This window comes from Micromys minutus, assembly GCF_963924665.1.
Source record: "Micromys minutus genome assembly, chromosome: 3".
Lineage (NCBI taxonomy): Eukaryota > Metazoa > Chordata > Mammalia > Rodentia > Muridae > Micromys > Micromys minutus.
Window position 1 is genome coordinate 90,017,890 of NC_137972.1, and position 103,967 is coordinate 90,121,856.

The 103,967-nt window shown below is 42.4% G+C and overlaps 1 protein-coding gene and 1 pseudogene across 3 annotated transcripts; both read left to right on the forward strand.

Annotated features, from left to right (window-relative positions):
* Positions 1 to 5,555: 5,555 nt before the first annotated feature.
* On the forward strand, positions 5,556 to 100,789 carry PLEKHH2 (pleckstrin homology, MyTH4 and FERM domain containing H2; the record flags this gene model as incomplete). 2 transcript variants are annotated; one of them, XM_080914729.1, is made up of 29 exons in its annotated part: positions 5,556 to 5,678; positions 26,721 to 26,783; positions 43,628 to 43,777; positions 44,431 to 44,514; positions 45,041 to 45,122; positions 48,286 to 48,471; positions 50,299 to 51,233; positions 53,926 to 54,001; positions 54,947 to 55,041; positions 55,591 to 55,735; positions 58,388 to 58,524; positions 58,626 to 58,736; positions 59,088 to 59,174; positions 60,371 to 60,529; positions 65,933 to 66,013; positions 68,861 to 69,040; positions 71,431 to 71,539; positions 72,761 to 72,873; positions 74,192 to 74,371; positions 75,724 to 75,821; positions 77,282 to 77,459; positions 78,236 to 78,391; positions 79,798 to 79,895; positions 85,504 to 85,645; positions 90,709 to 90,854; positions 91,619 to 91,748; positions 94,691 to 94,777; positions 96,486 to 96,620; positions 98,338 to 100,789. In XM_080914729.1, 29 exons carry the CDS (start codon positions 5,556 to 5,558, stop codon positions 98,521 to 98,523), a joined length of 4,452 nt encoding a protein of 1,483 aa, XP_080770855.1. In that variant the 3' UTR covers positions 98,524 to 100,789. The 2 variants fall into 2 exon arrangements, with proteins under 2 accessions (XP_080770855.1, XP_080770856.1); XM_080914730.1 differs by lacking the exon at positions 53,926 to 54,001 and having other exon boundaries at positions 50,299 to 50,412.
* On the forward strand, positions 13,946 to 14,589 carry LOC308419145 (large ribosomal subunit protein uL16-like; annotated as a pseudogene). Its single transcript has one exon. The product of its transcript is annotated as a large ribosomal subunit protein uL16-like (transcript).
* Positions 100,790 to 103,967: the final 3,178 nt, after the last annotated feature.

Here is a 103,967-nt window from a genome sequence, read left to right on the forward strand (position 1 = left end):
GCACAGTTATATTTAATTCTCTCTCTCTCTCTCTCTCTCTCACACACACACACAAACACACACACACACACACACAAACACACCAAACAATATAAAGCTCGGAATAAGGCCTGTGACACTCATGATCTTCTGGGCTCCGGAGGGCCTCTCAGCAGCTCTGCCTCTGTGGTTCTGCCATTCATACCCCATGAAGCGTCTCAGGTTGAGGCTAGTTCGCCTCGGAGCTGCTGCTGTGCCTCGATGGTGGCCCCTCAGTACTGTCTCCAATATTCTGCTGCACACAGTGCCAAGGGCTCACCCAACTCATCTCCACGGACACTTCAGTCTTGGTGCTTCTACTGCAGCTGAGGCTGCAATAACCTTGAACAATGACCTCTCCTGTCCTCTCACAGTGCCAAGCTCAGCTGCTCTCCCTGACCCCCTCATGCCTTCAAAACCAGCACTGTCTGTGAGTGACTCTGTCCATTACCCTGTCTGCCACCATGAGTGGCCATCTTGGACCATAGCTTCTGTGCGCCGATCGTGAGGAAATAGTCCCAGCGAAATGTATACCTTAGCAATGCCTATACAACATTCAGGCAAGAGATACTTAGAATAAGGGTTGTAACCGGACATGGGGGCACAGAATCAGCATTTGCACAATACAAGGATAATGTTTACACGGTGCACAGTAACGTAATGCCTCCTGTACTCTCAAACTTCCTTCTGGAACTTCAGAAGCCCCGTCTCCGTTGTCTTTGCCACTTCTTATCCTCCATGGTCCCCAGAATGGCTGACCGAGCTCTGAGGCCTCAGTGACTTTTCCAAACTCCTTGACGGTCCTCCTTAAAACAACAGCAACAAAAACACAAAGCATTTCTTGGGAGTGGCTGCAAGGAACTCTTAGGGGGAACTCCACAGAAGAGGGGTCAGGAGGTTTGTAGGAGGTGGAGGAGTCGAGGACACCACAAGAACACAGCCCACAGAGACAATGAAGCAGGGCTTTTAGAAGCTCACAGAGACCGTACCAACAACCAGGGCGCCTGCACGGGTCTGAGCTAGGTCCTCTGCCTGTATGATACATCTTCTTGCAGGACTCCTAACAGTGGGAGCGGGGGGGGGGGGTATTTCTGTCTCTTTAGCTGCTCTTGGGACCCCTTTCCTCCTACTGGGTTGCCTTGTCCAGTCTTTATGAGGGTATGTACCGAGTCTTATTGTTATGCCGTGCTCCATTGATGTCCCTGGGAGACCTGCTCTTTGCTGAAGGGAAATGGAGGAGGAGGAGTGGATGTGGGAGGGTGGAGAAAGGACTGGGAGAAGTAGTGGAGGGAGAGGAAACTGCAGTTGGGATGTATGTAATATGTGAAAGGAGAATAGAAACATTAAAAAATATATAGTCACGTTGATCATTGCAATTGTCCATGCTCTGGTCCAATTTCTGTCTTAGTTAAGGTTTCTATTGCTGTCATAAAACACTGACCAGGAGCAGCTTGGGAAGAAAGGGTTTGTTTCAGCCGAGGACACATACATCATACATTCTGTCTCTGAGGGAAGTCAGGGCGGGAACTTGGAGATAGGACTGAAGCAGAGGACATTGAGGAATTCTGCTTACTGGTTTTTCCCCTCAGAGCTGGCTTCTTATACAACTCAAAACCACCAGGGGTGGCCTTGCCCCACCCCCTGGCCTGGGCCCACACATGTCAATCATCAGTTCAGAAAACAGCCTACAGATTCGTTTGAGGTTTGAGTCAGGTTCTCATACTTGCATGACAAACACCTGGACGAGTAAGCTATCTTCCCAGTCCCTGATTCTGCTGACTTTTTATCTCTGACTCTTTTGCCAGCTTTTGGGACCCTTTTTTTCTCATACTGGGTTGCCTCATCCAGTCTTAATATGAGTGGAGATGCTTACAACTTTATATGTCTTACTACAGCTTGACATGTCAAGTTTGGCTGATTATCCATGGGGGGCCTGCCCTTTTCTGAAGAAAAATGGAGGAGTGGGCTGGGGGAGGGGCAGAGGAGATGAAGGGAGGGCCAAATGCAGTCTCAGATGTATAAAGTAATGATAGTAAAAATTGAAATTAGATTGTTCTTTTTTTGTTTTGTTTTTGAGACAGTGTTTTGCTCTGTAGCTCTGGCTGTCCTGGAACTTTGATTGTAGACCAGGCTGGCCTTGAACTCACAGAGTTCTGCCTGCTGAGTGCTGGGATTGAAGGTTGTTTTTGTTGCTGATTGAGTTATTTGAGTTATTTCCAGATTCTGGACACGGCTCTTCTCAGATGCTTGATTTTCAAATCCTTTCCTGCCCTTTGTAGGCTGTGTTTACAGGTTCTTCATACTGTCCTTGAAGCACATAATTTCTAAATTTTGATAAGGTTTCATGTATCTATCTTCTGATTTCTTAGAGCTTCGGGCTACATTTAAGCCTTTGATACACTTTATGCTAATTTGTGTATCTGGTATGAGACTACACTCATTTTTCTGCATCTGAATTTCAAGTTGTACCACATCGTATGCCGAAAAAAACCCATTGTCTTTTTCACTGAACTATTGTTCAATGGTTTTGGTATTCTTTCAGAAACAAATTAATTGTAATCACAAGGTTGTGTTTTTGGGCTCAACCTTATTCTGCTAGCATTTCTCTTCACTCGACTATCGTGGGTACTGTAGCTTTGTATCAAGTTTGGAAGTTTGAGTATGTGCCTCTTTAAGCCTTCAAGATTGTTAGGTTCCCTTAACTTTCTAGGTGAATTTTAGGATCTCTTGTCAATCCCCTCCCCCACAGCAGTCAGAATATTCACAGTTGTTATTGCATTACAAGTCCTGTCATATGCAGATTGCAATCCATAAACACTTCATTTCTCCATTTCTTTAGACCTGATATTTTTCCTTGATGACATGGAGGTTTCCAAGCACAAATCTTGACCTTATTTCGTTGAGCTCATTCCTAAGTGTCATTTATGCCATGCTATATCATAAGCGGAATATTTTATTAATTTGGGGGTTTTTCTTTGCTAGCATACAGAACTCGATTTTTGCATGTTAATGCTCTCTGAAACCTTACTCAGTAGTTCTAGTCGGTTGTGTGTGTATATATGTGTTGTGTTTTTCTTAGAACTTTCTAAGTATGTGACCCATGTCTATGCACATCCTTTGCAAATAGTTTTACTTTAAAAACAATCTTAACCTAGAAACTGTTTGTTTGTTTGTTTTCCTTACCTGGTCGAGACAGGTTTCTTTGTATAGGCCGACTGTCCTGGAACTCAGAAATCTTTGCCCTTAAAGGATTGCACCACCACCACCCAGCTGAAACATTTTGTTTTATTTTTGTCTTATATAAAGGAAGGCAGAAGTAGTGAGGACAGACACCTTTGTCTTTTGTTGAGCTCCTTGAGGAAACTTTCAGTCTCTGTTGAGTGTGTTTGTTGTGAGCTTTGGGCTTTGGGGGATTCCCTTACACATTGTCTTGATTTATTTTCATTTGTTGAAAAGTATTTATGTACTGTTTATGCTATTTTTAAAACTGTAGGCTAAGAATGTAAGTTATTGACAAAGCACTTGTCTACCCTGCAGGGAGTTCAGATCTCACCAAATCAAGATAAACACTTTACATTGGGCACAAGCAAGTTATTCTAACCAGAGAGGAAAATTTACCCAGCAGGAAATGGACTATTGCTTGACGTAGAACCATGTTCATATTTTTCTGCATAGTTGTTTGAGTGGTTTAACAATTAAGAGTATCTCTATTCCTACAGCTTTTTTATTGTTTAATATTTTATCTTTAATATTGTTAAAATTTGTGATACCAAGATGAAACATAGTAGTAAATGTGAATTTGAAATGTAAGTAAAGAAGATATCCAATAAAAAATGTCATTCACAAAGCTAATATTTAAAACAAAACAAAAATAGAAATCAGTAGGGTGGGATTTATTTCTACAGGCAGGAGGGTTTTCTCCAGCTCGTCAGACTTTTCTGCAGTTTGTGGCCAGGATGTAGTGGTGTCTAAAAAGCCTGCAATGGTTAGGGGTGATTGTAACAGAAATTTCTGCCTTCATAGAATAATTTGCTTGCATTTGTTTCTAAATTATGGAATGATATTTGATTATTAAAGTGGAAGCTATCTTAAGCACAGATCATTTATTTTTGTTGTCAAGCAAGTCTTTCATAGGCTACAGGACTTTTGTTTGCTAGTTTTATTGGTTTACTTTATGATGGTATAACTATGTAGTCTTGGCTGGCCTGGAACCCGGAACTTACATTGTAGCCCAGGAGGCCTTGAATATGCCATAATCTTCCTGCCTCAGCCTGTTCCACACTAGGATTACCAAGGGAGTTTGCAATGCAGTTCTTAGAATTTGGCATATGTTTAGGGAACAGGATATATTACAGTCAATACTAGGGAATTCTGAGTATGTGTCATCCTGTCTTCTCCTAGACTGGAGGCTTGGTTCCTTTGGGAAATCCATTCCTAATGCAAATATCATCAATCCATGGCAAAGTCCATTTAGAAATACAGTTAGGCATAAAACCATCAACAAACATTTAAAACTACTTTTATGAATCCCAGTCAAAAGCATCCAGGCTGCTGAAATCAGTAGTCCTTTAGAGTTGCAAGACAGCTTCCTGGCCTAGATCGTCCTCCCTCTGGTGAAGCTTCCCCCTAGAATTAATATCCTTCAAAGGACAGTTAATAGAGAAACACAGAGTTGGCCAGGCAGTGTGGTGGTGGTACAAGCCTTTAGTTCCAGCACTCAGGAGGCAGAGGCGGGTGGATGTCTGAGTTCGAGGCCAGCTTTGTCTAGAGAGTGAGTTCCAGGACAGCTAAGGCTACACAGAGAAACCCTGTCTCAGGAAAAACACTAAAACTAAACCAAAACACTAAGTCTAGATTTACTAAATGCAGATGATTCTAATTTTCATCTATTTACTCTTTCTTCCTGATAAGAAAACGAACTTGTCAGCTCTCTAATAGCTTCCCTGGTTAGATAAGCAAGAGGCTCTCTGGCCTGAGAGACCTAGACTTAGCCTCTAGATAGCCAGAGGAATCCATAGCAGTAGTAGATCATCACTGTAGTGAAAATCTAAACCGTAATTCTAGCGCAGGGACGTTATTTCCATAGGTTATTTTGTCATATTTCTAACCCATTGTTCTATGTCTGCAAATCTGAGAGTGAGTGTGAATTATGAGTGGATATTTTAAAGTCTTACCTGTTGGGAAGAGGCATCTACAATAGTCAGTGCCTGGGCCACACTGCCACAGGCCGAAGTTCTATTGAAGCAATGCTGGTTCATTTACTCCTCACAGGTTGTCTGCGAAACTTGTGAATGTTGGCATCCCACTGTCCTTTAGCATGGGTAAACTGAGACAGAAAATTAAGCACCCCAGTATGGCTTCCTGACTTGACTTCTTGTCTTCATTTAATTCTTCAAACTGTAGCAAAGGCTGGCTTTATCTCAGAAGCTAAGACTTGTGTGTGAATGGCATTCAGTACATTGGGTCAATTCTTGAATTATCTTCAAGGCTAACGTGTGTATTGACACCTCTCCCTCCGCCCCTTCTCTCTCAGAACTATGGAGGAGTCCTCTGAGCCAGAAGGATCAATAGATTGGAAAGAGCGCTGTGTAGCTCTGGAGGCTCAGCTCATGAAATTCCGAGTTCAAGCAAGCAAGATCCGAGAGCTTCTAGCAGACAAAGTAAGGCTTCCAGAACTTTCCTTACTAACGATTATCGGATCCCTGTTTAATATGCGCTGTGACCTCATTACTCGGGGGGGGGGCAACAATTTAAAAAATAGTGTAGTTTAACTTTTTATGAAGTATTTGAAGCTACAGTTGACACAGTCTTTTATCAAATATGGGACAAGAGAAAAACCTATTTATTTGTGAGTACTATTTGAATATGGGAATATTACATGTTTGATGAATACTGAGTTCATTCAATCCAGAAAAAAAGCTATAATTTATTTGATTTATTAAAGAAATTTAATAGCATTTTGATCTGCTTTCTGTTGAAGAATATAATTTTAAGCCTGGTACAGTGCCCCAAGCTTGTAATCCCAGCACTGAGGCAGGAGGATCACAAGCTTAGGATCAGAATGAGCTACACAGCAAAATCCTGTCTCAGTAAAACAAATCAAACAAAAGTATTTTAAAAGTAATTATAGAAGAAAACTATCTACTGATAATAAAATGTGATTATAAAAGAATATACCTGCTTAGGAAATTTTAATTATACGTTACAGAAATATCATTGGGGCTTGAATTGCATGCAGTAGAGTCATATTCTTCTAGTAATATAATTAGATTTTTGTCACTGGATTATGTGTGTGTGTGTGTATGTGTGTGTGTGTGTGTGTGTGTGTGTGTGTGTATCTTGGATCCTAGACTTTGCTGTCTAATATAATATTGTGTTGATTCCCTTTCTAATGCTGTGATGAATACCATTGCCAAGAGCAAATTGGGGAGGGAAGGTTTTATTTGGCTTATGTGTCTGGATCCAAGTCCGTCGTCGAGGGAAGTCAAGACAGGAGGAATTCAAGCAGGAACAGAGGCAGGGACCATGGAAGAATGGGACTGACTGGCTTTGCTTCAGGCTCATATTTAGCTACCTTTTTTATTTCCCATGGCTACCTGATCAAGGTGGCACCACTCACGGTTGGCTTGGGCCCCCACATTAATCAAAATGCCTATAGGGCCAATCTGATGGGGGCAGACCCACACGTGATATACCCTCTTCTCAGAACACAGTTTGTATCAAGTTGACCAAACAAATCAGCAAGATACCACCATGCCACATGTGACTATTGAACATTTCGACTAGGCTTGTTCAAACCCAAGTATGTTGTAAATGTAAAATACACCATGGGTTTCAGAGATTTTATATGAAGAAATAAGATAAAAGAGTTCAGCAATAATGATTATATTGTCTGTGTTGAAAGCATTTTGAATATTGTTACTTAAGCAATATGATTTTATTTTTGTTTTTGCTTTGTATGGCATGTTCTAGAGAATTTAAAATCAACTTGTGGTTCTCATATTTTTTAGGTAATGCTATCTATCTATCCATCCATCCATCTATCCACCCATCCATCCATCCACCTACCCACCCACCCATCCATCCATCCATCCATCTACCCATTTATCTATCTGTATTCCTAGTAACTGATTAGAATATACAAGTCTTTTTGTTTGTTTGTTTGTTTTTAAGATTTTTTTTTAAAATTTCAAGTATTTGGATGTTTTATCTGCATGTACATCCATCTATATGGCAGAAGAGGACATCTGATCCCATGTGACTATAGTTACAGACAGTTGTGAACCACCAATGTGGTTGCTGGGAATTGAACTTAGGACCTCTGGAAGAGCAGCTAGTGCTCTAACCACTGAACCGTCTATCCTGCCCCACAGGTGTTGTTTTAAACTTGAGTTCACATTCTTTTGGGATAGAGACTAGATAGTCCATCTCTCTAGAAGCCTTACATCTTTGTTGTCTGCTAGGCAAGCATCTCTTAGAAGTGTCCTTAGAAAATCCAGCAAAACACCACTTTGTTGAAATCTTTGCATTTCTCATCTTTAGCATCTTTTAGGTGGAAAGACTACAGTGACCCTCCTCAGCCCAGTTTACAGATGACTCAGTGACGAGCTCTGTGGAATGTGTTCTCAATATTAATGTTATCTGCTTGTTAATTTCAGGGTAAAAATTAAGGCTTGAAAAGATTCCAGTTTCAATATCTACAGCCAAGAGAAACTTAACTCAAAAGTTGATTATCATTCATGGCGTGTTATTTTTCCTCTTTTCATTATAAGTACCGTTCTCATGCTGAAAGGTGATTTATCTAGTGTTCTCCACAGGGATTTCTGTGGTTAACCCTTGTCTTCCCTGCTGTTGCCTTAGCTTCTTATAGCTGACCCTGTTAACCAACAGAACAGACTAAATAAAAGTTGTTTGTTGGTTCCAATTAGTTAACCTTACATTTTAGTCTGTATAACAATGTTTGTGCCCCCACCACCCATGGCGTGTGTGTGTGTGTGTGTGTGTGTGTGTGTGTGTGTGTGCGAGAGCGTGCGTGTACACAGAGGCCAGAGAACTTCAGGTAGTGGTTCACAAGCTGTGGAGAGTGACTCCATTGGGGTCACATATCAGATATCCTGCATATCAGTCATTTACATTATGATTCACAACAGTAGCAAAATTACAGTTTTGAAGTAGCAACAAGATAATTTTGGGAATCACAACTTGAGGAACTGTACTAGAGGGTTGCAGCATTATGAAGGTTGAGAACCAGGGATCTCTCAGCCTTGTTTTTCTCAGACAGGATCTCTTCACTGGGATCTAGGGCTTACTGACTATTTTTGTGGGATGACCATCGAACTCCAGGGGTCTTCTGGTCCCCATACCCCCCAGTGCTGGGATTATAGATCATACCAACATCCTTAGCTTTTTACATGGATTTGCAGGGTCAAATTCAGGTCTTCATGATTGTATAGCAAGTACTTTACCGACTGAGACATCTCCCCAGCCCCTTTAAAAGGTATTACAGCAATCGCCTTATGAAGGTATTTTTTAAGTGTATGAAAATATTGGGTTTTTTCTGTAAATACAAGTATAAGTTGCTCTTTTGATTATCCATATACTATATTATATTTACTTTTCTGGTGAATGAATATTAGAAGGAGCGTTAGTTCAAAATCGCTGTCTTTTCAAAAATATCTAATTTATAACTCTGGCTTCAGATCTAGGAAGTAGATTCATTGCATGTGTTTTACACACTGGAAAACCAATTATTCATGGTTCCCAGTAAACACACTCAACACTATAGTGAGACCAAAGATTTTCAAGGCTTTTTTTTTGTCCTTATGTTCCATCATAAAATATTATTTTCAGGTTTAAAAATTATTTTTGGTATCTACCCACATTTTAATGAAGATTCCAACTATTTAGTGACTTATCATGTGTTGAATATTTTATAGGTAAAATATACTAAATTCATCTAGCAACTTGTGAAGGTATAAATTTTGTCTCCATTTTATGGATTAGACAATGGTGGTTTAATATGGCCAGTATTTAGCCTAAGTAATTTATATCTTTAATCTTCCTAATAATTTTATGAATTAGGTGCTAATATTAACCACTTTTGTACAAGGAGATAAATATTTAGGTATAAAAAGTTATTTAGCTTGTCTGAATTTATACCAAAAAGAGAGTGATAAAGCCAACATTTAAACCCAGGTTTTCCGTCTTTTTAGCCTAAAGTGATTTGTGTGTCAACTTAGGTTGCTTTCTGATCTGTTGCCTACTCTCTTATCCTCATACAGCAGATATGTCTGTCTCTCAGTGCTGTGTGTGTGTTTGCAGCATTAACCATTTATGGAACAGTACATGTTTTCAAAGTAAGCCCTGTGGTGTCCTGCCCGAGAGTCACATGTTGCATTCCTGAGACCAGTCTGCTCCACTTACACCTTTAGCTTTGTGGTGGGACCAGTGTGCTCAGAGCTCCTTCCTCATAGCTCTCCACACATTCTCCCCAGATGGAGGGAGCCCCAAGGCTGAAGATTCTTGAGAGAATACTAATTTGTTTCTTTAATTCTTTGCCAGAAATTGTAGCCAACTTTCTCCTGGAACAGTGCTGGTTCTTAGCTTTGTTTCATTGTCTGTGGTGTACAAGCAGCCAACTCTAAACACTGAGGTTTCCTAAGCTTTGACTATGTCCTTAAGCTAGTTTAAACGATGCAGGAACTCTGTGGGGGTGACTGTCATTGTCTCTAATCTATGGATGGAAGCATTAGGACTTGGAATAAATGCATGGAGTGTTCACTACCGCATAGCTAACAAACAGTGAGATGTCAAATCACGTGCCTTTCAGATCCATCATGATACAACTCAGAGTATTTGGTACAATAGCAAACATATTTCTGAATTTTTTAAAGGAATGGTATGAGATAATGTCAGAGTGTTTCTATAATTAAATATGGATTTCAGATATGTATGTGGGTAAGAATACAATATGTGAGAGTTTTTTTTTTTTAAAGAAATATTTTTGCACCTATTTTTTAAATCACAATTTTCAAGTAACTTAGAATTTTGAAGCTTGAGAAGAAAAAAGGCCTCATTGAAGTCTTGGGCAAGTGCTGCTGTAAATGGGAGAGGTCTTTAGAGGAATGTAAGGAATGGTGTTGGAAATATCCTTAGTATGCCAAATATAAACTCTTCAGAGAAGCTGAGACGGAACTAGTTTCCCCGTTTACAAGTTAGTTTTCTGAGGCAGGGAGGGAAAGGACAAGTTTGACTTCAAATTAAAGTGAAATGTTACTTTCTATGAGTCAGTTTCTCAGTGAAAAGGGAGGAGAGACTATGAAGTGTGTCCCCCCCTCCCCCCTCCCCGTTAGATATCACCATGGTAACTGACTCCTGCTCTAACCTGACCTGACGTGGCCTCAGCATTGGCATCTCCTGATGATGGCCTTCTTTTCTTCAATGTGATTCCCCTGAAGCAGTTTAGGACCTTCTAAGGTTGAGGAGTCCCTGGACACCAGAGCACATTAGGCCAGTACTGCCAGAGTCCCACTTAAACAAGACACCCATTCCCTTCCGCGTTCAGTGCAGCTAAGGATGGACAATGCTGACTGGAAATTTCACATATAATAGTGGGACCTTGTAGGTTATTTTAAATGTCACTTTTCAGGATTGTTGGATGAAGATACTATGAGAAATAAAAATGTTTAATGATAGAATGGATTTTATAGGGAAAACCCAGAAAAGTCCCTGCTGAGAAATTGTGTCCACATCATTAAGTACAGACTTCCTAAAGTATTCTGCCTGAATTAGTCTGTGGGACCATTTTGTTTCTTCACAGGCCTGTAATAGAGAGGCTCACTATTTGTGTGGTGGTGATATGACCCAAGTGTAATGGCAAAATTCTTGTCTGCTACTTGTTGCTATGGTCACTGTGGCTACAGAAAACAGTTTTTGAGTCATAAATCAAGCAGAGAGCATAGAATTTGATGCCAGTTTATAAAATGTTTAACTGTATTTTCAGTTAAACTTTATATGGGGAAATTGATCGTTTCATGCTATCTTGGTATATGTTGAGTGGACTTGGACTAAGGATTGTATTATAATTTTTATATATTTGTTTTAATGCAGTGTGGAATGTTAGGTACTTATCTGTAATTTAAATTTGGAATATTAGCAATTTTCTTTTGTAAAAGCTTATCCTCAGTTTTAAACCTTTTTGAAAATTCTGTCATTTTCTTTGTTTATTCAAGCAAACACTTCTTATATTTTTGAGGGTAATCATCATCTTTGCCTCAGCCATTATTGTGTATATGCATATATATATGCAGTAGAGAGAGGCAGCGGGGGTGGGGGGAGAGAGAGCGAACTTGAGAGAAAGCCCTAAAAACTCTATTAGATCATATTTGTAGGCTTGAGTTCTAAGACAGCTAGGGCTGCACAGAGAAACCCTGTCTCAGGGAAAGGTAATAGTCTCTTTGGGTTGTATCTCTATCCCTCTGTTTTTTCTGTGATAGGTCTCTTGGTAGATAACTTATAATCCTGTCAGTAGTTACTTGCTGTGTAAGTATGAGGACTGGAATTTGCATCCCTAGCGCCCATATCAAATTTGGGAGTGGGGAGATCAGAGACTGGCGCATCCCTGGAGCTCACCAATTAACCGGCCTGACCATTCAGTAAGAGACTGTGTCCCAAAGAATAAGATGGAGAATAAATGAGGGAGACATCTATTTACATCTGGCCTTCACATGTGAGCACACACACACACACACACACACACACACACACACACAACTATACCAACAAGTATACACACACGCACACAATTATGCCAACAAGCATACACACACAATTATGCCAAGTATACACACACATGCATACAACTATGCCAACAAGTATACATGCACACACACACAATTATGCCAACAAGTATACACACACACACGACACACATGCACACAAATATGCCAACAAGTACACACACACACATACAACTATGCCAACAAGTATACACACACAACTATGCCAACAAGTACACACATACACACACACACACACACACACACACACACACGCACACTATGCCAACAAGTATAGACACACACAATTATGCCAACAAGAATACACACACACATTTATGCCAACAAGTATACACACACACACCTGCACACAAGTATGCCAACAAGTATATACACCACACACACTTAATTCTCCCTGTTAGGACTATTCACATGACTGAAGGTTACTTTATTATTTTCTGTTGCTATGATAAAGCACCATGACCAAAGGCAGCGTAGAGAGGAGAGTTTATTTGGCTTGTGGCTCCAGTGGTATAAGACCATGATGGTGAGGTGCAGTCATAGTGACAGGCAGCAGGCATGGTGGCAGGGACAGAAATCTGAACACTCACAACTCAGACTGCAAACTTTATGCTCCAAGCCTGACCCCAGCATGGCCACACCTCCTATACCTCCCCAAACAACAGCACCAACTGGGAACCAAGTGTTCAAATGTCCGAGTTTATGTGGGACATTTCTCAAACCAACACAGTTTACCAGTGGAGTTCCTAGGCTCAAAGAATAATGCAGGGTAGAAGTGAATGCTAATGATTTCAATTATGATCTTTACGGGTTCATGTTTGGGATAGTTTTCCTGTGGTTCTGTATTACTGTACCTTGTGTGGGTAGTTGATACCCAGCTGCAGTTCAGTGGAAAGAGCACCAGGGAGTAGGATAAAAAACTGAATGCCAACACCATCACTGGCTAGAAGTGTAATTCTGCACACCGCCAACTCACTCTAAATGCAGCTTCCTGTATTTTGATGGGGAATGCTCAGTGACTGCAAAATCATGTATTTGAAAGTTCTTGGTCCTTCAACATTACTAACATTTCTAAAACGTTCGCTCCATCCCTTATCTGTCTTTCCTCTGAGATTAGTTTTTTCTTTTCGTGGTTGTTTCTTTTTGGAGATGCAAGCTCTTCCCATGTGTTGGCTGATCTTTGGTGGTCTGTTTACTATATATGAGTACACTGTAGCTGGTGGTCTGTTTACATTTAAGAACGGGACATCTGGGAGCTTCTCTGGCAGCTGTGTATACATGGCTGCTGCTGCTCCACTATCAACTTTGTTTTCTGGTAAGTGTGTAGGACACTGCTGTGAGCTCGTAAATGTGACAGTTGTTGCACGAATATGCTCCAGACAATTTATTCAACTTTGTAAAAGAAAAGTTTTAGTTTTTTTTTATATATATATAGGAATGAATGCTTGGTTGATGGACTGGTGTATGAGAGTCAGTGAGACACTAAACAGTCACACATCTTCATTCATACACCCTATTTCTCAGCATATGTGTTTCCTCTAGTTGTTGCAGCATTCTAAGGAGCTGATGGCACGCTTGTGTGTGCACACAAACACTCGATTGTGCACGCACACACTCATGTGTGCACACACACATGCCACATGTTCCTGCATGTATCATGGTACATATGTAGAAGTCAACAATCAATTCTTGCAGCAACCAACCACTGTTCTCCTTCAGCCATGTGGGAGCTGGGGAGAGATTGGACTTTAAGTCTCTTTAATCTCCCAAACCATAGACCCCCCCCATGTGAATTTTGTTTGAGAGGTCATAAGGATATTTTTAGGGCATGCTACATTGCATGTAACTTTTCTGAGGGATTTAAGGAGGATTGTGTTCCGTTAAAAGGAAGTAGTAAGCTCAGGCTCTGGAAGAGAGTATGGGGAACAGGTGACCCAGGGCAGAAGAAAGCGAACAGGTCTTCCAAGAAGACAGTTGGATCCGGGCAGAAGGTAATAGTTCACACTGGCACTTCAGAGGCTTTGGGTGTGGCTTCAGAAGAAATGGATAGAAAGCCAAGATATGAGTGAGCTTTAAGAACTACATAAAGGCTCCTCCTCTGGCTCGCCACCGATGAGGCTATTGTCACCATGGGCCACCGCCCCACCTGGTGTTACCGATATTGTAAGAACAAGCCATACCCAAAGTCTCATTTCTGCCGTGGAGTCCATGATGCGAAGATCCGCATCTTTGACTTGGGACGGAAGAAAGTGAAAGTGGATGAATTCTCACTTTGTGGCCACACGGTGTCAGATGAATATGAACAACTCTCTTCTGAAGCACTGGAGGCTGCCCGTATTTGCTCCAACAGATACGTGGTTGAGTTGTGGCAAGGATGGTTTTCATATCTGGGTGAGGCTCCACCCTTTCCATGTCATCTGTATCAACAAGATGTTGTCTTGTGCTGGGGCTGACAGGCTCCAGACAGGCATGCATAGTGCCTTTGGGAAGCCCCAGGGCACAGTGGCCAGGGTTCACATTGGCCAGGTCATCATGCCCATTCGTACCAAGCTGCAGAATAAGGAACATGAGATTGAGGCTCTGTGTAGAGCCAAGTTTGAGTTCCCTGGCTGCCAGAAGATCTATATCTCAAAGAAGTGGGGCATCACCAGGTTTAATGCAGATGAGTTTGAGGACACGGTAGCTGAGAAATGGCTCATTCCTGATGGCTGTGGTGTCAAATATAATCCCCAGTCGTGGTCCTCTGGACAAGTGGAGAACCCTGCATTCCTGAAGGCTTCCACAGTGCTCTCCTGTACCCCGCCAAATCATGTTCAACAATAAATCTCACATCAAGTCTGAAAAAAGAACTACATCAAGGGGAAAAACCCATGAGGTCTAGGAGAAAAGCTGTGTAGTAAAAGTACCTCGGCTGACATGTGGCTGAAAGTCACATCAATCACACGTGTGTTGTGGCTCTCATTCACATTAACAGTAACAGGGACCCCAGAGTGTGCTTTAAATAAGGGACTGTATGAAGAAACAGAGGCAATAGGAGGTGTGACGTGTATCCAGATTGATGGCAAGGAAACTAAGGGCTAAATCTTTATTTTCCATTAAGGAAATAAGTAGGAAATCATTTTTAAAAAGGAAGGTCAACAGAAATAGAAGCATGCTATTTAGAACATGAGGCAAATATGAAAAGAATTGGCTAAAAATGTCCACTGTACTTATTAATAAGTCTTTTGGAATTAGTTGGTGTATTTTATATTTATAGCTTTGATAAACATAAAAGTAAACAGAAAAACTAAGTTGTGAAGTAAATAGATTTGTTTAGTCTTTTGACAGGAAATCTGAATATTTCCAAGGATATTTCCTTGGAAATTATTAAACACAATCATTTCTACTGACTTCTCAAAATATTTGAAGAAAATAGAACCATGTGTTTTACACATCATACACAGTATATACACACATAAACACCCCCATACGTGCAAAAAATGTGTTTGCGCACTCGAACACACACACACACACACACACCATACAAACACAAACACGCAACAAACATGCATGCACACACACACAACTTTACCCCTGGTTGAGGATAGAACCCACAGCCTCACACTTCATAAACATTAGCTTTACCACTAAATTCCACCCCAGCTCTTTCATATATGTTTTGATGTTGGCATATGTACGGCTGGTTTTGTGTCAACTTGACACAGCTGGAGTTATCACAGAGAAAGGATCCTCAGTTGAGGAAATGCCTCCATGAGATCCAGCTGTAAGGCATTTTCTCAACTAGTGATTAAGGGGGGAGGGCCCAGCCCATGGTAGATGGTTCCATCCCTGGGCTGGTAGTACAGGGTTGTAAAAAAAAGCAATCTGAGCAAGCCAGGGGAAGCAAGCCAGTAAGTAACATCCCTCCATGGCCTCTGCATCAGCTCCTGCTTCCTGACCTGCTTGAGTTCCAGTCCTGACTTCCTTTGCTGATGAACAGCAACGTGGAAGTGTAAGCTGAATAAACCCTTTCCTCCCCAACTTGCTTCTTGGTCTAGATGTTTTGTGCAGGAATAGAAACCCTGACTAAGACAGCATACTTGGAATTATGATTGTTATGTTTTCTTGATGAATTATTCCATTTATAATTGATCCTAAAAGGATCATAAAACTAGTAGTTTTTTCCAGTTTTACTACAAAACCAGGGGCTTTGAAAGACTGTGTGGTTGGAGGTGGGCTGGAAAAGGCATGAGTAAGATGAATAAATACAACCGAATATTTTTCGTTTGGAGAATAATTCACTCACAATAACTCTTCCAGCTACCATGGCTTTGTAACAGCAAAACTGAGAGTCCATGGGTGTGCACAGACATGTGGATGCCAGTGATCAACATCAGGTTCTTTCTCTATCACCCTCTGAAGTGAAAAGTTAGAGGTTCTTTGGAAAGTTAGTTGTGTTGGATGGTGTTTTGTTAGGACAAACACGTGAAGGAATATTTCTTTGAAGCAGACCTAGGTGAAAGACAAAGGCAGACTCATGAAGGAAAGCTTCTCTGAAGTAGACACAGGAGAAAGGATGTTCTACTAAAGCAAACAGGAGAAAGCACATGTGATAAAGGACTCTTTGGTAACAACACACATGTATTGGTCTGCCTTACACATGTAATTGAGCTCTATTTGTTGGGACTCCATAGAGATAAATGTGCCAAAAAGCTTTTGGTGGCCTATTAATGTTTCACATCACGTCCTCAGACTTAGGCTGATTGGCAGAGTGATGTCAGCTGAGACAGATGCACACCCGTGGAGGACGCGTGATGTTTGGAGAGAGTAAATAGAACTGGACTGACAGACTGAGCTGGACTTGCATATAGAGCTAGCTGTGCAAAGTTTGCTGGTCTTGCTTCTTCATTGATCTTTTCCCTGAGAGAGGCACGCTGAGAATTTTTCCTGGAGTGCCTGATGGCCCTGGTTCCTACTGTTGACTCATGCTGAGGCTGAGGCCTGGCTGGCTCTGCTAGGTCATGCCACCACTGTTGGTTTGTGTTTACTATCTCATCTCTACAGAACTAGAATGTTGGTATATATATCTATAAAGTGTGCAAGTGGATTGAGATGTCACTGTTGACCTGTGAAATGAACTGTCAATTTCTAGAAAACACAGATGGGAATTGTAAAGAACCATTTCTAAACAGGTCCACTTCTGCCATATCTTTCTTTTCCACTACCTCTGGTGGGTGGTGGGCTAAAAGGGAAGCTAAAACATTTAAGAACCATTATTAAAATTAGACTTTAAAAAAATTAAAGTATCAACCCTCCATCTTCTTTCTTTGAACTGGCCTCTTCATTCAACCTGAAAGTCACCAATTTTGTTACTGCCTGGCTATTGAAGTCTGGGAAGCATCCTGTCCCCACCCGACCCCAGGCACTAGAGCTAAAGATATTCACAGGCACACTCCTTTCTTAAGTGGGTGCTCAGGATCTGAACTCCGGCTCTCACCCTTGCATGGCAAACACCCCATTCTCTGAGTTATCATCTCTCAGCCATTGAACAAAAAGAAAATGTATAGATTGACTTGAAAGCTCTAGAGAGATGGTTGAGTGTTAAAGAACATTCCCTCCTCTTACAGGGGATTCGGGGTTGTTTCTCAGCTCCCACACAAAGAGCTTACAACCTTCTGTCACTCCACTTCCATGGTTTCCAACACCCTCTTACTTGTGTACGCATGCATGTGGTACATATGTACTTCCACAGCCACAAACATACAAACATATACAGCAAACAAGCAAATTGTTTTTAAAAAGAAAACTGTTGACAGTGACCTGCCATTGCATTATCAATTGTTTATCATATGTTTAGCCTGGAATGCATTCTAATGTCTTAAACTGACATTTTTAGACTTCAAAAAGCATTTGTTTGAGAGGAGGAAAGTAGGCATGAGGTCCCACCCCTTACCAAAAAGCCATTTGTAATTGATACCCACTGGCAAAGGAAAAATACATTTTCTCCAATGGAGTGCTATTAGATCTGGCCTGTGTCCAGTAGTCATTGGCCAACACAAAAGGAACTCCACTTTTCTTGGACTTCTGCTATTTTTTTCCCCTTTTGTTTGTTTTTTGTGTTTTTCTTGTTTTGTTTTGTTCTCACTGGTCTTTTGCTTGTTTGTATTGATTTTTCTTATTTTGGTCATTTTTTTCAGGTTTTTGTTTTGTTTTTTGAGGGACAACACAAAATTGGGTGAGTAGGGAATTGGGTAGAATTTGGGAGGAGTTGGAGGAGAGGAAAGATCATGATGAGAATTAATTGTATGTGATAGTTTTTAAATAAAAAACCTCAAAATGGGAGAAAAACAGCACCTGTAACTCTTTAATACATTTATTGGGGGTGGCCTCTCTGTCTTTGTGTATACTTTCTGGAAGGGAGAGTTGTGAAAGCTCTCCGATATTCATGATTATATTTGAAGCTGAGACATTACTTTCTTTATCCCACACGTAAGTGGTAACTTTTATTCTCCTGTATTAGTTGTCGTCTCCGAGGTTTACTGCCTCCACCTGCAAACCTAGGCCTAGAATGTTTTCAGCCTCTGAGACTTCCTACTAAATAAGCCCACCATTTTTGTTCTTTCTGAACTCTGTATGGCTGGTTGAACTTAGCCGTTTTGGCTCAGAAATTCCTTGCCAAGCTGACTGATTCAATCTGGCTTCTCTCTCAGCCTTTGACTTTTTGCTCTGCATGGCCTCAAATTAATTTTTGCAATCCATTCTAATCTTCTGGCTCCTTCTCATTCTCTGATTCATTCTATCTTCACCTGTGTCTAGCTTGTTCTCTGTCTGCAGGCTGTCTCTGTACAACTGTTTCTTTTTCCTCTCCCTAAGTGCTGTTCCCTCTTATGTTGCCTCCCTTTTTCCTCTCCCTTCTCATGAGAGTTGGGCATATCCTGTTCTGTCAAATCTTTCTCTGATGCCACCCCTACCCGTGTGTGTGTGTGTGTGTGTGTGTGTGTGTGTGTGTGTGTGTGTAGGTAGGTAGGTAGGTAGGTAAATGGTTAATATGAGTACAGGCTTCGCTGAGGCCAGAGGAGTCAGATCCCCCTGGAGCTAGAGTTACTGAAAGTTGTGAGGTCCTCTGGAAAAGCAGTGTGGGATTAACCTCTGAACCATCTTTCCAGTCCTGTAAATTATAATTTTCGCCGATTAAGAAAGATTGTAGTGGCTTTATAAGAGCATTTATTTATGGTTCTATTGGTGGTCTTAGCCTGTTTGCTATTTAACAGGATCTCTTGTGTACCAGTATTCACTTGCAGATAAACTAGAACCTGGGTTCAGCAAGGACACAGACATGACCACTGTCTGGCATGTTCAACATCTGCATACCTGACAGTGAGTTGATTATAGTAGAATGAGACACTATTGCATTCCCCCCCCTTTTCACTGCAGCAAGGTAGATGCATATTTTCCCATGATGCTCCAGGATTCTAAAAACAGGTCAGAGCTTCAGGCCCAGCCTCAGCAGGTATATAGTGTTTTAATGGAGTCAGCTGCCAGCAGCCAGTGTTGAAGGAGGGAACTAGTCCCTGAGGTACACCTTAGACAGGAGCGACCTGGCCACCTTCTGAACACAGTCTTGTCTGTCTGTCTGTTGAAAACTGAATTTCTTTTCATCTTTGTTTGCTCAAGTAGTCTCCTCTGAAGGCCACTGTCTGAACTTTAAGAAAATGAACCCATTTCTGGGGAAGTTGGTCTCTGCATGTGTCCTGTGTCACACTGAAAGGTGCCAGGCAGAGTGACTTGGGAGGGACAGGTTACAGTTGATGTTATAGATGTGTTTGTAAAATGTCACCAACGCATCTCTCTTCTCCGATACCTACTGTTGTTTCTACTTTTCTGTGCAACACGCGTGTGTAACATGAATTGCCTTACAAAGCTTCATGTCATTCAGTATCATTTCCTTCCTTGGGAACAATGGAGTTCACATTCATTCAGCTCCTTATTGAGTATCTCTACTTTCCCTAGATTGTCATCTTCAACTTTCATTTCATCTCTCAAAAAGTAAAGCTTTAAAGTTACTCTGCCCAGCGTGGGCATGACTGTCACACGTTAGCGTGCTGCTTCCCCTAGTGACTTGCTCCTTTCTCCCCCATCACCTTCTTCCGTTACCTGCATTACTCGGGAGCCCCGTCTGCACATATTTTTACCCTCTTGTGCATTAAACTCGACTTTTTAGGCTGCATACTTTCTTTTCTTCTGACTTTATTGTGTCTGTCTTTACATATCTATTTTGTGTTGACAAACCACTCCAAACTTAAAAACACGACAGACATTTATTATCTTGCATAGTTTCTAAGTGTCAGAGACCGTGGGGGGTGATTTAGCTCATTCCTCTGGGGAAGCTGAGTCAGCATGTCGGTTAGGCTTGCAGGGAGCTGATGGTTTGAATGGAGCTGCAGGGTCCTCTGCCAACATAGTTTTACTCAATGGTTGCTGGAAAATTGGCTGTCGGTAGGAAGCCTCAGCTGCTAAGCACGGAGACACCTCACCATGGCTACCCGAGAGCAGCGAACGTAGCTCAGAGGAGTTCAAGGTGGAAGACATGGTGTCTTTTATGACATGGGCTCAGAAGTGAGTCTTCATCATCCCACAATAACCTGTCATTGCAAGGGTGAGCCCCATGTAGTACAGGAAAGTAGCCCGACTAAGGTAGGACCTTTGGGGGGCTGCTGTCTGTCTACTGGGCTTTGAATTATTTTCCTACCCGTTCAGTCTTTAATCTCTCCCTACATCTTTTAAAATTATTGTCCTTCTAATAATAGATTCTGTTCCAACTTCATCTTCATCTACCCTAAACATAGTCTGAGATTTCTCACACAACATTTCCATGTTTATCTTTGTCTAACATTCTTTAATCTCTTTTTATTTTTACATTTCAAATGTTATCCCCTTTCCAAGTTTCCCCTCCACAATCTCCTATCCCATACCCACTCCCCTGCTTCTGTGAGGGTGCTCCCCCACCCACCCACTCCCACCCCACTGCCCCGGGGTTCCCCTACACTTCGGAATCAAGCCTTCACACTACACATGCAACTGGAGTCATGGATTCCCCGATGTGTACTCTTTGGTTGGTGGTTTAGTCCCTGGGAGCTCTAGGGGGTCTGGTTGGTTGATACTGTTGTTCTTCCTATGGGGTTGCAAACCTCTTCAGCTCCTTCAGTCCTTTCTCTAACTCCTCCATTGTGCTCAGTCAGATGGTTGGCTGTGAGCATCTGCATCTGTATTGGTCAGATGCTGGCAGAGCCTCTCAGGAGACAGCTATATTAGGCTCTAGTCAGCAAGCACTTCTTGGCATCAGCAATAGTGTTTGGGTTTGGTGTCTGTATATGGGATGGGTCTAACATTGATTTTGTTACATTGTTATAAAATTGTTATGCTGTAACATTGTTACAGTGTTAACATTGAATTATCTAAATCAATTCAAAACATTGATTTTTTGTTAATTGACTTCATGTTTTTTTATGTTTTAGAATTTGAGGCTATTTGATATTTAATTGGGGGGTCAAATTGATATATGCATGGTAAAAACATACAACCAATCTCAATAACAAGACATTTCTGTATGTTATCTGTTTCCTTCCCACATTCTAAGTCCTAGAAGCCACTTGTATGCTTTCTGTCACTTTGCTCATCCATGACAGTCAAGAATGCTAACTCCATACATATCTGATTTGCTCTGTCAATATTTTATTAAGGATGTCATTAAGGATGACATTGTGCTCATGAGGATATTAGCCTGGTCTTTGGTTTTGATTGTGGTTGTTGGTTTGCTTTTGGTTTTGAAAGGGAACACAAAGTTGGGCAAGTAGGAAGGCGGGGAAGAGTTGGGAGGGGGAAAGATCATGAGGAGAATGAATTGTAGGAGATAATTTTAAAATAAAAATGTGAAAAGGGAGAAGAAAAACAATACCTGTAATTCTTTTAAATACATTTATTTGGGGACCTATGTGTATGTATGCACTTTCCCCCCCCCAAGTTCTGTGACTCTACATTAGGGCCCTCTGTACACTTAGAGTTTTAAAAACCTACTTTTAATAAAGGGCTTTAAACACTTTGAACCCTCCCCTAGCCCACCATGCAGAGATAGGAGAGAAAGTAGGACAAGGGGGTGCGGACCTGTTTAGAAGTCGTTCTTTGGGGATGATTCTGATCTCCATTGTCAGGGTAGCAGCCGACGAGTTCAGTAGTGTCAGGACACCGAACACGAAGTGGCAGCAGCGGTGGCCTGGGCCAGCAAAGACAGCCAGGTCTCTGCAGAGTCGACAGGAGTCAGCGGGAGCGACCAGAACCAGCAGGGAAGCCAGGATACCCCAAGTTCTCTGAAGTGCCTCTCTCTAAGATCGGTGAATTCTGGAGACCCACCAACCGTTGCACGGCAATGCAGGCCCCCATCACTGTCCGCAGCGTCCATTCATCTCTCCAGACAACACATGTTCTCCCATGGGTCTGCGTCAGCAAAACACCGCGAGAGTCTGTATCACATGACACAGCCGGAAACTTCCCCTTGAGCCCCCCTTGAATTACATTGATCATTTGTGCTTTTGATGTGTTTGCTTTATCAGTTGTATTGTTCTTTTATGAATCGCTCTTGACAGTATCATTTTTGCCTTTGCTCTCCCCACCGTAACCTTTATCAGATTTCCCTGTTTTGTTGGCCTTAGAGTTTACTTTCTCTTCTTCCTGGTTAATTCAGTTTGCGTAGACTCCTGCTGTAAACAGTTATCTCGCTGTGTGATCTCACAGTGACTACTGTGACCCCATGATCCTCAGTCATATCATCTCAGGTGATATCTATGAGATGCCTTATCACTCAGTCCTTTTTCTCTGTGTGCATTCTTCCTTTATGCTTTATTTTCATAAAATAGTTTAGAATCTTTTTCAATTGTCTACTTAATCTGAAGCGGCAAAATTACCTTTGACTATTACAACCATTACAAATGACTATTGTGTCTAATGCAAGATACTTCTCTCTCTTCCATTATACATTTTTTTTTTTGTTTCTAGTAATGAACTTGACCATGTAAAATAACTGAAAACCATCTCCATCGTACATTACAATGTTTGCGCTGCCATGTTCACTTATGATCTGCGTACTCAACCCACCAAAACAAGCCCTGGTAGTCATCCATCTGTATCCCACAGCCATTAGCAATGGTGTTTTCTTTAGTAGATGATGATGATGATGATGATGATGATGATGATGATGATGATGATGATGATCTTAACACCCCCACCACAGTTTCTCCTCCCTCCCTTCCCTCCCGATCAGCCCAATTGTCATCAGAGAGGCTTCATCCAGCCACTGATGGGAACAGATACAGAGACCCACAAGGGGGAGGAGTCAAAGGCGTCATGAACATCACAAGGAAACCCACAGAACCAACTGACCTGTGTTCACAGAACTGAACTGCCAAGAGGGAGCATGCCTGGGGCTGACCTAGGCTCTCTGCATATAGATTACAGTTGTGTGGTTTGGTCTCCCTGACTCCTAACAATGGAAGGACTGTCTCTCACTCCTTGGCTAGCTTTAGGGACCCTGGTCCTCATAACTGAGTTGTCTCCTCCAGCCTTAATATGAAGGGAGGTGCCGAGTCTGATGGCAACTTGATATGCTGTGTTTGGTTGATGTCCCCAGGAGACCTGCCCTTTCTGAGGAAAAATGAAGGAGTGGATGAGGAGGGCGTTATACTCATTAAAATGGAATTAACTCTCCCATTACTCATCACTTGAGATACAAACTACATGACTCACAATTCTATTATATAAATATAGACAGCACCTTGGTATGTACGTGTATCTCATCCCATAAAAACAAATGCAATTTTAATATATAAATAAAATTAAAATATTCATTAGATTTTTTTTTTTACAAATTTTTCCGGTAACATTATTTACACTGTCATTCCATATATAATTTCTGTCTCTCACTTTTATGTGGCTCAGAATCAAATCCAAACTGTTCGGTATGCTGGCTGAGCACTCTACCACAGAGACACACTCAGCCCCAGCTTTGTCTTTAAATATGTCATCGATACCTTTTCACATATGTGTTTAAAAGTTGTTATTGGAGTTATTTTTGAAACACATGGAAGTATCATCTAGATGTAAATGCTTATCAGTTCAGGATCAGTCAGTCAATCTGCACACAGATCGGTAGCTTCCAGAGTTATAAAATTTCATCCATCTGCACAATTTATAATGACTTTATAGTATCTAACTGTGTGAAGGTGTTACTACTTATATATAGTTAGAGAAAAGCCCTTGTTTTTAAGCAGGTATCTTTCCCCCTTCCCTTGGTGTGTGTGTGTGTGTGTGTGTGTGTGTGTGTGCATTTGGAAGTTAAACCTAAGGCCTATGCATACTAGATAAATGTTCTGTCCTTGAACTGTACCTTCAAGCCAGACACAGCCATTTTTTTGTTTTTCAAATTATAACATTGTAAATAATCATGGGTTGTTAGTTAGTTGGTTGTTTTTGTTTTTTAAAATGGGGGTTAGGTTTTTGAGACACGGTTTCTCTTTGTAGCTTTGGTTGTCTTAGAACTCACTCTGTAGACCAGGCTGGCCTCAAACTCAGAGATCTGCCTGTCTCTGCCTCCCAAATGCTGAGATTGAAGGTGTGCACCCTAACTGCCTGACAATTGTGCTTTTTTTTTTTTTTTCATTATTGAAAAACCTAAACCCTTTTCACATCTCGGTCACCTGTTCTCTTATTTTTAGCTTCTCATTTTGAAGTACAACCATAGAGAAGGTTGAACTATCTCCATTTTATACATAGCAATCATAGAGCCTAGTGGGAAACTTGGTAAAGTAGTATAGTAAGAACCAAAACCCAGGCCACTTGAGTGTACTTAGGTCGTTTGAACCCGAACCATCCCAACTTACGGTATTCATAAAGCAATGCTTGTGTGTGCTGAAAATATACTGCTATACAAGGTATTGTGTAAAATTTGAGCACCTATTAATAATTCAGTGGTATGTTAGATGTCTTACCACTCAATTTTATATAAATATACTAGGATCAAAGTTATTCCTTTTTACTGACAAAGAATGGAAACATGCTATATTAAATAAATTACCTGTCATTACACCATTCACAAATAGTGGAATCTGGGTTCTAATTTAGATCTTGCCTCCAAATTCATGGCTTTTTCCTCTTTTCCTTTCTGCTTTTCCCTTAATATTTCATAGACCACTTTTATTTAATTAAAAATAACAGAAGTGACCTTTGAACCTATGGTTTTAATTAATTCATTTAAAGATACATACATACATACATACATACATACATACATACGTCTTTTCATACCTAACAACAGTTTTTGCCTACTTGTATATTAAAGTATTCTAAGGATGCTATGTGTTTGTATGTAAGGGAGTGAGATCTAACCATCTCTGAAAATAACTTCTCAGACACAAGTATGTTTAACTACTCTCCATTCATACTAATAATCAGAACTAACCTTTACAGTTATTCTTTGACTACACATACTTACAGATCTGTCCTTTCATCAATAATCTATGACACTCAGTATCTACTATGTATGAAGACTTGTACTGGGTTTACAACAATAGAGACTGAACTATGCCTTTCCTGTTATCACTAGAAAGCAAAAGTTTTAGTGAATGTTTGTGGGGGTGTATGTATGTATGTGATGTGTGTGTGTGCATGTGTATGATGTATGTGTGCGTGTTTATAAGTGAAGATTTATGTGTGTTATAGTGGTTGGGTGGGGGTTTCAGACCTTGTCTTCTGTCTTGTTTGAGGTGGAGTCTTAAGTACACTTCAGGGTATACCACGCTAGCCAGTCCAAAAGCTATGTCTGCCTCCCATCTCCCTGGAGGAGTGCTGTGCCCAGCTTCACATGGGTATCAGGATGCCTTTTGAAATGTTGAGGCCTTGACTGGGAAGTGGTTGAAGGTCTTCTGCGAGACCCCGTGTTAAATGTGAATCTGGACAAACAAAGCCCAGAAAATGGTCCCAGTCCACAAACTCTTCAAGAATGAAGTATTGCGGGCTCTAGCTGTGCCCCTGAGGTTGAGAACTAGTGGGTGGATAGGAAGTGTGGGATGTAGGCTGGTTTGGGCTGGCTGGCCCCTCTAGCCAGAGAGGGTCTTCTCAGTGGTGCTGGGAGAGGGCAGGGCCGGCTGGCTGGTTCTCCAAGCACTGCCCTGGGGTGTGGAGAGTTGGAAGTTAACCATGGGTTCTGGACATCCAAACAAACAGTCCAGGAAAACAGTGAAAATAAACACAGATCCAACAACAGACCGCTCTAAACTTGGCCAAACTACAGCTGCAAAAGAAAAAGGCTTGCATTTGTGTTTGATAATCTTTCCATCCATCTATAAGACTACAGGCTGCCGCAGCCTTGACTTAAATATACCATGAGTTAGTTTGTGAGAATATATGCTTCCCTTGCTTAATCGTGGTTGTTTTTTTTTTTTTTTTAAAAAAAAAAAAAAAAAAACAAAAACAAAAAAACCAAAACCAAAACCAAACCCAAAACTCCCTGCCTAATAAGGCATTCTGTCTTTTTATGTTCTTAATATGTATTGGTTGGTGATTTTTAAAATCTATTGATGAACTTTCTTGTAGTATATGACATGCCATATTGAAGAAGGAAAATGTGAATGGTTCAATTCTGTGAACTAACAAGCAACCCTTACAAAGTCTCCAGTTAACGGACTGCAATGTCCAAAGTATCGAGGCTTGATTTTATCAATCTTTTAATATCAAGTGCTTTTGAATGCTGCTAATTGTAATTCATAGACAATGGGCCGCTTCATTTATTTTTAAGAATTGATGACGTTGTGGGATTTAGTCTTTTCCCAAAAGGTAAATATAAATATTTGTGTATTTTACCCCTTCCCTCACTCACAGATGCAGCAGCTGGAGAGACAAGTTATCGATGCAGAACGTCAAGCGGAGAAGGCTTTCCAAGAGGTAGAGTGCGCTTCAGTCTTTCCCTGCCTCTGTGCACACAGCTTCAGTCTTTCCCTGCCTCTGTGCACACGAAGACTGCTCAGCTCAAAACAAAACAGGATGGCTGTCAGCCTTCCTGGATATTTTATAATTTTGTTTAAGAGCTCAACTCAGAGTGGGAAAATGTCCTCTGTTCTGCTCCTATGTTGATTTCCCAAGAGGGAAAGGGGATTTTTGATAGAATATTTTATTGTTTTAGAAAGTCAAATGTGACTTTTGATGGGAATCCTAACAGCAGTTTGGTTTTCTATGTACCTGTGCTCTCATCCACCTTATTATGGTAATAAAGGGTTGAAAATTACGTGAGTCCCATGTTGTAGAAAACAACTGAGTAAAACATAAGGCCATGAACAATGGTCCCTCAGAAAAACCCGGGGCGGGGATAGTGTGGCAGTGTTGTGGTCTTCAGCTCTACCCCCTCTCTTTGGTGTCTTTTGTTTGTTTCCTTTAGTGGTACCAAGCATGTTTCCTCCTTTAAACTCCAGACTAGATTAGATTTGACATAGCAAATTGTCTAGAGTGGCTTAACAGATTTCTGGGCAATACCAATCCAACCTAATTCCTGATTTCTTATTTATATTTGATAAGAAATCCTAAACTGTTACCTCATGAAACCTCAACCACATATAAGAGTAGAGAAAATAGGGTATGGAGCTGGAGTTTCTTGGGAGTTGGTTAATCTGAGCTTTGTCTTCCCAGGAGTCACTTCACCCTACACTCACCCCGCCCTAAATTATTTTGAGGGAGCCAATACCAGATACCATACAATTGCACCCATGAGTTGAGTGAACTCAAAGCAACTAATCTAAAAGACTCTTACTCATCCCAACCACAATACCATTACCAGGTCAAAAATGTTAGCCAAAGTTTCTCAATGTCAGAGACCTAGATACCATTCAGAATTTCACCCAATATCTCATTATTGCGTCTGGTTTCGTTTTTTAATGTTAATTTGATTTCAAGTAAGTGTGTGGGGGGGGGCATGTGTGTGCGTGTGTGCACGCGTGTGCCCACAGAGACCAGAGCTGTAAGAGCCAGGTGTTCTGAGTGCTGGAAACTGAACTTGAGTCCTCTGGGAAACCGTGTGATCTATTAACTGCTGCCATCTCTCTAGCCCTGTGTTTTTGTTGTTTAATTGGGTGACATTCGTATAATTTAAGATTATTATTTAGACAGATCATTCACAATCACCATATAATCAGCATCTCTGTTTAGCTCCATTAATTATTGCCACCTTTCACAAGGAAGCATGTCATCGTCACTTCCTCTGCCCTCTGCCCTGGCAGTCACAGACCACACTCTGTCTCTGTGAATTTACCCACTTTGCATAGAAAGCTGGGGCCTTGCTATGTGGTCCAGACTGGCCTTAGGCTTCTGATTCTCCTGCTTCAGTCTCCCCAGCGTGATGATTACAGGTGTGTACCACTACACCTCGATTGGCTATTCTTAGAGAATTAATCTTATAATGTTATCTCCGTGTCTGGGTTCTTTTTTTCACTAGGTTCATTTTAATTATGTTCTCTATATATGTCACATTTTGTTTATTGATGGTCAGTTCCATTGCTTCTGCTTTGTTTAGTATGACAAGAGGGTGTACACATGTATTTATTTGAGTATTTGATTTTTATTTCTTATTATATTACTTATAATATGTACTAAACACATATAACATAATACATTTTTTTCTATATAATGTATTACAATATAATAAATAATATTAATCATTAAATTAATAAATTTAAATTATTAAATTATATTTGTAATAATAATATATAACATTTATCATTAAAACAGTATATGTCTATACTGTTTTCCTCATTTTAAATGATTACCTCATTCAAGTTGAGATCAGAAGTACATTAATACATTTCCTTTATTCTGTGTGGTCTTTCTCTCTCCTTTGTTTCATTATTTGTTGGAGATATTGGTTGGTTTAGTTCTTCCTCTCATACTTTCTGCATCCCAAATTTCACTCATACCTTCCCATAGTGCTATTAAACATGCTCTTCTGTGTCTGTTATTTTCAAATATGCTTAAATCTGAACACTTTCCCCCACTTTTGTTTCACCTTTCTCTTTCTTTCTCTCTTTTTTCCAGTGCCACCTCTTGGGTGGCGTTGCACACTGTCTAGCTCTCTTCTTCTGTGATATTGATGATTTGCATACTTACACTTCTGTGGATATGCATTTTTCTTTTTCTTATTCCTATGTCATCAGTTGGTAAGCTGTTCCTTTAGGAAAAGGTGGCAAAGGAAGTCCAGCAGGTGTGTCAGCCAGCATGCCCACTGGCAGAGGATGAGAATGCCAAATGCCAGCAACGTTAGCATTTGACTTTGCTAATTCATTTTAACTTTAGCTACTCCTGCTCTGCTAATTTGAGAAGAATTGTAATCTAAATTCTCATAATTGGCTTAGTAAATAGTGAAACATAAAACACTCCAGTTCCATAAATCAAATCCATCTTGTTTAGAACTTAATCTCCTGATATCTTATGGTGAACCTTGCCTATAAAATAAATAAATTTATCTTATGAAAGTAGCCCATTGACTCTCAAGATAGGAGAGGATGAGGATGGACTGTCCCATGAAAAATGCCAGTGTGACACAGTCGTAGACACCCCTGTCCAACTGTGGTCCAGGTAGTTGCGGAGGCTAGTTCTGACTCAGTTGTTCATGACTCTTGGAGAAGAGTTGCCCCAATTTACATACAACAGTGTTGTAAACACAATAAAAGCTCAAGATTTGATGTGAGCGACTTCCCTCTACTCCTCTCCCTCCCTCTTCCCAGAGACAGTGGGGAAAGGGTGGGGAATATGAGACCAGAGGTTGCCAAGGAGACCCTGTATAATCAGAAGGCAATACAGATGGAGTTCATGGTTTTCCACCTTGGGATCAGACTTAAGTGTCTGAATGGGTTAAGATACAACATCTCCTGGTTTTTTACTGTAAACTATTTTTCATTACAGTATCAGGTTTATCTCTTATAGCATGCAGCTAATTCTGACAGCTGACAGCTTCTGGAGGACCAAGAGGTTTATGGTGGATTGATGAAAGAATGGCTTGAGAGATGGCTCGGTGGTTAAGAGCACTGACTGCTCTTACGGAGGTCCTGAGTTCAATTCCAAGCAATCACATGGTGGTTCACAACCATCTATAATATCTGATGCCCTCTTCTGGTGTGTCTGAAGACAGCTACAGTGTACTCATACACATAAAAGAAATCTTAAAAAAAAAAGAAAAAGAAAAAGAAAAAAGAACCAGACTCTGGAGTTACTGTCAGGCTCCACCAGCTCTTGTCCGTCTCGGACTTCTCGCTTCAACTTTCCACGAATATAGTGCAGTCTTGTGCCTGTCTCATAGGGCTGTGTAGAAGTTGAGTAGGTTGCTAGGAGTTAAAGTACTTGGAATACGTCTAAGTACATATTAGTGCCAAGTAGGAGTTAGTTATTGTGAAGATTGAGGTTGATTTAATTGATGTGCCTGCCACACAGTCAGCCCACAGCACTCTTTGCATATTAATACTGTATGGGTTTGTGTGACTTCCATATGAGTAGGACAATAAGAAACAGCACTAGAAGTTATGGCTAGCTCCCCCAAACTACTCCTGAATTCAATGCATTATTGGAAGCATTTATAGGATGCAAAAAAAAAAAAAAAAAAAAAAAAAAAACAACCCACTTTATACTCTTGGTTATGGTTTTCCATTTTTTGAAAAGGGCATCGTAGGCAGTGTCCAGGGGCTCGCAGGTCCATGTTTGCATTTGCTCTCTTCCAGTGAAATCGTGTAGGGATGCGCTTGCTCCACCCATCCAGGTTGCATGGGCAAGGTTTGCAAAGCATTGTCACTGCCCAAACCACAAAGCTTGGTGTACGGGGAATCAGCCTGAAATACTCACATGACAGATCTTAGTTACTACGACTCTCTCTTTCCCCATCCCACCATCCCCTGCCAGAGTCACACTGGTACCTTGTGGCTGAGACCCTGTGCAGATAGCAATAGATAGTCACCATGGTAATGATCCGAGTGATCGTATGCACCCCCAGAATATGTATGTATTTGAATAGGTGGTTCCAAGTTGGTGATGCTGTTAGTGAAGGCTTAGGAGGTATAGTCTTCCTGGAGGAGATATGTCACATTAAGACCTCAGCATACTCCCACTCACCCCCCAGGTTTGCTCTCTGTGCTTTATAATTTTAGTTCAAGATGTGAGCTCTCAGCTTGCTCCTCAAGCCTCCATGCTTGGCTGCTGTCATGCCTCCCTGTTGTCATGGCGATGGACTCATGCCCTTTGGAACCATAAGCCCAAACAAACCCTTTTTTCTATAAGTCGCTGTGGTAGGGCATTTATCACAGCGATAGAAAAGTAACTGGTGGTACCCATCAAGCATGTTATTAGCACGAACATTCTGATGTGTCCAAGATGGCCGAAGCCAAGGTGCTTTTATTGATAAGAATGTCCCAAGGGCTCAGAGGTTTCCTTTGCCTCAGACCAGTCAGAGCCCTGTTTGTCTTTGGGATGAGAGCAGTTCAAGTCTGCGTGAGCTAGTTCTTTGGTGAAGAATAGCGTAGGGGTTTCAGGTGCTAAGGGAAAGGTTGAAAAATAGGGTGAGAGGCAGTAAGTAGGAACTTTCCAGAAGGAGAAAAGTCCCCTGAAAGGGGGGTGTACATGTAGATATTTAATGAGAGTTTGTTTAAGCCAGTTTGAATTTGTCGGTGTTTTTTTTTTTTAATTTTATTTATTTTTATTTTATGTGTGTTAGTGTTTGCTTGCATGTCTGTGTGGGGTATGTGTGTGTGAGGGTGGGGGAATCCCCTGGAACTGCAGTTACAGGCAGTTGTGAGCTGCCACGTGGGTGCTGGGAATTGAACTGGGTCCCCTGGAAGAGAAGCCAGTGCTCTTAACTGAGCCGTGTCTCCAGATATTTCACCGGTGTTTGTTACTGGTCCGTCAGAGTAGCTAAAATTCTTGTATGGTTAAGGTTAAATGAATGGAAAAAGACCTGGGCTGTTTTCTGTGTGCTTGTGGTAAGATATTTTAAAAGACGGCTTGTTTCTTCTGTAAACCTTTAGCATTCCTATAGACATCTTATTCAGAGTGATTACCAAGGAAGGCTGGGAGTCCTGCTCAATACAGGGCCAGCAGGCAAAGGAGGATGCCGGGGGCTGTGCTGTGATTCTTTAAGACTTTTCACATTTGCTAATATTTTTCTTGCCTCAGAAAGTTGTTTATCCAAAAGTAATAGTCACCTAAGGAGTTTTAGCTGACAATGGTTCATCCAAGGATCTCTGTCAAGTTCATGCATAACACAAGAACATGTTCTTTGCTTTCCGACACAAGCTGTCTAGAGCTGGAATATAGTAACCAAGCTTCCTTAAGTAATGAAAGGGCAGTTACATGTGACATCTAAGTGTGGCTGCTCTGATGTAATAACAGCCCATCTCTATTCTCACATGGTTCTGGGCACTCAGACCTTGCTTTGCTGTGACAGCAAACCTGAGAGCAGCTGTTTTCAGGAGAAAGGCCATGTTTTGGTTTGTGGTTTCGGTCTGTGGTCAGTTGGCTCCCAAGATGAGGCAGACAGCACGATGGAACGTAGATGACAAACAGAGATGCTTATGGTATAGTCAGGAATGGGACAGGCTGTAGGGTGGGGGTAGCAGGGAGGGGCTGAGGCCGGGCAGAGACAGACACACATGGGATATATAAGAATGCCACCAGGGAACCAGAGCCTCAGATTCTTGCTCTCAGGTGACCCTCCAGCCATAGCCCACCTTTCAACAATAATGCCATCAGATCCCCTCCCACCAGGGGCTTAATCCATTACTGAAGTCAGAGCTCTCAGGATCAACCACATCACAATGGCTGGGTATACAGGGTTAGAACAAGCCTTCTATAGATGAACACTTTGGGAGATACTTTCTATCTAAATCTAAAGTACAACTGTGTTCTCTTCACATTCTCTCTCTCTAGTATGTGTACATATGTGCAAACGCATGTTTGTGTGTGTGTGTGTATGTGTTTGAATGTGCGAGAGGGCACATGCTTATGTGCATATGGAAGCAGAAGGTCGAAGTCAGGTGTCTTCATCAATTACTCTCTTCCTTTAAATTCTGTAATAATTAATTTTTTTGGTAATTGTGCAGATGTGTAATTAGATCATGTCCACCCATGCCAACTTCCCAACTCCAGTGTTTCCTGGTCCTCCCTGAACAACTCCCTTCCCTAACTACAGCATGTCATCTCCTCTCCCTTCTTTTTCTTCCTCCATTCTTTGTCCAATTAGTCCAGTTACGAACATGGACCACAAACATCCACCCACGGGCCATGGAATCCACACACTACTAAAGAAAACTGACTTTCCCGCTCTTACTGGCCACCTGTCAGCTAAAGGTGGGGCCTGGTAAAGTCTTTATTCACCAAGTAAGAGGGTTGATTGGCTGGATCTTGCCGCAGCAGCCACAGCATCTAAGGCAGTAGTTAATGAGTTCAAGGGCATTCATTTTCCTGCCCAGGGGACATACCCCACAGTAGTCTTTTTTTTAATATAGATTAAAATAATGATTTTGAATGATTTTGAAAAATTGCCACGTCTATATTCTTAGCTCTTGAATAATCAATGATTTAGGGTCCAGGTGTACCACACTCTTAGAGGGTGCTATATACTTAATTTTTTCTAAGAAGGACTGAGGCTTTTACTTTTTGGGCTTTTTTTTTTTTTTTTTTTTTTTTGAGCTTCATATGGCCTGTGAGTTGTTTCTGGGGTATTCAGAGCTTTCTGGGGCTAGTATCCAATTATCAGTGACTGCATATTATGTCTGCTCTTTTGTGACTGGGTTATCTCACTCAGGATGATATTCTCTAGATGTATCCATTTTCCTAGGAATTTCATAAAGTCATTGTTTCTGATGACTGAGTAGTACTCCATTGTGTAAATATACCTCAATTTTTGTACCCATTCATCACCTGAAGACATCTGGGTTCTTTCCAGCTTCTGGATATTGCAAATAGGGCTGCTATGAACATTGTGGTGCATGTGTCTTTGTTATATGCTGGAGTTTCTCTGGGGCATATGCCCAGAAGTGGAATAACTGGATCTTCAGGTAGGACTATGTCCAAGTTTCTGAGGAATTGCCAGACTGATTTCCAGAGTAGTTGTAACAATTTACAACCCCACCAACAGTGGAGGAGTGTTCCTCTTTCCATGATCTGTCCAGTCTGATAGCCTATGTTTCTTTATTGGGTAATTGAGTCCATTTTATGTTAACAGATATTAAGGAATAGTGGTTGCTGTTTCCTGCTATTTTTGCTTTTAGAGGTGGAATTATGTCTGTGTATCTTTCTTCTTTTGATTTTCTTGCTTAGTTATTTTCTTGCTTTTTCTAGGATATAGTTTCCTGCCTTGTGTTGGGTTTTCCATCTATTATTTTTTGTAGGGCTGGATTTGTGGTCAGAGATTGTGTAAATTTAGTTTTGTCCTTGAATATCTTGGTCTCTCCATCTATGGTGATTGAGAGTTTTGCTGGGTATAGTAACCTGGGTTGACATTTGTGTTCTCTTAGGGTCTGTATGATGTCTGTCCAGGCTCTTCTAGCTTTCATAGTCTCTGTTGAGAAAAATGTGTGATTCTGATTGAAAAAGGCAGACCGGACTTCAGGACGCAGAGCGGAGCCCGGCCCATCTGCTACCTGGAACGGCAGCTCGTAAAGGCTGAACAACTGGTGAGTGGGAGACCTAGGCTGCAGGGGAGCAGAGAGATCTCTGCGGAGTGCACACGGAAAGTGCACCCCCTGCCTTGCCCTGCCCTGCCATGCCTGATCCAGCGACCAGAAATAGAACGTTGGAACTTCTGTTCACACCCGACGACTCTGAGGCATAGAACAGGGCTCGGCCCATCTGACACCTGGACCAGTGGAGAACCAGGGACACAGACCAGATACAAGGGAAAGGCAAGAACATATCACTGACAACAAAATGGCAAGAGGAAAGAGAAAGAGTATATCCCAAGGAAACCAAGACAATCTAGCAACACCAGAACCCAGCTCTCCCATAACAGCAAACATCGGAATTCCAAACACTCCAGAAAAAGAAGACACAGACCTGAAATCATATTTCAAGATGCTGATAGAGATACTTAAACAAGAAAGGGAGGAAAAGCAAAAAGATTCAGAAGCTTTTAAAGAAGAAACAAAAACACTCAAAGAACTCAAAGAACTAGAGGAAAACAGAACCAAAAAAATAAAGGAATGGAAGAGGGAAATTAAAACAGAAATTGACACAATAAAGAAAATGCTAAAAGAGATAACCCTAGAGTCAGAACACCAAAAAAAGAAATCAGGAGTCACAGAAGCAAGCATTTCCAATAGATTACAAGAGATCGAAGAGAGAATCTCGGGGGCAGAAGAAAACATTGCAAACATAGACAAAACAGCCAGAGAAGATGCAAAAAACAAAAAGCTCCTAACCCAAAATGTCCAGGAAATCCAAGACACAATGAGAAGACCGAACCTAAGGATAATAGGAATAGAAGAGGGAGAAGAGTATCAACTAAGAGGCACAGTAAATATCTTCAACAAAATCATAGAAGAAAACTTCCCTACCCTCAAGAATGAGATGACCACGAGCATAAAAGAAGCCTTCAGAACTCCAAATAGGTTGGACCAGAAAAGAAATACCTCCCGACACATAATAGTAAAAACATCAAGTGCCCAAAGCAAAGAAAGAATTCTAAAAGCAGTAAGGGAAAAAGGTCAGGTAACATATAAAGGCAGACCAATCAGACTCACACCCGATTTCTCAACAGAGACTATGAAAGCTAGAAGAGCCTGGACAGACGTCATGCACTCCTTAAGAGAGCACAAGTGCCAGCCCAAGCTGCTATACCCAGCAAAACTATCAATCACCATCGATGGAGAGACGAAGATATTTCAAGACAAATCAAAATTCACACAATATCTGACCACAAACCCAGCACTACAACGAATTATAGGTGGAAAACCGAATACAATGAGGGAAAATACAGCCTAGTAAAAACAAGAAAACTCCTAAACAAGAAAACTAAAAGAAGAAAAGAACACAGACACAACTCAACCCAAAAAAGCAATAATGGCAGGAAACAGAAACAACTATTCCCTGATATCTATGAACATAAATGGTCTCAACTCCCCAATAAAGAGACATAGACTATCAGACTGGATACATAAACAAAATCCAGCCTTTTGCTGCATACAGGAAACTCATCTCAGAGACAGAGACAGACACTATCTCAGAGTAAAAGGGTGGGAAAAAAACTTCCAAGCAAACAGCTCCAAGAAGCAAGCTGGAGTGGCTATTCTAATATCGAATAAAGTAAATTTCCAACCAAAAGTTATCAAAAAAGATAAGGAAGGACACTTTTTACTCATCACCGGGGAAATCTGTCAGGAGGAACTCTCAATCCTTAACATATATGCTCCAAATTAAAAAGCACCCACATTCATAAAAGAAACCCTACTAAAGCTCAAAAAATACATTTCACCCCACACAATAATAGTGGGAGACTTTAATTCCCCACTCTCACCAATGGACAGATCATGGAAACAGAAACTGAACAAGGACACTGCAAAACTAGCAGAGACTTTGAACCAACTAGAATTAATAGATATATACAGAACATACTATCCTAAAGTAAATAAATACACCTTCTTCTCACCACCCCATGGCACCTTCTCGAAAATTGACCACATAATTGGACACAGAACGAGCCTCCATCGATATAAGATTGAAATACTCCCATGCATCCTCTCAGATCACCATGGTCTACGACTGGTCTTTAACAACAACAAAGACAACAAAAAGCCCACATACACATGGAAACTAAACAACGCTCTGTTAAAGGATAGCAGGGTCAAAGAAAAAATAAAGAAAGAAATTAAGGATTTTCTAGAATTCAACGAAAATGAAAACACAACATACCCAAACCTATGGGATGCAATGAAAGCAGTATTGAGAGGAAAACTCATAGCCCTAAGTGCTTCCAAAAAGAAACTGGAGAGAGCTTACATCAGCAACCTGACAGCACAGCTAAAAGCCCTAGAACAAAAGGAAGCAGATATACCCAAAAAGAGTAGACGGCAAGAAATAATCAAAATTAGGGCAGAAATAGACCAAATAGAAACAAAAAGAACCATTGAAAAAATCAACAAAACAAAGAGTTGGTTCTTTGAGAAAATCAACAAGATTGATAAACCCCTAGCCAGACTAACTAGAGGGCAAAGAGAGAGTATACAAATTAACAAAATCAGAAAGGAAAGTGGAGACATAACAACTGAAACTGAGGAAATTCAAGAAATCATCAGATCCTACTACAAAAACTTATACTCCACAAAATTGGAAAATCTGGAGGAAATGGACGAATTCCTAGACAGATACAAGATCCCAAAGTTAAACCAGGACTAAGTAAACCATCTAAATAACCCTATAACACCTAAAGAAATAGAAGAAGTCATCAAAAGCCTCCCAACCAAAAAAGCCCAGGTCCAGACGGGTTCAGTGCAGAATTTTATCAGACATTTATTGGGGATATAACACCAGTACTCGCCAAACTATTCCAAAAGATAGAATCAGATGGAATATTACCCAACTAATTTTTTGAGGCTACAATAACCCTCGTACCTAAACCACACAAAGACCCTACAAGGAAAGAGAACTTCAGACCAATCTCACTTATGAACATTGATGCAAAAATACTCAACAAAATCTTTGCAAACCGAATCCAAGAACACATCAAAACGATCATTCATCATGACCAAGTAGGCTTCGGTTTAACATAAGGAAATCCATCAACGTAATCCACCATATAAACAAACTCAAAGACCAAAATCACATGGTCATCTCACTAGACACTGAGAAAGCATTCGACAAAATCCAACACCCCTTCATGTTAAAAGTCCTGGAAAGAACAGGAATCCAAGGTCCATACTTAAACATAATAAAAACAATATACAGCAAACCAACAGCCAACATCAAACTTAATGGCGAGAAACTTGAAGCAATCCCACTAAAATCAGGGACTCGACAAGGCTGCCCACTCTCCCCCTACCTATTCAACATAGTACTGGAAGTCCTGGCTGGAGCAATTAGACAGCAAAAGGAGATCAAGGGGATACAAATCGGAAAGGAAGAGATAAAAACATTACTCTTTGCCGATGACATGATAGTGTACTTGAGTGACCCCAAAAATTCCACCAGAGAACTCCTACAGCTGATAAACAAGTTCAGCAAAGTGGCTGGATACAAAATTAACTCAAACAAATCAGTAGCCTTCCTATACTCAAAGGACAAACATGTGGAGAAAGAAATTAGGGAAAAGGTACCCTTCACAATCGTCCCAAAAACTATGAAATACCTTGGTGTGACTCTAAGTAAGTGAAGGACCTGTATGACAAGAACTTCAAACCTCTAAAGAAAGAAATTGAGGAGGATCTCAAAAAATGGAAAGATCTCCCATGGTCATGGATAGGAAAAATCAACATCTTAAAAATGGCCATCCTACCAAAAGCAATCTACAGATTCAATGCAATCCCCATCAAAATTCCAACCCAGTTCTTCATGGAATTGGAAAGATCAATGTGCAATTTCATTTGGAAAAACAAAAGACCTAGAATAGCGAAATCCATCCTCAACAACAAAAGAACATCTGCGGGAATCCCTATCCCTGACCTCAAGCTATATTACAAGGCAATTGTGCTGAAAACTGCATGGTACTGGTACAGAAATAGGCATGTGAATCAATGGAATAGAATAGAAGATCCAGAAATGAGCCCTCATGTATATGGTCACCTGATTTTTGACAAAGGAGCAGTAAACATTCAATGGAAAAAGGCCTATTCAACAAATGGTGCTGGTCCAACTGGCACTCAGCATGCAAAAGAATGAAAATAGACCCTTTCTTATCTCCTTGTACAAAGCTCAAGTGTAAGTGGATCAAAGATCTCCACATTAAACCAGATACACTGAAACTATTAGATGAGAAAGTAGGGAAAACCTTAGAACACATAGGTACAGGAGAAAATTTCCTGAACAAAACACCAATGGCTCAAGCTCTAAGGTCAAAGATTAACAAATGGGACTTAATGAGATTGCAAAGTTTCTGTAAGGCTAAGGACATTGTCAAGAAACCAAAACAGCTTCCAACAGAATGGGAAAAGATCTTTACCAACACCACATCAGATAGAGGCCTAATATCCAAGGTGTACAAGGAACTCAAAAAGCTAGACACCAGAGAATCAAATAACCCTATTAAAAAATGGGGTACAGAGCTAAACAAAACGTTTTCAGTTGAGGAACACCGAATGGCCGAGAAACATCTGAGGAAGTGCTCGACATCCTTAGCCATCAGGGAAATGCAAATCAAAACAACCCTGAGATTCCACCTCACACCAGTCAGATTGGCCAAGATCCAAAACTCAGATGACAGCAGATGCTGGCGAGGCTGCGGAGAAAGAGGAACACTTTTCCACTGTCGGTGGGGTTGCAAGCTAATACAACCACTCTGGAAATCTGTCTGGCGATACCTCAGAATATTGGATATAGTACTACCTGAAGACCCAGCTATTCCACTTCTGGGCATATACCCCAGAGACACTTTAATACAAAACAATGATATATGCACCACAATGTTCATAGCGGCTCTATTTATAATACCCAGAAGCGGGAAGGAACCCAGATGTCCTTCAGAAGGTGAATGGATACAAAAATTGTGGTACATATACACAATGGAATACTACTCAGCCATCAGAAACAATGACTTAACCAAATTCTTAAGAAAATGGCTGCATCTAGAGAATATCATCCTGAGTGAGATAACCCAGTCACAAAAGAACAGACATAATATGCAGTCACTGATAGTGGGATGCTAACCCCAGAGGCTTGCACTCCCCCAGAAACAACTCACAGACTGTATGAAGTTCAAGAAATAAAGAAAACAAAACAAAACAAAAAAAATATTTACAAAACAAGAAAACTTTAACTATTTCCATGTTACATTTTGTTTTACATGTACTTTAGCTCATTATAACTATTAAGTTTTCAAGGCATACTATCAAACCTTGAAAAAAATCAAGTACTGACTAAAAAATATATTCATATAGTTTTATGTAAAAATTATGTTAAAATCTGAAAAAAAGTACTGACAAATAATGTATAATTTTAAGCAAAAAATGTTTAAAATCTGTACATTTATCTTTGTTTTGTAAAATAAAGTTGTTTAAAAAAAAAAAGAAAGAAAGAAAAAGGCAGACCAATCAGAATTACACCCGACTTTTCAACAGAGACTCTGAAACTCTGTCATGACCTTTTTCCCTTAGTGCTTTTAGTATTCTTTCTTTTGAACACTTGACGTTTTGATCATTATGTGTTGGGAAGAATTTATTTTCTGGTCCAATCTATTTGGAGTTCTGTATGCTTCTTGTATGCTCATGGTCATCTCATTCTTGAGGGTAGGGAAGTTTTCTTCTACAATTTTGTTGAAGATATTTACTGTGCCTCTTAGTTGATACTCTTCGCCCTCTTCTATTCCTATTATCCTTAGGTTTGGTCTTCTTATTATGTCCTGGATCTCCTGGAAATTTTGGGTTAGGAGCGTTTTAGTTTTTGCATCTTCTCTGACTGTTTTGTCTAAGTTTTCAATGTTGTCTTCGGCCCCTGAGATTCTCTCTCTGCCATCTCTTGTAGTCTATTGGAGATGCTTGCATCTGTGACTCCTGATTTCTTTTTTAGTTTTTCTACCTCCAGGGTTGTCTCTTTTTGTGTTTTCTTCATTGTTTCTATTTCCATTTTTAATTCCTTCATCTCTTTGGTTGTGTTTTCTTATAGTTCTTTGAGTGGTTTTCGGGATTTCCTCTTTTAAAGGTTTTATTTGTTTATGTGTGTCCTCTGGTTCTTGTTTAAGGGAGTTATTCACACTCTTCTCAAAGATCTCCATCATCATCTTGAGGTATGATTTCAGGTCCAAGTCTTCTTTTTCTGGAGTGTTTAGCAATCCACTGCTTGCTGTGGTTGGAGAGCTGGGTTCTGATGTTGCCAGGGTGTCTTGGTTTCCATTGCTTAAGTTTTTTTCATTTTCCTCTTGTTATCTGTGATTATACGTGGTCTTGTTGTCAGTGACTGGCACCTGTCTCTCCTGTATATCTGAGGGCCTGTGGGCTCAGGAAGAAAATTGCTTCTGAGTGTTTGGCTTTTAGTGGGCAAGCTGAGAGTTCTGGTAGCAGTGGCTCAGCTCTGTCTTTGTGGGCTCAGGTGTGGGGAGCTCTTGTGAGGCTGTTCTGGTAGCTCAGCCCTGTGCTCTCTGAGAACTCCTGGTGTCCTCTCCCTGGGCCTATGGGCCAAGCTCCCCTCTGTTCCAGGTGTATGAGGGCCTGTAGAGTTGAACTTCAAGCACTGCCTTTCCCGGGCAGACCCCGGTTCCCACTGACAAGGGCCTGTGCCTTACTGTGGGCCTGTGTGTTTAGTCTGTGAGCCCGGGCTTTCTGGGCAGATCTCGAGTCCCTCTTTCAGAGGTCTGGCCCTACTGTGGGCTGCAGGGGCACGTTTTCCCACGTGCTCTGCCTAGCCCTCTCTGTGCTTTGGTCACTTTCAGCACAATCTCATCAGGCCTGTGTGTTCCAGGTGGCAAAGGGCCTGAACTTTTGGCTTGCGCACACGGGCTTTTCGGGCAGATCCCGAGTCCCTCTGCCAGAGGTCCGTTCCTACTGTGGGCCTCAGGGGCACGTTTTCTGCATTCTCCGCTTAACCTTCTCTGCGCTTTGGTTACTCACAGCGTAATCTCACCTGGCCTGTGTCCCACAGCAGTCTTCCAGGACCTCTGCTCTTGCCTTCCCACCCAACCCTTTGAGCCTCGGTAAGAGAAAGGTGTGTGTGTAGATACCCCACATAGGGCTGCACACTCTACAGTTGTAAGTCTCTTAACCTTAGACCACTGCATAAAGAGGCTTCTTTGATGGGGTTGACCTTGTTTTTACAAAGAGTCTCTCACTGAACCCATATCTCATGGATTTGGCTTAACTGGTGGGCAGTGAGCCACAGTGAGCCTACCTTTGTCCTCCTCCGAGCCCTGGGAGCTGTCATGCCCATCTTTTATGTAGGTGCTGGGATCCGAACTCAAGTCTTCATGGTTGGGCAGCAGGCACTTAGCTGACTGAAGCTCTAACCCATGGTCTTTCTTAAGGTCAACCTTCTATTACTTCATTCTCAGAGAGGGGCTGACATGTTTGGCACTACTCTCTTGTGTAGCTACAGAATATTCTGCTTAGCCTGGAAGAACTGGAGACTGAGAATTTCCTACTTTTCTTCTGCTGGGCTATTTTTCAAGGCAGCTCTGTTTGGTAAACCATTGTCTCTGGTATGAATTTTCATGGCTCATCCAAAACCAAACCAACCAAACAAAAAAACAAAAGAAAAAAATCACTGGTTTATGTTATTATGTTAAAGCATCTAGACCTAAGACCACTTAAATTATTTAAAAAGCAGAATGTTTTCTTTTCTCAGATTTTGTTTTCAAAGTTTCCATCTGTGTATGTGTGTGTGTATGTAAATGTGTGAGACAGTGTGTGAATGTGTATGTATGTGTTTATGTGTGTATATGTGAGTGTGTCTTCTTGTCTATGTTTCTGTATGTGTGTGAATGTATGTGTGTCTCTTTTTCTGTGTATGTGTGATGCTTGTGTGTCAGTATGTGAGGTGAGTATGTATGTGTGTGTATAAGTGAGTGTGTGATTGTCAATGACTGTATATGTGTGTTTGTGTGTATGTGTATGTGTGAGTGTGTGTGTTCTCTCTCTCTCTCTCTTTCTCTCTTTGTATGTGTACTGCATGTTTGCATGTGCTATTTAATTAGAACAATTTTGGCGTCTGAATCCTAGTTACATTTACACAGCGAACCCACAGATGAAACCTGATTTCATGTTTAAAAAATAAAGCCAAACTTACCTTTATAGCTTTCTCCTAAAAATATCCTGTAGTCACACATGTTCAAATTTCAACTGACTTTAAGGATTCATTACATTTTTCCCTGATGTTATTAAAGTGATGGAAAGATTTGTTTGAATTATCATCTATAATTTCTCAAATGCATTCATGCTTTTCTTCTTCATGTCTATAATCGCTGAGCTCTTGATGAAATTACATTCTTACCTATTTAGAATATTGATATTTCTTTATAAAAAATTGTATAAACTCCTTCATGAAGTCTCAGGTGAGGTTTCCAATACACTAGGTTCTCAGTCATGCTGGGATTGAGTTTGTGACCTGCACAAAGAGGACAGGGACAGTCAGAAGGTGGCAACAGTAGGTTGACTTCACAGACTTGGGTAGATCCACAGTGTGTTGGGCTGAGCAGACGCTACACATGTGTCCTACAAAGATTTCTTATGTCTCAGTGTCTTTGCGGAAGATGCAGGCAGAGTCTGTTTTAGACATTGAAGAAGCTTTGCTCACCCCCCTGGCTCACACATGTTACACCCCCCTGGCTCACACGTGTTACAGTTACTAATCATGTATGTACTGTTGAGTCCTATGGTTTGTTATTGTCTCTTGTTTCCACTAGACTGTAACTTGTATGCAGGAAGGGATTTGAGTGTCTGTTTTATGAACCAATGCCTTCCTGAAACTTGTCAGACTGTCTTCATATTCTGTAATTACCTCAATACATTGTTACTTTAATATTTTCAGTTTGCAATATGATTTAAGACCCTCATGTTAAAGTACAATTCTCAGCTTAAACCTGACAAATGGAGTCTGGCACAATGGTGTCATTTACCCTCTGAATTTAGGTACAAGTTATGGAAGAGAAACTGAAGGCAGCTAATATTCAGACCAGTGAGTCAGAGACACGGCTATATAAGAAGTGTCAAGATCTGGAGACCGTGATGCAGGAGAAGGATGACATCATTCAGAACTTGGTGCTGCGGCTTGAAGAGCAGGTCAGGAGACTGAACTGTGTATCGTGTTAATGTGTGCCTGTTGGTATGCAGTTAAAAATGAAGCTTAGCTATGGTATGATGGAGAATCTTACTCATAGGATTATGTTACATGTGCTGGAGCCAGGCAGCTGCTGACCTTGTGCCCACCGTCAAGAAGCAGAGAGTTGAATGGTGGTCAAAGACCCCTGCCCATGGGAGGATGCCATTTGCATTGATGTCCACATCAATCAACCCTGTCTAGAAAACCCCTCAGACACGCCCAGAGGCTTGTTTTCTTGGAGCTCGTACATCCTGTGAAGTGGCCCCCAGGTTATGGTCACATCTGCATGTATCTTTTGGTTTCTTACTCTGCTGAACAGTTTTTCTTTCTTTTCTTCCCTCTCCCATCTCTCTGTTTTAACGAGATCTACTGTTCACGCTGGCCCACACCTCATGACCCTCCTGCTTCAGCCTCCAGTGGCTAGGATTATAGGCCTCTACCACTGTGCCTGGCAATTTGGGCTTTTGAAAGTCTGTTTGGTTACTTGGAGGTAAATGTATTAACCCAGAAACAGGTTGGATGTAGGTGGAGCTGACTTCCAGATTTTATGATATAATGTCTCCAAGCCAAGGAGCTTATGTTTAAACTAAACCAGTTGTTGATGTTATTTCAGAAACAAGTGAGAATACAAGAAGCTAAAATAATAGAAGAAAAAGCTGCTAAGATCAAAGAATGGGTAACAGTTAAATTAAATGAGGTATTTACTGCTATAATTTTCCTTTATTATTCACTTCTATTAATTAAAGTCTTTAGGATATCCAACCCTGAGTGAGACAATAAGTCCTGACCAGTTGGTTATTGTCCTGTGTTTTGATAAACTTGTGACAGACTTCTTTGATTTTAATATCCATCATACTCATGATGAAGACTGTAAACTGGCATATTGTAATGGCTTGATTTTAACTAATTCTGAATATTGCATGTATATGTCATAAAGTTAATAGGTTTGGTATCTAAGAAGCACAGACTAAATGCTGGAGTAGTTACTTTATTTTTTAAATTGTTTTACAGTAGGAAATGCATAAGGATGAAAACTTTTAGCTCTGGACAAATAAATGTTAATGACATAATTGTTAAGGTTGATAGTCAGTGCTAATAAGATCACCAGTTTGCACACAGGGCAATTATTTGTATATTTCTATATTGTAAATTTTATAACTTATTAATGAATTTAAAAAATTATTATTTGGTATTAAAGATTATCATTCTGCTCTTTTATATAGCTAGAAGTGGAGAATCAGAATCTTCGTTTCATCAACCAAAACCAGACAGAGGAGATAAGAGCAATACAGTCAAAGCTGCAAGGTATAATTAACACTAACTCGGGGCTGTGGATGTGCTTGGCTGTGTGGGAATTTACTGTCAGTGTTTTAAGGATCTGATTATGAATATCATGTGGATGCCGTTGTCAGTAAATGAAAAAGAATTTCGTTATCTAAAGAGAAGTTGTTCTGAGGATCCAGAGGAAAAAAGAGACAGTGATGATATATTAATTTACCAAAGTGACTATTCCTTAGGTCAGAGAAAGACGACTGCATGGTAGTTTTGCCTCTCTTTCCTAAAGAGCGATCCATTCAAAGCCCCAAGAATCCCATCAGCTAAAATTACTAAACACTAATGTCAGCCTTGAAGTCCAGAGATCTAGGCCGGGGTCCACTCTACAGTGGGAACAGCATTTTGGTTCTTCCTAGCAATGCAGTGCTACATCTGTCACCTTGATAGATCAGAGAGGGTCACATGAAGCCACATGGTACAAGTATTTATACCAGAGATTTGTTCAGCATCCTGAGACTTGAAACCAGAAGAAAACATATCCCATTAGTGGGAGTTAAGAAATCATACATGTGGATTACCTGTGAGGGCTTTCAAAGCCCCTTGGCTTTATGCATCCTGAACACCACCCTGAATTTGGGGTCCCTTGAAGGCAGCTGTGGAATGGTTCAGTGGACGCCCAGATGCCCCCTCTGGTTATGGCAGATGCCACCATTTACCATTCTAGAGGTAGTCTAGGCTCAGTCTACGTTGTCCTACAGATACAACAAAAAATCTCTTCTTTTATCACATTTACCTTATTTTTGAGACAGGGTCTCCCTCCCAGCCTAGAGCTCACTAATGTGGTTAGCCAGGATGGCTAAGAGCTCTGGATCTACCTGTGACTTTCCTCCCACCCAGGCCCAAGGTTAAAGGCTTCTGCTACCACATTTGGCTTTTCTGCAGATACTGGGGATTTGCACTCGGATCCTCAGGCTCAGCAAGCGCTTTACCCACAAAGCCAGCTGACCATCATAGGATCTTAGCGCCTGGACGTTGTCCTCTGTATTTGTCATCGTGGGGTTTGCCTTCCTTCTAACCTCAAAGGCTTGTGTAGCTGCCATGAGACTTCTGTAGACAGCGTCCTGGTCGTAACCACTCAGCTGCACACTTGGATGAAGACGAGGCGACTCCATAGGTGTGTGTGTGGGTCTTGTCTCACTCAACTGCACCAATTAGATGAGGTCAAAGTGCTATGGGATGGGCCCTCAGCTCTGCAGACTCAGCCTCCCCATTTCCTCTTTTATCTCCAAAACCATGGCTCCCATGATGCACTAAGAACAAACTGGTGTGGCTAAAAGAACATGATTTTTGTTTTTTAGAAGGTTTCCCTGTGTAGCCCTGACAGTCGTAGAAATATCTTTGTAGACCAGGCTGGCTTGGAACTCACAGAGATCTGCCTGCCTCTGCCTCTCAAGGTCCAGGATTAAAGGTGTGTGCTGCCACACCCAGCTGAAAGAAAATAAAATTTAAAGACAGTGTTAATGCCCTGCTACTTAATAATAATCATGTTATTTTTTAATATTTTATTTACTTATTTATTATATATAAGTACACTGTAGCCGTCTTCAGACACACCAGAAGAGAGCATCAGATTTCATTACAGATGGTTGTGAGCCATCATGTGGTTGCTGGGATTTGAACTTAGGACCTCTGGAAGAGCAGTCAGTGCTCTTAACCACTGAGCCATCTCTCCAGCCCAACAATCATGTTTTAACTCTAGACTATTTAATATTTTTATAGTAATAATGTTGTGATTGTGGTAGCAGCACTGGTTTCCATGGGAAGTTGTTGATTGACAGGATCTCCCTCACTGAGTAGAGCAGGCAACATCTTCCTTTTCAGCCTCTTGAGTGATGCTGAGATTACAGGTGGGCCTCTACACCTAGTGAGACAGTCTGCTTAGGGTCTGCTAATACTTGCTTTCAGCTCGTCCATCTGAATGTCAGAGGATAGAGCATGCCATGACTGACTGAAGGCTTCCCATTTGCATGATGCTCACCATCACTGAAATGAGTTGAATGTACCACTTCTATTTCCAAAAGATTGTCTATTTCCCTGATAGCTCTGGCTTGCAATTCTAGTCTTCATTAACAGTCTCTTGGGTTTTAGATCTAAATGGACACTAGGCTTAGACTGGAGCAGATACACTATACATAAGATTTTGTGTGCTTACTAAATATATATGGATATATTATAAACTATATATTTTATACACAATACAAAATATATGTATATGTTACACATATACACATACATTCAGACATATATAAATACATATGTGTACACACACACACACACACACATACTGTTGTTTGTCAGTATCCACAGAGGATTGAGTCTAGGATCCCCATGAATACCAAAGTCTGAGGATGCTCTCGGTCCTTAAATAAGATGACCCGGAGATTGCATATAATGGTCTGCACACATTCTCCTGTAATCATCTTCGGGTTACTATAATGCCAAGTGATAGGTAAAAAAATGTATAAACATTTTTTAGATTGTATTTTTTAGAGATTCACAGTGAAATATCTGTATATATTCAGTAGAGACAGGGTTGGTTTTTTTTTTTTTTTCCTAAATACTTTTGATTCACCATTGATTAAATCCACAGATGCAGAATCCATGAAACTGAGATCCAATTGTACATAATCAAGTCTATCTTATTGTGAATCCATTATATGATGGATAATACCTCTGGAGAAATATTTGTCTTTATTATCAGTTACTATTTAGGGTAACCTGCCTACCTTCTGTTGCCTCCCTAGTGCTCTGAGGTTAATTTCCTCTGGAACTTTGCTTCCTAGGACCCCCATGCTCGTACAAGCAACAACACCAGTTATCCTGAAGATGGGCTAAACCCATAGTTAGCAATCTCAGGCCTGAACCCAGGTCACCAGGGTGGACAGCAGGCTCCTTTACCCACAGATCACATCCCAACCCCTCCCCCACGCACACACCAGATTTAGGGTTCTGTGTTTTATGGCAGAGTTTCCATGTATAACGTATTCTTATGTATAATTAGTATAAAAGGGAATTCAGTCTTTTTTGTTTTTTTCTGGTATTAAGGATGGTTCAAGTCCTTACATGCTTTTGTTCAGTATCTAATAAACTGCTATAAAAAAATTCAACTCCATTTTGCTTAATGACCTTACAGAACTCCAAGGAAAGAAGGCATCCTGTGTCTCCACACCAAAGCCCTCAGAAGGGCAGCGTCTGAGCAATTTGACATTTGGATGCTTCTTGTCCCGAGCAAAGAGTCCTCCTTGTCTAGTAAGGTCTGAGGAAGTGAGCAAGATGGCCTCAAGTGAACCTGAGCTCAGCGACGGAAGATGTGTGGAAGGTACTTATGAGCTGCAGCAGTCTTCCCCAGGAGTTTTTAAAAACAAAACCATCATTTGCTAAGAGTGATCACAATTTTTATTCTTATTTTCCCCAATGCCTCATGGGAATATTTAATTAGAGCCATACAGCACTGAATATTTTAATACTTGCGTCATGTCTTATATAGGTTTTTGCTGGGGGGCAGGTGCACAAAGGAAACACTGTTCTTTTCCCATCTTAATGCTTTTCCCTATAGCAGGTGGAAAGAATATTTAAAATATAAAGGTTATTATCCTAGCTACAGGGTCCACATATTAGCTCAGTTTCAGATGGGAATTCTGTATTTGTGTTTATAGCTTCTTGAAAAAAATTTTAAATTACCGAATAGTAAACATGAAATTAATACTGGCTTACCAAACACATTAAAAAAAAACCACTTGGTGGGGGTACACTTTGATAACCACTTTGATTCTTTGTTACTACAGAGAAGAAAATACTTGCCTGCATAACCCAGCCCTGGTTGTGTGAAGATTTCTTCTCGTCTTTCTTCCAGCCTCCCTCTAAATTTTTCCTGCTAGTGTAGCCTGGTGGCAGCACCTCATGGACAGCCTTGTTTGTTGACTCAAAACTTCTAGGGAAGCTTGAGTTTGCAACTTCCCCATATCCTGTTCTAGTTTCCTTCCAAGGCCTGAGAAAACTGCCTCTCAGCTGGGTTTTGATATTCTGAGAACAACACAATGCTTTTCCAGTGGAAGGCTGCCTTGTCACCTGTTTCTTGTTATTCACAGTTTGCTACTTTTCTAAGAAAACATTTCAGGGGTCAACCATGCACAGTTTGCATGAACTGAAGCTCAACACTTAACAATGTAACCAATCCCTGCTATAGTAACCTTGACAGTGTAACCAATCCCTGCTATAGTAACCTTGACAATGTAACCAATCCCTGCTACAGTAACCTTGACAATGTAACCAATCCCTGCTATAGTAACCTTGACAATGTAACCAATCCCTGCTACAGTAACCTTGGCAATGTAACCAATCCCTGGTAAGTAACCTTGACAATGTAACCAATCCCTGCTGCAGTAACCTTGACAATGTAACCAATCCCTGCTGCAGAGCTTGAGAGCTCCTTTGTTCGGCCTCTTGTTCCTCATTTGTGAAGTTGATATTTATGTGTTCAGAGTTCCTTTTCTAGTCAATCTGGAGTTTTTCTGTCATAATTTGTGAAGCTGTTGGTGCATTCCATTTCTCACTGTGCTAACGAATGGAATCCATATCTGAAAGCTTTTAAAGGGGTTGTTCTTCTTAAAAAACATGGTAGTTAGAGTTAAACAGTAGAGGAAAACTTTCTCTGTGATTTTTACATATTTCACGTATTGAAGCCTGAACACAAAGCTGGTTTCTGAAATTAGGGTTTTGTGTTTTATGTTTAAGCTTATATCACGATGATTTTGAAGGTTAGTGGGTAAAGGGTTGTCATTTTCTTTTAAAATGGAAGAAACAGTGTTCATTTTTTTTTGGCGGCTTCTTTGACGGTCAAATTCATCCCTCCTTACACTCCACTCCTTCCCAACTTCCGTTCCCCAACATACTTACTTGTAAAAAGCAATTTGCTTTTGATAAAATGAAATTGAAGTATAAGGATTATATGTTTTTATAAGCCCTGCAGTTTTCAAACGTGCTGAAGAAGGCATAAAACTAACAAAGAACTGTATGATCTGACCTCATTCACATGACATTGCCAGTCTCTACAGTGTAGTCACATCAGACAGCACAAACGCACACATGCAGCGTAGACATGTCATTTTTTAAAGGCAACCTGCCAATGTACTGTGTCTTCCTCTAGAGATGGAAATTGCAGAGAAGCCTGCTGACAACCAAGTTCAAGAGACCAGCAGAAAGTTGCATGAGACCTCAGAACAGAACCGGAAAATGAGAGCAAGCTTTGCAATGGACAGTGGTTCGTCCCAGCTTTCTGGGGCTCCAGTGAGCGACTGCAGCTCAGATGAGGACAATGGAAACAAGGGCAGACCTAAGTCCAGGTGCACATCCACCCTTTCCAGCCACACTTCGGAGGAGGGTGGCCAGTGTCGCAGGACGGGCAGCGAGGCCTATCTCACGGCATCTGATGACAGCAGTTCTATATTCGAAGAAGAGACTTTTGATGGTAACAGATCAGAGCACAAGAAGCTGTATTCGTGGCAGCAGAAGGCACCGTGGAATACTCAGAGTAACCTTGCAAAGGGGAGTTCTCAGTCAGGAGTGAAGGAGCAAGATAGCTCCTCAGATGAACTGAATAAAAAATTTCAGTCCCAGAGACTGGATTATTCATCCTCGTCAAGCGAGGCCAACACCCCAAGCCCTATTTTAACCCCAGCTTTAAAACCCAAACACCCCAACTCACTCCCTGGGAAAGGAACACCGTTAGTGCCTCCGTTCCTGCCACCCCCAAAGCTAAGGATCCCCAACGTTTTCAGTATAAGTGTGGCACTCACCAAAAGGCACTTGAGTCAGCCACAGCTATGTTCGGACCGGATGTTTGGCATGAACCGGAATGCCATAAGCATGATCCGGCCGCTGAGGCCTCAGGAAACGGACCTTGATGTGGTCGATGGCGACGGGGCGGAAGCCGTGGACAATATGGACACGGGCTGCGACGACGGCTTATTTTCCTATGACTCCCTGGACCCCCCGAATGCGGAAGACCAGGAAAACGAGGCCACAAAGAAGGCCTCGTGCGGCAAGCCCCCCACTCCTCCTTTGCACCGCTTCCCCTCTTGGGTAATTACATTCGGGGGCAGCACACACTCCGGGCTTTTCCCAGCACACATTCAGGCTTCACACTATCAGCCCCCATCCACCTCCCCACCCCTGTTTCTTTGCAAATCCAGCATCGTTCTGACAATTCTGTTTTCAGAATTCAGTTTTCCCTTCCCTTCCCCAACCTTAACTCTGAACAGCTGAGAAACAAGACAGATGGGACTTTTCAAAATACGACTTTAGTTACGGATGAGGGCGGATGGGGGTGAGGGGAGATGAGCTTTGCAATATTAGAACTTGGAATTATATTTGTTTACTCGGGCCCAAGCTGGAGCTAGATAATTTGTGGCTACCTCGGGAGGGAAGCGAGACCAGGGCCCCTCTAACTCCTCACATACGAAGATGTTTGTTTCCTGTGGGAACTGCTCCTCTAGCGATAGGAGAGAGGACCGGTGCTGGGCCGTGCAGACTAAGGAAGAGAGACTGAATGGATGTAGAGAGCAGGAGTGTTCAGTGTCTGGAGGCCCAGGACACAGGACACATGATTGGGTGGGAGAGAGGGGTTTTCTCTAAGCTATGCTTCTGAATTGAGTGCTTTGGTCTTACCGCTCGCGGCTCTGAGCTTTGCTTTTCTCTTGATCAACAGAGGTTTTGCTTTACTCATGGATTTATAAATCCATCACTTCAGCTAAATTAGCTTCCTACTAACCTAGAAGAGACTGTTTTCTCTTTGGAAACGTTGACTGTGACTAGAAAACCAACCTGTCAATTGGTATTTCTTAGAAACATCCATTGCCTGATTTAAAACAAACAAACTCTTTAAGCTTTAACATTTATGCGTTAATGGGAGGGCAAGCATGCTGCGGTGTACATGTGGAGGCCAGAGGACAGCCTGTAGGAGTTGTCACTTGCTTCCACCCTGCAGGTTCCTAGGCTCAAACTCACCTGTAGCCACTGAGACATCTCGCCAGCCCGAATAGTCTAGCTTTAAAATTAAGTGAATCGGTCTGTTTTGTAGACTTGTGTTTTCCTTCCCATATTGGGACAATTTGAACCTCTCGCCTCAAAAGAAACATCTGGGTTGCCAGGTATTTTGGGTTTTGGAGTTGTGTTTTTTCTTTTTTTTTACTGTTATTATGGTTATATTTGGTAGCTGCTAAAACTGTAAGCAAATTACAATGGCTGTGGTTTCCCTAATACAAATTCAGACTTAAAGAGGTATCTGCTTTTTATTTATTCTCAAGAGAACGTCTTTTCCTTTCGTTATCCACACAAAACTGCCTTTTGTTTATTGCTAAATTCTGCACTGTACAAAAAACATAGAAGCAAATGGTGTGTGGCTCTCTGGAATTCTAATTATGCAGCCCTAAGGCAGTAAGACTCTGAGCTTTGGTCTGTTGTTACACTGAAGATCTTCAGAGATTGATGTTAAACTTTCAAGTTCATTTTATTTGACAGGTCTACCTTTTCCTTCTTTTCTTCTTCTCAAGCTGTTTGGTCCTGGAAAAGTAGAATGCTTCTCAGACTTCTAATGTACTGACCCCAAGCAAAGGTTCAAAGGCTCATTTGTTCAGGTTTTTGGGAGATGTTCTAGCTACCGCAGACAGTCACTAAGATACTAATCTAAAGCAAGCCTACCCTGGTTGAATCAGAGCATCATGCAGAATGGAATAGTCACTCGGGTGGGACACGCTCTGACCCAGCACTGTCTTTGATGGCCTGCTTTCTAAGTGACCTGGCTTGTCCTCTCATCTATGGTGACTCCGAGTTCCTTCCTGTTTCCAGCTCTGTCAGGTGCTCACACAGTCTCCAGCGACCTCGAAGCTCCTGCCTTAGCGTTGGTCTCTGCAGAGCATCTCTGTGTGTAAATCCCTTCATAGAAAACACATCCATTGTGTCTGGCACTAGTCCGTCGGGCGGGCCCCCATCGTTAGGGTCATCAGTGAGCTAGCTTATACCAGTCACTCTTGCCATTGGCCAGCACAGTAGAGGAGCACGGCATCGCTGCCTTTCCTGTTCTGGTCCAGGCAACTGTGCTCGTGTTTAGACTTTCATGAAAGGCAGGGCACAGAGATGCCTGCACTGGGAACCACTGGGATCCTCCTTGGTAGCTAGTGATGCTAACCTCGCAGTTCAGAGCTGTTGAGGAAGAAGATAATCATCCCAGTGTAATTCCCGTATTTGACCTAAAGTTATAGAAATGTTATTGAAATACACATTGAAATCAGAAAGCAGTAACATTTAATGCTGTGCTGTGATCCCCGAATATACTTTATTTTCTGTTTTTATCTTAGCCGTGGTAACAGACATTAAAGATGGTATCTGTGTGTAATTAGTGACTGTAAGCAGTTTGCTTCATGCTACAGCTATCCAGGGTTTCCCTTTTTAACCACACGTAGAAAGTTACAATGTTAAAGAAGGGGTTTGCCTAAAATCAGTGCTGGCCAGTGAACTCTCTTAGGCTTGTTCCTATATCACCTAAAGTCAGGGAACAAGTTTGGGAACAAAAAAACAAATAGTAGGCTAACTACTGCATGAGGGAAAATCTCTACAAGCTCTTCACAGTGGTGCACTTATTAGCACTGATGAGTTTTGCACTAACTGGAAGTTTATACTCTGGTGGATGTTATCTGAAGAACAAAGGAGGAATGTTGTGTTCACTGTACTCATTTCGTGGCTGTAAGCACCTGGTGCAATCTCTCTTTTGTATTAGGAGAGCAGGATATATGCTGTAGCCAAATCAGGCATCCGAGTGTCTGAGGCCTTCAATATGGAGAATGCTAATAAAAGTAAGTGCTTTCTTGTAAGTGCATGCTGTGATTCGGGTGAGCCTTCAGGACGGGTACGCGTCAGAGAAGATGGGGTGCAGCCCCTGAGAGGCAGGAGCACATGATCTGCTAATGAGTTCCTTAAAGCAATGGATTACAGAAACAATCTAGGATGATGATCAATGGAAACTGGGAAATTGGGGAAAGGGAGATTCTCTTTAGTGGGTATAAAATTTCAGAAGAAAAGTTGAAGGGGTCCATTTTACAACAAGGTGAATAAACTCTACCCTAGCAAATTATACACTTAAAATGGTTAAAATGATACGTTTTATTATTTATGACTTTAGAAATGCTATAATAAAAGGTTTTTTTTTTTTTAAAAAAAAAACTACATAGTTTTGTATTGCTCTTTTAATAAGCTATATTCTAACCCATCAGCACTTGGATCTCCTGACAGGGCTTAAGCATGAGGTACTAACACCAAGTCAGAGACAGGGCTCCAGATCCTCAGAGAACATCTTCAAAGGGATCACTTACTGAATCAGCCGGTGGTCCCTTATGCCTAGCTCTGCCCGGCTAAGCATAGCAGAGAGGCTAAAGTTTTAAAGAGCATGATTCTTGTTGTCAAAGAGCTTCCAGTTGGGGAGCTGGCATTTGAGGAAATAATGACCCATAAAATACAGCATCTGTGGCTGGGTATGCTGCCTCAAATGCCAGCCATCAGGAGCCTAAGTGGGAGGATCACTGCTAGTTTGATGCTAGCCTAGGCTCCACAGAAAGAATAAATAGACAAGAATAAAGAGACAAAAACACGTAGGTACAGATCTAGAAATGTCACAACTCATAAGGCAGAATAATATTAATAACTGCCACCTGTTAATCTGATTTCTTTTTAGTCTATATTCATAAGAAATAGACCAAGGCACTAGTTGGAAGGAATTTCTTTAATGTTGTTTTCTGTTTCAGATACTGCAAACACACTCTCCTACTCTGCAGCGGGCCCTTATACATCTCTCATATACAAGAACATGACAGCCCCAGTGTATACGACATTAAAGGGGGTAAGGATCGCATTTCTCACTGTTGGACATATGGTTCTCTTCAAGATGGTCAGGATCGCTTTCTTCAAGTCGCAGATTCCACTGTTGACATTTTCACATCCATTGTCCCCTTTGTAGAGCTTTGAAACGTCATATTAATATATCATAAAAAGATAAGGAATGGAAATGTCTGGAGAAGATGATTATGATGTGGTTCTCCTCACCCCTGCCCTGAGCCGTTTGCTTATTATTAATGATGCAATGGAAACTCCTAATTTAGAAATGTCTTTGTGTTCCTGCCAGGGTCCCCGTTTTTTTGCCAGAAGAACCTAATTAAAACAAGGACCGTCAGATATTGATAGTCTTATGTTTTCAGGAATCTTTTATAATTGAGAAATTTCCAACCAATTAAAATCTAAGGCTTTGAAGTCAGATTTTCATGACGTTAAAATACGCCATTTTCTTTTGTTTAAAATATGCACCAGCAGCCAGTTTCTGTAGAACACTGTTTGTGTAAAGAGGACAGCGACTTTAGAGGTGGATACAGGGCGCTGTTATGTTTTTCTCTAGAAGGCGACACAAATAAGTAGCAGCCCTTTCCTGGATGATTCCTCTGGTTCAGACGAAGAGGACAGTTCTAGGTCCAGCTCCCGGATGTCGGAGTCAGATACGCGCAGCCGCAGTGGGCCGAGCAGTCCCAGAGCCATGAAGCGAGGTGAGGGAAATGCGCATGCGCACGAGGTAGTGCCGGCACACGGAAAGTTGGTTCAGGACTTCTCTCAGTAGGATTTCTAAGAATGCGAACCGTAATGAAATGTGCATTAGCCTGGTACTGAGACATCTATATTCTAGCGGTAATTTCCAACTCCATTCTCTGTGATTTCACACAAACCACTCTTTCATTGTAATCTTACTGCTGATGTTGTCGTTATTAGGAATAGTATATGATATTATTATAAAAAAATAATTGGCCAAAATGAGGTTTGCTTTTTATGGTAGCCTTGTGGCATGTCGTCTAATTAGTGGGAAGATTTATTTATAATTCTTAAATGTCAGAAAACACATTTTCAATTTGTGTTGGTTAATCTGATATTAATGTAGAAAACAACAGCAACTTTACTTCATGCATTTTTAACAAAATTTTAAAAAGTTGTATGTGTGCATATACGTGTACTACACATACGTCAGAGGACAGCTTCAGTGTTGCTTCCCACTCGGATACAGGGTATGCTATTGGTCAGTGTTCCACACGAGCTGGCTGGCCCACAACGCTTCTAGAAGGTTCTTGTCTCCACCTCCCATCTTGAGCTGGAATTGTAGATGCCCACAACTGTGTCTAGTTTTATATGGATTTGGGGATCGAACTCAAGTCCTCATGCTTTGTCCTTTGAGCTCTCCCCACAGCCCAGCTTTGAGTGGATTGTGTGCACAGAGGCCACAGAGAGATCTGATCTCAGAAACCGGCGCCTGCGCTTTCGGAAAGACTTGGATATGTGTTGCTTTTCAAACTGTTGCATGGAACGGCTGCCGTCTTCACAGCCGTGGGCTTCAGCCCGAGCCGCTAAGCTGTCTGTGTTTGGGCTTGCTCTAGTTTGCTTGGTCTAACTTGGTTATAGCACGTTGTTGCTGAGGATGCAGCTGCTAGTGTTCTTCACAACAGCCGTCGGACTCCTCTTTCATGTCTTTAATCTCATCTGTTCCCTTCTCTTCCCTTAGTCAAAGCTGACCTCGCTGGCCCTCTTGTTTACAGAGTTTTTAAATTTAATTTTAAATTGGATATTCTCTGTATTTACATTTCAAATGTTATCCCCTCCCCCCCTCCCATTCCACCCTTCCGTCCACTTGCGTGCATGAAGATGCTTCTTCTCCCAATCACGCTCTCCGCCTCAGTGCCTTGGCATTCCCCTACCCTGGGAAAAGGCGCCTTCAGTGGACCAAAGGCCTCTTCTCCCATTGATGCCAGACAAATCTATTCTCTGCTGCATATGCAGCTGGAGCCGTGGGTCTCTCCATGTGTGCTCAGTGGTTGATGCTTTAGTCCCTGGGAGTTCTGGAGGGTTTGGTTGGTTGATAATGTTGTTTTTTTTTTTTTTTTTTTTTAATGCTTGTTTTGTTTTGAGACCGGGTCTCTTGTAGCCCAGACTAATCTTGAACTTGCTCTGTGGCCCTATTGGCCTTCCTCTGCCTGTCCTCCTGCGTCCCCCTCCTGAGTGCTGGCATGTTTATGTGTGTGTACCGTCGTGCTTTACTCCCATGTTTGTGTAACTGATCCTGCTCATGGCTCACACATGGCTGGGCTCCACCCTGACCAAGCTGTCCAGACCGTCGTCCTTGTCATTCTTTGGGGACCGGCACTTCCCATACATGTTAGTCTGTTGGGCACCTGTTTTCCTTCATGAGACTCTGTTGCAAGAGCACTAAAACATTTCTTTTGTTGTACATCTTAGCCCCAGCCCCTCGGACAGAGCTTGGCTTGTTAGCCCTGGGCTTGGAATCTGAGCTTTGCCTCCAACATCACCCCTGGCTAGTTATTTGACTTTGCATCAATCCTGCCATCTCTGACTCTTTCCCTGCTTAAACAATGAGGACATTAGAAAGGATGGTCTCCGAGGTTCTGCTTGTCTGGTGTCTGTGTCTGACAACTGTTGCTTGTCTGAACAAGTAAGAGGTCTTGGCATGTGCCGTTTAGTAGTCTGTTTTCTAGATGCGTATTGGCCTAGGTTCTTGACTTCACTTAGGGTTTGTAAATTTCCGCTTGTATTTGCCATCTATATACGGCTTGTAATTCACTAGAAACTTTGTAGAAAGTCAACTCGACCAGTGTGAAGAAGTTCCATTGCATTGTGCTTCATAGCTGTTGGTGTATGAGTGACATGTTTACATCTTTGAGGCTTATGGCACACACACATACACACACACACACACATATATGTTCAGAGAAGGGTTTTTAAAGCCAGTAAGTTGGTTAATAGTTTACTGGACTTTCATAAAAACTTCTATTGGTTCTAAGGTTCATCATTTGTTTGCCTACATATCAATATACAAATACATATATATTAAGTCTTTTATTAAGGTACACTAGTACACTTGGGTGATATTTGATATATGTGAGAAAACTCACAGTTCCAATCATACCAAAATATTATTTATGTTCTTTTGACTTTCATGGAAATTTGTGTGACAGTTCCAGCCCCTTCATTCTGGTTCTTGCTTTAAAAAGTTCTCTGTGGCTAGAGGGATAGGAATAAGTCTTATGATGGTGGGTTATCACGTAGGAGCTAGTTGCCATCTTCAGGAGAACTCAGCTGCTGTTGGCCTGCACCGGCGGCGTGAAATGCTGACTCGACTTCTATCTTTGTTTCCCTAGGCGTCTCTGACTCCTCGGCGGCTTCTGAAAGTGACTATGCCATCCCGCCAGATGCCTATTCCATAGACACGGAGTGCTCGCAGCCCGAGCAGAAACTCCTAAAAACCTGCTCTGCGGCCAGTGACAATGGGAAAAATGTAAATGTTGGATCAGACTTTGGAAGACATGAGTGAATCTGTTAGTTTGACTTCCCGGAAGGAAACAAAATCCCATTTTCAAATGTTTTCTTTTTCGTTAGGAACCATTAGAAAAATCTGGCTACCTACTAAAAATGAGTGGAAGAGTCAAGACTTGGAAGCGGAGGTGGTTTGTTCTTAAAGGCGGCGAGTTACTTTACTACAAGTCTCCAGTGAGTGGGCGGTACTCGCCGTCCGGACCTGAAATCCTCACACTATAAAACAGACTCCCAACTGTAATAATGATGGGGCCTAAAGAGATGGCTCAGCATTGGCTGCTCCTGCAGAGAGAGCATCCTGGCTTCACTGTTGACATGGTGGGCACATGACCATCTGTAACTCCAAAGGGATCTGAAAGTCCCTCTGGGACGTACAGCCACTGAATGAATGTTCATGATGCGTAGACATACATGCAAGCCAGGCATGCATACACATAAAGTAAAATTCAGGGTAAAAAATTCATGACACCAAACAGTCCCTACGTTTGCTGTCATGGCTGCTAATCTCCTTTACCTCCTTTACAGAGCGATGTCATTCGGAAACCCCAGGGCCACATTGAACTTAGTGTAGCCTGCAGTATTTTACGGGGAGATAACAAGCAAACGGTTCAGGTACGCGGTTTTTCAACTCATTACTCTTTTGGTAGTGTAAAAAAAAAAAACAGCTCTCTGTTGAGATTAGATTGTTTGGTACGTTTTTATTCATTTTAGAATCAGTTTGATGCAAAGGTTTGTGACAACCTGTTTTTTGTTTGTTTGTTTGTTTCAGTTAACTCTCTACTTCGAACCAAGTATGGGTATTTCCCATTATATCCCTGTGCCTTCTTTTCCTGAGTTTTTATTTAATCTCCTGAGCATTCCTAGCTCTCAAAGTATCAGGTTCTTAGGGAAGGTTTCTCCAGCAAGTGAATTTCTGAGGTGTTTGTAACATTTGAATTCTATTGAATTTAAGAAGCCTTGTATTTTAGTGTAGACTCAGACGGTGACAATTACTTCTCTCATGAAAACTGTTGTTGACCAGAGGCACTGCCCTGCTGAGTTTATCAAAGTGGCTGATACCCATCTCACCTACACAAATCTGCTAAATTTAAAACTGCTTGCTCTGAGATACTTTAGAAGTTTCAATAACATTTGTTGTTTTTTTGGCGATGGGTCTTTTTGTTTGTTGGGATTTTTTTGTTTTTGTTTTTGTTTTTTGTTTTTTTTCTGAGTAGCCCTGGCTGTCCTGGAACTCACTTTATAGACCAGGATGGCCTCAAACTCAGCTCTTCCTGCTTCTGCCTCAAGTGCTGGGATTAAAGTTGTGCACCCGCAGGCCTGGGTGCTCATTATAGTTATCAGCAGCAGCGTCATCCTAGCATCGCTGTTATGATTTCGTCTTGTCCCTGTGGAAGGTAAAAGTTGGCTAGAAAGGTTCATCGTTGATGCTCCCATTGGACCGGGGATGCCTGAGGCTAAATGAATGAGTCAGGGGAAGCTCGGTCATAGAGCATGACTGTAAGGAGTTGATTGTAAAGCCCTGGAAAGTGTGTGCACTTACCAGCATCTTCAGTCTTTCTGTTCAACAGACTAGCTTGTCACACTGAGGGGAGAAGAGGATCATGGGACAACTACAGATATAAACCCACAACCTTAGATTTGGTGGTCTGGACAGGATTTTAATGGCTGCCATTCTCACACAGCGGCTAAAGGATTCTACATTTCCTCTAAACTAGACTCTAGGGAACCATGTGCATGTCTCCATCAGCAGTGATGCTTGACCGGACAGGGCCAAGTCATCATTAATGCCTCTCCTTATCCGGTTCCAGCTGGCCACAGAGAAGCACACGTACTATCTGACGGCAGATTCTCCCAATATACTGGAAGAGTGGATCAGAGTGTTACAGAACATTCTGCGAGTCCAAGCTGCTAACCCTTTCTGCCTGCAGCCTGAGGGCAAACCCACGGTAAAGGGATTGCTCACCAAGGTAAGACCCTTGTGCTCAGCAGCATTCTAGGCAGTTGCTTTTGTAAGCTCCATGCATCATGAATAGTCAAGCTAAAATAATATCCGTATTTAATATTTTGTTTGGGGAGTAAGATAGCTCAACAAATAATTGTGTTTTCTGCCAGGCCTGAAGGCCTGTGTGTGTGTGTGTGTGTGAGAGAGAGAGAGAGAGAGAGAGAGAGAGAGAGAGAGAGAGACCTAACAATACATCACAACATACTCCTATTGCACTAAGTACTTGCATGTGGGAGATAGTTCTCTCCTTTAACCTGTGGATTCTGAGATTAAGTGGAGACCACTGGACTTGGTGGTAAGCACCTTTACCCACTGAGCCACAGCACCAGCCCTCAATTTGTCCTTGGAGACAGAGTTTTACTAGGCTGGCTGGTCAGAGGCCCGAGGGATCCTGTTCCACACACTGGGATTAAAAGCGCACAGCACAGCAACTGGCTTTTTCTGTGGGTGCTGGAATGAACTCAGGCCCTCATAGTTAACTGCAGGCACTTCACTTCTGAGCCTCCCCAGCCCAAATGTCAACTATTTTTAAAACACAGACATTTGGGGGCTGGTGAGATGACAGCAGGTAAAGGTGTCAAAGCCAATGCCTTGGATGTAATCTCTGGTATGCAGAGAACAGATTCCCACAAATTGTCCTCTGACCTCCACACATGTATTGTATGGATAAGCATGTGCTATAAGCTAGCTAGCTAGATAGATAGATAAGATAGATAGATAGATAGATAGATAGATAGATAGATAGATAGATAGATAGACAGACAGACAAATGTGATTTTAAAACATTCTGAGTCCTCTCTGTTGGAAGAATTTATCTTCAAAGTCTTAGTTTGCAAAAGACTATAGGGAGTTATAAAGGTTGGAGTCCTGTTCTGTTTCAAATGTTTTAAACACCCCGTTGGTCACTTTTGAGAATTCACAGTAAAATACTTATACATTCATAGTGATGTTCTTGAAGTCTGTTACGTTAAGAGGTGAAGATTGTACAGAAAATTGCACATATACTCCACTGACATTATATCCAATGATTCATGGGAACATGGGTGGCGCTACTTGGTAATATTTACAAAATATTTCTCTCCTGCTGCTAATGATTGAATTTTCAGGCAGGGTCTCTCTGTGTAGTCCTAGGGGCCTGCAACTCACTATGTAGACTGGCTGGCCTTTAACTCACAGAGAACCACCTATTTCTGTCTTCCAAGTGCTCAGAGTAGAGGCATGTGCCATTTCTGGCACTTAACAGTGTTTTTAATAAGAATAAAACATAGCAACTAACATTATATTAGATGCATACTATGAAGCCATCTATGAAGAGCTTGACTGATTTAATTCTGGATCTTGTCCTTGGAATTTTCTTGCTAATGTTTAAGAAGAGTGCTGCCTCTGCAATTTCTTTTAAAAAAAATCGAATCCTCCAGTGTTTGTTCTGGGGACATGGGCCTATGAATGCTGTTAACAGCTTGCTCGCTGAGGAAAATGAATTTTCAGGAGGCATGACAGGGTCTAAGAACAGCTAAAGTCATGGCTCTCACAGACATGGGGCTCTGAACGGTTGTGGGAAACGAAAAGGGGGGAGGCCAAATTTAAATGGTGGCCAACACTAAACCCAGTTTGTTTCAATTGGGGTTAGGAAGTAGACAAGATTTTATAATATCCAGATGAAAGATGGGTCTAGGTAAGAACACTCATGAGGAAGGAACAGCCTTCAGGAGATGGACAGGCTGTTTATTTTGGGGAACATGTTTTGGGTCCCATAAAGTCATCTCACCTAAGAAGCACCATGTGCTAGCAAGATGGCTAAGCCGGTGAAGATGCTTGCCACATGAACTTGGCAACCTGAGTTCAATCTCTGGAGACCAGGTAAAGATGGAAATTACCTCACACAGTTGTACTGGAACCTCCTAGTGAACAGCACAACACAGTGGTACTCAGGAGGAGAGAGCTGGCTGGGAAAGGATGACTTGGGGACTTGGCACCATTTATGTGACAAGAACAATGAAATGAGAGAAATCACCCAAAAAAGGACATTCTGTAGGTATTTAGAGTAGGGGATGAAGAATGGAACACTGAAACATGGAGGGTGTGTAGAGGTACAGATGAAAAATCCTGAGACCAAAAGAACTGCAGACTGGAACCCTTGAGCAGGAGGGTGTGGCCTTTGGGTTCTGCCTGGTGCACTCTGGGAAGACAGTGAAGTGCAGTGGGGTTGAGGGAAGTGGGAGGCCAATGCAGAGTGTGAATTTACAGGCTGACTGGCCTCTCCTGTGCATCAGAAGGACTCTGTCTGTGGGAACATGGAGTCAGAAGGGAAAGACCTGAGCCTGGATCCAGCCCTGAGCCTGGATCTGCAGGCTGAGGGAAGAAGCCAGGAGACCTGGGAGATTACGATCCAGAAGCGAGTGGGTAGGAATTGGGGAAGGGCACGATGGAAGGGTGTGAGGAGGGCTGTGGACAGACATCTGCATTGGAGGGACATGGAATAATGTCACATCTAATGTCCTTGGTCTTCTTGCTCTCCCTAAGACAAAGGTACTTGCTAAAAGTGGGAAAAGGATTGGTTGTGATCACTGGAAATGTGTAACACGAGACACTTGGGACTTACACGTGTGACTAAGGGCTCACCGAACTGTAATGGTTGGAGTTCATGTCTCTGGGATCTCCATTCAGTGCACATGTTGGAAGTAGAGACATTATAGTGCAGGGTCAGGAGCATCTTCTTATGGAAAATTCTAAATATGAAATAGATTTGGAAGAATTCCTACAGCAAACCCCCCACATTCCACCACCTGAATTCCACAATTAACTTTCTTACTTGCTTTACTGCCTGCCTGTCTCTGGTGGTGGTTTGAAGTGTGTGTTTTTATTACAAAAGTGAAAATATACAAAAGTGAAGGATGCAAAATGGCTTCAGACTCACCAGTAGTTTCCAGTCATTAACTGTGGCGAACACTGGTTCCGGATGCCCACCTACCAGAGCTTTCTCCTTCCTCAGATCCTCTGCTGGGCTATTTAGAGGCATGCGGAGGTGAAGCCTCGCTGAATGGATTTGTTAGGAACATAGGAATGCAATGTGGTCATGGGCCCTGAAGCAAGAATTGTTTTATGATCAAATCCCAGGTTGGCAGGGAAGGAGGAGAGACCAGGCAGGAACGGAGGCACTGGAAGATGGTCAGATGGGGGACCGGAGACAGGAAGGAGGTCAAAGAATAGCAACAGTGTGAATGAGAGAGAGGCCGGGGAGTGGGAGGCAGTGGCATTGGAGGCTGCAGGATGTACGTTACAGAAGTGAATCCTTTCCCAGTGGAGAAGAAAGGCAGGGCTGGGTGGGAAATGGCAAAGTTAATTGGAAATGGGGAAAAAAACGCAGCTAAAAACTTTGACTGCAACAGCGGGAGGAAGAGGCTGTGAACCACACTGCCTAGGCACGATCCGGATTATATTACTTACAGGCTCCATGCCTCAGTGTCCACAACTGTGAAATGGGAGATAGTCATAGTTACAACTCCCAGGGGTTAAAACTTGAGAGATATTTCGTTTAAACATGCAAAGCATGTTCCGGCCCATCAGAAGCACTCAAAAATGTGAGGTTTGGTCGTAGGAGTTTCTTCTCGATACTAAAGTCACCAAGGCTGGTACGACGCTTTTTGTTGCAGGCGCTATAGGGTGAGATGACGGGAAGGGAGTTGACCAGGGAAACTTGTGTTTTGTGCATTGACAGAGGCTTTGGGTAAAATCTATTTTACCACCACTGATGTGGAAAGCCTGCATTATCAAAGGCCAAAATTCAGTTTTTAAATTATTTGATTTGCCAAGCCTTTGAGGTTGTCTTTTCTTGCCCATAAGGATTTGTCTAGTATGCTATGTGGTGTTAAAACACTTTTGGATCCAGAGTTTGAAGAAATCCTAGTATGGGATGCATATATTAAGGCGGTCTGTTTGCCTTTGTAAAGCATAGCTTTAGAGTAGTAAGAAAGGTTCTCACTTTTGGTTTAGACGCAGTCATTGTTCTATTTTAAAAATAAATCATTTCCAAAGTACACACATTGTGCTCCGGTTTTGAGGAGCCTTCTTCCAGAGCTTTTTTTTAAAGAAAGGAAACAGCCCAGGCTATTCCTCTGTAAATACAGGTTTCCAAATTTAATTAAACTGAGGGGGTGTCTTGCCAAATGCAACATTTTGTTGTTGCTGTTTCTCAAAGAGCATCCTAAATCCATCAAAACATTAGGCAGAGTTATTTGTTTAAACCACAGCTTCGAATGCCGCAAGATGAGCTGGTTTTGTGGTTTTTAAGAGAGGCCGTGGGTTTGACTGTTTATATGGTGAGGAAGGAAGCATTTATTGCAGTTACTGTTATATTTTGATTTTATGTGATGTCTCATCTGGTCAAAGGATAGCCCAGGAAGTGTAGAGTAACGCTACATTGTGACTGCGTAACTGGGTGACTCACTTGCCTGAGGACACCGGAGCATGAATGTGTGTGTGTGTCTGTCTGTCTGTATCTGAATGTGTCTGTGTATCTGTTTCTGTCTCTCTCTCTCTCTGTGTATGTGTGTGTGTTTGTGTCTGTGTGTATTTGTGTTTATGTCTGTGTGTATGTCTCTGTGTCTCTGTGATTGTGTGCATGTGCTGTGCCTGTTTCTCTGTGTGTGTATCTCTCTGCCTCTGTGTGTGTGTCTGTGTGTGTGTGTGTGTCTGTGTATCTGTGTCTGGAACAGGAATAATGGAGCTTTATCTTAGGTTAGCCCACTGATGGGACTGGGTGTGTTCATGTCCTTGTACTGTGGAAGATGCTGTGGGGTCTGTGTGGATAGAACGTTAATGCCCATGCTGAGCAACTCAATCCAGAGCTGCCAAAGCCACCAGGTTCTGACCCTCATGGTACTCATCTCATCTGCCCTTGCCCTAGGCCAGCAGTTCTCAACTTCCCTAACGCTGAGACCTTTAGAATAATTCCTCATGGTGGGGTGACCTTCAACCACTAAGTTACTCACATTACTACTTCATAACTGTAACTTTGCTACTGTTATGACTCATGATATAAATATCTGATATGCAGCCCCTGTGAAAGGGTCTTTTAACCCCCTAAAGGAGCCATAGCCTGCGGGTTGACAACCTCTGTTCTGATCTGAAGCTTCCCGTGTGAAAGCAGTACCTCCCAGGAAGCGCTGCTTGCTACGCTGTAACGCTGCTGGTCTGCCAGTGCTATCAGCCGCTGTCAGGCAAACCCTGGGCAGCGTTTGAGCAGTCCTCCAGATTATCACTTCTGTCTTGAGCCAGCATCAGTAGAGAATCACAGAGAACATATAAACCACACTGCAGTTTTCCAGACTTCTGAACGGCATTTTCATCCACTAAACTCTAATTTCAGGTGAAACACGGCTACTCTAAGAGAGTCTGGTGCACACTTGTTGGAAAGGTCTTGTATTATTTTCGGAGTCAAGAGGATAAGGTATGTACCCATCTTAAAGCCCCAGTAAGAGAACGAATTTTCCTCATGCTAGCTTAAAAAGCTTTGGTTTTTTTTTTTTTTTTGTTTGTTTGTTTTGTTTTTTTTTTGTTTGTTTTGTTTTTGTTTTTTTTGTTTTTTTTTTTTGTTTTTTTTTTGACTTTTCTGTTGCTAGGCAGAACTTTAGAATTTTTGGTAACTTGGTGTCATTCACATTTATTACTGAGGCAACAACCTGCTTGGCATTTCCTTTAAACCTTAGTTTAGGAGCCTGTACCGAGTGTACTTTCTAAGAACTGGAAGAGCAAAGCCTTGATTTACTGCTAATGTTCACTTAGCCACTCTTCCCAGTGTTCTGACCAATTAGAAAGAGATACAAAATGTGGACGGCTTAGAACGGGGGTCGTGGGGTGGGTGGGAGGGAGGAAATCTCCATGTTGGGTCTTAGATGCCTGGGTCCATCCATTTGCACGTTATATCCTGTCTACTCATTTTTAAAAGTAATTTTTAAGTATATTTATTTATTATATATAAACTGTAGTTGTCTTCAGACGCACCAGAAGAGGGCATCAGATCTCATTACAGATGGTTGTGAGCCACCATGTGGTTGCTGGGAATTGAACTCAGAACCTCTGGAAGATCAGTCAGTGCTCTTAACCACCGAGCCATCTCTCCAGCCCTGTCTACTCATTTTTAAACTAATATCCCCCTCACTCCCAGGAACTGGAGTAATCTTCACTTTGAAAGTAGAAAGATAGGCCATCTATCAAAGGTGAAATGATTGCCGGTCATTGTAGACACTCAGTCACCTTGGTGTTGCAGCAACTACATGAATTTAGCCAATATCTGTGCGAGAGAGGATGATGTCAACAGCCTGAGGCTGGTCAGTTAATGACCCTAGACTCAGTCCAGTGACCTTGTGGGTCAGTTATTTCCCTAGTCCCTTTTCTCAGGCTGTACTCCAGGTCTACCAGTTGGATTTAACACCCGGCCACTGTTGTCATGTTTGCCGGTGGCGTGGGAGTTAACAGTCACAGCCGTTAGGAAGGATGTTCCAGAGAAGCGAGGGAAGAGCTTGTTTGGCAGTGCTGCCTGGAGTTTTAGGTCTAAGCCCAGTTCAGAGCAACAGTCCCCATTCCTTGCTACACCATTGCTCAGAAAATGGGCATTAAGTTCCGGTATGGAATTGGGGCACAGTTTTAGATAAATTGAGGGGATAGAGGCCAGGGACCGGATGCTCTTCTAGAGCACTGGGTTTGGTTCCCGACACCCACATTGGGACAGATGCTCAAAATCACCTGTAACTCCACGTCCAGGGAATCTGACGCCCTCTTCTGGCCTCTACTGGAAATGTAGTCACATGCCATTCACAAATACATGCATATAAAATAAAAATAACTTTTAAAAAATCAAATACATTTCATGTAAAAGACAGTATGTGTAATTAAGTAATCCTTATTATTAACCAGCCACTAAGTAGATAAAGCCCAAAATACTTTATTTATTACGGTGTCTTTTGGCATGCCATGTTCCTATTAAGGTGTCTTTTGGCATGCTATGTTCCTCCACCTCCGGCTTTTATTCTGAGTGAGAGAAGACGCACTGGAGGATCTTGTGTAGAGCAGCCACAGTCTCACCCTCTTTAGCAGGAGCACAAGGCTTCTATTTAGGATCAGACAGGAGGGAACGGGGAAGACTCGAATCCGGAGACTGTTAGACTGATCCAGTCCTGAGACAGATGTGATTAGTGGAGGCCATGGCACTAATCAGAAGCGATCATATATTCTGGAGGTCTTGTTGACGGAATTTATGTCAGCAAAGCAAGACAGTCAACATCTTTGGAAGATAAAGTCATTGAGGACAGAGGGGATGGCTGGGAGGAACAGGTGGCTGAGGTAGACTAGTTGAAGGGAGCTGGAGATGTCACTAGACATTCAAGTCCAGATCACGAGTCTGGAGTTAGGCATCAGGGAGCATAAGCTGTGTAAAGCCATGTGCTTGGATGAGATTGCCTAGTGTGTGTAGGTGGTCAGGACTGGGTGTCCAAGCACGGCCTCTGAGTGCACCATGGATATGGGCGAGAGCACATGTCCTTGTGGTTAGGATGGGCTTTTTCAAAGAATTGCAGCCAGCACTCAGGAAGCTGACTCAGGGAGAGGATGACTACAGTACTTATGTATATATTGAAGCATTGTCTCAACCCCCTCCCCATTAAAAGGAAAAAAAAGAAGGCAATCCCTGCAAACATTTGCAAACCTGGACAATATTTTAGAAGCTATAAATCTGAAGAACGCTCTGCAATGTCCTTAGCTAGCGTGGAAGTTTAAATTGAGATCTACTAAATGACTAGCAGACATGTTTGTTAGTAAAAGAATAAACTTTAAATGAGCTGCAGGGAGGTTTCCTTACCCGAGCCACTGCCTTTCCCGGGGATGTGAGACACTGATAAACAGTGAAGATGTCGATGTGGCTCTGGGCTAGCCTGTGTACCAGCTGCCTTGTTATAGGACAGTATGGAGCCTGTGTCTGCATTTTACCTTTTGATTGACTAGCTTAACCAAACCACTCTGCAGTCTGTGAGGAAGACAGTCTACTGGGTAATCTGGCTGAAATATAGCTGTATCCCGAGCAAGGAGTCAGCCACTTAGGTGCGTTTTTGTTACTTTTGCCACTCATATTAAATGTCCAGCATTCGCTTGCTGCTGTTATGTTGTAACAGCACGAACACTTAGACTTCAGTGAGGTATTCATTTCCAAAGCATGCCTTTTAAAGGGGAAGAGACAAGGGCCACCATAACTCCTAGTAGGAGGCAGATAGTGCCTTCACTAATGACCCCGCCTTCGCTTCAGTTCCCTCTAGGTCAGATCAAACTCTGGGAGGCTAAGGTGGAGGAAGTGGACAGGTCCTGTGACTCGGATGAGGACTATGAAACCAGTGGACGCTGTCTGCTGTCCACTCACTACACCATCATTGTCCACCCCAAGGACCAGGGCCCCACTTACCTGCTCATCGGATCTAAGCACGAGAAGGTATTTAACGTCTTCGAGGGTCGTCTAAAGTCACTCAGACGTTATACTTCAGGTCCTGAGGGGTTTCGGGCCAATTTTATAGAAATAAGAACAAATCTTTGGGCAGAATATAAAAGCCTTTTAATTTCTGTTTTCTGAGATTTTTACCTCTCTGGAAATAACCCTCACCTAAACATGCCAGACTTCGATCTATTGGTAAAAGTTGAGTCAAGATCAAAATTAATGGTGTCTGTGGGAGACAGAAGCTTCTTCTGTGTAGAAGTGTGAGCTTCACAGACTGGGCATGCCTGGTTCAGTCTTTGTTTTTTTTCCATTAAAAACTGTGGTTTAGAGACAACAAAAAGTGAATAATTATATTTGCTATATGTATATAGCTATGTATGATAAATGAAGGATCACAAATTGATGGGAAATAAATGAATTGTGTATTTATTATATGTAGTATTATATGTTGTATTTTGATGAAATTAGCTATTAAAGAAAACATAATTTTTCATTTTACACAATTGTCAAAAATTAATTTCCAGATGAATCTGAAGAGCTAAAAGAATTTGATGATTTTTTTTTCTTTAAAAAGCTTTTATTTCTGAATTGAAAGTGCTTTCTAAGAAAAAGACACAATGTAAGAAAATACAGTGGCAGTGGTGGAGAAAGTCTAGAAATCTGAAACCCAGGGCTTAGCAACAAGGGCTTGCTGCTCTGGCACAGGACGCAGTTTGGGTTCTCAGCACTCACTCGGACACTTACAACCCCCACAGTCATAGGAATTCTGGTCTCAGGGGCTCCAAGGTTAAGAGGCACACAAGGGATACACTTACATACATGCAAGCAAAATGCTTATGCACATGAAATAAAATGTAAATATTAAAATTTATATCAACTAAGATTATAAATGCAATTGGGATGTATTATAAAAGCTCAGAATATTCCATGTGTGGCTACTGTTTCTTGAACATACAAACAATAATGTCTTAGTGTTTGGTGGTTGTGTTTGAACACATGTAGCAGGCAAAGTCCTCTGTAGGTGTCTTTATCTTTACAGTTACTCTTGCAAGAGGTGGCTTTATTTCCACTTACAGAGAAAGCAGAAACACTGGCCTGTTGAGATTTAGACCAATTTCTCTGACTCCAGAATCCAGGCTCTCAAACATTTCCATTTACTGTTTCCTGTTTGAATTTTTTTAAATTACATTTCCAATAAAAGAAAAAAAGTGCACTTAAAAACTTACTAGGGCAGTTAACTATGAATAAATAGAATTTTTATTTTTTTTTATAATCAAAGAGATAGAAAGTGTGAAAAATGACAAGGTTTCCAGTGATCAAAGATTTGAAAACCTTTGAAAGACACCCTCGAGTGGGGAAAGCACTCACTTGGGTCTGGAGGGGACGTGAGGGCCTGAGACGCACTGGAAGCCCCCGCAGCCTCCACTGGATGCGTGTCTCCAGTCCTGGAGTCCAGTTTCTCATCATGACCCTTCTTATTTTCCAAGATTATACACTAGGGAGGTCACAGTGGTGGGAGACGGCTCATCACACTCAGCAGGGTCTGGATTTGATCCCAGAAGTTTCTTTAAAAGGAAGATCATACGAAAAAAATTATCATAAATTAATTGGCTATATTATTTTAAAATTTTTATTTCAGAAATATTTTAAAGATAGAAAACAATATAACAAATGCCCTTCTTAACTAACAGGTATTAGATGGGGCAATATCTGAAAAATTAGTAATGCTAAGTATTAATAAAATGCGGAAATTATAACAGTCTGCTTCAGTATAGTATCAACTATTATAAAACTTTAGTCTACATACCAGGTGGTAGTGGCACACGCCTTTAATCCCAGCACTTGGTAGGTAGAGGCAAGTGGATCTCTGAGTTTGAGGTCAGCCAGCTTTACAGAGTGAATTCCAGGAGAGCCAGGACCACACAGAGAAACCCTGTCTTGAAAAACAAAAAAAAAAAAACAAAAAAAAAATCAATCTACATATTTATTTCTACAGAGGAAAAACAGAAGTTGAAAAACTGGGCATTATTTTCTTTATTAATTTTTAAAAATATTTCTTCAGTATTTTGTACGTACTACTTTGATAGTAAGGTTTTAAATTGGCTAGACTTTGTTGTATTTCTCGGAATATAAGGATTACACATCCTAAAGTAACTTTAACTAGCTCTGTTTATTCTAGGCTCTTAACACGTATTGCACTCCTTAATTTTACCAGGCTTTTCTAAGAAGCGTTGGTAGAACAGTGAAAACTGAGCGTGGTTCAAGAGACTGAAGTGGTTTCTTTTCTGCCTCAAGGTTTTTGTTTGTTGCTGTTATGTTTACTGTTTTTTTGCAGGTGAACGGGACATCTCGGCTAACGTTTCTGTTAACATGTTCTCTTTCTGAAGGAAGCTTGGCTTTATCACCTCACTGTTGCAGCCGGAAGCAACAATGTAAATGTTGGATCGGAATTTGAACAGCTGGTGTGCAAACTGCTAAACATAGACGGCGAGCCCTGTAAGTCCCTAAGCACATAGGCTTTGAAGTTGATAAAGCCGATTCTCAAACCCTTAGCCTAACTGGGGCTCCACGATGTGGATAACTCTTTCCCTGTGGCCTGGCCACCTCGCCTTTGCTTGTTCTCAGACTCCGGGAGCCTCTGCAGCCGCCGTGCTCTCTCCCGTCATTCCCTCTGCCTTTGCCTCTGCCAGCATTGCTTCCCGTGTCTGGGGTGCCCCACCCTGACACCTCTCTGTAACATGATGAAACCCTGCTTAGCCTTCGACGATCCCTCAGCCAAGCCTGCTCAGTGCAGTCTGACTTCAGAAGGTGCTTCATCAGTGTTGAAATTAAGCCCCAACTCACCTCTCCATTTAACCCTTTTCTAGCATTTTTAGCTTGGCATTGGCGTTAATCTTAAACTATGGTGTATCATTGCATCTGTTACTGTTGTATTAACAAGCAGCCAAGTGTTTGATTGGGTAGGAAGGTACGAGAAGTTACTTACTTTGGGCCTGCACCTTGAGGGACATGGCAGGACGCTGAGGTGACTACTGATCACATCGATTTCTCCTTTTTCTTCACTCCAGAGCCCCAGTGATCAGGGTGGGTCTCCCTTCTGTGTTCAGCCATCTGGAAACGCCTCACAGATGAGCCGACAGGCAGATTTCTGAATCTTGTCCCATTGAGGTTCAAGATGAGCTGTCCCATAAGGTTTTCCATTGAGACTCTAGAGTCTGTCCCGTGATTTCTGTACGGAGACCAATGACAAGTATTTAGGTAGTGATAGGGTGGAGCCCGGGACCTGGCGCATGCGCGGCACATACCCTGCTGCACGCCCAGCCGCGGCATTGGGATTCAAGGATTGATCTCAGGAGTGACTTCAGGTTGCTCTCGGTCCCTCCCAAGATCCTTGATGTTGAAGTTACATTCCACCTCTTGGCATCTGTAAGCGACAAGATGCCATGTCGAATTTTGACAGCTGAGTCAGTCAGTACTCTGCTCCTTTCATTCCGCCCGAAGAGAAACTTGGAACCGCAGGGGCCTGCGGGTGACAGAAAAGAGCATTGCTGGGAGGGTTGTGTTTTGTTTTTGTTTGTTTGGTTTGGTTTTTCTGACCCTTGGGAGGAAGTGAGCCAGGTCCGAATGAGCTGGAGACCAGGCAGCCAAACGCATGGGTCCTCTTGGCTAACAGGCAAGAGAACCTCCTCTGCTCACGCGCGCTTCTTCTGTCTTCAGCCTCCCAGATATGGAGACATCCCGTGCTGTGTCACAGCAAGGAAGGAATCCTGTCCCCTCTGACCACCTTGCCTTCGGAAGCTCTGCAGACAGAGGCCATTAAGCTGTTTAAGGTGAAATTCTTACTCGTTGACAAGTCGTGTAATTAACTGAATGCAATCATTTGTTCCAACGTTTGACTCTTAGAAAGTTCAAGCTGTGATGGTGATGATGACGATATGGTGGTGGTGGTGGTGGTGATGGTGGTGGTGGTGGTGGTGGAGGTGGTGGTGGTGGTGGTGGAGGTGGTGGTGATGGTGGTGGTGGTGATGGTGGTGGTGGTGGTGGTGGAGGTGGTGGTGGTGGTGGTGGAGGTGGTGGTGGTGGTGGAGGTGGTGGTGGTGATGGTGGTGGTGGTGGTGGAGGTGGTGGTGGTGATGGTGGTGGTGGTGGTGGAGGTGGTGGTGGTAGTGGTGGTGGTGGTGGTGGTGGTGGTGGTGGTGGAGGTGGTGATGGTGGTGGTGGTGGTGGTGGTGGTGGTGGTGATGGTGGTGGTGATGGTGGTGGTGGTGGTGGTGGTGGTGGAGGTGGTGGTGGTGATGGTGGTGGTGGTGGTGGTGGAGGTGGTGGTGGTGGAGGTGGTGGTGGTGGTGGTGGTGGTGGTGGAGGTGGTGATGGTGGTGGTGGTGGTGGTAGTGGTGGTGATGGTGGTGGTGGTGGAGGTGGTGGTGGTGATGGTGGTGGTGGAGGTGGTGGTGGTAGTGGTGGTGGTGGTGGTGGTGGTGGTGGTGGTGGTGGTGGTGGTGGAGGTGGTGGTGGAGGTGGTGGTGGTGGTGGTGGTGGTGGTGGAGGTGATGGTGGTGGTGGTGATGGTGGTGGTGGTGGTGATGGTGGAGGTGGTGGTGGTGGTGGTGGTGGAGGTGGTGATGGTGGTGGTGGTGATGGTGGTGGTGGTGGTGATGGTGGAGGTGGTGGTGGTGGTGGTGGTGGAGGTGGTGATGGTGGTGGTGGTGGTGGTGGTGGTGATAGTGGTGCTGATGATAGAACTGAGCACTCTTCCACTAAGCTATACCTCCAGCCTTGCTGTCTTTTGGAGAACACGTAGGATGAGGAGACTCCTTCATGAGGAAAGGAAAGGAAAACATGCGAATTTTAAGGAGGGCAATGGAAGGAATTTAACAGGCCCAAGTTGAACTTTACCGTGAAAATGAGAAGGTTAAAATGAATGGCTGACCGGTGAGATGGATATGTCTCAAAGCTGTTATTAGAGACCACAGTGTAATTGTTGTGTCTTCCAGACAAAGTGACGCCCACTCCGGATTTCTTTTCAATTGGAGTTACCATAATATGTCTTTTTTTCATTGTTTTAGACGGAAACCTATTGCTAAAAAACTCAGAATGGCTATGGTCTGATTGTTTCTCACGCCGGTGTATTTATTCTTTCCCATCCAGACCTGCCAGCTCTTTATCAACGCTGCGGTCGACTCCCCCGCCATCGACTACCACGTCTCCCTAGCTCAGAGCGCTCTGCAGGTCTGCCTGACGCATCCCGAACTACAGAGCGAAATCTGCTGTCAGCTCATTAAGCAGACGAGACGGAGACACCTGCAGAATCAGCCAGGACCGCTGCAGGTGCGTGCGGATGCATGCATGCGCGTGCAGTCTGAAACGATTGCTTCTGGTCCTGAGTCATCTGAAACTACAACAGGATGGATGGAAGATGGCCACTGATAGTTTGATGTATATCCTATAGGATCACTTGTCTATTGTATGCTTCTATAGAAGTGCATATACATTATAAACTCCCGCTGGAGCATAATTGTGCACATTACCTTGTAAAACCACAGAATATAATCACTTCTCCCATGTCGTTAAACATGCTTTAGAAACTAAAAATCTTTTTAGTGGTCATGTTAGGGGCTGTAGCGATGGTTTGGAGTACAGACTGCTCTTCCTGAGGACCAGAGTTCAGTTCCCAGCACCCGAAGCAGGCAGCTCACAACCGCCTCTGATGCCAGGAGCTTTTCTCTCTCAGCTCCCTGAGCAGTGAACAAATCCGCCGTCCTTGTTCAGCAGGGTCGAGCCCCACCCAGCCCTGTTCAGCGGCACACAAACTATATCCTTCCCAAACTATATCCTTCCAGGAAATCTCTCCTGGCGCCCCCAGCCATTGCCTATGTGTTATAAAAAATAATTCATGATATTATCTTTTATTATAATTTTCTGTGGGTTTATATAAACTCTTTCTACTAGATTAGACTTCTCCAGGACAAGACCTATCTTCCTCACCTTTTTAATGAAAGATTCCTAAAGATACTGGTGTTGTAACTTGTTTAATGAGAAAAAAAAATACATCGAAAAGAGCACAGAGGGCTAGAGAGATGGCTCAGTGGTTAAGAGCACTGACTGCTCTTCCAGAGGTCCTGAGTTCAATTCCCAGAAACCACATGGTGGCTCTCAACCATCTGTAATGGGTTCTGATGCCCTCTTCTGGTGTGTCTAAAGACAGCAACGCTGTACTCACATATATACAGTAAATAAATTAAAAAAAAAAAAGAAAACCAAAATTAAAAAAGAAAAAGATAAGAGCACAGAAAAGAGAACAAAGGGGAAAAAAATCACACATGACCCTGCCATCCAAACCAATCGTGTCGGTATTTTATACTTTTTTCTTACATATGTATGTATAATGAAGGCATTGGGGTTGGAGTATATGGCTTTTAGTTTTAGTTTTCTGCTATTTTGTAATCCACTTTTCTCAAAGTTATGTTAAATAGATAAGCAAAAACCATACAAGAGCAATAGAGACTGAGGTCCCCAGTCTGTGTGTGGTGTCAGAGAGAGCTGCCGGACCTTTAATTCAGTGTAAGTGCTCTGCAGAGATCGTGTGTGTGTGTGTGTGTGTGTGTGTGTGTGTGTGTGTGTGTGTGTGTGTGTCTGTGTAGCTGGCCTGGTCTCTAACGAACGATTCTTCCCTTACCCAGGGCTGGCAGCTCTTGGCACTCTGCGTTGGACTCTTCCTTCCCCACCATCCTTTCCTGTGGCTTCTCCAGATCCATCTACAAAGGAATGCAGATTCCAGGTGTGCAGAACACTACCCAGCCGAACTATTTATGTGGCCTCGAAAGCCTATGAAAATCATAAGTATTTAATAACCTGCCAGGTATATTCTCCAAGGAGTGCGGGGAAGCAAATATTGGGGCAGGAAGCCTTTGGATGTCAGTTTTCCTAGAGCCTAGAAAACATTCCCTTTGTCATGTTAAGTAAGTTATACAAGACTGCTAGGAAAACCAGGAAGATCTGACAAAGAACATTCTGAAGTGAAAAAAGGTCATGAAGTGTGAATGTCTTGCATTCCTGGGTAAAAGCAACTGTTTGCTTTCTGAGTTTCCCTCCCCATTGATTTATCCGACATACAAACTGGAGTCTTTCTGTGAAAGTCTTCTTCCCCTCATGGTCTCCTTTTGTTTTGAAATTGTATTCACATTGCTTGTTTTTGTTTTGTTCCTGTTGGTGTTGTTGGTTTATTCTCTTGAAAGAGACATTCAAAGACCGTTATTAGAACGATCTTTTTAGACTAGGGGCTAGGGCAGTTGGCCCAGGCTTTTCCAGGTTCTGAGAGAGGTTTACTGGGAGGTGTTTTCATTTGCTGATTGGTGGTGCTGGGGATGAAAGACAGGGCCTTGTAGAATGCTGTGAGCTCTCTACCATCGGAAGCACACCCTGCAGAGAGGGTCATGTGAGGTCCAGAATATACATGGTGAGTAGCAGAAGCACCAGGCAACAAAAAGCAGCTGGGAACAAGAGGAAAATACCCCTTCCCTAGAGAAGCTGTGACCAAGGTCATGTGACTGTTGTCACCACTGAGCCGCTGACCAATGGTTGCACCACTGAGTCTGTCTCTCCAGAGCACTTAAGTATAAGTGTATTTAGAAATGCCATTTTCTCGGAACAGAATAAAATTTATGTTTGATTTTATGCTATACACAAATTGGGGCAGCTAAAATCCTGATCCCGCTTATCAATTTATGTCCCCGAGTGTGTTCGCTCCGTGTACTGGTTACAAGATGTGAGTTGGTTTCATGGAGGCATTTTTCTTACCTTGTTTAACAGTGAAAACAGTCTGCATGCTCTTCAAGAGAGATAGCTGGGGCAGCAGGGGGGTGGGGGGTGCATGGGGGGGGGGGACTTAGTGCTTGCCTGAGCCTGAGGCCTGGGGGCAGTGCGGAGAGCTCTGCCCTGCAGTTTTGTAGTAACATACTATTCCCTATGTGTTATCTTCTTTCAGTTTGTTAGCACAGTGATTACATACTGACCGTATAATTGTTGGTAACTTAAAATTCAGCGTGTGATTATAGCAATGGAGAAAGATTGAGGGAAAAAAAAAACTTTATGAGGATGTCCAAGTCTGTTGCAAAATTAAAGAAACCGGACTCCAGTAAGCATTTAACAGCTTGATATCACTATGAAAGCTGTATACATTAGAGTGTCTTAATTAACTTTATTCTTAGATTTTTTTTTATTGGTCGTTTTACACTACAGGACAGAATTTGGGAAATATGCCATTTACTGCCAACGATGTGTAGAAAGAACACAGCAAAACGGAGACCGAGAGGCCAGACCATCCAGGATGGAGATCCTCTCCACACTTCTTCGAAACCCCTACCATCATTCCCGGCCCTTCAGCATACCCGTGCACTTCATGAATGGGATCTACCAGGTGAGGGTGCCTGCAAAAGGACCAGGTCTCTGAAGCAAGCTGACGTGAGAAACAAATTTCTGTTGAACAAAATCCGGGAATGCTTGGGCCTGCAGTGTAGCGAACCCATCACTGACAAGGCACAGGGGAGCTTCTCCTCTTAGACTCCTCAAGTCTCAGGAATTTCCTGGTGGTACACTCCCAGGTTCTTCTAGTTCTCTGTCCAGATGTTCACTTGTTACATTGTATGTTGCAAAGCTAGCAGTTACTCTTCCTACCCATAAACCCTTCATCCCGAGTTCAAGTCCTAGACCACACAGTTACAAGTTGTCCCTTACAGCCACTCAACTTGGCATACCTCATGCCAGATAAACGCACACACACCAAATAAAAACGTAAATGGTTTCTTTTTTAAAGAATGAATATTAAATACACAAAGGTGCTCATTGATTTAAATGAATGTATTTCCCTTCATATACTTATTGGCTGCATATTATACTGTATTTCTTAGCTTACTTCTGGTGGGTAAGCCTAATGAATGTCTCTACACTGTATTTGGAGTTGTCAAATTCAGTTTTGGATTTCTCTCTGTCTGTTGACTGAAGTTGACATTTCTGAACTCTTATAGCAAGCTGACTACTGAAGTCATCTTGTTTTCTCCAGCGGAGCGCTGCACGGGCCGTCCAAGTGCCCACAGAGCACATGACCATTCAGTAGTCAGATATCGAGGGCCCAGCTTCCTCAAGGCCTGCCCAGTGGCTGTGGTTTGCATTAAGAGTCTTGTTCCCTTTGGCCAGGTAGTTGGCTTCGACGCATCCACTACAGTGGAAGAATTTTTGAACACTTTGAACCAGGACACAGGAATGCGGAAGCCAGTGCAATCCGGATTCGCACTGTTCACAGATGACCCTTCTGGCAGGGACCTGGAGCACTGTCTTCAGGGAAATATCAAGGTGAAACTTAGTTCTTCAACAGAGCCACATTGAGCAATCAGCAGAACTCACTAGTCTGCCAGTTTAGCGCAGGAATTTTCCCGAAATGTAAGAAACATGATCAGCACATTTTTTTTTTTTTTTTAAAGTGCCAAACTTTGGCAAAGCTGTAGAATTCTTTTCTTTTTTTCCTTTTTTGGGGGGTTGGACATAGAATTTTTAAAATACCACCTGTGAATACAAACTCTGCATTAATAGAAGAAAAAGAGCCATAATGGTTATGATACTCTAAATATTAGGGAACTAGGAATGGTGAACCAGCAAGATGGCTCATGGGTAAAGGTGTTTGTGGCCAAGCCTGACAAACCCTGAGGTGAATCCCTGGAACCCACATGGTGGAAGGAGAGAACTGACTCCCACAAGATGCCCTTTGACCTCCATGCATGTATGTGCATACAAATACAAAACAAACAAAACAGTGAAGATGTGGAAGGTCCCTCCCCCTTCATTCATCACAGTGGGTTTCAGTATCCTAAGGGTTAAGTGGAATCCTGGGGGGTTGGGAGATAGGGGTGGGGGTTGGGAGATAGGGGTGGGGGGTTGGGAGATAGGGGTGGGGGTTGGGAGATAAGGGTGGGGGTTGGGGGATAGGACACAGATATGGCTTCTGCTCTCTGGGATCTAAAGTGTGCTCAGAGAAGAACAGATTTATAGTCCGAGAACCTCACCACAGATTGAAGGTGGCACGTGTTTTAAGAGGGTTGTGACCGCATGGAGGGTCATTTCAGAGTTGGGCCTATGGGAGATGCAACTGCAGTGGGGTAGGAAAAGAAACAGTGAAAATAAAGAGATACTTTAAACATCTTTTTTAGCTCACGGTATAAAACAGCAACAAAACCCACAAGGTTTTCATGGACTGATGGCAACTATTAGAAATATGGAATTACTCAACTGAGGGACCGAGGAGACATTGTCCTTTATTTTACAAGTGAGGAACCAGAGAGAAAGGTCTTTCCTACGCAGAGCAGCCAGCCCCAAGTGGCAAGCACTCTTATCTCAGACTTCTTTGGGGCACTTTGTTCCAATCTTGATAAACTCACAAGGTGGAAAAATTGCTTCTTCAGAGACCAAATCATGAAAAAAATCCCTGGAATCTCTTTGTTTCCAGCCACCATGCGGTCCTGCCTTAAGATTCCTTTCTGGGTAAAAATGCATGGCCACAGTCCAAAGTTAATGTGTGTCCAGCTCAAGCCTAGCAAAGAAACAATGTATAATTAAATCCTAAACTCGGAGCTCTTCGAAGCTAAAAATAAAAACACTGGCGCGAGTGTACAAACCGGAAGTTTTCAGCCCCACAGGTGCTCTAGGCATTTTAAAGCATTGATTTTAAAACTTCTGTGGCTCTCAGCTTTCTATTTCCTTTCTAGATCTGTGACATTATTTCTAAATGGGAACAGGCGTCCAAAGAACAGCAGCCGGGGAAGTTCGAGGGCAGCAGGACAGTCCGTCTGACTTACAAAAACAGGTGCGCATGCGCATGGGGAGCGGAGCTGAGCGAGGGGCTGTGTGCAGACCCTCGGGCTGACACATGGACACATGTGTGCTTACTTTTCTGTACTAATAGCTCTGTTCTGGGAGAAACTGCCACATGAGACCTTGTTTCTAAAGCTTACTCTTCCCTGGTCCAGTCTCTCTTCTCTGGGTTCTATTTCTTTCTCCCACCCTCCCCCATCCACCCCTTCGCCTTTTCCTGTAAGTTGGTCGCTTAGATGCTCAAGGTAAGATGGTGTAGTGCTGTTAGGAACAGTCCTTTGGAATTTCCTAGTTAATAAGGGTGGCAGTGGCTAAGCGTAGCTCCTTCCTAGCAAATCTGTCAGTATAAATCAAGCTAGTGCAGCTTCATAGAAGCACAGGACAGAGTCCCACCCAGGCTGGAGCCATCTCTGCAGTGTTGATACTTAGGGGCTGACAGTGGAAACTTTAAAAACTGGATCTGAAAGGGTGGTTAACGTCCGTGGAGGGAGGCTCATGGTCTGTGCGAAGGAAGTGCGAGCCTTCTCATCAGGTAAAATTATAACACACTTCAGCATGTGGTCAGAAACCCCATTTTCTTTCTTTTTTTAAATACTTTTCCTTAACCTTTCCTGGCAGAAGGTGCCATTGGGCTTTCCACCTTACATTAAATGGATCTCCAAAAAAAAAAAAAAAAAAAAAAAAAGGTTTTCTATTTGTTTTTTTAATCTCATAGCTCATAAATTAATCTATAAAACACCAGGCCAAGAGCCTGGTGGAATTACTGGCATAATGTTGAATTGTCTCAGATTGCTTTTGGAACATCTTCACAGACTTCATGTTGGGATGTAAGAAGTGTGGCGTTATAAACATAGAAGGAACATCACAACCTTTCATCTAGTTCAATATTTCTTCTGATAATTTATTCTGCAGAAATAACCACATAAATGGACAGGATATTCCAGGGTGGCCCAATATCTTCTTCCCTAATGTTAGAATAGTGACAGATATTGAGAGGGCTTGAATATTCACCAGTGGGAAAATGGCTGGATTGTGGTGATAGATTGATATTGTAGACTGCACCTTGCACACTCAGGCTCCAAGGGCTGGTGACCTCCACTTGAACAGACTCCTTTTATATGAACAATGCTAGTGGTCATCGGTCGGAGCCTCTTTATTCCGGAGCTCCTGAGCTGGGATGATTGCCCATCCTGTGGACAGCTAGGTGACCATGACGTGACGGTGCTGTAGTCTGCCGTCTGCTGCTCTGATAAATACCGCAGTTGAAAGCATCTTGAGGAAGAAGAGATTTCTTCTTATCCTATAGGTTATAGTCCGTCATCAAGGGAAGCCAGGCAGAAGCTCAATGCAAAGCTTGTGACATTGTTCACTGGCCCCTCCCAGGTTCTCACTCCGTACATCAGCTTTCTTCTAGGGCCCAGGGTTGCCACTGTTCACAGAGGGCTGAGCCCGCCTCCAGCAATGAACAATCAAGAACAATGCTCAGACCAGGTTTTCTCTTAAGTGTTTGACAGCCAAGTTGAGCCTTCGAGATTGGTACCCGTAGTCTTGGGCCTTTCACTCCTAGAGATCTGCGGCATCCTTTAAATAAGGGAGCGTGAGCGTTTTTGTTGAGATCAAGCTATGCCTGTCCTGAGTCACTCCATAGTGTGTAAGTGGTTTTCCAGGCTGCCCCTTGCCCATTTTGCAAGTAGCTAGGGACTCCTTTGAGGGTGTAAGGCGGCTGCACCTTTGAGTGGATCCTCAGACATCATGCCCAACATCACCCACACAGCACAGGCCAATAAATGACTTACTCCTGGGACTAGGAAGTGTGCCCCTGGGAATTTACTGAGGTGAATTGAGACTTTGGGGCATATTAAAATCATGTCGTGATAGTTCTGCTGCTATTTCTATGGATGTAACCTTTGTCTGTGGCTGTTTAGAGACGGGTAAAAGCAGCAGTCTAGAGGACTGCTAGAGCCTCCGGAAGTCTGCGTTTTTGCAGCTTTCTGGATAATTTGTGCACCCCTGAAGCCTGAGAAGGACGGATCTGATGGTTCACATTTTGCCGTCTCCATCTGTTGATCTCCTGGTGGTTATGTTGAAATTCTGTTTGACTTTGTTGAAACAAAATGGGAAGACCGCCATGTCTAAGACAGTTTCTAATAATTAACACCGTAGGATTGATTAGCACATTCCAATTCTGGTCACAAGGGCCAAGCTGGAACCAAAATGAAATTTAGGTGAAATGGACAAGGGCATTTGAAAAACCTAAAGATAAGAATAATGCCTTTAGGGCTGAAGAGATGACTCAGCGGTTAAAAGCACTGACTGCTCTTCCAGAGGTCCTGAGTTCAAATCCCAGCAACCACATGGTGGCTCACAACCATCTACAATGAGATCTGATGCCCTCTTCTGGTGTGTCTGAGGACAGCTACAGTGTACTTACATATAATAAATAAATAAGTCTTTTAAAAAAATAATGCCTTTAAGGCCTCGCCACTAGAAAAGGCCAAGGCTGAGATGGCAGCATGTTGGGGCCACATTGTTTAAACAACAGTCACTCCAAACACGAGGATTGGTGTTTATATGGGTCCGAAAAGCCCGGAGAGCCATGGCTAGGAGAAAGAACGCTGTTCTAAACATGGCCACGCTTTGGCATGTTTCTAGATAGCTTAGACAATGAGCCCTAACTCCCAGTGACACAATGGGGTGGGAACCAGCTGTGACCTGTCGAACCCCCAGGGATCTGATTCTTCCTCTGCCAACTTGCTTTGTAATGACTAAAACACTGATTTTCCTTCATCGTGGAATCTTGAGTTTATATTTAGCAAGTTATGGAATTTTAATTATTTGGACTCAGGGATCAAAGGACTAATTAATTGCCTTTGAACATGCTCTCAGACACAATCACTTGGAAACTAGTATGTGAAGTCTAACTTGCATGAAAAGGCTCTTACTTGATTTGCTTTCTTGCTTGCAAAAGTCAAGGTGTGGTTTTGAACAAAGCAGACTGGCAAAGGTTCCAGCCGGGAGCACTCTTCTTCCTCCTCCTTGAAATCAAAGTGCAAACTGGTAACAGTTTGTAGTTGCTGTTTTCTGGAAGATAGTCTGACATTCCCCACTCCACAGTGAGCTAACCTTAGAGCACTCGAATCCATTGGCTCTTAAAGTGAAAGGGTCTTGAGAGATCATCTAGCTTAACCTGTTTCACATTTCAGAGATTCCAGAGTCAAGGGTTGTTCTTAATGATGGATCTCAGTGTGTAACCGAGGCTGGCCTGACTCCTGCATGTCTCCTGAGTGCAGGGATTACAGGTGTGCGCCACCATGCTGGCCTTCCTGCTTTGACATGCAGACTCCTCTTGCTCACCTTTGCAATGCTGTCCTTGTTCTCCAAAGCTTTGTCTGGCTGTTGTGGCCCAAGCTGTTTCTCATAGGAGTCTGAGCTCGCCCTTCCCACATGCTGCATTTCCTGACTGAGCCTGTCTGGGATTGGTTTTCCTGCGTTGCTGAAGCATCTCAACTTTCTTTCCCAGGCTGCACCTTGTGGGCATGCTGGACAGTGTAGAAAAGCCACCTGTCCCTTTCTCCCTGTAGACATAACACAGTCCCATCGTATTAGGAACTCCCAATGATCACACTTTCCCTGTGGGTCATGGGGATGAACCGTGGAGTTTTTCACTTGGAGAGAGGAAATGAGCCTGGTGTAAAGGCTTTGCTTTTCTGTGTCTTCTCTTGGTGCCACACCACTTTCCTGGTGACGTTTTGCCCAGATACATCTTCCTATCTGCCTAACAACTCTCTGTGTTTTGTGGATGGAAATGGGGCTGTGGGTGATTTCTAGAAGCAGCTGATTGTCAGCCAGGTTTGGCAGGAAGATGGTCAGAACTGGGTAGGATGAGCCTCGCAGAGAATGCCCGCCATATTTCTCCTCTCTCTCTCTCTCTCTCTCTCTCTCTCTCTCTCTCTCTCTCTCTCACACACACACACACACACACACACACACCTGAAGTCACACAGTCCTAACAACTACTTTACCAAGTCTCTCCTTCTCACTACTGTGTTGTCTCAACAGCATTCGGGCTTCACAGGGTGTTGCTTACCCGCCCCAGCGTCTCAGCACTTTGAGCATCCTAACACGTGTGGCTTATTCTGAAACCAGAACCCCACAGCACAGCGAGCATCACACCCAGCGTCCTGAGCCAGGCATGGTGGAGCATGCTTGTACTCAGGAGAATGAGATGGTGATATCACTTGAGGCCACTCAAGACCAGATTCAGCAACACAGAGACACCGTCATCTCAAAACAAGAGATCATGTCCTATTTCCACAAAAAAAATAAGAGTTTGTTGCTTTTGATCTTTCTAAAAATGCTCATATGCATGTGACCATAAATAAATAAATAAATAAATAAATAAATAAATAAAATAGACCTGAATGTACAAATATTATCTTTTAGACATCTGGTGAAAAGCCTCCCCTGACATTTTATGTTAATTGGAGTTGATTTTTAATTAAAATCCTCATGTCCTATTTAGCATGTCCAAGATGTTGAAAAAAGATGGTGTGTTGAAAGCTGGGTTTATTCAGTTTATTGGAATGAAAAGTTTGTTGCATCCTGCTTTCCTTACAGGGGTAAACTTAATGTCATTTGGCATTCTAAGCACTTCCTCCAGGACTGGCTTAGTTACTGTCCCATGATGAAAGACACCATGACCAAGGCAACTGTTATAAAAGAAAGCACTTAATTAGGGGCTGGTTACAGTTTCAGAGGCTTAGTCCATTGTCAGCATGGCTACAGGTGTGTCAGAGAAGAAGTAGCTAAAAGCTACATCTTTATCCTCCAGAAGAGAGAGAGAGAGAGAGAGAGAGAGAGAGAGAGAGAGAGAGAGAGAGAGAGAGAGAGAGAGGGAAGAGGGAGGGAAAGGGAGAGAGAGTGTGTCCTGGTTTACACTTTTGAAATTTCAAAGCTCACCCTCAGTGACACACTTCCTCCACACCTCCAAGTCCCTCTAATCCTTTCAAATAGTGCCACTCCCTGGTGACTAAGGATTCAGATATGGGGGTTATTCTTACTCAAAACACCACAAGGACTTAGTCCTCAGGACATTTTAAAATTTTGATATAAATAAAAGGGTTCTTCTACTTCAGTCTTCCCTGTGTGTTCCAGATGGCAGTGGTCCATTTGTATCATGCAGTGGGATGTTAAAACTGTGTAGTGTATTGTAACTGTCTTCCATGTGGGGGTCTAACTCAGTGGTTGAGCACCTGCCTAGCTTGTGCCTGGTTCTGTCTCTGTCATGGATAAAAAGGGACAATGAGATGGCACACAGACATACTCACAGACTTCATACACACTCCCACATATACACTCACATACATATACATACACTCACACATATACATTCTCACCTGTGTATACATACCCCACACACACATGCACAAACACACACACAATCACACACATTCATACACATACATATACTCACATATATATACATACATACATACACTCATATACATATATATGCACATTTACACTCACAAACACAAATGTAGGATTTTTAATCAAAAAATTAAAATATCGTGAGAAATTTTTTTCTTTTTTTTTTTCAGACTATATTTTTCAATGCAAGCTCGTGGAGAGACGGACAGAGAGAAGCTGCTGTTGCTCTATCAGACAAATGATCAAATCATAAATGGTCTCTTCCCTCTGAACAAGGATCTGGCATTAGAAATGGCAGCGCTTTTAGCTCAGGTAACTACCATGTTGTGTAAAATAGCTCAGGGAAAGGGAACGGTGCTTTCTCCTCAGTGAATTGCAGTAAGACAGGACACCTTTAGCGAGTCTTAGAATTAATTTTTCTGTGATTAAGAAGACATTAAAAACTGCAGGCATTTATTATCTGGTCCCTAACAATGCACTGGCACAGAAAGTTCCCCATAAAGGAGAACACATTTCCTAGTTCTTTAGAAAGTGCTGCCTGAGGCTTTGCAGTGAACGAAAGGACCCCAATGTTCCGCTGTGGCCCAGAGATGTTTTGTGCGGCTGTCAATGGGATGGAAGCATGCCTGGATAAAGCCAGAGCACTTTCTTTTGTGTATCTACCATCTCAATTAGGAGCAAGTTTGGACTTCCTTAACCATACATACAAATTAATAATAGTGAGTTAACCAAACAGACATGTGTTTTATTCTGAGTGTAGTGAATATATACCTGTATCCTAGCACTTGAGGCAGAAGTTCACATGTTGAAGGCTAGCCTGGGCTACCTCAACAAAAGCCTATCATCCCAACAGGAAAAGAAACAAGGCCTGATTCTCACAAGGTAACCATTACACCCTGATAGCTCTGCAGAGTGGTCAGAACTTTGTCCTTGTACCCATTCTGCTACCTGTGGGTGTCATTCCCACGGTCCTCGGGGTCTGTTAGAATCCAGTGTATTCCAGGATGGCGGACTGAGAAGAGTGTGCCTTCCTGGCTTTGAGAAACGCCTTGTAACTTACACAACCCTGACCGTATAAGGTCCCGGATTATAACTGAGACCCACGGTCTTGCCTGCCTATGCAGGAGGTCAGGAAGTCTCTGCCAGCCAGCAATGTGTTAGAGCATTAAAATCTTCATCCTCAAGAAGAAGGTGTAAAATGCACACCCAATCTGCCATGGGGAGCACATAAGCTTCCCTATAGGTACCACATGGGTACCACAGATGCTTGGGCCCTGAGTCTGTAGACAATGGATTCTCACCAGGCACATCATCCAATACGTCATTCATTGTTTATCTCATCATAGCCCAGGGTGATGATTCCCCAGTCTCTGCACTGCAGTTCATATCAGTCTAACGGCCATTGCAAACTGCCTGTTACCTCCCCTTGGCTACATCTACATCTTCATCATGTCCCTCAGTCCCCCAGGGGAGCTTTCACCCAGCGATCCCCGCTGCCTTTTCCCATTCTCCCTGCCTCATGTCCACTAGAGCTCATACTTCTTCCTCTGCTCACCCTCTCTATTCCGCCTCCATTGCTGTGATTCAGACCTGCCTTGTGTCCTTTGCTCCCCAACCACCGTGCCTCCCTCTCGTGGTCCCCCACAAAGTTATCCTTCACACAGATGCTCGAAGGATTTTCACAGTTATCCCGTGATGCCTAACAAGTGATTTGAAGTTGAGTGTGGTGATGAATGCCTGTAGTTGGTCGTCCTATCTCTTGAGGGGCAAAGGCAGAAAGATCACGAGTTCAGGGCAAGCCTGAGCTACATCGAAAGTTCCAGGACAACCTGGGATACATGCTGAGACCTTGTCACAAAAAAACAGAGCAGAAAAGCACAAACCAACAATAATTGAAAGCTCCAAAATTATTCGAGGAGATATGCAAAAAGAATGTAGTCCCTGTTTTCTATAACTTCAGCTAGCTTAGCCTGAGGGACAGCTGTGGGGGTTGACATCACTGGCAGGCTCTTTTATTTGCATGTCTGCCTGTGATGCTGGAATCGCTGAGGCTTCTGCAGGGACGAGCCACTCTACAGTGTTACACACGAGAAACATTGCACATATTTCCTTCGTAGAACTATTTGAGCTTCCAACCAGGATGGGGATCAAATGACAAAAGCCCCAAAAGAGACAGGAAGGGGAAAACCTGTCCTTTCCCTCAGGCCAGAGACGGGAAGCTGGTATGGTGACATTTGTCCATGGCATTAGTACCTGACAGAGACAGAAAGATGTCACTCACAGCTTAGGTCTTTGATGATCTGCCTGGCAGCTGCCTCTTCAGCCCCAGCATTTGTCACTATTCCTACCTGGAGCTTGGGTCTGTGCAAAATCCTGCGCTTGTTTACGGCACCTGCCTCCTTTAGACTTTCCTTCTCTTACTGGTGTGTCTCAGGTGTCTGGGATGGATCTGCCCCTGCTCTGTCTCTTGCTGATTTCATCTTGCCCCTTACTTTCCTCTGTAGGTGTATGCTAGGAAACCTTTCTGAATCGTTCCTTGTAGCTCCAATGACCCTCTGGGGAGTTTCTGCCTTGTGTCACACGTGTGTGTCCTAACAATGGTGGTTCATAAATGACTCTGGTTCTGCTTTACATTGGTGACTGGGGCCTCCCTGCACTACCACTGTGCCTGACCCTCCTACTTAGCAGTATTTCCGATGAGCAGTTTCCCCACTGTTCTTGGAAGAATGGTAACTGAGTTTACTTTTAGGGCATTTTAAAATCATCTGTACTTGAAAGCTTGCTAGCTGTGCTCAGTGTTCTTTTGCTACAAATGGTAAAGAGGAGGGAAGGGACAGGCCCTTACTTTCTAGACAATCAGAGGGACCCCATACTGCCCGCTGTTCTAGGGGTCACCTTTCCAGAGGCATAAATTCTAAAACCACTCTTGTCTTTACTAACATTTAAGTTATCTTCCTTTCTTAGCTTTTAATTTTGTCAAAAAATTCTCTAAGAAAATTAACTCTGAATTTTTGAGATTTTTTTTTTTTATTTCATGTGTATGAGGTTCTGCCTGAATGTTATGCGTGTGTGCACCCCATACATGCCATGTCCCAGGAGGCCACAAGAGGGTGGCAGACCTTCAGGGGATAGAGTTACAGATGTCTGTAAGCCACCATGTGGTGCTTGAAATTGAACCCTGGTTCTCTGGAAGAGCAGACAAAGAATGCTTTTAAATTCTGAGCTGTCTCTCCAGCCCTAAGTCCACCTCCTACGGAAATTTATTTTTGACATTTTTGAAATGAGTCGGAAAGATGAGACCATACACCAAGAACATTTGGAGCACATAATTACACTGAAAGGTATAATGTACATAAAGAATATATGAAATATTTCTGTCTTTCCTCATTGTTTTTGGAAGGCAACAGGTTTACTGAGTACACATAAGGGGAGTGGCTAGGCAGCAAAGGGTACTACCTGAAGCCACCTCCATTTCATTTATTTATTTGTTTGTTTATTGCAAGATTAAAGCATAATAAAGGGGGGCCTGAGTTCAGTTCCCAGCGACCACATGGTGGCTCACAACCATCTGTAATGGGATTCAATGCCCTCTTCTGGTGTGTCTGAGGAGTGGCAGTGTTCTCAAATACATAAAATTAAAAGATAAAATAAGACACAATAAACAAGCTAAGCAAGGTAGATGAGTTATTTATTCTGCTGCAGACTTCCATCTGTAGAGGTCTCACTGATGTTGCATGGCTTTTAAAAAAAAAAAAAAAAAACACTGAGTGTGTAAATGAGTCAGAAAACAATTTGCAAGGGTTGGTTCTTGACTCCTACCACGTGGGGCCAGGTGATATTAAAGGCAAGTGCCTCTACCCACTGAGCCATCTTACCAGCTGTAGCTCAGTCATGGAGGTCTTGGAGTCGATCTCTGTGATGGCTGGTTTTAGGTCAACTTGACATAAGGTAGAGTCGTCAGGGAGGAGGGAACCTGAATTGAGAAAATGCCTCCAGAAGATCCATATGTGGAGCATTTTGTAACTTAGTAATCACTGGGGGCGGGCCCAGCCCATTGTGGGCGGGGTTATCCCTGAGCTGTGGTCTATAAGAAGGCAGGCTAAGTAAGCCATGGAGAGTAAACCTCAGCCCACCATGGCCTCTGCATCAGTCCCCGCCTCTGGGATCTTGTCCTGACTTCCTCTGGTGATGAATGAACAGCGATGTGGAAGTGTAAGCTGAATAAACCCTTTCCTCCCCGGCTTGCTCTTTGGTCATGGCGTTTCATTGCAGCATCAGAAATCCCACGACAGTCTCTCAGTTGTTACCCTGTCTGGTAAAGCACGTTCTGTGTGGGCGTGTAGGAGTCATCTGAACTGTCTCCAAACACTCACTGTGTTTGTTCTATGCTGTCTGGCATGCCGGACAGTAGATAGGGAAATCCTGAACTTGAACAAGCCACAGAAGGCTCCCTGAGAGGTAGGCTGCCTTGGAGGCTGTACTGCCACTGGGAGCTATCGTCAGAGGCTGAGGGCTGGTCTAGGTTTTGCAGGTAACTGTGTGAATGTTCCCTGCTCATAGGCAGGAACAATGTACAACTTGCCCTCTAGGAAGGATCTGGGTGTGGTTGGGTGGACAGCTTTTTATTTTCCCTGAGGACATCCTGAGTATGAAGCTGGAAATTGTTAGGAACCAGGAACAATAAGGAACGATAGCTAAAAATCACCAAGCATACATCATACATGGAGTCAAGGAACCTAGAAACGTGCAGCTATAGCCTGGCCGGGCAGAGTGAGGGGAAGGGTCAGACCGTGACCCGTTAGCTTATGAAGTAGAACAGAGGAGGCATAGGGGGCTCTTCAGAACCCAATGCTGGGTGTGCCACAGACCCCACTGAGGGGCAACCTCTAAAGCAGCGCTCGAGCACCTGTGAGACCACAGGGTGGACCTCCATGACTGGCCACACTCCACCCACAGCCAGAGAAATACAAGTGGTCATCCATTGCTCTCTGTCCCTGATTGCAGACATCACATGACCACTGTGGCTTCCTTACTATGTCGGACTGTAAAGTGGAACTGTGAGCCTAAATAAACCCGTTCTCTCTTAAGCTGCCATCCCAGAGTATCCTATCACAGAGACACGGAAAGAAACTTAGGACAGGAATTCCAACTAGGCATGGGACTGGAAATGTTTGTCACAGAATTAAGATAGATTTCAAGTGAAATTTATATTTAAAACAACAGCTCATGCAATATGATTATAAATTTTACAGTCGCACAATCGCGACAATAGACTTGTGTTTTACAAACACAAAGGATGTCTCCAAAGAGCAAAAGTGATTTTCTTTTTGAATGCTGTTCTCAGTGTGTTTTCTCTTCCCGGGATTTCCTCCCAGGTGGATATTGGGGACTTTGAAAGACCTTTTTCAACTCCAGCTGGGCAAGTGACTAACCAGTGCAAAGCACATCAAACCCTCAAACAAGTCATAGAGAAATTTTACCCTAAAAGGTACCGAGAAGGATGCTCTGAAGAACAGTTAAGGTAAGATGCTGTTTTCAGCTTTGTACAGGGGTGGAGTTGCACTAGGAATTTAGTAAGATTTTCTGTTTGGATCCTTTCTCAGAACATTTAATTCCAATGTATCCCAAGAGGTCTTACATATGTAAGTTTATGTGTTTTTTTTTTTTTTTTTTTTTTTTTTTTTTTTTTTTTTTTTTTGGAGGCAGTTTAGTGTAGCCCAGGCTAGCCTCAAACTAGGTACGAGCTGAAGATGTCCTTAACTCCTGATCCTCCTGCTTTTCCCTCCAAAATGCTGAAGTTACAGGTGTGTGCCAGTCATTGTCTAGGTTTGAAACAACCCTCCAAGTTAAAATGCCCATAATTTAGACCACCATTTTGTCTGGCCTCAGTCCTGGATTAATTCTGATCATAAAGAAGGTTTTAGTTATATAGTGGCGGTAGCTGGCCCTGAGTTCAAGCTGAGAATAATTGCAGTCAGCATTCCTCCAAACCGTACCGTGTGGGTACCACTACTAGTGTCAAATTTTGGAAAATGAAAATATTCTCTGGAGAAATTACATGGCCCCTGCCTTGTGCCGAGGTTTGGTGTTAGCTGTGTAGGTGATAAAGATTCACTTGCTAGGTTGAGCACTTCAGTGTCTTGGGAGAATTTGGGAGAACTTTCTGGAAAAGTCTGGGGTGGATAAAAGGGGGGTGGGAGGGGGCTGAGCAGGGCTTTGGAAGGATGACACTGTACTCATGGTTTTGCGTTTGTTTCTTGTTTTTGTCTGTTTTCTCTTTTTTAGGCAGCTTTACCAGCGACTCTCCACCAGATGGATGGCCCTCCGGGGACACAGCGCAGCTGACTGCATGCGCATTTACTTGACAGTAGCCAGGAAGTGGCCATTCTTTGGCGCCAAGTTGTTCTGTGCAAAAGTAAGAAAGAATGGGAAGAGACCTCATAATAAAAGCCCCTGTGTACACATAATATGTGTGTACACATCTGGCCATATTTACCCTGATGTGCCAGATTTGGTTTCATTAAAAAAAAAAAAAATGAGGAAATTCCCAGCAGTTTAAGCCAGAGGGGAATGCTGGGAGATGGAGAGAGGTCCCTCCCTCTTATCTCTCTCTCCTCATCTCCCCATCCCATCCTCCACCCAAGCTAAATCATTTTGGTAGTCATCAGGTCAGTCCATCTAGAGAGCTAGCTGAAGTCCTTGCTTCCCTCCACTCACCCCCCATTCACTCACCAGTGGGATCACTTCTTGGCCTAATTATTTAATGAGTGTTTACTGAGTCCTGTTTGGCAACCATTGAAGTTAGTAAGCTCTAGGGACCCATACAGCACAAGGTTTGCAATGAGCTGTACCAGACTTTAGGGCGGTTCTCAGCATAGCCCCGTGTTGCGACAGGCCTGTCAACAAAGCTGTGTGGAAAGTACCCTTTGAAGAAACCAGAGGCAAGCAACAGAAACACTGCCTGGGAGGCGGCTGTCCAGTGCCCGGAGGGAACGTCTATACTTTTTGTTTATTTGGTTTTGTTTTTATTTTTCAGTCTTGGTGCTAGGCATTGAATCCAGGTCCTCTAGCATACTGAGAACAGGCTCTCTCCCCACGAGCCTTATAACCAGCCCCAAACTGTGCCTTCTACTTCTTTTTCCTTTCCCTTAAATGATGCTACTTGGGACCCTCTGGCTCCAAAGATGCATCATCCTGTCTTTCTCACTAGTTTGTGCGCATCCAGAGAGTGAGCCCACCGTCCTCCTCTAGTGCCCACCAACAAGCGTTTGAAAGTCATTATCACTTAATAAATACTTGCTAAAGAGCCGGGCTCTGCTGGGCAGATTGGTCAAACTATCTCATCTATTTTCTCATCTTTTCATAAACAGTGTGGGCTAGAAAAGTCAAATCCCAGGACTCTTCTGCCTTTGGCCGCTGAGTTAGAAATTACTTTTGCTACCAGAACTAGAAGCCATGCCCAGATAACAGAAAAAATATGCCTGTTAGAATCATAACATTTATACAATATATTTGCAGGAATTCAAGGGGCTTTCTTATTCTTACTTTTCAACATAAAGAAGAGCCTAGCATAGTGGTACACTCCTTAGTCCCAGCCACTCAGAAGTCTGATGCAGGACTAATTGAGATTAGTAATAAGAGACCAGCCTGGGTAATATAACGGAACCATGTTTAAAAACAGATGGATAATTGACTAGTAGACTTGAAATGAGGCGTGTTTTACAATGAATTTTAACCTCAACTTCGGCACCGAAAGTGCTACTTATGTGCACACACACACACACACACACACACACACACACACAGTGCTCCTTCCTGGGCCATCATTAGCTATGATGCTGTGTTTGATGTTACAGGACTAGTGTTTGTCTATCTTTAGACCAGGGAGGTACTTCCCTTGTTGGCGTCATAGTGCCCCTCCCCCTGCTTTTCATTATTGTGGGAAAAATGCACATGACAAATAATAAATAATCTACTGATACAGCATTTTAAAAGGATGGTACTCCGGTGTTAAGTACATCTCACTGCATCACAGCTGTCCTGCCTCTGGCTGGCCTGGAACTCCCGAACCCTAACCCTCCTGCCTCTGCCTCCCCAGTGCTGGGATTGAAGGTGTGTGCCGCCGCTGCCTACCTCTGGAGCTTTTAATCTTCCAGCCTAACACTCTACACCCATTAAATATTTGACTTCCCTTACACTCCTTGCCACACTGGAGGGCACCCTTTCTTCTCCAGGAACCACAAGCCACACATTGCTGTTCTTAGGTAATGCCTTCTAGATACATCTGTGATATAGCACGTATGGAAATGTTCTTTCTTTTCAAGAACTGAATAATATGCCCTCACATGCGCACACCATGCACCACCTTTGATTACCCATCTGCCAGTGGAGCTTTAATCAAGAAGTTACAATCCGCCAGTACAGTCTTCTGTCTTTCGCTTTATGGTGCTAGAGATTGAGTCGGGGCCTTGTACAGTCGAGCCGAGTGCACCCCACCAAGCTACGGCTGCACCACCTTCGGAAGCCTCATTTGAAACCACCCTCAGTAGAGACAGCAGTAATCCTGTAGTTGAGATGTACTAAATCTTCATACTTAGGATTTATTACATTAGATCCACCCACCCCCCCCCCTTCCACAGTCTTGATTGACAGTGTTCCCTAAGACTTAGGAAAAGTAGTGTTACAATTTCAGTTGTTAATCAAATAAAGCAATCCCTATAAAAATGCTCAAAAACATTCTTGGATTTGACTAGGTTTTTCTGATGGGAGATTTTTCAATTAATTAATTCAATTAATTTTCAATTAATTCGTTATTATTTTGGCCATAAAACGGTTACAGAAATTCTAGTACTTCTTGTTCCTATTAATCACGCAATTTTCTTCTTTCTCCTGTTTCTGTTAGACACTGAATATCAGGAAAAGTATGCATGTGTTCCCACAATCCTTCACACCTCCTAGTGTGAGCACCTTAGAAATACCTTGCACTGCGGTTTTTTTTTTTTTTTTAAATGAGTATGGTCATCACAAAGACCTTGAAGCTTTTGACAACTGTGTAATCTGTGAAGCAAAAAGAGGATGTAAAAATTAGTGCTCTTGTGTGAAATATGAGAAAAATGAACCCCTGTGGTTCAGGATGTTTGTCCGAATGCACACATCACTAGATAAAGATTTGAGCCTGCAAGCCAGCTGGCCTAAAAGGAGTCCAATGCAGCCTGCATTGCACCACACTGCCCTTACGTCAGCAGAGATGTTCAGTTTTTTTGCTGGGTTAGTGTAATGGCATATCTAACATGCATTTAGACTAAAAACAGCTGTAATCTTGCATTTATAATACAGACTATTTTCACTTCTCCATAGCCCATAACACCGTCCTCACTTGGCAATAATTTCGTGTGGCTGGCTGTCCATGAAAATGGATTGAGCATCCTAGAATACGCCTCCATGGTAAGATCCAGCCTGACATCTGTAATTGAGTCTTTGGTAGCTACTGCTCAGGGTACAGTAAGCAGAAGGTCATACTGTTCTGAACTGCTATATTCTGATTTTCCTCTGAGCTTAGAATATATTTTTCCTAATCCTCTCTAATAGAGTCACCTTACAAATACAATTATGTTACAGTCTAGTGTTTCAAAACAAGATGAGATGGGTTATGCTGAGTAAGGAAAACATTAATATGCTAAGGTTAAGTTACAATTCTGGTTCTGGGGTGTGTGTGTGTGTGTGTGTGTGTGTGTGTGTATGTGTGTGTGTGTGTGACTGACTCAGGGGAGGTCAGAGGACAACTTGCTGGAGTCATTTCTCCTTCCACTGTGTGGGTCCCAAGGATCAAACTCAGGTGACCAGCCTTGGCAGCAAGCACCTATACCCTTTGAGCCATATAACTGGCCCCCTACAGGTATTTTTCTGATGAACATAGGAATGTTTAAGTTAGTAAAGAGTAGAAACTTTACTTTTAAACTTTACATTTTCAGTTTCACTTAAGTTTCTGTAGCATGATTTGTCTAGTTTTCAGTAATGTCACCAATTTTGCTCACATCAAGGCTGCATAGCTACTAAGCATAGAGTACACAATGTAAAATGAACTCAGGCTGGATGGTGTGGCACATGTAGTTCACGCTGAAGACACTGACACAGGAAGGTTGCAAGTTCAAGGCCAGGCTGGGCTACATAGCAAGTTCCTGTCTCAATTTTTCAAAATAGAAAAAGAAGAAGAAGAAACCATCAACTATTCCTGTTGTGTTTCTTTATGTGAAGTTATCATTTTCTATCATTCTGTGGGCTGTTTGGTCATTTTTATTGTGATGGACCTCACACAAGCTTGTGCTCTCCCCCTGAGCTGCACCCCAGCGTGGTGGGAAACAACCGCTGCTTTAAGGAAGGTAGGGGAGCCCGTCACCCTGCCACAGTCAGAGAACACCGAAGGTTTCTTGTTTTTATTTTAGTCTTGAAGTGAAACTATAATTACATCATATCCCTCTCTCCTCCTAAACCCTCCCATGGACCCACACCACCACTTTCCCACTCAAATTCATGGCCTCTGGCCTCTTTTTCTTCAATTGTTACACACTCATGAGTGTGTTCGAGTGCACATGCATGCAGACACACACACACACGTTACTTAAGACAGTAACAGAATGGTTTAGCTCTTGAGCACCCAGCAACTGTTTAAGATGTCATTCCATGTGTCCATCCGTTGATCCATCACCCCACAAAGAAAGTCTAGAAAAGCTTTGAGGCACAACGCTGTGGAGTGTGGTTGATGCTGTTTCTGTTTGTGTCAAAGTCTTCCTAGCAGGGGAAACATACACATCTGTCAATACAGTATTTGATCATTTGGACATTAAAAGGATCAGATTTATAGAGAAATCTAAGTGATTATATAAAAACATATTAATGATTTTCTACTGGGTGCTGTGAATATATGTGTTGATAGTTTTCTAATTTGAGTTTCTCAGGGTCAAATGTATACTTGATTGTATAGGTTGATGGTCCCTGAATTAACTTAATATGACAATTATTTACATTAATTGAAATAGATTTGATCTTAGAAAAATCATGTATACATTTGCAGTAATGTATGAGCATCTGTGTGGCATTATCTTTCTTTAGTGTGACCACCAGAACATAAAAGTTCTCTTTTCTTCCTTTGAAGAGGGTAGTGATCAGCTATGTGTACAAGAGTCTGATGACCTTCGGAGGCTACCAAGAGGATTTTATGGTGGTCATTAGTACACAGTCAAAAGACCGCCCAACAGAGAAGTTACTTTTTGCCATGGAAAAACCCAAGGTGAGTGGAACCCTTCTGCCAGCTTTTCAGCTGGCTGCTTTTTCATGGGAGGACACTGTCTTGCACATAGAGCATTCCAGGTAGAAACAGGCATTACTTAACCAATCCTGAGTTCAAATCCTGGCTTGCTTGATCTAAGTTCTGTATTTTTTCTCTAACATGACCTGATACTACCTGCTTCTTTTAGCTTAAGAATTAAGTGTGCACCTTTAACTCCAGCACTCGGGAAGCAGCGGTAGGCGATTTCTGTGAGTTCAAAGCCAGCCTGCTGAAGATAGTAAGTTCTAGGACAGCGAGAGCTACAAAAAGACTCTGTCTCAAAACAAGACAAACCAAAAATAACTAACTGAAATCTTGCAAGTGGGCCAGTGGCTTATCTACTTGGGTTATTTTACCAACTAATCACAGTGTGGCAGAATTGTAGAGTTAAGATGCTTCTGTTCCTTTGTTATATGTAGCACACTGTAGTTTTAATGTCTCTACATAAAGCAGTTTCTTAAAAGGCTGGACCCTAGGCTGGAAAGATAGTTAAGAGCACTGACTGCTGTTCCAGAGGTCCTGAGTTCAAATCCCAGCAACCACATGGTGGCTCACAACCATCTGTAATGAGACCTGATCTGGTGTGTGTGAAGACAGCTACAGTATACTTGTATACAATAAATTTTTAAAAAATTAAAGGCTGCATCCTAAAATGGCATTTAGCTCAGTGGGGGAGTAATGGGATCCAAGCCCTAGCATTGAAAAAAAAGAAAGAAAGAAAAAAAACACCTAAGTTTAGTAGAAAATTGGATAAGAAAGAACTTTCAACTTTAAAAGATATTTTATGGGGCTGGAGAGATGGCTCAGTGGTTAAGAGCACTGACTGTTCTTCCAGAGGTCCTGAGTTCAATTTGCAGCAACCACATGGTGGCTCACAACCATCTGTAATGGGATCCAATGACCTCTTCTGGTGTGTCTGAAGACAGCGACAGTGTCCTCACATAAAATAAATAAATCTTTAAAATGTTTGTGACATTTATGTATGTTATATGTGTGTGTGTGTGCATGCCACAGCACACGTAAGGAAGGACAGCTTGTGGGAGTCGGTTTCTCCTTCCACCACCAGCTGGATCTTAGGAATCGGAGCCTAATCATCAGGTTCAGTGGCAGTACCTTTACGTGCTGGGCCATTTCTCAAGCCCTGTTTATCTTTGCTAGCTAGGTCTGTGCCTTCGGGAGAGCAGTTAACCACGAAGTGCAAAAGACCAAAGCACCTTCAGTGTATTCATTTTAACAGAATTGATATGACGCTCTAACTCTCTAACGCCAAGCGTTACATTTCCCAGTGTTGTCACTGAAGTTGATTGGACTTGGAGAGTCATGCCGTCTGCTAACTGGAGTAACAGGAGAATGCCAGGGTGCCTTCACAGTACTAGGCTCCTTGAACTTTTGATCGAGAGCAGTGGTTCTCAACCTTCCCAATGCCGCAACCCTCTAATAGAGCCCTTCATGCTGGGATACCCTCCAGCTACAGAATTATCGACTTTCTACTTCGTAAGTGTAATTTTGCTGCTGTCCTGAGTCATGATGTAAGTGTCTGATATGCAGGACCCTCAGGTTGAGAACCTCTGCCCTAGAGAGAACGGCATGGAGCTGAGCTGGCTGAATGCAAATGAGGTCCCCATGGACAGCGGAGAGCCCTTCTCAGAAGCCTGACCCATGGCTTTTCTCATTTCAGATTCTTGAAATGACCCTTCTGATCGCCAGTTACATCAACAGCTTCCATCAGCAGAAGACGGCGTTTCACCACCTGTCTGCCCCGGCGCTGCTCTCAGCCAGGACCCAGGGACCCCAAGCCAGGGCCATGGGCAGCCAGCCCCTTATGTCCAACAGCAGACCCACCAAAGGCCCCACCTTACTCTGAAGCTCCTGAGTCTGAACCTTCACTCCCCCGCTAGGTGGCTGCATCCGCTGCACACAAGTATTTACACCCCGCCAACATGGCGCACACACCGGCACTCCAGACTTTAGCAGTAATGGGTTGCTCTCTTACCTGACTCATAATATTTAGATAACAATAAACACAAAATGTGTCAACACACTCACCGTGTCTTAGACAAAGTAGGTTAGAATTTGTCTCCTCCCCTCCCCAGCCCCCATCTCCCTCCTTAGCCATCAGGCATTGTGCAATACAGCTTCCCACTTTGTCTTTAAATATCCTGGCACTCTTTTGGAAGGGAGATTCCAAGCTCTACTTTGGTAAACCAGTTGCCTATCTGGAAAAACTCCCTGCCAAAGAGTGTAAGTACTGTAATCAAATGTGCCTTTAGCTAATGAAGTGGCCTCTGGGAAGTAGTGAGGTTTAGCGTAGGAATCAGCTGTGGGGACATATGCAGGGGGTAAATTCTTACAGCAAGTGCAATAAACTGTCTGAGGCTGGGCATCATTAATGAGACAGACCACTAACCAGAGCTGTCTCGGTGGGGTTAGGAAGTGTGTACCCTGCCACCTCTGCGGATCCCTGGAGTGTGTTATTTAAAATTAGGCGGCAAGTCCAGGCATCGTTACCTGACAGGATAGCCTAAGACCACTGTAACAGTGTCCCACATTCTAATGTGTTTAATGCTAGCTCAGCTTGACCTTGTTTTGTTTTAGTGTTTATGGAAACAAAGATGACCCTTCAAGTTTTATCCTTCACATGTCTCCTCTAATCTGAGTTTAAAAATAAATTCTGAAGTAGATTCAGCCGAAGGAAGTACACTTGGAGTTGAACTTGTCTCAAGATGCCGTAGCAGTCCCATTGCCGTGGCAGAATACTTGGCAAAATTAACCTAAGGGAGACATGATTGTTTCTGCTGTTCCAGAGAGTTCTGCCCCTGGTGGCTTGGCCCTCTGCAGTTGGTGGCAGAACCGTGTGGCATAAGAGGTTTCTTCAACTCATGGTGGATAGGAAGCAGAAAGTGAGGAAGGCACCAGAGATAGAACTTCAAAAACATGTCCCCCCAGTGACTCAGTTCCTCTATGTTCCAACTCTCAAAAGTTCTACCACCTTTCAAACTAGCACACAATCTGCAGGCCAAGCTTTTGACACACTAGCCTCTGGGAACATTTCATAGTTAAATCCTAACAGCTATGTAAGTGGCAAATACATTTCAAGCTGTTTCAAGATGATGTAATTAGTATTCCTGATAACATGAAACTGTGATAAGATATGACAATTCTGTTATAAAAATGCTTAACCACACATCTACCTAACTTTATTTATGTGTAGTATACTTGTATTTATTTTTAGACATATACTTATCTCTTTGTGTGCCATATTTTTTAAACTGATTTTCGAAAGTGCTAGGTGCCCAATGAATTTGTTGGCAGAGCCCTTGTGTCTTCCTCTTTGCTGTGGTGGGATCCTTTTTTTCACACTAAACCTTTTAAACGTGTTCTGCCCTTAGGAGCAAAGTCAGGAAACAGTTCCAGCCAAACTGTACTGTCTTGGTAATGACAACGATATTTTTCAAGCCCCATAGAATGGCCTTCAAGTGGCTGTTCACCTTTCCATCATTGAACCCCAACTGAATGAACTGATTCCTTTTTAAGAATAAATGACTAACAATTTGGGGTGACTTTCAGAGTGTGTTTGACTTGGGATAAAGTAGTGGTTTTGGATGCCCATAAAACCACTTAGTAATCATTAGTTGGTGAGCCAGAGGCTGGGGCAGAGGTTGGACTTACAGGTGAGAACTTTATTCTCAGCCAACAGTTCCTCCACAAACTGGAGAGCAGTTTGTCATATTTTGAGATTTAAAAGTATTGAGTGCTCACCTTAAACTGTGGTACCTTAGGCTATGCACTTGGTTTTGATAGAGCAGAAATAGAATATTTTGATGGAAAGAAGCCAGTTTTATGTAACCAGTGATGTAAAATTTTGATCTCCTGGGGAACTCCTTATATAGCTATTTTTAATGCAAGCATATTATTACAATTAGTTACAAGTGAATAATGTTTTGTGTTTAATTGTAATACTTCTCACCTATCCCTTTTCCCCTCTTAGTTACAATACATGATTTATGAGTTCCATTTTGAACATTCTTCTGAACAATCGTCAAAACATACCTAACGATTTCCTTGTCAGGGCTCGGGTATGCCCCCAGTGCCTTCATTCTGTGTCTTCAGGGTGGTTCTACAAAGTCACCTTAAAGGAAGCTGCTTAGAAAAATTGTAATTTTAATACATGTGCATTCGGGTACATATAGATTATGTAAAGAGGTAAATAGAAATTTATGTTTTCCTATGATTTCATAATAAATCCCTTGAGAGCTTACTTCATTTTATTGAGTTTAATGGATTGTGTTCTTAAAAATTAATTTAAAGTGTTTTGCAGTGTCTGTGTGTGTATGTGTCATGCACTCGTACATGTGCACGCATGTGTGCTCCCTAACAGTCAAATAACGCCATTCCTTACAAATGAATTTAACTTAATTTATATAAGACATTACCACAACTTACAAAGAGACTTTGTCCCAAAATGGGTTTCTGAGTCAATCGTCTGACTTTTTTTTCCCTACAGAATAATATGGTGAGCAGGTTCCTAGAACACTTCACCATTAACTGTTAACCAGACTGGGATATAATCGAGAGGAACTGTCACTCTTACCTGTACCTTTGCAGTGAAGACTGATTTCTGTGGGGCCCAGTGTGCTGAGGCCCAGGAAGGAGCATGTGGAGATGGGGAGGCTCCCAGTCAGCACAGAAGCTTGGCTTGCTTTTAGCCCCCCTTTCCCTAAAAACAGACGGATTTACAGCCAGAATGAAATGTTTTATCCACTCTTAACTCCAGATTGAGCTGAGTTTACACATAGATATTTAGAGTAACATGAACTGCATCCATATTTTTAAATCGTACCAAAGTGTTTTAAGCCATTTAGATTAGAAGGTGGGTTCCACAATCAAGGGCCCGAAGCTAGCATGACATGAGACAACGCTTGCTCCAAACTGTGAAACATTTGCCAGATGTATACCTGAGCAGAACATGGTGACAGAGCTTCTAGAGAGAGAGTGGCTGTCATCAGCCATGTCTCCTGTTCTACAGAAGATAACATTGACTTTCTCCAGTGTTCCCTGGTGGGCCGCCCGGTGCTCTCAAATTTACAACATCCTCTAAACTTGGTTCTCTTCCTCTGTGTGATCGGCCGCTGGCTAACAGGATTTTCCATTCGTCTGCTACCCAAGTGAGAAAAGGCTTTTCTGCTTTCCCAAGACCGAGCTCTACACTGTAGTAACTGTGTTAGATAGTTTAGGGTAAATTCCTAAAACCAGAATTTAACTAACTCAGAAACAATGAAAAAACATGCTTTTCCAAATTCTATTACAAAGATACTAGCATGCCTCAAATAACTAAAGGAAGTCATAAGAGAAAGACAGAGGGACCTTGGGAAGACCCTGGGGAACTTGGACCAGGACTTCCTGTTCTACCAATGTGTCTGCTTTGTGTTCTTTAACTACATTTAGCAGAACATGTGGTAATTTTCTCCAAATGGGAATGGCCTGCTTTGTCTGATCATAATTTGAAGAATCCCAGGGAAGGGCTCTGATTAACCCAATTCATAGTTCACGCCTGTGCCAAGTCAACTCAGCATAGTATAGATGCCAAGAGAAATGGTGGCAACAAACCTCACAGCAGAAGAGCATGCGGCCGGCAAGTCCTCTTGCGATGAATTAGATATAAAGTATCAACGTGTTGAATTTTATTTTATTTTATTTTATTTTTTAACTTTATTTTAAAAAACAAAGATAAATGTACAGATTTTTAAGCATTTTTGCATAAAAGTATACGAATACATTTTTATAAGGTTGTAATTAAGTATTTGTGGGTACATATACATACACATATGTATATATGTAATAATAATATAGGAAAAGAGGTTATTAATTTGAGGAGATAGGAGAGAAACTGGGAGGGGCTGTAGGAAGAAAAGGGGGATGTGATACAGTTCTATTTTAATTAAAATACATTTTTTTTCTTTTTTCTTGAACTTCACACAGTTTGTGGGTTGTTTCTGGGGTGTTCAGAGCTTTCTGGGGTTAGTATCCCATTATCAGTGACTGCATATTATGTCTGTTCTTTTGTGACTGGGTTATCTCACTCAGGATGATATTCTCTAGATGCATGCATTTTCTTGAGAATTTCGTTAGGCCATTGTTTCTGATAGCTGAGTAGTACTCCATTGTGTAAATGTACCACAATTTTTGTATCCATTCATCTACTGAAGGACATCTGGGTTCTTTCCAGCTTCTGGCTATTATAAATAGAGCTGCAATGAACATTGTGGTGCATGTATCTTTGTTGTATGTTGGAGCATCTCTGGGGTAAATGCCCAGAACTGGTATAGCTGGTTCTTCAGGTAGTACTATGTCCATTTTTCTGAGGAACCGCCAGACTGATTTCCAGAGTGGTTGTATCAGTTTACAACCCCACCAGCAGTGGAGAAGTGTTCCTCTTTCTCCACATCCTCGCCAGCATCTATTGTCATCTGAGTTTTGGATCTTGGCCAATCTGACTGGTGTGAGGTGGAATCTCAGGGTTGTTTTGATTTGCATTTCCCTGATGGCTAAGGATGTTGAGCACTTCCTTAGATGTTTCTCAGCCATTCGATATTCCTCGATTGAGAACTTTTTGTTTAAGTCTGTACCCCATTTTTTTAATAGGGTTGTTTGATTCTCTGGTATCTTGCTTTTTGAGTTCTTTGTATACCTTGAATATTAGGCCTCTATCTGATGTGGGGTTGGTAAATATCTTTTCCCACTATGTTGGCTGCCGTTTTGTTTTCATGATAGTGTCTTTAGTCTTACAGAAACTTTGCAATCTCATTATGTCCCATTTGTCAATCTTTGATCTTACAGCTCAAGCTATTGGTGTTCTGTTTAGGAAATTTTCTCCTGTGCCTATGAGTTCTAAGGTTTTCCCTACTTTCTCATCTAATAGTTTCAGTGTACCTGGTTTAATGTGGAGATCTTTGATCCACTTGGACTTGAACTTTGTACAAGGAGATGAGAAAGGGTCTATTTTCATTCTTCTGCATGCTGAGTGCCAGTTGGACCAACACCATTTGTTGAATAGGCTGTCATTTTTCCATTGAATGTTTACAGCTCCTTTGTCAAAAATCAGGTGACCATATACATGAGGGCTCATTTCTGGATCTTCTATTCTATTCCATTGATCCACATGCCTATTTCTGTACCAGTACCATGCAGTTTTCAGCACAATTGCCTTGTAATATAGCTTGAGGTCAAGGATAGTGATTCCCGCAGATGGTTTCTTGTTGAGGATTGATTTAGCTATTCTAGGTCTTCTGTTATTCCAAATGAAATTGC